Source organism: Indicator indicator, chromosome 9 (assembly GCF_027791375.1).
Source record: "Indicator indicator isolate 239-I01 chromosome 9, UM_Iind_1.1, whole genome shotgun sequence".
Taxonomy (NCBI): domain Eukaryota; kingdom Metazoa; phylum Chordata; class Aves; order Piciformes; family Indicatoridae; genus Indicator; species Indicator indicator.
In genome coordinates, this window is record NC_072018.1 from 16,997,941 (window position 1) to 17,136,349 (window position 138,409).

At 36.8% G+C, this 138,409-nt stretch overlaps 2 protein-coding genes across 3 annotated transcripts; one reads left to right on the plus strand and one right to left on the minus strand.

Moving 5' to 3' along the window:
• Positions 1 to 2,536: 2,536 nt before the first annotated feature.
• On the plus strand, positions 2,537 to 110,741 carry MCPH1 (microcephalin 1). Its single transcript, XM_054383771.1, is given in 16 exon segments — positions 2,537 to 2,555; positions 4,635 to 4,726; positions 6,624 to 6,742; positions 9,985 to 10,069; positions 10,652 to 10,772; positions 11,069 to 11,206; positions 12,231 to 12,326; positions 14,345 to 15,027; positions 15,236 to 15,353; positions 21,712 to 21,796; positions 32,234 to 32,396; positions 38,128 to 38,205; positions 64,788 to 65,044; positions 78,704 to 78,765; positions 82,835 to 82,889; positions 110,672 to 110,741. Coding segments are annotated over 16 exon segments (2,241 nt in total).
• On the minus strand, positions 42,467 to 80,039 carry ANGPT2 (angiopoietin 2). Of its 2 annotated transcripts, XM_054383416.1 has the most exons (9): positions 79,755 to 80,039; positions 58,862 to 59,017; positions 56,862 to 56,983; positions 54,578 to 54,810; positions 52,185 to 52,312; positions 47,978 to 48,079; positions 47,319 to 47,485; positions 43,945 to 44,075; positions 42,467 to 42,645 (listed from the first exon to the last, which is right to left on the minus strand). In XM_054383416.1, exons 1-9 carry the CDS (start codon positions 80,037 to 80,039, stop codon positions 42,485 to 42,487), a joined length of 1,485 nt encoding a protein of 494 aa, XP_054239391.1. In that variant the 3' UTR covers positions 42,467 to 42,484. The 2 variants fall into 2 exon arrangements, with proteins under 2 accessions (XP_054239391.1, XP_054239392.1); XM_054383417.1 differs by lacking the exon at positions 58,862 to 59,017.
• Positions 110,742 to 138,409: the final 27,668 nt, after the last annotated feature.

Genomic DNA, 138,409 nt, shown 5'->3' on the forward strand with positions numbered 1-138,409 from the left:
TCAAAACCAGCCCATTTTTTTTTTTACTGAAGATCTTCAGTCTTGTATCCTGGATTAATAATTACGCTCGTAGTACATGTATGTATGTAAGTCTTACCTACAGGTTGATGGATTTCAATTATGCTGAAATTTCCCCCTCTGTGGATTTTACTTTTATTAGAACTACTGGATTGAGCTGAACTATTCCACTGACAGCCGGAAACTATTGACAGCAACATGTAGTTTTCATGGATAAGATAATAGTACCACCATATGAATTTTGGCTGTCTCACATTAGACAGTTTTCTATCCCAAACCAATCCAAAAAGATTGTGTGGGTGTGCCCAGTTTTGAACTAATGTTATTTACACTTGTTTAACAGAATTTTATCTGCTTGTTGATTCCCTAAATGCTCCAAATTCCATTAAAACCCCACCGCTATTTATTCTACCCAAAAAGATATTCACTAATTTAGAAACAGTTCTGAATATAAGGGAGCACTAACTCAGTGAAAAGACTCACATTTATTGCAAGAGGCCAGAGATTGAGAGCTTAAATGCTGCCTCTTCAATGTTATCATTTCTATGTGCCTGTATACAACAGAGCTCTCACCAAGCAGAAGGTTATCTCCCAAGTGTTTAGAACAGAATCTGACAGCATACATTTAAATCTTCTCTACTTCCACTTCTGTAATTACATTAAGATCAGAATCCCTTTCACTTAAGCCACAGATGAGAACCTTTGTAAAAACATTTCATTTTTGCCCAGTTTACATACAACAGAGACATTAGATTGAGTGGTCACTTTATTCACATAGTGAATACATAGGTGAAAGGAAGTCCATCACACGTTCAGAAGACAGAGCACCCAAGAGCTTGTGCTCAACACATCACAGATCTAGGGTCATACTAATGCCCTGGGAAGTAAACAAACTGTATCAATGCTAAAATACTTTATACTGAAGTATCTTAAATAGCATTAGCATAGCCATATGCTTGGTAGACTCCTGGGGTCAAGATTTAAGTTTTGTGCCTGTCCATGGAAGTAGGAATGGGCATAATAAAAATCACACCAAAGCCTTTATAGGTCAGCACTGTCCATCCAGTAGGAGATGGCTGAAGAAGAAACAAATAAAAGAAAAACCTGAAAGGTTCATGATACCTTCTCATAGTCCAGCAATCTTCAATTCAAACCTTTACTGACATAAAGGTGGTTTTGAACATTTTTGATAATTCTAAGATTGATGTCACAATCTTCCTGAATTTGCTTCTCGAAACTACGTAGTTTGACAGCACTCTTCCACAGCACGAAGCACAATGTGGAAACATCTCTTCCAAGAACACCCCATATGCTAGTTTCATTTGGTGCCCACTAATACTCATTGGGAATGCACTGCTCCACATGCTCTTGATTGTAGGACGTCTAGCACATCTGCTTTTCACGATTCCTTTTCCAGGCTGACAAGACTTTGTCTAAATTTGACTTCTCATATGGAAATCATGCCGTACCCTTGTTTTGCAACTCTTTGGTTTTTCCATTTCTGCCATGTAATTTTCCAAAGAAACAAGGATTGCACAGCGAAGATTTCAGAACAGCACCAACCTATAAAACTATACAGCAATGCCTGGGTTTCTGAGCTGTATTAGTTGCATAATAAAGCTGTGCAGCATCATTTTCCTTGATATTTTTTCTTTCTTATTGTAAATCTATATATACTCACTAATCTACAGAATCACTATGGCTGAGAAAGACCTTTAAGACTCATCAAGTCCAATCAGTATCTAACTCTGCTACAGCCACTAGCACACCACATCTCTGAGCACCATATCTATGTAGCTTTCAAGTACATCCAAGAATGGAAATTCAACCCGTTCCTTAGGCAGCCTGTTTCAATTCCATTGTTTTATTATAAATTTGATTTGGTTTTTCCTGGGAAGACACCAGGTTTTCTCTCTGCCTTCACTCTGGTATCACATTTTCTATCCTCCAGGCTTCTAGCACCAAAGCCACTCTCCATAGAGGGGAGCTTACTACAGTGAACAGTACAGTTGCCCTAAAGTAACTTCGGATGCTTTGGTAAATACTGCGGCCATGCTTACTTGCTAATCCACATTTTGTTGTTCTCTGTTACTTTTCTCACTTCAGACATTGCAGATTGAGCCACCAGAGTTCAGAGGACGCTGATTCTCTGACATATCCTCCTACGAAGTAAAATTCACAGAAAAAAACACAGAAAATTCATTTATTGTCTGTCTTTTCAAAGCACAGGTTTCAGAAGCATTCGGCTGTCCCGAGGCTGCCCCAGCGCTTCGCCGGGCTGGAGGCAGCAGAACAGCGTATACTTCTGAACGGATATTCAGGACCCGAGCACGGCCCAACCACCACCAAACAAGGCCACTCCCGCCGCGGGAAGGCGTCCGCGGCATATCGGTTGGCGGTGGCCGGGCGCAACGCGCAGGCGCTGCGGGACGCCGCGCAGAGGCCCACCGGCCGCGGGTGGAGGCGGCTTTAAACAGTGGCGGGTGGCAGAACATTTTGGTCCAGCGCAGCCCCTCTAATGGAGCCCGTCCTGAAAGGTACTGGCTCGTCTGCTGTGTGGGGGCAGGGCCGGCGGCCGGGTCGCACTTACCCTGGCGCAGCAACGAGGAGCCGCTGGGCTGGAGTGGGTCCCGTTTATAGTGCTGCCCCGGTACTCTCTCCTTGCGACCCTTTCTCCAGTGTTTCGCGACTGGGCTGCTGGTGGAGAGCGACCGGGCCTGTCTGCTGTCGGGGTTCCGGGTGGCGTTCGTCACTCGTCTCCTTCCCATGCCTGATCCTCTCCCTGGTGGCGGCCAGCGCTGAGCCTGGGATGGGGTCCAGTCCTCCAGGCCAGTCAGTTTTTAGCTGGACCATTTGACGTGGCTCCCCTCGCCACGGGAAGCCCTCCGGAGGGCGCGGGACAGAGAGGGCCTCGCTCTGGGGCTGCTCTTGCCAATGGCGAGTCTGCCCCAAGCCTGCAGTGGGGCCTAGCTGCCGGACTCGCCCCGACGAGGCGCTGGCTAGTCTTGACAAGCAAGCCCGGGCCGAGTGTGCGGCCGCTGGGGCGGGCAGGGCTGGAAGCCTCCGTTAGGCAGCGGGTGCCCCTTGGGGTGGATCCAGATACGGCACCGTCCGGCGCGGCCGCCGCGTTTCGCTGCCCGCGTGGCTGCCCCTGCCCTGGTCAGTCGCGGCGTGATCCTGTCTGGTTTCTTTTGCGTCTCTTTAATCTGTTTCGATAGGTTGTCCGTCGATGTCTCTTTTGCCCCACAATCACCCCATTCTCTGAGATCTAGCGGAAGTTCCCTATTAAAAGAACCCAGCTCTACTCGGAGCTGTTAAAAAAAACAGGAGTATATATGTATTAGCTAAAATTTGTAAATTATTGTGGAATATACCTTTAATTCTACTGCAGGTGCATGCAGCTTTGAAGTAATGTTCTTCTAAATTCCTAGTTTGGCTTTCACTGAAATGCTTCCATCTATTTTTCTAAAAGAACTATAAGTGAAAAGGTTTGGAAATACTTGATGTAAGAGGAAGGCACTGTTTTTTCAAGTGCAGTGTTTTTTTCAATATTCCAATATATTTCACAATAGAGCAATCGAGAAAAACAGCATCTCTGTCAAAAGCTGCCCAGGTCCAGTAGTAGAATGAGTGCAATGAAAAGCACATTGGAGGTTTCTCTGTATGTGTTTAGTCAAAGTATGGAGAATAACATTTTTCCCTGCAGTATGGCTAAGCAGGTGTTTGTATTTTGCTCATATGTTAAGAGTATTTCTAGGAATTATAAAAAGATGTTAATCTTTTAGATGTTAATCTTGAAGTGTTTATCTGCTTTCCTTTTGGGAAAAAGATAGATGCCACTACATAATAGAGAATTGGAACAATATATATGGCAACTAAGGTAATTAAGCCAAGCTAAGATAATTAAGTCAAAAAGTTGACACTGTGTTGTTTTTATTGATGTGTTTGGAGAGTTATCTGGCCTGCAATTTGTGTAAAGTTGTTTTTTCTTGTGAACCATTTTTTTCCGGTTTTCTGCAGTTTTCTTGATTCATCGTTTAAAATGAGAGTTTGACCAATGGAGATTTTAAAGGCCTTATCAACCAAGGCTGATTTGATTCCCTGAAGAGATTATTGACCTGGTTGATAAAGGAAGCTGCTTAAACACAATGTACCTGAAGTTACATAGTACAGCAGGCATGAAGTTGTATTAGTCCGTGTGATATGTACTTAAATTCAGTATAAATAAGGTGGAATTTCGAGTCAGTTGGAAATTAAGCAATATTTCTGCAGTTTTCTGGGATTTTAAGGAAGGAATAATTTAATTGTTAATATCATGTTCTGAAATGTGCAAAGATAGTAGCAACTTAACAAACAATGCATTGTGTTTTAAATAGACCAAGTGGAAAATTTGACTAGTGTCAAATTTCCAAGTTTGTTCCATTGCAAATAATTTATGGGACAGAAATTAATTAAAAGTAATCTGCTGCTAACATCTGATACTCAGTTTATGAAAAGCTATATTTGCTACTGACTGTGATATGTATTAAAGCAAAATTTGTTGAACAGGCTGTTTAACCAGTTTTATCATCATATATACTTCTTACCTGTTTGTTGTTTTCTGTTGGCTGATCTAGGTGTTTCTGCATTTGTAGACGTTTGGTCATCTAACAGAAGAGAAAATTACTCAAAAACTTTTGAACAGCAACTTCTTGATATGGGAGCAAAAGTAAGGAAACTACTTTGGAGTAAAAAGGATGGGAAAGCCATTAATTACAAGCTGCCTTGGTTGTTCTGCTTGTCATATATGCATTTTCAAAGTGTAGGAATGAAGGTCATCACAGACTTGAATAGATGAGTGTGCTGTAAAATTCTGGTAACAGATGAGAAATGCATTTAAAGCCAAACCGAAGTGTTGAATGCTTGTTGCTTACAGTTATGTACCTTATGCTCTTCTGTTTTCCTTGGCTACTAGGCAGCTGCTCTCTTGTTACTACAATATTTTCTAACCCAAGTACCATGACATTTTATTCTTCCATTCACTCCTACAAATGTGGTTTAACTCCAAAATGTGGTAGTAAAACTGCATTTAAGAGTCTTTGATGTCTCTCTGATTTTTCTTTTTCTCCATATCAAGTGTAGCTGGCTTGTAAGTGCAGCACATGTTTAATTATGAACTGTAAAATTTCACTGGGAGACCACTCAAACTGTCATCTTCCCTTCTTGTGTGTAATCATTGGTTAAGTGCAAGATTTTTACAGCCCATATCACACTGTAAATGGCACTTGCATGAACTCTGTGTGGGCATGTGTAGCTCTGTCTTACTGTAACTTAGGAAGTTTTGTGACTTCCCCCTTTTCTGTTCTGTATGTGTTTAGCTGAGGTAGTATGACACAACAGTAGAACATCCCATTATTATAAAAGCAAATAACACTCTCAATACATAACTTGAGTAAGAAATACTGCTTGTTCTTTCAGGCTGTACTATTGAATCCATGGAATTCTGGTAATGATAGATTTCTTTCACAGGAAATTCAAATTTCCTCAAGTTCAAAAAGTAGGTGAATATGGTGAAAGGTATAGGCAGATGATACAGATGAGTGTATTTAGCAGATCCTTACGCCCTTCCACGGTTCCAGACTCTTTGTTGCCTTTTATTGACACAAGCACACAGTAATAACTGACTTGGCATACTGTGTCAGGAAAGAAAATTCTAAATTAGTTTTTCACCAGATTGTTGATTCAGACAACTCCAGCTAAGGTCAGGTAAGCAGCAGAGGGTGTCAGGGTGAGGGAGAAGATGGGAGAGGTGAGAGGGAGGACTGAGATGGTGCTCCTCCATAATTTGGAGGCAAAGTTCTGTTTAGGCACCTGTCTTCCTAGGACATGGGCTGTGAGCATAAGCAAGTAAGCTGTTACACGTGGAATCATAACTTATTCTGAAAGTCATTGGTCCTGTATGCCTAGATGTTTTGTTTTTTTGGGCAAGATGAATAGTGTTCTTGAAGCCAGATACAGATCCAGTGAGTTGGGAGCCAACTACTGTGATGCAATTGAGATGGCAGCAGACAGCTACATAGCTATTTCCATTTGGCTGTGCTGAGAAGCACCAGCTGTAAAATGTGAATTTTACTGATCTCATGTCAACAATCTCATGTCAAAAACTGATCAAACAGTGTTATGGGTAGGATGAGGTTTGAGGTTACCTGTTTAACCCTGTGAGTTCTTTGCTAAATAAAAGATGTAATTTGGCATTTCTTTGGTTAGTCAAATACTTACTGTACTGGTTGTTGGATAAGAAATTGCATTGGGCCACATAAATAAAAATGCTGTAAGATTACTGGTACAGCTAGAGTAGGGAAATGAAAAGAGTAGAGAAAAGCAGTTTGAAAACAAAAGGCTACTCTAGCTGTCTAGTATCCATTGAGTTGGCATGACTGATGAGACTTGAATTTTGATTGCTTGAGGCTTCTTTCAAAGATAGGAAAGATGAAAAGAGTCCTTGAAAGTAATGTTCAAAGTTTTTTACATGAATGGTTTATACATTAAAGCCAGACTACACTAGCTAGTTTCATTAGTGTTTTCTGATTATTACTTACAGATGAGCTCTCTATGTACTTCTGCAGGTTTCAAAAGCTTTGAACAAGCATGTGACCCATGTAGTCTTCAAAGACGGACATTTGGCTAAATGGAGAAAGGCACAGAAGATGGGTGTAAAAATTGTTTCTGTACTCTGGGTGGAAAAGTGAGTATTCTTGAATATAATGAATGTGACCGGTTCCAGAGAGAAGGGATCCTAGTATTGTTTTATTTAAAAACTTAAATACACTGCCAGTATTTTAATGTACTTGAAATAGTGATAAATCTCAGTAAGTTATAACTCTCCTTGACATTATTTCTATTACAAAGCATGTTACCTGAATAAAAAGCTAAAATCTTAGCTCTTGAAAAATAAATGTTTTGAAGTAGTTCTGTAGTATATTTGTTAATCATTCAATATTCCACTCCTTTGCTCTCAGATGGCATGCATAGGCAGTGAAGACTGAATATTTATCTTGGATAGAATTCCTCCATTTGCATACAAAGAAGCATATTTAATCAGGGAGAATGTATTGTCCTTAACTCCTGTAGACAGAGAAAATCCTATCAAGAAAGAAAAAAGATCCATATTTAGTCTGGCTTTTAAGATATTCATCTGGTTCTGAACAGCACTGCTTGAAGATTCTTAACTACCATATAGAAAAAGTCAAGTTTTAAAAAAATAAAAAATCAAATTTCACTTGTGTGGTTAGTCCATCAGAATTTACTAATCCATAGCTGTTTCTCTGAGTTTACAAAGTCACTGTGAGGCTTAACTTAGAGATCAGATGAAATGTAGAAACTCAAGGAGGGTTTAAGAACATGCATGTGTTATACTCAAACACTTGAATCAATAAATTGCTGTGATGATGGAGAGTAGAAGGTAGATCAAGTAAAGAGAATGCATGGAGAGATAGAAGTTTAAGTGCAAAAGTAAAAAAGGGGGGGGGGGGGGTGGAGAACTGAGCTCTGTAGTCCCTCAAATTTAGGTCAGTATAACTGCAAAATTTGTCATGCAGGTCTGTTAGCCAAAACAAATTAATGGAGTTCTGCAGAAGCTGGATTTTTCTTTTTTTTTTTCTTTTTCTTTTAATACTGGATACAGAAGTTAGAGTTGCAACGCAGCCAGATTTAACACCAAGAAAGAAACCTTAAGTTCTTGAAAATGGGAGTGATACAAAGTTTTATTTATGTGAATTTATCTTTCGGTGTCTTGATGTTATCTGAGTACATGAGAATGATGATTGTTTCAGTAGGAATCTTGGGGTTTAAATTTGCTGTTCAGATGAGTAAGTGTACAAATAAAGGATTTGAAACGTTAGTCACAGGAAATATATTTGAGAACTGGGATATGCTGTAGTAAAAATGATCCCAGAAAAGTCCAAATGAGTAGCATCTGCAATGGAAGAAGAATGAGCGTGCCTACAGGGGAGGGTCTAGGATGTGTCATACAGAAATGCAGTCTCTGTAATAGCAGTTTGAGTCCAAGACTCCTCTGCAGTACTGGAAGGTATTGAGTAGATGAATGTTGTAGAAAGCTCGGACGTGGAGACAGTTGTATATATGATACTGTAGGAGACAGCATTGAGCTTTGAGATCCAGGGGTAGAAGACTCTAGAAACTTTAACTTGCTGGAAACCAGCAACAAAGGAAAAGCCATGAGAAAGGATCTGGAGGGAAAACTTAAGCTGTTTGGTAGGAAACAGAAGTATTCCCTTGGTATTTTTTTAAGTGTTACTAGTAGCATGCTTATGTACGAGGCAAGGACTTGTTAGAAAGTGAGGGGTTTGGATATGGGAAATAATCTGAAACAGAGATAGTGGTGGGGGTTTTTTTGGAGGAATCAGGAAGATGGGGTTTACACAGACACACCCAGTCTGTAAATTACAATTTTATTTCTTTGTCATATTTTTTTTCTGCCTCTTAGCCAAAAGGTACACAACATACAACTTAAATTGATGTGTATACTCTAGAGAAAATTCATAGGATATCATATCCCTGGGCAAATCCTAGGTCAGGAGTGGTGGAAGCTTTCATGAGAGAGAGTGTTAAATCTCCCTGGTAATGGGATTAGTCAAATGAGGCACAGGTAATACAAAATTAAAATGAGTCTGTGCTAGCATGCCATTTGTGCTGAAGCTTTTTATAATAAGGCAGCTGGAGTGCCTGACTTTAAATGATATGCCTAATATATCATTATCTCAGAAATTTGGTAGGCAGAAGACAGTCTGAACCCTGAGACGATATAACAGGAAGGAATATGTAGTCTGCACTAGTAAAATAGTAGTCCTGTGTGGATGATGGCATTTTTTTGGACCTGGTAACTGTGTAAGCAAATAATGCAGAGTTCATACAAGTTGAAGTTTTAGTGTCATTAATAATACCCACTGCAGTCCAGCTTGTAGAGTTTCAGCTCTGATGCTCTAGAGAACTCTAAATTCAGTTTGACAAATACATGTAGTGGTTTGGCTCTACAGATAAAAATTTTATAGCAGTCACATCACTAGGTGTCACTAGAATCACAGTTTTGAATGACTTCCCCTAGAGGTCTGTTAAGGTTCTATACTCTTTCCCATAGCCAGTCTTGTTATTTGAAAATACAATTTTATTTAACTATTTTGATCAAACAACTTTATGTATTAATAAATTCTTGTCTCAGCATCATCCTTAGTGTTCACAAATACAGTACATTGTATTGTAGTGCAAGATAACATTAGTCCTACTGTTCTCAAGTCAGTCTTTGAATATGAGAAGACAAGAGTAAGATATTTGCTGCATTTTTGGTTTTTTTTAGTTAAAGAATTTTGCATGAATATAAATTACTCTTCAGAAATGACTGTGAATGGCAATGCATATTCAAAGAGAAGACAAAAACAGACTAATGGGCAAGATATGAAAGTCAGGATCAGATGAAGCCTCCTTCCTTACTTGCTTTCCAGCCCGTTACCTCACGATGACATTCTGTAGATTGTAGTTGAAGTTTACTGTCATCACAGTGGCCAAGTTAAGGTTATGTGCATTGTCTAGTGAATGATGAAAGCCTGTGGTCCTCGGAAGACAAAGCAAGGTTAAGGTTCATGAGAATCTGGCCACAAGGCTTTCATACTGTTATGATTTTTACCTTTTTTTTTTTTTTTCTATGTGTGAAAAATAACATGAGTAGGAATCTGAGTTTCAAATCAGCAATTTGAAGGACAAAAAATAGTTTTGTATTTTCTGTGTAAAATACTGGTTTTTATTTAATTTATTCTTTCTGGTTATTGTTGGTTCTGCTAAAGATGCACATTTAGGAAGGGTAGGTGTTGCATTGTTACAGGGCTCAGACAACTTTTTTTTTTTTTGCAATAAATGTTCTCATTCTTTAAAAAAAAAAAAGGAAACAAGAACGTGAGTTAATTTATTATACAGGTGTCAACAAACTGGACTACATGTTGATGAATCCTTATTTCCTGCAATAGCTGTTAATGAAGAATTCCCACTACTGATGAAAAAAGTGAGTTGTTTTCTTTAAATGGGATTGGAGTGGTAAACTTTAAAGCTTACTCAGACATTTTCATAACATTCTGTAAACTTGACCTATCCACACAGAGTGAGTTTTCAAGGGTAGGCTATAGCTGTAATGATGTCACATCTTATCTGAAAAAAGGACAATAAAAGTAGGGGGTTAATATTGGTGAAAAATATTTAAAGTAAAATGACATAATGATTGATTTAAAAAAATACTGCAATGTGCTTTTGTTTCACTGAATTGTTACAAACCCTAAAATCCTGGTATTAAAAAAAATATATCTTTCAAACCCTTTGCCACAAGAAAAAAAATAAAACAAAGAAAAATTGGTCACTTAGTCGCCTTTTTACTGAAATCTAACTTACAGCATCTGTTAGATTCTTTCTTATTTCATACTAAAGTTTGCTTTGAAAAACTTCAACTTGTACAATCTGTGCCTCCTAATGAGGTGTTAATAAGTAGCATAAACATTGTTAATAAATACTATGATGAAGTGGTAGGCAAATAGGAAATGTAGTTCCTTCTGGCACTTTTATACCACAATTAATAGTTTTGTGTGTCTTCTAGCACAGATGTATGCAACCAAAAGACTTTGTTGAAAAGACTCCAGAAAATAGTACAAGGATGCAGAGAAGACTGGACCAGATGACTAAAGAATTAGCTGAACAAAAGAGAGCAATTAGTGCTGGTAAGAACTACTGTGTACAAAGATCCTAATACCACTTGATTTCTTCAAAGTGCTTGGTGGGGTTTTGATTTTGTTTTGGTCTTTTGTGGTGGGTTTTTACATTTATGCATCTCACCATGAGAAATAAAGTTGCCTTTTATTTTTTACAGAATTCTCTGCAATTTTGTGGTACTAAGGCATCTGTAGTGGTGTTAGGTATAAGGAACCTAATTTTTTCAAGTATTTTAGATAAATGTAACTTCATCTGAAGTTGTTACAGAATGTAAATATTAATGTACAAATGCTTTTTTGTGTAGAAAATGATATACCAGTTCTACTATTTCAAGACGATGGTTCGCTTGCATACAGCCCTATTAAAGCAAAAGATCTGTGCACTAAAATGGAAAGGAGAATGAAGGACATGAAGGAAAAACAAGAAAATCTTTCTTCTACTGGTAACATATTAAATTTTGCATATCCACCAACGTGCACCAATGGCTAACGTCTTTTTATTGCTGAATTTTTGGGGCATTTAAATCTGGCCTTCATAGTTTGTTTGTTTGGTATCTTATTTGATTGTATGTCCTTCCTTATTCCCAAGTTTCAGGCAGGCATGAACGGGTTTAGTTTTTAGTTTCTTTGTGCTCTTCTATACAAAAAGACATGGAAGACAATGGTCATAATCACTACACTGCTCAAGAGGAGTAATGTTTAATTTTGACTTTCTAAACTTCTAAAATATCACAGCTTGCTTAAACTTCACAGTGAGAATCTAAATCCTATCTCATGGTAAATTTTAATGCAAATGTTATACTGGACAAATATTATGTTATTATTCCCAAGAGTCCAAATAAACGGAGTCCAAAAGTGGTTCTTTCCAGGTACTGAAGAACAAGATTTTTTTAAATTAATTGAGATGACCCAATTGAATAAATCTAGTTGACTTGGAAATGCAGGTCGTGATGAATTAGAAGTTTTAAGAAATCTGTCAACTAAACTGTCAGTTTATAATTTCAAAAATAATTGTGGAGGAAAGTAAAGAACCAGTGACACAGGGATAAAAAAAAAATTAAATCTCATTTATGTATTTCTCTTGAATTTTCACATAATTGCTTCAAACGTTTTGTAAAGCTTTTATGCAATATCAAGACTTTGCTAATTACAGAATTTGACAGATTCTATAGAAAAACGCCTCACCTGGCTTTGAAAATTCTAGTATTTTCTAAATGTTTTGCCATTTTTCTTTATTTTGAGAAAACCATGGTGCTGAGTTATCTAGAAAAAAATAGTTAACAATGTAGAATAATAACTTTATTTAGTATGTAAATTTGGGATGCTGTTGAGCAGTCTGTGATTAGTTACACAGTTGTCAAAGCAATGACTTGTCTCTTAAGATTTAGCTGCTTTGAAGTATGAATAGATGGTGTGGAAATCTGTTTGCAAGTGGATCTAACAAATTTATTGTTCACATATTCTTAGCTTCTCAAATGTTTCAGATACCTACAAGCAGTTCACTAGGAGACTGCCCACTGTCTACTTCTGGCTTAACTAGTTCAGAAGATGCATTGTTACCAGGTACATTACAGAAGGTGTATTGCAGACACATTACAGAAATTAGAACTAATATGTGGCCTGTGTATTTTATTTTGGAAATGGGAACTGTACAAAATTTTCTGTCACTTATGTTTAAAGCTGAATTATTTTAATTTAATTAGCAAAGTATGTAGATATAAGAATGCAAGGCAAATGGAGCATGAGGAATCACACTGAATGAATGCTCTGCCTTACTGCTGTGTTTTGTGCGTCTTTTCTTCCTCTTTCCTTGCCATTCCCCATTAGTGGCTTCTTGTCCTGGCATGGTGTCAGGCTTCTCTGCTTTTACAGTGAACTTGCATAGAATATAGAGTGCGCATTAAACAGTGTGATGTGGGAACCAAAAAGAACTGAGTTAGGGACAAACCTCAGAGCTGAAATGTCTTCCAAATTTTCAATCAAAAAAAACTTTTAAGTCAGAAGGAAACCTATGGTATTCTCCCCAGCTTAAATGTTCAGCGATCAAAGAAATAAGAGTGAAAATTAGCTTTTAAAATGTTTTGTGGATGCAGATGAATTCAAGTAATTTGTTACTTGCAGTTCTTTTGTAAAGTTAGAGATTTGTTCTGTGTTTTGTCATAGTAACAGGACATAAGGGAGAAGATTGTTAAGGGCTGTTGAGCTATGTCAGTGGACATCTTGGCAGTACTCATGGATGCAGTGGGTATGTGCTTCAGGCTTTGTTGCCTGTCAGTCACATCAGCAAAAAGCTGAAGTCAGATGCTGGGTTTGAGCTCAGTAGAAAGTAAGGAGAAGAAAGTCTTTAGATTCATAATGAGGGGCTGCTTGAGTGGTGTGCCTGCTCCCTGTTCTCACTTGTTTACAAGTGTATTTTGTTGACATCATACAGGCATTGTGTCATGCTGGCTTGTGTTTCTTGTCTGAAGCAGGTTGATATGTCTTCATGCAATGTTAGGGAGTAATAACTTAGCTGGGCCAACAATTTTTTTTATTTTTTGTAAGCTGTTTGTGTGCTGATGAGGTTGAATATTGTGATTTGAGAGCTTTATCTTGAGTGTACCTCTCCAACACTACAGCTATACAATGTAATTTCATGTTAAGAATAGACCTTTGCATGCCATGACAATATTCAGTGTAGCTTTCATCTCTGTTCTGTGACAGTGGCCCTTTTGTTTGTGCTTGTGAGGTTGGTTAACAGTTTAAAAAGTTCAAAAAGCCAGTTTAAATTGAGGGTTGAAGTTAAGGCTTTTCCAGTTGTTAGTCTGATCATGTCATGTAAAACTTCTCCTTTCATCTCCTTAATTTATGAACTTAACTAGCTACACCACATATTTAAAAGTACTATTTATGTTTAGTAAGCAAATAGCATCAGGATTTCCCATACAGGAGCACTTACAGAAAGAATTCTCAGTGAAAGTTTAACTCAGTGTTAAGACATCTATTGCAACAATCATATTATAGAACTGGTTATGAAAAGTATATTCTGAATAACCAAAGACACTAGCCTGTTTCAGAGGAATTTTAGTGTGAAGAGTTATGAGTAGATTCTGTAAGAATGGCTACAAGAAACTGTTTTTATACATTCTAATTATTTTAATAGATGTGTCAGTGTATGTGGTATGGTACAGTGATGTTACATTTAAATTTCATCTTAATTACAAAAACTACATGGTGGTGGTAAGGCTGTGGTAGACAAAAATTGCTATAGCTAGCTTTATGAGTGTAAATTCTTGCTATTCTCCACAAATGCGAGAGTTAAAGGGAGTTTTGCTTCTGCTTTGTTTAAAGGATGAACAACAGGATTTATGGATTCTTACTCACTACACATAAAGTTATGATGGTTAAGGCTATTGTAGCTTCTTGTCAGCATGGATTAGAAACAAAGCACATTCTATTTTCTGTTTAGTTTTTAATGATTTGCCATATAGTATTCAGATAAGTTGCTAAATCCTTGTTTTCTGCAGTAAGTTTATATGTATTTCACTAAAATTCGGTACTCTTCTGTTAAATACACATTGTTACTTTTCATATTTTTGCAGGAGAACAAATGGGAGATTGCTTGAACTCAAGTTATGACTGTATTTGGGAAACTGATAAGAGACAGAAAACAGAGGCAGTAGAACACACCTCTGATGCTTCGACCAATATTCGTGTATCTATGAGTGCATCAGCGAGTTCTCCCTCATGCAGCCATGTGCAGAAGAGCTTAATACTAGAACAGCACAGCATAGGAAGCTTAAAGAAACGTTTTTTACAGCAGACTTTGGATGACAAATTGCCTTTAGAAAAGGAAGATCTAAAAAAGCTTCCAAAGAAAAATTGGCAGGACGAAAATAGCACAAGTACCTCAGCTGCAAATGATGGGTCTCTTCTACGCTGCAAGGGCTTGGGTCAAATTAATCCTTACGAAAATACAGCCACGTTAAATACTGTTCCTGCTTTCATTGGCAGTCTTTCTAATTCACCTATCAACAGTGAAGGCTTGAATACTTGTTCATTGTATAGAATCTGCCCTGTCGACAGAAACAGTAGTACTGAAGATAAGATGAGGAAGAAAGTACAAACACTATCTAGTTGGAAACTGACTACCTCAGAACCAGGTGCATCAGCGTCTGAAGAGTTCTTAAAAGCAATTACTACACGTAACAAGTCTTTTTGCACTGAAGAAACTTCTTATGAAGACTTCTTTTCATCATCTGATTGGAATAAAAAGTTAGTACAGGTACAAATACCAAAGGAATCACAGAATTCTGAAGTTTGTTGCAAAGTCTCTTCTACAAGCGTGGACTTACTTGATGGGAGTTTCTCAAAGCCACATACTACTGCCAAGAAAAGTAGGAAAAAGTCTATTCCAGCAAATGATGTTTCAGTAAAAAAACAAATTAAACCAGCTGAACGTCCTGGAAGTGTGCCATTAAATTATATATCAGATGGTGGAAAAAATTGACACTGCAGAAGCTCTGGGTTCTGATGATATGAATAGGATTTTTCATGATTCTGCTGACGCAGCCTACGGAACCAATGTGAATTATTGTATTGATACTGCTGGTAAGTCACTACATCAAGCTGGAAAATGAAAAGGTATCATATACTCATGCAGCTGAATTGCAAAATGAACTGCCATCCCCAGGGGTAAAATACTGCAGAATTACACCAAAAGAAGAAAATGCTGCAGTACTGGTTTTTGTGTAAAATAAATGACTCCCTAGGATCCAATACAACACCCATTTTTCCATACATTGCAAACAAAAAGTTGGAAGAGGTAAAAAAACTTTGCTCACAAAATGCAGTACAAGCATCTGAGCCTTCTTTTTCTGTAGTGTTTGGTATTCTGTAAACTTAACTATTCAAAATTAAGAAACCAAGGACTTTCTGCTCTAAATGTTAGAGAACTCTTCTAAGTTAACTCCTCCTCCTCATCATGGAGTTCCTTGTTCAAATTATTTTTAACAAGTTAAAATTGCTGCTTCAATTAAAGTTAAGGGCCTAAAATCTGGAAAAATGGTTTAGCAATTTCCATCTTCTGCTTGACTAAGAAATTTGAGGGCATATTCAAGAGTTGTAGGATAGGCTGCTTTTAACTGTGGCTTTTTCATGGAACTGATCTGAGCTTTTCTTAATTTTAAAAATATTTTTTATATTTAAGTGTTTTCAAGTTGGTTATTTCAATGTAATCACTAGAATGTTCAGTCCCTGAAAAATGCTGCTAATTTGCATTGGGGTAATCGCTTTAAGATTTTTGTATTTTGAGCTCTGTTAAGCTTTATGTAGGGTTAAATAATTGTATGTTTTAGTAATTTGTTTTCCCTTAAATTCTGTATCAGATGCAGAATTTATCAGATGCAATATATTGATTCAGTAGTGCATCAATGAATTGCATGAAATTATTAATTTTATCTAGTGGAAATGTTGAACATAAACTATGCCTGTATCTGTGGGTAGAAAGTTGCTGAACCCTGAGCTGCTGTTTTGGGTTGGCTACATGTATATTTTAAATACCTGGAGTGCATCATTATAATACACTTGTCTATGCTTAGCCTGTATCTGGGGCTGAACTACTGCACGTTTTTAGCATCCAGTGACCCCTCCCCAGTAGAGAAAGAAAATTGGGAAAAGGAGAGAAGACCCTGGGGCTGAAATGGAAACTGATTTAATGGAACAGCCAAACTAATACCACTGCCAGTATAAATATACAAGATTACACTCGGTCCAGCGTATGTATGGTATAGAAAAAGCAATCCTTAGGAGCAGGAGAAGGAAGAGGAACAGAGTCAGGAGGAGCCCAAGCAAGAGACCCCCATTCTCAGCAAAGTTCCTCCTTTATAATGAGCATGATGTTTATGGTATGGGATACACTTCTGAGACAGCTCATGTTAGCTGCTCTGGCTGACTCCAAACTACTAGCGGTCTGCAGACCATGGCTGGCCTGGGATTCTGTCCCAGCAAAACCAAGACAACAGTTAAAAGAAACAGTTGATGCAGGTGTATGTTTATACAAGTACAGATGTGCACCCTTAATGCATGAGCCCAACATATGTGTTTCTTGCCACGTGGCAATGTACTAGAAGATGATACTTAAATTGTATATTTATTGATGTATAAATAAACAATCGTGAAATCAAATGAGGAAAGAGAAAAGGTGTCCTACTTTTAATGCCAGTAATATTAGAGTTAATTCTAAGTTTTAAATTCTAATGATTAAATTATGATCAATCTTGTAGCGTGTTATGCTTTCTTTTTCTTCTAAACTCATAAAAGATTTTGGAGTAGAGGGAAAAAGAATAGCATTCAGCAGATAAGTTATCTGATGTTTATCCTTTCTATCCTTTTTGTTAGGAACGTCTGTAAGTCTCAACTTGTCTTTCTAGCAATTTTGATGGTATTTATGATTTACCACTGATGGCCCTTTTCCCAAGTATACTATATTCAGCTTTGTGCAGTTGTTTTGTAGTCAAGTAGAACCTTAACTGTGATAGCTCAAATGAGTTCACTTAAATTAAAAGAATAATGAAAGATGAGTAGACAGGATTCTGTCCTTCTACTCTGCTCTGGTGAGACCTCGTCTTGAGTACCACATCCAGCTCTGGAGCCCTCAGCACAAGAATGATTTTTAAACTGTTTGAGCAGGTCATGAGGATGGCTACAAAATGATACTAGTGCCTGGAGAAGAGAAGGCTGCAGGAGGACCTTATAGCTGCCTTTCAGAAATTAAAGGAAGCTTCTAAGATGGTGATCTTTTTAGCAAGGCCTGTTGTGACAAGACAAGGGATAATGCTTTTAAACTATAAGAGGGTAGATTTAGACTAGATACAATGAAAACTTATTTTATTTTTCACAGTGAGGGTGGAATTCTGGCACAGGTTGTCCAAAGAGGTGATAGAAGTTACACCCCTGGAAGCACTCAAGGTCAGGTTGGATGGGGTTCTAAACAACCTGATCTAGTTGCCTATGGCCCTGCTTCCTGTAAGGGGCTTGGACCTTTAAAGGTCCCTTCAACCTAAGGCATTCCATGATTCTGTGATTTATTTTTTTTTTCTCCTAATAATACAAGTTCTATGGAATAAAAAAAATCACATTTTAAACTTGCTACTATGACATTGATAGAATCCTTTAATTTTTTTCCTGCTTTTGCTTGAATGTAAATTATTTTTTTGTCCATGTTAATTACTAAGTAAATAGAAAAAGGGCTATTTTTTCTATATGTTGTATATTATTTGAAAGCTGATAAATACAATATATTTTAAAAGCTAAAGAATTCTTTTCACTCATATACGGTTAGGAATAATCCATATAAACCTTACTGATGTCTGGTATATATTTTAAATATCAAACACTTCTCTTGCCTATTGTTTTTACTTGTCTGTTTAGGTCAGTGACACTATTACGCAATGTCTTTAATGACAGGAAGTAAGATTTTTACAAGCTTGCTTTCCACAAACTACTTGGAACATTTGATTTTATTTTTTTTTTTCCCCCCCAAAGTAGAAGAATAATATGCTGACTAATCTGAAACTAACTTTTCAAGTTTTAATGCTTAAATTATAGGAAACTTGAGGTTCATCTGGAGGGTAAATCCAAGGCTGCTCAGTTCTGTTGAGCTGCACAAACATAAATATGGCTACTTTGCAACCCTGTTCAATCTTACAACCTTTTTAGCAGGGCTGATGGTAGGATAAACTTGCATTTGAACTACATGGCTTAGAATGTTAATACTTGCTCAGATTTGATGAATTCCTGTGACTTTTTTCATTTAAAGCTACAACAATAAATAATATTGGGCAAGGAATGCAAGAGAACACTTCTAAGCTTTTATCATCCTAAAACCATTTAGAAATTTGAACTGGGACTCAGCATTATTTCCAGTCTTAAAAATAAACTTAAGGTTTAGCTGAGTGAATTTAGATATTTATGGTTAATAGGGGAAGCAAACATCATCTTAGTTTGCCAAAAGACATAAACTAAGACCCATCATAATGTAACATGGTTCAGTGTTAAGATGGGCAGCCTGGAATATTATTCTGTTAATTGGTACAAAAATGCTCAGGTTTAATTTAGTTGAATGACTTTTACCTGAGGTGCTAGCTGTTAAATGCTGCTAAAATACTGATTATATCTAAAACCACACATGAGAACTTCCTTAGATTTTATATCTGTTTTTATTTCCTTCAACTGCAAAAGACAAGTTCACTAAAAATGTTGTATGATGTCCTTTCTTGACATTTTATTGTCCTTTTTAAAAGGAAATTATGAAAAAAAAGTAAGTTTTCTGGCTTGATTCCTTACTTTATCTTCACTAAAAGTTTAATTATTTGAGAGGCAAATATTTCTAAATAGGGGAAGAGCTTGAGGATTATTTTCATTTAGTCAAATTTACAAAGCATGATGAAACTTATCCTAAAGCACATAAACTTTATAAAATTGTTCTGAACTGTTAGCAGTTTCTGTTTGAGAACCTGGTAGCCACCTAAGCTTTCAGAAGACTTGAAAAAATTGAGTTTCTGGTACCAACAATTTGATGTTTGCCCATGCTGGAATAACAACTGCAGTAATAATAACAACAGTTATTAAATAATCTGTACCTGGAGAGCTGCCAATGATGACAAAGTCAGATTTTCTTTCTTCATGTTTGGATTATATAACTGTAGATAAGTACAAAAGAATAGGTATGATATAGCTTAATTTCAGTGATACTTCATTATTATATTATTGAAGTAGAACATTATAGTTAACTGTTTTATTTGAACAAAAACTAGCTAATGCTTAATTGTTACTTTGCTTTAATTTGAAGAAAATATCAAATGGAATCCTGAAGATAATCCAATGCAGATCTTTACACTGGTGCTAGATGATCATGAATTATAAATTATAAATTAAATCATTAAAGTCAGCCTTATTATAATATTTTGGAGGCCTATCACAGTTGATGGTTTTTGATACTTGTCATTGAACAATGTTTTGGGAGAGAGTTTAGGGTTCTGATGGACCACAGTGGCATGAGTTAGCTCTGTATTTGAACTAAGTTTAGAGATAACTAATAGTAGATGGAATTGCTTCAAAAAGTTCTGTTGACCTTATCTGAAGTACCCTAGTAAAAGAAACTAGTGATGAAAAAAACCCTATTTGAGCAACTGCTTTAAATAGAAGCAGTCAGGGAAAGCCAGACAATAGTGAAGCTTTAGACCTACAGAATGAAATAATTTGAAAATGCCTGAGAAGTCCTGCTAGTCAGGAAGTAAGCAGCAGAAACTGGACTGCAAAGAAGATTACTTATTTGTGTCATGTTTAAGATTCCTGAACTGATAATCAGAGGAGGTAATAGATTTTGTCTTCTGTTTTATTGTAGATAAAAAGAATGAATGAGTGTGAACCATGACCGGAAAGAGGTCAAAACATGCAAGTCTTGAGACTTTAATCTTAAGTAGGGAAAGAGCTGTGGGGCTTGAGCATTCAGGCCAAGCTTCCCACCTCAAGTCACCCCTTCAAAAAAACCCTAAAACACCAGATACGTCTACAGCCCCATGTTTTACCTTCATCTACTTAGGGTAAAGCAATGGTGATCTCCTGCCATCCTTTGCAGTCCAGTTGTTTGGTTGGTTGGTGTGTTTTTAACATTCAAAATACAGGTTTAAAAATTCTGCTTTCCACATAAAAGGAGTTAGATTTCTTAGCTTCATTTATTGTATGGCAAGACCTACTTGCCATCGATCTGCTTAGTGATTGAAGATGATGGGCCTCAGTGCAATGCTAAATAAAATTCACTTAAGTAATTAGTTCTCCCTTTGTTAAATGGCACTTAGTAATTAAACACTGAGTTTAACGATTGTACCTGACAGCCAGGTTTACTTGCATTACACAAAAACTACTGCAACGCTGCCTAAATTTACATGAAACTTGTAACTTAGTGTGAAGAAACTAAGTTTTGACTAAAGGTTCAAATTTTAAAGTCAGTAATGAGAAGGGTTTTTTTTCTGTTGGACTTTCTGTCACCTTAAGGCTTCAGAGAAGAAAATAAAACAGATTCTTAGTTATGAATGCAGTCATGCTAGTAAATAGGGATATTTTCTAAAAGTATTTTCTAAAAGTAATCAGAAGTATACTTGGGAGGAGCTTAATTTAGGCCACTTCAATCACTAATTATTAAACTTTCTTTAATTGATCTGATGCATTTCTTTGAAATTAAAAATAAATTCATGCCCTGAAGGAGACTGGTTTGCATTATATTTGGGAAGAATGAGCTACTTAAAACTTTCATAATTAAAACTTTGTTGATCAAAAGATAGATCACAGTTTTTTATCTTATACAAGCAATTTTTCAGATGATTCCTAAGTTTGGTGCTTATATATGTTAATCCACAAAATACTGCTTTTCAGTAGCCATGTTAAAATGCATGCTTATGGATAGCACCTTTTAATAAATAATAGGACTGATATGCCTGTATGCACACACAATCCTTCCCTGTTAATAGGTGTCTTGATTTGCTTACAAAGTGTTTGAAAAATGTGTTTAAGACCTTCAGGTCATTTCAGATGAGTACAATGTGTACTGAAAATATTAGAAAAATCTAGCCACCACTGCTTCAAGCTTAAATATTTCTGTGTTCAAAGAAATTGTGAATTTCGTAATAAATAGAAAGTAATTTCACTGATTCTCTGCCTGTATTTAATATATGGGGTTTGAAATACTGGAAACTGGGAGTCCTGCAACTAGTTTATTTACTAGTTCAGACACTGAAAGATTAAGTCAGGTGCTTGAGATTTTCTGTAACTAATACACAATGAAAAAACCAAATTACTAACTTGGGTGTCTTAATTGTACATAGCCATGTGTGTGTGCTATGATAAAACACTTGGTGACATTTTCATTTCACAAGATTGCACTTTTCAAGTTTTTAAATTTGGTTTCTAGGTGATGGAAACAAAGTTTCAGAGTGTCATGTTACTGATGGCTCTTGCCCAGTTTATAATGAACAAACAAGTAAGTCCAATGGGAGGTTCTGAAAAACAAGACGACTCCAAAAGGTCAGTTTAACTGCATGTGTTGTTAAGCTCTTTTGGGGAGAATCACTGAACTCCTTGGTGTATAACAAGAAAGAAATCTGTTCTCTATGCACTTTGAAACCTTTTCTGAATCTCATCTCTTTGAAATGTTATGTGAATGGTGTTCAAAAGCAATACATGTACCAGAAAGTTGAGTTCTGTGGTTACATTGTAGTCGCAGAGTCCATGCCAACTGACATCATAAAGGAGGTTGATAGGCCAGCTCAAACTGGGTTTATTTGAAAAGCCACTGAAGTAACCTGAAAAGGCATCTACCCTTTTTAGAGTAGTTACTAAAAGGGGTAGGTAGAGTTTTTTTGTTAGTTTTATGGCAGAAAAGTGGCTATTTCTGCAGGATAAATATTCATACGAATTCAAGTAAAGCTAAGTTCTTACTTTCTGTTAGCCTATTACATGAGGCCAGTTGGGATGGGAAAGGAGATCTTTTCCAAACAAAGCAGTTCTGTTTCGATGAAACCACTAAAAGATGTCTGAGGTAATTGATTATATGAAATAAACTAGACAGTTGTTTCATTGGTAGATATTGGTGGAGCTTCAAAGAGACTAATCACAGATTTTGATCCCCTTATGTAAAAATTCTGAGCAGGTGCATTCACAAGGCTGTTCAAACTTTAAACATCCTGAAAATGGGATATTGATCTCCACGGACCAGTGATCTTCTGTGAATTAAGTTTATCATTGAGTTCTTCCATGCATCTTATTGCTTACTACCTTTCCTAAGTATTTGTTCACCTTTTCCTAAATATACACATATTTATTACTTTTATAAATAATAATTGTAAACAGCATTAGCACACCTGGTTGTATTTCCTGATGACATTGTTTGCTTCTATGGATATTTCAATTTGCAATTTGTACTTTCTATAATATAAATGAAGGTGTATATTCTGTATTTGTCTGCTGTGCAATTGGTAGGCTTTTTTTTCTTCAAAACCTTGTCCAGACTGAGTTTCTTGTATTTTGTTGTAGCCAAAGCTAAAATTAAGAATTACTTTGTTCAGGTATTTTTTATATCACAATTTTAGATTGCAAGTACTCTTTTTCTTTCTTATCTGTACTGTTTATATAGGTGTGCTTATGTACTCAACATGGAAGAGTTCTAATTAAAGTTATCTACGATTGCACCACCAGCAAACAAAAGCAATGAAAATAGAGCAGTTTATAATGGCAGCTGTAGGAATGTTGGGTAGAGATAAGTAAGATTTTCAGGAATCTTTAATGGCTGCAGGAACAAAGTTTGGTTTTCTTGGTTTTTGGGGGTTTTTTTTGTTTGGGTTTTTTTTTTTTTTTTTTTTTTTTTTTTTTTTGTTTTTTGTTTTATTTAAAACAACAACACCTCCCCAAAACCCTGGGAGTTTTTGTGTGTTGTACATATTCAAATTCAGCACATAAAGATAGATTCATAAAACTAGCCTATAGGTTTGAACTTCCTAGTTTTGAGGCACAACCCCTAACTGAGGATAGTTCCAGGTTCTCATACAGAGTGGGTAAGGATAAACAATGTGGATTAGTACTTCTGAATGTCAGCAGGTGCCTTCCCTGGTTTAGAAATCCAAGTTGCTGATGCTGGATTGCAGGGACAAAATAAACCCTTTTCACATTGTGATGCATTTTTCAGTTCTATGGAACTGACTTCATTGCTTTGCATAGGGAGGACAAAATGAAATAACTAAAAAGCATAAAGCAAAAAATGTTAGTTGCAAGTTAGTTACAGTGGTGTTAACCTGTTAGTATGAGGACTGAGTGTTCTTTTCATGGCTTAATGTCAAAAAATGTTTGCAGTCGTTGTAACGCATTCTTGGATTTGATGGTGGAAAGGAGGCTTAGGGTGCAAGAAAGAAATGCAACTCTTTCTGGGCCAGAGCTTGAGGGTAACAGTACATAAACATTACGTAAGAAGTGAGAGCATGCAGTCTGTGCTTGAGATACATACCTCACTGCTGAAGGTATGTATGTGTGCTATAAACTCTAGTTACTGACAAATCACAATTATTTTCTACTTTGGGCATACACTGTTACATATAACACTGAGGTCATAACCAGCATGGCAGAAAATCAAACAATCCACTGGACTGCAGCTGGTTTGGCAAAGAGTCAGTGTAAAACTGAAACTATTTTCCCTCTTGGCATCAGAAACTACCAGGAGGAAAAGCAACTGCTGGTTAGATGCTCTTTGGGGGGGAAATTTAACTCTTGGAAAAATGAACACCTGACATAAACCTGCTGGTATCTGGCATGGCTCTATAGGGCGGAAATCCTTTAGTTGATGGAACTGCTTTCTAAATGGTATCCTTGCAGGTCGTGGAAATTGTTGAAAACGGATTTGAATAAAAGACTTCCTAAACTCCGTTTCATTAGTATTCAATGTATCTTCAGTAGCAGGTTTTTTTTAAATAATTTAACAAATATCTCCGTTCTTTTCTACATCAAAATAAAACATTTTATGGATTAGTGGTGTGATTATTGTAGAATTCAATTATGAGGTCACAAACAGGTCTATCTGGAACAAGAATATAAGTATGCAATAAGCTAAATAGGAAAAAATTATGTAGCACTTTACTCCTCAACAGATGTACTACTTCCTACTACTATAAAGACTCAGAAATGCTGAAAGCAGTGGTTGTTGATCATAAGTATGCACTACAAATAAAAAAAAAAAGTTGGAAGATGCATGTTCTTGTATGATTAATTCATAATCCTTCAAGATCCTAAAAGTAAAGTGGTTGGGGTTTTTTAAAATATTGTTCCGCCTGTCATAATATTGCTATTGCACCTCAAAATCTGAAGTATTGTTCAGTTGTTTACTGTATTGACTAGAGGGCAGTAAAGCTTTAACTCAAATTGTTGACTCTCATCAACAAGTGGGTTACAGTCTTATCAGCTGGGTATTTATTGAAGTTTGCAGCCTTGTGTCTTAACACAAACAATGTGAATCCAGGCTTGACTGCTTGGTTCGCAAACATGTTCAGGAGTATCTTCACCTGAAATTCCATTTTTATTGTCCTTCAGCACCAAGAAACACCTGCCCAAACATAGAAGAAAGAGCACATTTTAAAGTTCTGTGGTGTAGGTCAGTTAACATATAGGAAGTATTACATCTTTTATGTCGTGGGAAAAATTGACAAATCTTTTTGAGCTAGCAAAATGCATGGTTTTCATTTCAGATGATAGAAAAATCTTGTTGTTGGCAGGTTCTAAAGAGATACTTAATACAACTGTGCTCTTATGAAATATAAATTACATGCTTCAGCTTTCCTTTCATAACACAGCTGTATTCCAGACCTAAAAAATAATTCAAAACCAAGTGTGTTCTGATTTAGATATGTAACTCTTCAGGATTCAGAGATTAATGATAAATAAAAGGACCGGTTAATTTAATACCACCTTTTCTAGTGTTTTATTAATAATAATCCTCCTACAAGTGTGTATTAGAACTCATAATGATGCTCACCAGATGTCTTTTTGCTGGTCAGGAAAAAAAATACTAACACAAATAAGGTTTTTTTTCCCCCAATAAAAGCAAAATGTAAAATAAAACAGACACAGAAAGCATAGAAGAAAAATTGCATAGCAAGAGGGGGAAGCAATTAACTTGAAAAACGTACAACTGGAAATTAAAACATAGTTTGGCTAAGTTTTCTGCTTGGTAACTAAGGACTATTACCTGTCTTACTGAAGCAATGAAAATGTCAGCAAATGACCTCTAACTTGCATGCAAATGAAATAATAGTTTGGAAGAAATTAAATGTTTGCACCTTTTTGTATGCATCCTTCTGCATTCTTGAGTCTGAATCACTTCAAAGTGTACTGACAAAACACTTGCCCAAAACAGTCACTGTACAATCTTGTATGTTATGTGTCTTAGCATAAAAACTGACTGTGCAGGGTAGTATCAAGACAGACTGCAGGTTTCCTGGTTTGTGTGCATCCAGTCTTTTTAATTCCCTATAGGTAAGTATGAAGGAACTGTTAATAAACATTTCTGCTCTGAAGATGAAGAAGCAGCTGTAGAATCTCAAGCTGCTCTGGCCTTGGTGTATAGTAATGCTCTTTTTTTGACCTATGTTTGGCAAAAGTAGTGGTCTCATTAGTAATACTTCCATGACACTTCATTTATAAAAAATTGTGAGGAAGGATATTTTTCTGCATGTTCTGAACAGACACATCAGGATCTGGCTCTGAAGCTAGTACTATACAAGGACCCCAGGAACCTAGGGCAATTCTTTTGTGTAGATTCATCTCCTGACTTTTAGGCAGAGAGCTTCATTCTGATGTCAGTGAGTCTTAGCTTCAGATATTGAAGGAGAACAACATGACCATGCTGAAGCACAGAAATTTGACACAGGCAGGGTTTACAGCCCTGAAAGATTGGACAGAGGAGTAAAACCTTGCTTTTATGTCATGTTTTATGCTTCCCAGGCTGTCACATCCCAGGATCCTTTAATGTACAGGAGTTTAAGTTTATGCTAATTCAATAACATGTATTATGACACTATGAGATGTCCTCACTGTATAATTTGGCTTTGTGTCCCCTTTCAATCATCTGACCTAACCTGTGCAGTAGAATGCCTGATATGTCAGTACTTCTGCCATGAGAACCCTTACTTAAATTCTTACTTATATCTTTCTGAGTGTATATAAATTCAAATTTTGACTTTATATTACTAAGCATTCAATATTAATTATATTAATTTTATGATACCTTTTATTTTGTTGCATTGTTACTATTCTTACTCAAACTGTGTGCAAAACTCAAACGTGGAACTGAAACTGAAGCTCTTGGAACTTCCACAAGCAGTTAAATGTGGCTACTTACTTGGAGTTGAAAGTGGTAGAAAGTCTTCTGCCTGAGGGGACAACAAATTTTGGTGCATCTTCAACCGTCAGGTTAGCAGTAGGCAAAGGTATCATCAGTAAGTATTGCTCGTAAGAAATTAGAATTTGGAAACTTAACATTTCTAAAAATACTTTGTAGAATTTCTCTCAAATAAACATTTCAATATAGAAGTTTCATCCTTTACTCATTTGAAGTTTTACTCCATTCTATTATTGATTGTTATTACGTTTTCACATGTATATGTTTTATTCCCTGAAGTATTCTATTGCTGGCATAACGTCTGAATGTATGTTTATCATGAATTATTAAAAATATTGAATTTGCTATGCTGTGTTGCTTCTGAAGACTTAAACAGTATCTGGAGTTTGTTTTTCAAAACTACCCAACCATGGAATGAAATTACCATGTGTATGTTGAAAAGACTACTGCCTATGTTATCTTTAATATCTAGCTTATCAATGGCATCTAAATTGTGTTTTATTTATGCAAAGCAGTCATGGTGCACACTGTTAGTCTACAATCTGTTAGTCCACAGAGATAATTCCAGTGTGACAAACTGCTCGAACACTTAATGAAGAATGATTTTGTGCTGATAACAGAGGATGGATGGAGAATCATCAGAGTATGTTCTTTCTTCTGTGGTTCATTACTAGGTTAAATGAGTTGCTCTCAAGACTATTTTTGGCCTGTATTCCATCTGTAATCCAAAATATTTTTATGGTCTCAGCTCAGTACATTACTCAAAGAAAACTTAATTTTAGTAGAGACTTTGGCAGCTTACCGCTTGTGATTTGGTAATATATTGGCACGGTAGAAATGGGAATATTTCTTATGGAGCAGTACTTGTTTAGAGAAACAGTTTGAAGTTCATATATTGATTTTGAAAATTAGGAGGAGATGCTGGAAAGCATTGTAAAAAAGTCAGTTGACCTACTTTCTCTACAAAATTTAAATGCTTGTGTACACCTGCTTGTGCATGTTTCTGTAGCTGCAAGTAATTCTTATCTAAGATTTTCAAAATCTTTTCATACATGCATTTTTTTATTACCATGCTATATGGGACTAGATGACGTTTAGAGGTTCCTTCAAAGCCAATGAATTCTGTGATTTTGTAGTTCTGTTATATTCAGTTATTTATTTCTCTGATAGTGCTAAAATTCACGTCCTGTCCTCACCTCTGTATGCTTGAAGCTGTCATGGTAATTGCTGATGAACAAATGATATGTCTTTCTCTTCTGACTTCTATAATACTAGTTCTTAGAAGGCTTATTTGAAGTCTGTATTGGGCAAAAACTCCTAAGCTGTGGAAGGGTATTGTAGGGGAGTGGAGGGTTGCTTTCTAAGGTGTCTCAGAATTGCTGGTTATGGGGTGCTGTTCCCTTTGAGTATACCTTGTGTATTAAATTACCTGGAGAACTACGCAAGATAAAAGAGTGAAAAAAATATTTACTTTAAAACCTGGACTTAAAATATTGAAGTTTTAAAAAAAAAAATTAAAAGCTACACTATAAAATTTATTAGAATTATGCTTTACAATAAATATACTCTTGTTGCTGCAGTGTCTCAGCCAGTTTCTGCATTTCTTTTGAAAGAAACTGGAATAATTTTAAATTGCAGTTTTTCTTTGTGGAAGGCAAGCTGCCTTTTCCTTTCCACCTGATCAGGAGGATAAGGTAGAAGACGAACACTTTCCTTTTCTCCTGTGGCATCCCAGACTGGAAAAGCCTTTGCTTTTTGTTTTTACTAACGAAAGCTTACATTTCTGCCTTCTGCTATATTGGATGCTTTGATGTCAGGTGTGACAAAGGGGTTTGCTTCCTTCCTTGTCCTCAAAGTTTAATACTTGTAGTATATGTGTTAATTAGTACAACCTCATCTACAGACAATACTGTTATCATGAAGTAGTTTAGTCCTCTTAATGGAACAGTCTCTAATTTAGATTTCTTTTCAAAGGGGAAAACTTTTCAGATTTTTGATGCTTTCTTGTCTCTTTTACATCTAGCCAAGAGGGACACTAGTTATGACAAGTATGTCTTAAGTCTTAAACATCTTTAATCTTTTGTCATCACACCATTTAAACTTGAATGTTGATAATCTTATTATGCCTATACAAAATGAAATTTATCTACAGGTTGTATATTAATATAGTTTATCTCTCTCTGTATTCTAGCTAGAAACACATACATGCATGTATTTTTCATTCCTATCTAGATATACTGTTTCTATTTTGTGTTGCTGTAGTGCAGACTAAAGTAGTTGTTCTATAGGTGAGCACAACAGGGCTTCAGAGCAATGACACTAAAACCTTTAGCAAGTTTGAATTTTTCTGAAGGAAGTGTTAAAAGGAATGTTATGGAGCAAATGGTTTTAGCCCAAGATAGCTTTTTCATCATACATTATAATTATTTATATTTTAAAAGGTCATCATCTGAAACATCAGTTCAAAATGTGTTCTTTTACATAAATAGTTGATGAAGAAATATCAATTATAGGATTTTTGACACTTAGTTTTAAAATATTAGATGCAGCTGCTACTGCATATTCGGAGGGAGAGTTAATAATTTTCTGGCACGCTCTTATCATTCTCCTAAGTAGTGCAGCATCAAGAACATCCAACAAAAACACAATTCCCTATTTTGTTGCACTTCATCTTTTTTTTTTTTTTAATTCTTTTTCAAAACTTGAAATATTTCTGCTGCCCCCAAATCTGTTTTAGGTTTGAAGTAACTGACAATTGCATAGATATAAGTACTCAGAAACAGCACTTAATGGCTATCCTTTTAGAAGTTCTTTGTAAGTGGCTGTCAATAGCTTTTAGCAAGTATACTAATTAATATATGTCAGAAACCATAGAGTAGAATTAATACTTTCCTTTAATGTGACTGGATGCTAGTAACACACATACTATAAAGTGTACTTAGCAAGTCATGTAATACAGGATTACTGTGAGGGAGGTAAAAATAATAGCTACAATGCAGATAGAAATAGTGAAAAGCGGGGGCTAAAATCTGCTTAAAACGAGAGAATAAATCCTGGCAGAGCCTGGGAGAAAGCTCTTTTGTTGAAAGAGTTAATTACTACATTATGTCCATTATGTCCATTATGTACATTATGTACATACATGTCCAGTTCTGGGCCCCTCAGTTTAGGAAAGATGTTGAACTGCTGGGGCATGTCCAGAGAAGGGCAACGAGGCTGGGGAGAGGCCTTGAGCACAAGCCCTATGAGGAGAGGCTGAGGGAGCTTGGACTGTTTAGCCTGGAGAAGAGGAGGCTCAGGGGAGAGACCTCATTGCTGTCTACAACTACCTGAAGGGAGGTTGTAGCCAGGAGGGGGTTGGTCTCTTCTCCCAGGCAACCAGCACCAGAACAAGGGGACGCAGTCTCAAGCTGCGCCAGGGGAGGTTTAGGCTGGAGGTGAGGAGAAAGTTCTTCACAGAGAGAGTGGTTGGCCATTGGAATGTGCTGCCCGGGGAGGTGGTGGAGTCACCATTCCTGGATGTGTTCAAGAAGGGATTGGACGTGGCACTTGGTGCCATGGTTTAGATAGGCATGAGGTTTAGGGTGACAGGTTGGACTCGATGATCCTTGAGGTCTCTTCCAACCTTCTTGATTCTATTCTATTCTATTCTATTATTTCTTTAATATTGCTTGTATGTTGATTTTTTCCTACTAGCCAATTAATATTTTATTAAATAAAAAAAGTCTGGTGATAACAATTGCTTTTCTTCAGAATTTCTTTTGGCAGTCTACAGTTGTAGGCATTCAGCAATCTTCTTCTTCTGGAAGAACTAAATAACAGAAATTAGTCCTGCAAAGTGCAACTCGGTGGTCAAAAACCAATTCTGTTACCTGGTAGCTGCAGCCTCAAAATAGTTCATTAGAATTTAAAAATCATGAGTGGTTTCATGGCATTGGATTCTGCTGCTCACTGCTTTTCAGACAGCAGCTTCTGTTTTTCCGAACCAAAAATTCAGTGAAATTTTGCTGAAAATTTGCAGCCATCTGTTTTTGCAGCTGAGTAAAGTATAAACTGGTAAGTTTTCTCTGTAATTTGTAAGATACCTTAGATTCAATTCTTGTACAACAGGACCTTTTCCTCTCCTTCTAAGGAATTTTGCATAGACATAAGAAAGAACTACGAAAAGGTTCAGGCTGAGCACTGAAAAGTGTCCCCTGAGCAGGCAGGCTGGGTAGGGCCATCGCCTGTGGTTGCAGTGTCACAAAAAACATTCACTTCTAGGCTATGTCAAGTTAAAACCCTTATAATCAAAATGGAATAGCAAATATTCTAGTAACAGTCAAAGACATATATCCAAGGCCAGAATTGTCACTGGTGTGAGAGTCTATGGTTTGATTTTTTTTTTTATTTTTTTTTTTAAAGTGTTTCCACAGAGTGCATCACCTTATGGAGTGAATTTGCTATACTATTTTTACAATTCATTTATTTGTTTGAGACTTCCTAACAAATGGGTTGCTGCATTCTCTGTGAATAATGTTTTGCAGTTTTGTTAACATTCCTCTAAGTAGTGTTTGTTTTAGCTGGGATATTTTGGGAGTTTCAAGAGAGTTACTTTCTTTGGAGTGAAATGTAGTGAGAATGAAGTAACCCCAGAGGCTTCTGGAAATGTTCTGAGTGCATTATATCAGTGATTAACTTAAATGTTTTACCTGAGGGGAAGACTGTTGTGATAGATGTGATTTTGTTTAAGGTTGTGTTTAATTGTGTTATCTTGTGTAGCATGCCCTGGACATTTCCAAGTCAGCTGGGGGCAGCAGAGAGGACATTGAAACTGGGCTTTCACTTGCAATCTTTGATGATCATTTATAGTAATTATTTATAAAAGTAATCACTAACTGTTCTCATGCAACAGCTTTTCTCTAGTGATTCCATGATCTCAGTTTTTATGGTGCGCTTCAGCCTAGCTATGTATTGGAATTCCAGTTATATTTAATTTTGTGTATTTATTTGAAATTGTATTTAAGGATAAGTGAATTTGTAACTGGAACATTGGCTCAGATGTGTAGGTAGCAACCCAGAACTTTGGGACTGCTTTCTAAATTTAAACACAGCAGTTTATTCAGATGCTGAAAATCTGGTAGTTCATAATGAAACCCTCTTAAGAGTACTGTGTCTAAATGTTTACATTTCCTGGTAAGACTTTTTTGATAGTACTACAAAAGCAACCAAGACTGAGGCTGTGTTGTACCAGGCATTGTACACAAACTTTTTAGTTAATTCCTGACTCAAAAGCTTCTATTTAAACAGACAAGATACATCTGGGAGACAAAAGAGCTTTGATGTGCAAGTAGATACGATTGCATGATGACAGAAAAGGGTCTGTTTGGACTCTGTGATGATGAATTTAGGGCTGGCAAATGGGTAGAGGCTCAGTGAGAAAAGGATAAGAAATTATTAGTAAGGAAAGAAAGAAGGTGAGTTTAAGTTAATTTGTATTGTGTATATATGCTTTTATAATTCTGCGTATCCAGTCAACGTTGTCTGGTGGGCTTTTTCCTTATCTTGTTTTTAGGAATCAAAGTACAGTAATTCAAGCAGTGAATAAACTTGGAGACTTTTTGTTCTCAGAGGGTGAATGTGAAACAACAAGTTGTATAGTTGCAGGGAGTCCTCATCGTGCCTTGAATGTTTTGCTGGGACTTGCTCATGGGTGTTGGATTGTTTCTTTTGAATGGGTAAGAAGTATTATTTGTTTAGTTTTACTATGGAAGAAATGAAACATTTTTTTATGGCTGAAATATCAACCATAGAACCATATTTGTGTCCATTCCACATATAATAACAGAATGTTCAGATATTCAGGCTTACCTAGAGCTAGTTCAATTAGACAAAATTTTTCTGTGTAAAGCTCTGTTACCATGACTTACAGTCTTTCAGTACTTCATGTAACAAAAGTATTTCTCTATTGCCTGAGTTAGTATTTTAGAAATGCCTGAAGTCTCATCTCAAGGATGAGAAACTCACATGCATTATTTTTCAACAAATGAAAGGCTAAACAAACCATCTTTGCTCTACATTAGCCAAGTCACATTATTCACTTTGAATTTTTTATATACTGATTTAATATATTTCTGTTTTGCTCTGAAATATATGTTGTCTTCTGCATTGGTGAAAATGAAGGGGAATTTTTAGGTATTTTGGTGCAAGAACCTTAAAATAAGAAAAATGTTAAGAATAGCTATTTGTAGATTAGTAGTTTGGAGAGTTTGTAGTTTACAGATATGTTTTGCAGACATCCAGATCAAATAACTGCTGTATGTGTTCAAAATGTCTTGTAGACTATTACCTACAGTTACCAGACTGTTACTGTAAAGACAAGATAATCATGACTTGCTGTACTGACTCTGGCTGATATGAAGCCAGTATAGTGCTGTGTTTTAGACTGGTGACCAAAACAGTGTTGATAACACACCAAAGCTTTAGTCGTTGCTGAACAGTGTTTACACAGCGTCACCGTCTTCTCAGCAAGTGGGCTGTGGGTGTCCAAGAAGTTGTGAAGAGATTTTTTTCCATACCATATGACATTACACTCAGATATAAATATAGTAGGAGCTTTTCCAAAGCAGCCATTGCTTGCAGACTGACTGAGCATTGATTTGTTGGTGGAAATGATTACTTACCTGGTGTTTTTTTAACTTTCTTTTCCCCTTCACTTATTAACTGTCTTCATCCTAACCTACCAGGTGAGGGTTTTTTTCGTACTTTTGCCTGTCCAGTTCTCTTCTACATACTGCTGGGGCACAGAATGAGCAGTGGCTGGGCGGGCCAGCTCAGGGTTATCTGTCAGCCCAGTGTTAAACCAACTCAATTTCTCATTGTTATAAAAGATATTAACTACTGAACCTGACATTCATCTTCCCTCATGTTGCCAGTGCTATAAAACATAGCTGTTGGAATTTATATGAAAATAGCTCTTTGTCTTACATAGAAAATTTGTAGAATAACTTTAAATTTCGTGGGTTTATTTTTTTCTTATAAATAATTTACAGTTTAACTGTTGGGCTGAAAACAGAATAAATTCCTCTTGCCTTTTTGTTTTCAAGATGCCTCACATTTACCAGTGTGAAGCTTGTCCTACAAGGTATACATGTAGCCATCTGAAGGAGTTGTTATGGTATACTTTGGGGTTTTCAGAAGTTCTTGGTGCTTAAATTCCCTCGCAGTAAAGGATACTTGAGCAGTGGTCTTAGACAAGACAATCCCTACAAGTCCACTCCAGCCTCAACTATTATACAATTCTACACATTTATGAATGTGTCCTGATTTTGTTGGGACAGAATCTTCAGCCAGACATTGGTATTAATTTGGCTATTTCATTAAATCAATTTTTATTTCAACCTGTGGGTCTTCTATCTTTTTCCTGATAGAATCATAGAATTGTTTCACTTGGAAAAGACATCTAAGATTGAGTCCAACATTCAACCTGGCAGCACCATGGCCATTAAATCATGTTCCAAAGTGCCATGTCTACACATTTTTTGAACACTTCCAGGGACAGTGACTCTACCACCTCACTGGGCAGCCTGTTCCAATGCCTGACCACTCTTTCAGTAAAGACATTTTTCCTGATATGCAATCTAAGCCTCCACTGGTGCAACTCAGTGCCATTTCCTCTTGTTCTATCACTTGATACTAGGGAGAGGAGACCAACCCCCACCTGACTACAACCTCCACTCAGGTAGAGGGCAATAAAGTTTCCCTTCAGCCTCCTCTGCTCCAGACTAAACAATCCATGTTCCCTCAGCTGCTCCTCACAAGACCCATTCTCCAAGCCCTTAACCAGCTGGTTGCCCTTCTCTGGGCATGCCTCAGCACCTCTTGTTGTGAGGGGCCCAAAACTCAGCACAGTGCTCAAAGTGTGGTCTCAGCAGTGCTGAGTACAGGGTGACTTCCCTGATCCTTCTGCCCTCACTGTTCCTGATATGGACCAGGATGTTGTTGGACTTCTGTCACTTTGAGTCAGAACAAGTTGTCATTCCTTGGGTCCTCCTTCTGGCCCTTGTAGACGGGTGTCACCTTTGCCAATCTCCAGTCAGCTAGGACCACCCTGGTTAGCCAGGACTGCTGGTAAATTGTGGATCCCCCTTCTCTGCTGGGGAAGGGCCATTGAGTGACAAAGTAACTGCTATGGTTTATACCCAGGTAAGGGCTAAAGAGGGACAGAATGAAATATATTGAATATTTTCCCACACCTAGTTTTGTATGGAGTTTTAAACAGGTAACAACATATTTGCTATATGTTGCTTTTTCGTAACAGAGTAGTCAAACTTGAAAATGGTGTGTTTCCTTGAGAAAAAAAAAAAAACTACTAAGATAGCTAAAGATGCAGATTACTACAAAAATCCACTAAAACAATTTCCTGTTCCTGCACCAAAGAAAGCATTTGGATAATCAGCATTCTAGCAATTGCTGTTTTGGAATTTCTTTGTCCATTTCATGCGCTACATTTCTGTGAAACAGTCCATGGTGAAAATATCAATGTGTGTTCTTAGTAGACCAATATTGGCTAGTAGCAATTCCAGTCTCTGTGCTGCTGACTTACAAGCTACCTTTCAGACTCATCACTCAGCTATGTCCCTTGTGTAATACCAATGCATTAAATGAAATTGTTCCAAAGATTAGCTCTTTCCTGTAAATATTATCGGATCAAATACTGAAGCTGTCTCTACTCATTTTATTGAGCTGCTATTTACACAAAGTTCTAAAGTCCCTAGGGGAACTGCATGAGAAGGAACTAGAGAAAAACTTCATAATTCAGCTCCCCAGATCATAAACTTGTTCAGTTCTATAGTATCCGCTTATCTCTGAGTATGGCTATTTTTAGGTTTTTTTACAACTATGCTTACATTTTCACTGAGGCTGAGTACAAATTTGTCCATAAATATTGCTCAAGTAATTAAGTAATTTATTTCAATAAAAGAAAATATTGCTTTGAATGTTTTTTTAAATGATTTCTCGATCTGATGCAAGATTATCAAGAAAGAACATAATTGTATTATTTGTAACTGTCACTGCCATAATTTTGCCCTTTTTTTAACCCAGATTTGTTAATTGAATGCATTAATTAGAAAAGAGAAAGCTGAAGCCTTACTTAACTATCACGAATAGTGCTGTAGAAAATTTTCCTTTTAATAATGCTGCAATGCTGAATCCTTTGAATTACTTTCAATACTGTAGCAAATCAGTCTGGAGAAATCAGTAGTACTTTTTAATCAAAGTATTCATTTTGAGGAGTAGTGATTGTTTTTTGGAAAATGTTTTTCAACATTTTAAGCAGCTGAAATATTGTTTAACCTCTATCTTTTGACTAGTAATATTGGGACATAATTTAGACATATTTTTTTCCTTCTGAGAAAACTTGAAATTATCTTTTTAGAAATGGACCTTAGAAAAATATCAAATTTACTATTAGACATTTAATCTTCATAGTACTCCATTTTCATATTTCAAGATGAGTTATTTAAGTACAAATACCATATTATTTTTCACTGTGCTAGTTGTATGGGTAAGAGGCCTTAATGACTAGTCAAACAACATGTGTTCAGACCGTTAAGAACTTGATGTGTAACATAAATTTTCTGTGTACTGTGAATAAAAGAGCATAGATGGGTGTCCCTGCCTATGGCAGTGGGTTGGAACTAGATGGTCTTTAAGATACTTTCCAACTCAGATCATTCTGTGATTCTATGATGTGCAAAGGATAACTTTGCACCAAGGCTACCCTTACAGCTGTATAACCTGCAAAGTATTTTTTTGGAGGCCAGGGCTTGGGGACACTGTAACAGAAGATTGATCAACTTGATTGTAGAGTCCAAAAGCCAAAGGAAAACATTCTTTAAGGTTGTAGGAATTCCACTTCTCCTCTTCCCTCCTTACTTCCCTCTTTCATGGATACTCTGTGACCAGCAAGTCTGCATTCTACTAGAATCTGCTACATTCTTAATATCTCAATGTTATCAGCTGTTTTTCCTAACTTCTGATATTCCTATATCCAGCATTCATGTTTGATCCATAATGTACTGCTTTATCATTACATTTTAAGCTAAATCTTTTGTAACTGCACTTCTGGAAACTCATAGATGAATTTTCTCAATATAAACACTTCTCTATTCTGAAGTATTTCAGCTTTTCTTAGTTTTTTTCCACAGGCTGAAGAACTATTGAATATGAAGATATGGCTCAACAAGAAAATACAATTTACTCAAGAATAATATTGCAAATCATAACTTGGTTTTGCCCTATATGCCATATATGAAATTTTTTTCTTTATAGTATTGCTATGAAAATATGTTGTGCTAAAGCCAGGATCAAACTTTCAGTAACTTGGAATGGAGAGCTCTTGCCTCTGCATTCATGATAACTGAATGTTTTTGTCATTGGTGACCTAATCATTTACTGCAGGATCAGTTCATGAACTCTGTATCTAATTTTCTTTTTATCTAGGAAAATAGATATGATGCCTTTGTACTTAATTCCAGAACCATGATAGACAACTATTAATCCATCTTTTGTTAAGATAAACAAAATTGATTTCTCTAAACAAAATTCTGTAAATACTGCAAAGATTGATAGAGGTCTTTACTGTAAAATTGGCCTGGAAAATAGAATGGGATTACTTAATCATAACTGATCTTTGGGGCTTATGTCTTAATCCCTTTGGGTTATTTGCCAGTTACTCTTGGTACAAACATCATTTTGGTGCTGTAAGGACATGATGTACACATTATACAGCATGGTACATCTGTTCCAGCTCAAGATTACTTATAAAGAAATTATTATCATGCAGTGTGTCTCTAGGAATTGTACTTGAAGTTACAGTTTTCTTGGTTCAGTGAAAGTTGATATATACTGTGATTGAGAGAAATGGCTTGGATTAGCAAGTTTCTTTTATATGCACTAAATATATGCAGCTGTAGGTATAAAGCTAACAGATTTCAATATTCTTATTGTAAATAGCAAAAAATAGACACAGATACCACCTTAAAATATACAACTTAAAAATCAAAAGTTGAAGTCTTTACTGCTACTATAGTTTTCTAGACTTAAACACAGGAATCCATTATTAGGGTTTGAATAATTTTTAAGGCTATTGATTTATTGATGTGCTTAACTCCTATTTTTAGGTTTAATATAATATTTAATGACTAGAGAAAGTAAGTTTTTTGTACATTTGTTGCATCTTCAGCTGTTTGATATAGGAATATAACTTGAGTATTTTAATGTTTTGTTTCAGTTGTAAAAATTTTATCTTTCTGATTGCTTGCTTTTTCAGTGAATCATTTGATTCACTGGATAAACAAAATATCAAACCAATTATTGGAACTACAGTTACTTCTAATTACATATTCAAAGAGTTTGCTGTTGTAGACATTATAAGAATTCAACTTACAACTTAATCTATTTTAGGTTCTGTGGTCTCTAGAGCTGGTCCATTAGATCTCAGGCAAGCCATATGAGCTTCCATGCAGCTTCCCTACACCTCCTGTAAGTTTCATGTCTCTTTAAGCTTGTGAACTTTCTTTTGTTTGTCTGGAAAATGATTTGCCATCTAAATTGATTTTGTGAACAAGAAGGCCTACTAGGAAAAAAAAATCCTTTTTTTTTTGGTTTTGTTTTCTTAAGCAAATATTATAAGGAGTTAGTTACTCCTTCCACTACTTTTTGAAGTGCGTGCAAAAACTTTGCTAAAATGCAAAAAATTGATCCACCAATTAATATCTGAATAAACTACTTCCTTATTTAAGTATAAATGTCCTTTATTTTATTTGTGGCATAATTTATTTCTATCTGTGCTTGTATATAAACTGGTGAAGCATGTTATTGCCTAACAGAAAATTATTCAGGCCATGAACTCAATATTTTCAGTCCAGAAATTGCTTAGGTAATGGAAAAATTCTGTGGACTTTTAAAACTGCTAAGTAGGTAAAATTAAGCATTTTTCTGTCTTCCATGATTATTCTCAAAGTACTGAATTGTGAACTAGTGCAGAAGTATGTGGGGACATGATGTGTCTGTGCAGACCTGACTATCTGCACTCCATGTGTTACAATTGATTAAACTGTAGTTTCATTTTGGTTTTAAACCATGTAGAATTCTAGCAGGTTACTAGCCTATCACTCTAACAGTTTTGCCAAGAAAAGGTTTCACAGTTTCTCTTACATTGTGATAGCTGGTTAAGTGTATTATCATCTGCTACTTGTTTCTCAGAGTTTCATAGGGGGGTTGGAGAAAGAACATTTAATAGGGGCTGAACTTTTTACTGTAATTTTATTAACTGTCACAAACTTACTTTCAACATTCCTTCTAAATCTATAATTTACATAAACTTACTTGTGTGACATGAAGACTTTACTTCATGATCATAAATTGTCAGTCCTCAAAGTCTAAGAAAACTGTTACTCTGAAATAAGCCCTTAATGAGCTCTTTTCACTTAATTTGTAAAATAAAAAGCATATTTTTCTCCCCTTTTCCTGTACTTGTGTGAAGAAAAGACACAGTACTTCAGATTAAGCTATTCTGAGTTTTCTTTTTCTTGTCAGACTCCCTTGTTTAATAATAAAATATGCTATCAGTAACAAAGTACATTCTTTGGAAAGGATTTCTCTTGGAGTTGTTTCTTAGATTCTGTTTACAGTTTTCATTCCTAAAGCAGAAGTAAGGAGAGCTTGAGTGAGAGATGGTCAGAAGATAAAATTGAGGGAGGTTATGGTTGTGCTTAGAACCTGAATTGCTTGCTTATAGTAAGCTTCTTTTCAGAGTCCAAGGTGATATTTCTGTCTTTCCAGTCATTCCCTTTGGAGTCATTCTGGTTTCTTACTGTAACAGATACCTTATTTTTAAAGATATGATTATTATTTGAGCATTAATTATGCCTATATTCACTTTCTTTTCTACTTCCTAAGAAGTAATTAGGAAAAAATGGAACTGCATTCTAGTTTTATATATTGTTTATTTGATTATAGGAAGGAATTAAAAGAAGGGGTTATTTTGCTGCTATGTTTTAACCAAGTCCAAAGCTCTTGTTGCAGCCTTCTTTCTCCTATTATTGCATTCCTTCCAAAATGTCCTCCTCTCACTTCTCTGCAGTTTGCAGTTTAAGTCATGCAATATCATTTAGATAAAATGTAATTTAAAAAGATACTCACTCTAAAATTTTACATTCATCTTTATAAATTACTCCTTTATATCAAAAAAATTAAAGTCTCATTAAGCAATTGATCCATTCAGTGTCTACATCAGTATCTTCAGCTTCCTAAAAAAGTCATCCAAAAAGCCTTAAATCTTACAAAGATTTTTTTTTTCCAGCAAACCAAAACGTCATGCAATATTTAATCATTCTTGGCATATAGTGTTTTCTGACTGAAATAATGTTAATTTCAACCAGAAGTTAGTGCCGTTTTCTTTTGCCATGTTGAGCATTCCTACTATGCCAGATTCCATCATGGTTTTTAAGAAGTTTTTCTTAAATATATGTCAGGTATTGTGAGTATATTTTTTTTTGCAATTATATGATTATTTCATATAATGGTTTGTGTTGGAAGGGACATTAAAGATCAGCTAGGTCCAACCCTCTGCCATGGGAAGAGCCAGCTTTCACCCAGAAATAGTCATCTAGACTCAGCATTTCTGTTAAATATCATAGAATCACAAGATATAGAAGGGACCATTTGGTTCTGTAGTTGAATGGTCTGCTCCAAGGGACTTGTCCAGTCTACCCTAATGCCAATAAATTAATAAATTAAAAAGAAAAGCCAATTTCTACAATTCTGACTTGTTTGCTGCCTCTTATCCTGTACCTCCAAGAAGAGTCTGTCTCTGTCCCTTGTGTCCCCTCAATCAAGTGGTTGTACACAGCATTAAGACCACCCTCTCCAGGCTGAAAAAGCCACATCTCTCAGTCCCTCTTATGTCATGTGCTTCTTGGTATGTCTAGCTCCATTACTGGCTTGGTGGCTGTCTGGTAGACTTGCTCTTTAATGCATCTCTTAGAAGTTCATGAAAGTAATTTTTTTGTTTGTTTGTAATACCTATATCCTTACAAGTTTGGTAGCAGAAACAATAAAATATTAAGCTGTAATCTTAAATATATTGAAGATTCTTTTGCAGCTTTTCAGGTGATGAATGTTGAATTACATTAATTTTATTTCAAATCAGATCATGAAGTGATATTAGAAGTATTTTTTCTCTGTTATCCTTTAGATGACTAATGGGTAGTAATTTTCAGTGATAGAGGTGTGAGCATATTCAGAGGGGTACTCTGAGAGCAGCTTTAATGACTGTCAGTGTAAAATGAAGATTTTTTCTTCCATCTTTCTCAAAATCATGCACTGTTTTTAAGCTACAACACCTTTTATTAAGTAAGCCTTCAGAAACATTGTGTCTAGGGTTTTGTTTTGTTTTATGAGATGTTCTTGCCTGGTAACTAATTCAGCCCTCCTAAAATTTTATAAAAATCTTATTGTAAGATAAAGACTAAGCATAAGAATTAAAACCTGAAGTTATGTGGGGGGTGGGGGAGGAAATCCTAAAAATTTTGTGTGATTTGTGAATAAATATCTTCTCAATCTGAACTGCAGCGTACAAAATTTTAAAGCATATAGTAATTTTTAAAAAGCCAAAGATCACCCACTGGAGTAGTCATATTATGACATACATTGAAGGCCTACCTAAGGAGAATTCCTAGAATGAAGTCATGAATTGAAATAACCAAGAGTATGAGCACTGAAAGCTTTCAGATTGTTTTTCCCTGCTTTTAAAATCCAGCAATTTGTATCCTAAGTCATGAGCATAAATTTAATCGTATCAAAGAACATGGATATGTGTTTGAGTTCAGTTAGTTTTACAAACCCTATAGATGTACTATAGCAGCAGGTGATAACTGATTGTCATAGACAACTGGACATCTGGAGTGAATGCCATTGTCTCTGTTTATAAAGTACTGATCAGTTATTTTGCAGGTAAATGTCAAGGAAAGTAAAAAAACCCAAAAGTGCAATCTTCATAAAAATAAAAAGAAATACATACTAACTTACATAACTTGCAGGGATTTTTGTAACTTAATGACTGTAATAGGTTTGAACTGAACAAAATTATGATTACCTTTTTTTGTGCACAGTATTTTCCAAGAATAAATGCAAAATGCTATTTGTCCTTTGTTAAATAATGTAATACAGGCTATTGGAAAAAAATCCCTGAATAAGTGTAAGAAGTTATTTAGGAGATTATATGAGAGAAAGTATGTATTCTTTAACTACAATATTGAGCAAATTACAGGACAGTATTTTATGTACATAAAAGGCAAACATGACACAGAGATAAATAGTTCTAGATCTAGTTAAGTGGTTTATATTGAAGTAATGTTTAAAGTTCAGTGATGAGGCAAAATGCATTATTTCTAAAACTATTTTAGGTATTTTTCACAGTTCCAGTTATTTACTAACAAATATATAACATAAATGATCAATAAAACACAGTCCTTAAGTTTGTGTGACAGTTCCTTGGATGTTCTTTTTATTCCGTTGTTTGGTCAGATCACTGCTGTATCAGGTTGATGCTTTAGACTTTGTGTGTGGTTGAGTAATATGAGATTTAGCTGATCAAGCTTATTGCAATTCAGGATTGTACTGAACATGATCTCTTCAGAACACTAGCGCATATTTTCTGGGCTTGAAAATGAGACAAGTTGCAGATGTGTGTTTATATACTCAGCAAATGAAGTCTTTGAAGATTATACAATGCATAATTCACATCATGCGAAAGCGTTTAGAAATCTGCTGGTCGAATCATCATAGTTGTGGCTTTGAGAGAGTATCCCGAGCCTTTCCAATAGTACCACTTGATACCGTTGAACTTGTTGTTGTTCTGTCGTAATGGGTAATACATTCCATTAAGGTTAGAAGGACCACATGCATCAAACCACCATCCTGCAAGGCAGAAAACAAAGAGAGACATCAACAGAAGTATTTTACAGAAGGACGCTTAGTTCTTGTGAAACAAGAAAGGAGTCTAACCCCAGGTTTTCATTCTTATGATTTGGCAGTGCCAGTATAAAATACTTGCCTCAAACACAGAAAATAAATGTATTTATGTATTACATATTCTTGAAGCTTATGTAGTTCATTCTAGTTTAAAAGCGAGAAGCTTAATTTATTATCAGTATTGAACACTTATAATTGTGTTGAGTCATCTTTGTTTTTCATCTGCTTTTCAGTAAATTCCTGTTCACAGATTTGATCTCCTTTCTTATTTCTCTTTAGAGGATTAACTCAGCTATCTGTTTCAGTTCTCTGTGCAGATCAGTTCAAAACCTCTGTGCTGAATCTTGGTAAGAAGGAGAAAGAGACCTGTTGGTGGGTCATAAGGAAAATTTATTTTTATTAATAGGAAAATATTTTTATACTTCTGTTATGATGGTGATAATGCATGTGTTCTGTTTTTCAGGGCAGTAATCCAATTATCCATTTGGATAAACCAAAGCTGTCTTTTGTCTTGCTAAGTTGTGCTATAGGGAAATGAACCATTTCTTAAGAGACAACAGGAAGAGAGGTCAAATTTACAAAGCACTTGTTTACATTTCAGAATGTGGAAATCTAGATTGACAAATGGCTTCTGTGGTTCAAGATTAAAAAAATAGCACCTATAAGTACAATAACTAGTGACAACCATTTAGAAAAACATAGGTCTCTCATATGTCTGGTACATCTTTGCTATTTCATAAGTACATTGAAGTACGGGATTAAATACTTGTGCCCTTCTGTGGCACATACAGGATACAGCAGCTTTGGGTTTTTTTCTTCTCTTCCAGATAGTTAAGGAAAGGGTTTGTGCCTAAAGAATTAGGAGCCATTTCACTGATGAACTGAATCTCTAAAACAGGCTTTGGAGGGGGTAGGGGTAATTAAGTGATTTGATCTCTGAATGTTACCTATTTCCTTGGAAGAAGAATCTGCTGTCTCTCAAATTAGTTCCACACCAACAGACTTTCCTGTACCCCAACTTTGAGACTTCTTTTCCCTCCAGTTTTAACTTTTCTTGTTTTACTTTAGCCTTTGTCAAATGATAAAATACTTCCTTTGAAGTCACTATGCCAGTGTTTCTATTTGTGAAACGTTGGACTTCTCCAATAGCCAAAATTTACTAAGTCAAAATATCACTATTTATCTCGTAGACAGTTTCAGTGCCAATAAAAATAGGAAGACAGAGAAACAAAAAAACATTCCTACCTCCTGTTAGCATTTGTGAACATTTGCAAATACATTTGTCATTGTCTGCATCCTTTGTGCTAAAATCATTTCCTGGTTGGCTTATGCTACTTATTTTGCCCGCTGTCCCAGTAAGTCCTTTAAGGTAGATCCTGTAGAAGTGAGGAATGGAAAAAACAATTATTACATGGAAATTAATGTTAGCTGATCTGAAAAGTAATTATGGAATAGTTGGCAATAAATATCCTGTTCAGATAGCTGAGTTCTCTCCTGGTCAATGCATTGTTGTAGGCTGTTTTGAAGAATAAAGTTCTCACACGAGCAGAAATGGTCAGCACAATATTGTAAGCAACAGCCTCCACATTTGTAGAGATGCTTGTTTTGCTCATGTCAAATTAGAAGAAAATGAGAGCAGGTACAAAATAACTCCTGGAATTTTTCATATAGGTCATCATTTCTTAATACCTTAAGTACATTGTGTGCAATTACTTTTTTTTAAATAAAGTTCAAAAGTTTAAAACAAATATTTTTGTATTCCTATTTTGTTTTTGACACAACATGGCAATGCAGCATTACAGATTTGCATCTATGACAGATAATAGCATTACATGGACTACTAATTACCAACCAGTTACTGATATTTTAGGACTTTCTACATATTTCCTTTTCCACTTTCCTAATTACTCTTTCTTTTCATATCCTTCATATATTTATTAATGTTAAATAAATCATGGAATTTCAAGTTTGCTTCAATTCTGTGCCCAGGTAAGCTTTGAGTGAGGCTGCTACTGTTTGGATCTGCTTATACAGGTATAGATGCAGTCTCACTGGGGAGAAACAGAGAGCATCAAGCAGGGGAGGCAATTACACAGTTATTACTGTGTTACCTTCAATTAGAAGGACTTGAACCTTATGCTCCCATAGTATCCCTTTTTCATGATTGCATTTCTGTATCAAATAGCTCATCCTTCTCAGAAGTAGTCTATCTGTTTAAGGAGGAAATTTAGTTCTGCGAGAACTAACTTGTCCCCAGATTAGTCTTCATCTTGCATGTAATTCTCTGTTTATGATAGAAGTTGTCTTTGGTAGTTTTATTATTTTAACCCATTTTATGTTCCTTATTTTAAAATATTAAGAATGCATTAATTTTTATTCATTTAGTGTTCAAAAGTTCAGCTCATTACAGATTTTCTTAAAAATCTTTTTCAAAAAAGTTAAATATTGTGGGGTTTTTTAAGGTGAGTTCAAAATTATGTAAGTCAGCTACTAAGATAAATGGTATTCAAGGTTCCAAGTATAATGTATGAGCCTAGGCTTGATTTTCAAATATCATTTGAAGTCTAATGTAAGCAGAATATCATTCATTTCTTATTATTACTCGTTTTTTAGAAGTGTGGCTTAGTCTAACAGTAGATGAGATGCAGTGGATATAAACTGAAATGAGAGTTTCTGACTGGGTATCAAGAAAACATTTTTAACCATGAAGACAGACAAGCAGTTTTCACTGCATCAAGACCCAGATAAATAAAGCCCTGAGCAACCTGGGTTTGAGATAAATTTCACTCCAAATTCATTCATCATAGATCTCAATTTTCTATGAATCTATGAAATTTCAGTTTCATGGCCAACTCAACCTTTCCAGCATTCTGAATGTATTAATGTTTCTAATGTAATGGAAGGTGCTTTTAATTGACTAGTTACTTAGATTTTTTTTTTCTTTTTCATAATGTTAAATATATTCTTTAAACCACTGTATTTTATGATGCACTCCATGTTTGCTTGCATATTGAAATAAAGTATCTACTTAGAGAAAACCATCTTAACTTTCAGCCAGTGTTTTTTTTAATATTGTAAGTGGACAAGGGTAGTGACCTTTTTTTTGCAAAGGTTGCCTTTATAACTATTTTAAAGCATTACTTGAAAAAAATCTCTGCTGTAGATTCTGACTGTTTCCAGATGAAAAAATATTTGCTTTGGAGTTCAGACAACTGTATACTACTGAGGTATTAAGATCTAGTATTTTGGGTGGGGGTGAGATGCTAATACTTTTGGATTGCTTTGCATATAGGGCTTGAGTTGGAATAACTGCATTGGTTCTCTCAGATGCCTAGAAAACTTGGAGAAATTGATCTTTATATAGACAATTTTTCTGTTCAGTCACCTGAAGCTTCATGAATCTGTAAGACTTACAAAGAAACATTTCATGGGCCATGTAGTAGGAAAGCATTTGTACTGTCTCATTTCTGCTATAACCACTCAAACAAGATCTACTGCATTCACAGACAGCCTGAGGGAGTGTGAATTGCCCATATATTTCAGCTGTAGCTGATACTTCAAAAATGTATAATGCTATCCTATTTTAAATGTATAATACTATAATAATTATTTATAAAGTATTATAAATGTATATTATTTCCTATTTTAACTAAATACATAAGAAGAAATTGTGAAACTTTACATTTTACAGATTGTTGGGAGCATAAGTAGTAGGTCCATTAAAATGTGGTGTTAAAACTGGTAAGTTTGGAGCATGAGACTGGACATTTGCTATTAGTGTCATTTTCACAGGCAGGAGAGTTGTTCTTTGAGCATCCGAGCCAATGGGTCACAGAAAGGGAAGGTAGCATTACATCAGTGCATTCTTCATGATAACACAACAGCTCCTAATAGAATCATAGAATCAGTCAGGGTTGGAAGGGACCACAAGGATCATCTAGTTCCAACCCCCCTGCCATGGGCAGGGACACCTCACACTAGATCAGGCTGGCCAGAGCCTCATCCAGCCTGGCCTTAAACACCTCCAGGGATGGGGCTTCAACCACCTCCCTGGACAACCCATTCCAGGGTCTCACCACTATCATGGTGAAGAACTTCTTCCTTATGTCCAGTCTGAATCTCCCCACTTCCAGCTTTATTCCATTCCCCCTAGTCCTGTCACTACCTGATATCCTAAAAAGTCCCTCCCCAGCTTTCTTGCTACTTTCTAGCCACTGACTTAAGTGAAAAATCTCTTTGCAGTATTATTCATCTTAGTCATCACCTTCCAGAAATTTATTGTAAGAATCAGGATGTGATAGTAACTGCAGACAGTTTTCTGTTGCCCTGAAGACTGTACACTGCTACCTGCTATACTGGCAGATGTATCCTATCTTATACCATACTTTCTGGATCTTTTGTGTTACACTCACCTGGTGTACATTAGTAAAATGCACATTCTCTTTGTTGCAAAAAAAAATTAATTGATTGTTTTAAGCAATAGGTTAAAAAAAGGAGCAAACATTTTCTGATCAAACTGAAAAAAATTCTAATTTGTATGAAATAAGGTCATATATCTACACAGTTTGGAATTTTTATTACCAGATCTTTTTTTATTCGGATTTGATATTTCTACTTACCTGTATTTTAGTTCTTCAGTTGCTAGAGAGAAGTGGTCATACAATGAATATGCCTCATTTCCTTCCCAGTCTTTCAGGTGTATTTTAAGAACATAACGCTTCTGATTAGTCAGTTGAGAAACAAACTCATTTCCCAGCCAGTACTCCCCAGCAGGGTCACCAAATCCCTGTAATTCAAGTTGTATAATTTAATAGCTTTGTTTTCTTGAGGTTTTTTGAGTTTGAAGTGATTACTTTATCAATTTTTAAGTCTTTCAAGTAAGAATTTTACTGTTTCTGGAAAAGTTATAGATCTGTAACAAAAAGTTCATTTTAACAAAGACAAGCTCAAGAATATGAAATAGTGAATTAATATTACTTGGTAGATTTGGAGCAGTTTCTACTGTTGCCACTAGAAACACATATACAGAAACCACGAAAAATATGAACATTTCCTGGAACAGTTGATTAAATGAAAGTGAGGTTTCTCTTTAAAAACAAACATCACACTTGCAAGTCTGCTTAGGCAAACTAATACTACTCTGATGTTTTCTAAGTGATCATTTAAGGACAAACTTCTAAAACTTGCACACATTTGAAGGGTGCTATTAATGTAACTTTATTATATTAGATTTCAGATGGTAATAACTAGTATGAAGGCTTCAGAAAACATTGTTTACCATCTTGTACTCTTTCCACGTCCGGTGAAAATCCACGCTACCATCTTCACGTCTCTGAATAACTGTCCAACCTCCTCCACCAGTTTCCATGTCACAGTAGGCCTACCAGAGTAAGCATGTAAGAGCATAAGTGCATGCAGTCATGGAAAGACAAAAATACAAAGCAGCTACTTTGCGGAGTTCTCTGTAGTGGCAAGTTTTAAAGTGTGCAAATGCAAAATGTGGTTTTCATAGCTTTCACAAAAATCAGTTGTGGTTGTCCATAAGTAAGTGTGATTCCTCAGTGTACATATCAAGCTTAACAGAATGCAAACACCACCTACAAAACAGGTGGTAGCTGGTGTTAAAAGAAGGAAAAAAAAATGTAGCTTCTGGTTATGTACCTCACTCTTGCACTGATTTTTTTGTTTCCTTTTGTGTTTTTTTTGGTTGGTTTTTTTTGTTGTTGTTGTTGTTGTTGTTTGTTTGTTTCCTGATGAAATATTTCTCCTAAAAATGCTTTCACTTCTCCATCTTCACTGAGAGAGATTCATTCAAATCCATGGCTTGTCAGAGGATACACACTGTTAAATTCAGGCAGTGAGCAAACTGAAATATATTTTTATTTCCACTTGTGTACCATGTGGAGGTGTGTAAAGGTGTGGCACCTGTGGGGAGCTGCAGACAGGACAGGTGACCCTAAACTGACCAACAAGGTATTCCATTCCATGTACTCTGTGTAAAGCTGAGAGATCAAAAAGGTTCTGCCTTCAACCCCAATCCATGCGTTCCTGAATCCAGGTCCTGAATCTGGTTCCTGTCTGCCACTGAGTCCAGTCTGGGACTTCCCTAGTCCCTGCCCACAGCATTGGTGGTCACAGTGGTGTAATTGCCAGCAGCGAGGCTGGGTTAAGTATTGGATTTGTATATATTTTGTATATGTTTCCTTTCAGTGTTATTATTTTCATTAAAGCTCTTTAGTTTTCCAGTCTGTAAGTCTTTCTTTCTTTCTCTTCCCATTTGGGAAGGGAGAGGGGATAATAGAGAGTGTCTGTCACTTGTTTAGTGACCAGTCCAGCCCTAACACTTGACACTTGGACAAGTATTCCTGTTTGGAAAGTTCACAGTGAAAGCTCTAGTTTCTCTCACTGGGAAGGCTAATTTTCTTTTTTTTAACACTTTATACTAAGACATTGAAACTCTGAATCTTCTTTGGAATTATTTCATATCTTTGAAGAGGTTTTAAATTAACTTATCTGTATTCTAGATCTTTCCTGAAATAAGTGAAGTTGCATCATCCCATTTACAGCAGCAGAGCCAAAATTTGGCTTCTCAAATTTTGATAGGATATTTCATCTGTACAGATTAATTAAAAACAAAACAAACACATGCACTCAAGTGTTTCGTTTTAATTTGGATGTTTTGTTTCTTTAGAAAAACCTCTCAGTGGTTTTCCTTCTTACCTAACTTATTACTGCTGCTTGTCACAATGTCTCTGGATGAGTTATCAGGATGAAGATCCACTACAGTTTTTATACCAAATCAAGTGTGGTTGGTCGTCTGTGCATCACTTTTGGCTGATGTCTCAACACTATTCTGCTATCTCTAGCTCCTGGAAATCTGACTAGATAAGAATTGTGGTCTTGGTTTCCTTGTTCTGGGACAAATAGCTCTACATGTGGTTTCTAGACTTCTAAAATTCACCAAAAAATCCCTGACCTCATGTGACCTCTTCAGAGAAGCAACATACACACTCTTTTCAAATGCTTGGAGTTGGAAACAATTTGTATACATGTATTTTAGACATAAGATCCATGGCTTGGGCTCTTTTTGACATGCCTAGCCATTTGTTTGGGTGACCACATTTTAGGAAAGTTATGCACAGCTGTTTTATTGGGAAATTCACACCTGCCCAAATCACTTTGTGCAATAATATTTTGGTTAAAAAGGCCTTGACTGGGAACGTGTGACGGTTCTGGGAAAAAAGTTCAGCTCATCAGGAGTATGAATGGGGAAGAACTTAGCCACTGCTTCAGACACTGCTTTAAGATTTGAGGTAATGCGTTGGTGAAAGTTGTGGGAATGTATTAGGGTCGTTCAGACTCAGCTATTCTATCTGGTTAAGAACAGGAGGCTAATCAGTTCAGTCGACTGCTGTAAACATGAAGCTCTTGACTCTCATGGCTTTGCCTCTGCCATTTCTCCTTGTGTCAGCAGTCTTTTGCTTTTTTCCCTCAGTGTTTTTTAAAAGACTTAGCTTTTGTCCTGGTGCAGAACAGGAAAGCTTGAAAGCTTGAAAATATTAATGGAATGAAATAATTGTTTTCCTCTCAGCCCTCATACGCAAGTCTATAGTTTTGGATTATGATGGGAGACAAATTAGTGAAGTGGGATCAGTTACAGATTACACAGAAGTTGTTTATAAGCCTGTTGCGAGGTCAGAAGGTGTTACAAGAGGAAAAGATGAAAACATAAACAGCAGTGCAGCACTTTTGGCAAATAAAAAAGGTCATTCTGTTTCCTGGTCCGAGTGACTATACACATCATAAACAGTTAAAAATGGTGTAATGTGTTGGTTATCCCTAAATCTTCACTTCCCTTGACATCTCCTCGTGTTATGTGTATTTGTAGTTAAAAAAATCTGCATCAGATTAAAACATTTTAGTCTCTTATTTTTCATGTCATATAGTAAGCAAAACCTTCACTGTCGTTTTAAGTTTCTTTATCAGTCTATCTTAACTGGACAGAATAAGGTTAAAAATCTTTAATATTATTAATTACTGATTTACTTAAATTATTAGATTTTAACCACTTTTTTTTTCACCTAGTCAATTACCAAAATAGATAACTTGGATAATTTTGTCAAGTGTTTTATGCCTCAGTGTACAAATGTAAAGCATTTATAATTTTATACTCTAGGAAATTTGCCTCAGGGACAGAATATTCTGGTGGGTTTTAGTTTTATAGAAACATGCATTACTCTGGCTTCTCAGGTCATCTGAATTTACTAAACATTTATACCTTTGGAAATGCAGTGTGAAGGTTTATGACAGAAATTTTCATTCTGTAATATACCGTGCACTTGTGTTTGCTTTTAGGAATCCTCTCTATATTATATTTGATAGCAAAATTAAAACCAAAGGTAAAAGCTTGAGAGAAGTAATATTAGGAGATTCAAGGAATGCAACCCTTGCTGAGATATCTAACAAAGACTGCTCAAGCTGTTACTTTAGAGATGCAGTCACCTGCATCTCCCTTAGCATTTAAAATTGTAATTGTAGGTATCTGTATTATTTAAATACCATACCACTTCATGTGTAATAAACCACTTTACCGCATTTTATCTAACTAATTTGGTTGTGAAACAGATGTGCTGAATATGGACTAGAGTATTCCAAAGGAAAACCAGCCTTTTTTTTTAACCTCCAAGAGAAGCAGACTGCAGATATCATCATTTCTGTAAGTTATATCTGCAAAAATCACAGGTTTTATGTATTGTGTTTTATAGATCTGAAACAAATTGCTTATTTCCTTTAGTTGAGAGCTTTGTAAAACTAAGTATCACAAAGTCTGGCTTGGCCCAGATGAAGTTCTGGCATTTCAAAGACTTGTCACTGGTGAATTTAATTTGTAAACCTTTGCTATCAAACTTGGGAAAAAGTGCTTTCTCTCTCAACGTTTTACCAATTGCTTTTCCACATGTGCTGATCTGATTGCTAATCTAATTGTTGCACAAATGCCCTTAAAAATCTGCATAACAAAGAACTGGAACCCATACATGAGTCCAGTAGTATTAAATTGTTTATACTGAGTACACTTCCATGCCCCTGATTTTACCTCCTTTTCCCACCAGAAAGGACTTGACCATATGAAGGAGCTAAGAACTTAGAGGAGACAGGGAACTGCTGATTACACAGAGCAATTACATTGCTGTTAGAGATTTTGTAAAGAAACTGCAGTACTGTATTGATTTAGTGGTGTTAATTATGTGGAAACAAATTCTGGCATGAAGTGAACAACAAAATGTTCATTCATTTCAACTGAGCCAAGATTTCACCTGAAGGACCTTCTTCCTGTGAGATATTCAGATTTCCAAGTATGAAATGCTTGTAAAAAACACCATGGTAATAAACTTCACTATTAACTAGCCTTTAAAATACACTCTATACCAGGTCAAATAACTTTAACATATACAGTATGCATAGGTAGCACTTTATAGCCATCCTACCTTCTTTTCTTGTACAGTGTTCGAAACTGTCAAGGTGTAGATTCCACTTGTAGTCAGTCCAGATTTGAAAGCTTCAGCACAGTCTTTGAAGCTGATTTGCTCCTCTTTAGCTATGAAGTTGTTCTTAGCTGTTAAAAATATAGTAGAAATTGAAGGCATTAAGAGGAGATGAGTAAAAGTTACTAAGAAGCAATTAATGATGTAATCAGCTTAAAGCTTTGCAGTTCCAAAAAATACACCTGTTCCAAAAAAGAAATGAGAGGTAAAGGTATTAATTATGTGTTGTTGCTTTACATGGTTTAGAGACATTGATATGAGCATGATTATCTGATAGGTTGAGAATTGCTGAATTATTATATATTGAATAAAAATACTCAAGATATAGTGCATCATTCAGCTGAACAACTTCTGCTTGCATTCATTGCCTTTGCTGGACTCCTGCATAAATTCTAACCTCTATGCATTAACTACTACTACAAATATATCTAACTATCAACTGATCACATTAACAATGACCTAATATGATTCTAATATTGTGAAAATGAATGTAAGAATTATGGAATCTCTTTTACAGCTGACTGGAGTAATTACTCTTTCAAAGTTTTAGCTTTTTTTGTTTGTTTGTTTGTTTGTTTTGCCCCCTCCTGAACATGAACATGCTGAAGCTTGGTAGATCAGCCCAACCCTCTAAGGAGACATCCCTTCTGGAGTTAATTTGAGTAAAAAATACATTTTAATATCCCTAAGCCTTCTTATTTTACAGAACGATCTAAGGCTCATCTTTTTGTTCAGTTCTTTATTAAGTGTGGAGGTTGGAATTTCCTGGCATTTTGCCTGCTGACTGATATTTCGTATTTGACCCTTTTGGGGTTGGCTCTGTGTATTTTCCCTTTTAACTTAATCTAACAAACACAGACAGCTAGTACAAAGTTTTGGGTGCCGTATAAATACATGCTTATATTACAGTTGCTTATTATGTTCCTTTTTGCTTGCTTATTCATTATTTACCTGTTTACATGCTTTGCCTTAAATATAAAAATAACACATTCAGTAATTGCTTTTCCACACTCTATTGTTTGTATACCGTCTTAGAAGCTTTCCCTGCTAATTTTGTTCTTTTGGCAAACATTCATTATTTTTTCCACTCTGGCTTTAATAGTGTTGTAGCCAACATGACTTTGACTTGTTTACTTATTTGTGCACTAGCATAGCAGATAACATCAGCAGGAACATGTACAGCCTTGGTAATGGTATTTAAGGGGATAGTGTCAGTTATTAAGCCAAAAAAAACTTGGGATTTACTTTGTTTAGAAAAACCTACATCATGTTATTTAGGACACTTGAAAGTGAGGACTTCCAAACACCTTTTTGCATTTAGGTGATCCAGTGTACAACAATGTAGCATAGTCCTTCTATATTGTCTTTTAAATTGTAATGACAACATTTTCCTAGTATTTAATTTTACATCTTTTTTTTTCTTTTTTAAAGGTTCTGTATGCTTCTGCATTTCCAGCCCTGAGAGCTTTACAGGCAAACATGTCAGATTCTTTACTCTCTTATACAGAACAGTTATACTTTCTTAATTTGTCAAAGCTGTGTATCAGACATAAAATTCAAGGCAAGGAATTTGTCCATCTTTTAAAATCCTGTTTAGCCATAACTTTCAGTTTATGGTTTGTGTGGATTTTTTATGGGGCATGTGAATCTACATAAATTTGGAAAGTATGGTCAGTGGCTGTGATTTGTGGCAGTACTGTCAGGCATTTAGGAGTGAGATTATTGCCCATAAAATTTGCTAAGCTGAGGATGAACAGGGAAGCTTCAGTGGAGGACTGGAGGACTTTAGGAAGTACCCACTGCAATGAGCTGGTGCTTTCTGTTGTTTGGGGCATACACGGGTGCCAAAAATTGGGCCAGTGCTGATTCCTTTGCCTTTAATAGCCTTTATAATTAGTCCTTTCTTTAATGATCATAACGTGCATAGACTGATGAGATGTGGCAGAGGCATCCTGTGCCATCCAGGAGGAAAAGCTGCAGACCTACATTATGCATTTTAACCTAGATACATGGTCATGGGAGTGTGTATTGCCAGACGAATAAATGCCATGTGAGACAAATTACATACTTGGCATCTCTGTATTGTTGAACCACTGGAGGAGTGGGCAGCCAAACCAATGTAAGCCACAGGAGATGAACAAAATGCTAAAAATAAACCACAGAAATGTTGTGGTTGTTCCCCCTCGCCTTAAAAAAATTACGTTTATTAACTCAGATGCAGAATTTAAGGCAAAAAACAAAATGTGGTGAAACTGGGTTTAACACTTTATAGGTAATAATGTATACAAATTAGAAAATGTCACTAAAATAATATAAGCAGGTCTGCTTTTACTTACAGTTTGGTGTAGATATCATAGTAAGCAAGTTATGAACAGTCTCCATCAGATCATGTTGCTGTTTTTGCAGAACCGAGTTGTTTACTGTAGCTGTAACTAACTGTTTTTCTAGTTCTTCTATAATAGAATTCTGTCTGGCTACTAGGACTTGAAGTTGATCTTTTTCATCTTTTATTGACTTCAGCTGAAGTGTGTGCTTATCTTCCATCTCTAGAACTCTTTTTTCTAGAAAACTGAATAAAAGATTACAGTTAGGCTTCCCAGAAACAATTCTGAGCTGATATAGAGAACCAAGCCTGTTGTAAGAGTTTCTTTCTTTGTAAGTATTCAACTTCATTCTCTGATGCCATGCATGCAGTAGAAAGTTAAATGGAAGTTTAGTTTGATAAATATGCTTTATTTTATTAATAATTAAATTAATAAATAACATCATCTACTGTAGTCTGTATTGCAGGCTTTTAAAACATAACAACTGGGTATTTGCTAAATCAGCGTTATAAAAGGAAATATATAATGAAAGATTTCATGGTTTTACCCTATTAAAAAACAAAACTTATTTGTAGATGAACCTATGACGTTTTCAAATGGCCTTTAATTACAATTAAATATATACTTAGCATTCAAAAAGCTTTATGGTGTTAAGATAGGGAGACATGCAAAGAGTTACTTGAAGATATGTTACACATTTCCACTCTGGAGCTGGTGTGTGTAGGTTACTAGCTGGAACAGTATTTATTGGCAGTTGTTCTGATGCAGACTTTGAGAAAGCTGATGTTTAAAGATGCATGGCAAGAATAGAAAAGTAAAATCCATTGCCATTATTGAAAAAAAAAAAAACTTGAACGTTACAATTATTTCAAGCAGAGCAGTTTCTTTTGTAAAGTAAGAAACAATGCTTTTGTGTGTACCTTAGTTTTAAAAGGATAGTCTAAAGTCTGTTTCACACACGCTAAACATTTACTTTTTAAAATTCAGTATTTGCTCTGCTTTGCTTTGCTTTCCATTTGATAAGGATGCTTGTTTTTATTAAGTTGGTAGATAAACCCTTTAGAGAGCATATATAAACATAGTAGAGCGATGAACAAAAATGTCAAAACATGTCTCCCGGGTTTTTTAAGCTAATTCTCTGAAAATAAAAAGCACTTTGCACATATGGTTATCATTGAAAACCAGGGCTTTGAAGGAGAAAACTTAGTTACAGCTGCTTTTAGATTTCTCTGTAAACTCTTTCTCTGTAAACTAGCTGAAAAAAAAGGTATAAGCCTTTGGACACCAGTTGAGTACAGGAATGTATAAGAGTAACATTTAGATATTGGTCTGAATTTCAAAAGTTTGACTAGTAAGGAACATTGAATATGAGTAGTTGACTTTTCTCACCAGGTTGGAAAAAACGGTGGCAATGGCCTGATTGTGTATTAGGATAGCTGTGTGTCATGGACTGAGTTGAACCTGCTGCTGTTCATCACACTGCAGTCATGCCAGCTTCAAAAATGAAAGTGATGGCTGGAGCAAAGTATTATGGGGCTTGGAGTTCAGATTGTAACATGAGAGGCTTCCCGTTCTGATTCCTGCTTCTGGGTTCCAGGTTTCTTGGGTGTTGGTCTTTTCTGCTGGGATGGTGGTGGGACGAGGAGGGATGGGGGAGTAGTTTTCTGTCTTGAGCCTTTGGCCCACTTTCTTCTGCTTGCTGCTGCTTTGTGCCATGCTTTTTATGCAAATAGGCTAAGGTAGTGATGCATTTTGTACTATGTTTATCTGATTGTGATCAGTAAACTCTATTCTCACTTTTTTTTTATGTCTCAAACCTAACTTTTTGAGTGTTACTTTTCCCTCACTTCTGTGTTGGGAAAACAGACAGGTGCAGTTTGACCCATTTTGTTCTGATTCAAACCATTACACTGTGTACTACACGGAAATAAAATTTTAGAGATAAGGTTGCACTGGATTAGTTTAAGAAAAGTTTCATAGTCCATAACTTCATCTAGATAAGTCTAAAGCAGAATATAAATTGGCTACAATTGAAGTATGGAGAAGTATTTCAGGTTTAGACTCCAGTTCCTCATGAAAAGAACATTAGTGAAGAATGATACATAAACAGAACACAAGAAAAATAAACTTATATGATTCTTTAGGCCTTAAGTAATATATGAATTTTGTAATGGCCATATCTGGGTGATGGGAGCTTCTGTAGAAGGCCTTATTTTCCTACTTAAGTAGGTTTGTTTCTAAAAGCAATAGAAGGGCATTTCTAATAGTGTGGTGTTGGGTGGACAGGCAAACTTACCTGTTTTTTTCTTGTAACTTAGTTATCTCGCTGGTCTGATCTGAAATCTGTCTTTCTAGTTTGTTTGTCGAAAGAGAGTGTTCCAAAAGCTGAAGTTCAAGTCTGGTTGTCTGGTTTAATACCTAAATAAAAATGTATAAAAGTATTTTAAAATCAAGATATTTCTTTTAAATAGTGTAATTTCTTTGTTGTTAAGTCATGCAAACATCTGCTCAGGCCTGTAATTTAAAAAAAAATAGTACTTTGGAGCACTTAATTTAGACACAAATGATCATGGAGTTAGAATGAAGAATACAGAGTTGCACTAATGTTGTTGTTACACTACTGTATCTGGAGATATTTCAATGGCATGGTATGTTTCTGATCAATGTCTGAGAACTGCTGTGTACCTTAGTTTTACAGTCATACCTTCCCCTCTGTTCCAATAATCTTATTTCATTACAGGAACTATTATGGTGGTTGTTCAGAGAATAATTTGTTTTCTCAGTCTGGTGCAGAAAGCCAGTACTCTCTCTGATTGAAATCACATCCAGGTCCTGAAATCACTAAACGGTTCCCTCTTAGTATTTTCCTTAATCTCAGATTATATTTTCATGTGTTTATCAGACTTGTGGTGATCCATTCCTTGCATTTTAATGTAACCTGCTTTATTCTTATTTTTTACTGGCTAGATTTAGTTGTGTCTTTAAATGAAGAAATGCAGATACTAGGAATCCTGGAAGACACTTTTAAGTTTGTATTGGATTGCATTGTTTTAAGGCATGTTTTCTAGCAATATTTTCTCATTGTTTTAGAAGAGCTGCTTTTAATGTAGCAGAATTTGGCTTTTCTTGGCAGAGGAATTGATTACTCATGTCCTTCATGTTAAACAGTCATTCAGGACATGATTTCACACTTAACTGTAATTGAAAACTATTGCCAAAAGTAAGTGTCCTTGAGAGAGCAATTGTTTGGTTAATTTCCTTATGTTGTTAATTAAGCCTTTACCCCAGTCACCAGTAATTTCAAGCAGAGAAGGAATGTTACAGTGATGATTTTCTTCCTCTAAGCAAAAACTAATTGAATAATTTCCATACAGACATTCCTGTGAATGGATAAATACATTCTCTCAACATATGCAAAATATTGGGCTCCCGAATAATGCTATCAGAAAGTTGAATTCTTCAGTACCCTGTGAGCTATGAACGATCAGTTTACCAAAGAGTTCACAAAGGCTCATTTTAGGTTAAAAACATCATCTAATTCATTGGATGAATTCTACAGATACTAAAACATCTACCAAGGATTTGGGGGGTTGCCTGCTATTTACTTTATATAAAATGTTATATGCTGCATGCTGTATTTGTTTTTCACTTGGGGACACATATGTCTGAATTTTTCTACTGTGTTAGCAAAACTCCAAATACATAACACTCTATGTTGATTTGGCTTGTTCTTACATTACAATCAACATTCTATTTCACAGAATGTCTTACTGTAGTTAAAATCATAAAGATAAAACCTTTGTTGTTTGTTTGAAATAATTTAGAGAATAATATGTACAACAGGCAAGTTTACTTCTTTGTGAATATACTTTTCTGGCAACCTCCTCCTAATTATTTTTTTTCTGATTCATCTCTAGTTCGTTTATTTCTCCCTCTGTTAAATAACAATAATATAATGCATTGTGCTGGAAATGAACTGTTATCCCACACAAAGTATCTGCAAAAACATTCATTAAAAAGAGATGTTTTTCTTGGTTAGTTTGTTTTTAAAAAAAAAAAAAAAAGAAATAAAATAAATGTAAAAATTTAGTTAGCCTGGTAAATAGAACAAAGCCAGTTTGAAGGAACTGTCTTTTAGCTAAGATCTAGGGGTGAGAGGTGAATAATCAATAGAGCTATACAATGAGGGTTGTATAAAAGCATACCAGTACCCAGCTGATGCTTGGATTCAGTATAGTAGTCTATAGCTGGGTAGAGCTGTTGATTGTAATGATTGACTTCTCATTCATTACTTACTTGTGCTTCAACATCTGTTAATTTGCGGGTCTGTTCAGCTGTTTGATTTAGTAAGTTTGTGCCTATTTCAATCATTACTGCAGTCTGGTTCTGCACTGCAGTTTGCTGGATCTCTACCATTTCTTTCTTCATACTGTCTTGGATGTAATTCTCAAGCTACATGGGAAAGGAAAGAGAGAAGATAGTTGCATTCTTTAAAATTTGGAAGTGGGGGTAGTACCATAAGCTCGTTGGCTGCCTTGTTAAACAAATGTTCCTTGTATGATGCATTTATGTGAAATTTCCCAGTTTGAAAGTTTCCTGATGTGAAGGTTCTCTGTGAGAGGAAGGGAGATATGACAAAGAATGTGTAGCCACCCGTTTTATAGAGACAGGAACAAAGATTTGCAGGAGAAAGGTGGAAGGCACAGTGGTGAGAATACTTGAAGGCACTTGGAAGATTTTCTGCCTTAGTGCTCTCACCATTGTAACCATCAGAGGACCTTCACCAGCTTTGACAGTTTTTAGAAGACAAAAGCTTTGAGTTTAGTCATCTTCCTCTATCTAGACTTAAATATTTTCAAAAGCATTTTTCATCACATGACTAGAAGCCAGAGAAGAGGTCAGATGCCATTTAAAACTATTTAGTGCATATATTTATCAGAGAGAATTTCAAATAAAGACATGAGACAGTAGGAAAACCTGTAAATACTTAAAATGCTTAAGATTTAGAAATGCAAGAACTGTTGTAAATACTTGATTCTGAAGTAATTTCTGTGTCTAATAAGCCTTTTTCAATAGCCGTTTTAGAGAGAGTACACTGCTTTCAAGGAAAGCAAGGAGAAAATTCAAGCAACCTTCCATGAAATCCATCTTTCTCCATGTTTGGATTATCCAAAAGTAGTCAGATTTTTCTCTATGCTTCTTTAATATCATCTCAATAACTTTGCAAATATTTCATATTTCTTTAATGAATATTGAGAGGCTTATGTTTGAACTCTTAAAAATACAGGCCATGTGATTTCTTCTTTTTCTTTGACTCGGAAAATTACTAGAATCAAACTTCCACTTCACTCAACATTGTTCTAGCAAGAAAACCATAATGACTTTTGAGCTTCATATTATACCTACAAAGAAGATGTTAGCTAATAACCAATACTACATCTCACTAAGCACAAATTACAAAACATCACCAATTCCTCATCTAAGGAAAATGATAAACCAGGTTGATATCTTGGGTTGGTTTATTTTTTAAATGTGATTTAGATAATGCTATCTCAATAAGAATAGTGGTTTGTGCTGAGGAGGAGCTTTGAACATTATTCTATGGCTACTTTCCATATCAGTGAAGAAAAAAACAGTTTATCATTTTAATATTATATCATTTTAATATTATATCAAACCACTGTTCAGATATAGTCATCCCACTTCTGATCAGCTAAAGGTCAAATGGCAGACCTATCAGCTTGAAGCGTATCCCCCTACAATATTAGTTAAGCAAGGGCTGGATTTATTTTCTTTTCTGACTTCACAGTTGGGTTTTTTAAGTGGTAAATGAAAAAACAGGGTGTATTAAGAAGTTAAAATTTCTAAAACTGGAAGTGTGTTCTTAGTTTGAAGTAAGCATTCTTTCTTCTTGTCCAGTGTGACCAGATTTTTCAAAGCAGTATCTGTTTGCTCCGTTCTCACCATGCAGCTGGTAGAGATTTCAGATAAGGCAGAAGCTTTGACCCACACCTAGTGTACTTCTGTGTGAGTGTACTTACTTTTCAGGTGTATCACAAGGATTTAAAACAAGCCTTTAGCCAGCCTTTAGATGCTCTTTGAGTAGTAATCTTTTTGAATACTAAAAGTAAGCATACAATCAACCAGGTTTTTGCATGATAATGTAACATTGGGTGTCTTCAGTCACCATCACACTGTGGCAATTAGAGTTGTTCCCTGTTCACAGGAGCATTTATTATATGTTACCTCTTGCTCCTGGGTATTTCTCATTTTCAAAAGCTTCCCCATCCAGAGACAAATTTAATTTAACCAAACATGTTGGAATTTTTTTTAAACTTTGCTGTCAGCTTCTTTTCTGCCAAAATAAGATCAGTGGCTTTTAATTGTAAAGCAATGGTAAGACAGCTTTATTCCTTGATTAGGCTATGAGATGTCAAGAATACAGTGATAATTAAAAAGCAGTTTAAGACAGTACTTAGTACACAATACGTGAAGGAGATACGTGAAATTCTGAAGGCTTTTATATAGATAAAAATTAGTAATTTTTCACTAAAGTTCAGATACTGCTCCATGAAGACCCTCTCAAAAAGCTAGACATCTGGGGAGTCCAAATTAACAACTGACGATGAAGAACTGGACATCATTATTGACAACCTGGAAAAGACCTTTGCTCAAATGTACCTCTCTTAGAAGCAAATTAAGGGAGATCTTCAGAATGCCTTTTATGTATCATAGTACCACAATCAAGTATTGTAATGCCATTATAAATATCGGGATATGGCCTCACTTGGCAGACTCAATGCACATCTTCAGTTAGATGGGACATTGCAGGGGAAAAAAACAAACAAACAAACAGAAAAAGACATACTGAGAAAACAAAGGAGCAAGATACCTCAAGTATCAGAAAGCTACATTGTGAGAAAACATTGAAATTATTGTGTCATCTTTAATTTAGAAAAAAGGCTCACAGAAAAAAAAAGGCTGTAGGTACATAATCAAAGAAAGACCAAGACCTTTAATTTTTTCATAAAATAATTGTGGATATTAAACCTCATTCTTCAAGATTAGTTCCTTGTTTACTAGAGGAAGATCAGAATGAGAACCTGAGCAAGTCATCCCTGCAAATAGGATTACAGAACCACATTGTTTCTTTGAAAATGTTATCACTGAGTTTTTCCAAAGCACACTACTAGAAATTGAGTTAATTCGGGGCTTAAAGGTAAGGTAAACATTTTATGGTAGGCTTAAGCAATTGCCCAGTTACAATACACAACTCTGATTACAGTATGGTCAAAACCTGTGATTAAGGCATCCGGTGGCTCTGGTTGCCAGATTTTTATACCCCCTTTCACTGTGCTTGCAACCTTAGAAAGCAGTTTTGTTTGGAGACACAAATCTGCCTTTTCATAATTTATCTTACCTGAATATCTGTAAGTGTAAGTCTACCTCAAAGTAGCTAACCTCTTTCAAATGTCTCATTCATGTGATGTATTCTAAATCACTGAAGTATCTTCTTGACTCCAGTTTAAGTTTGTCTTCACATGAGTTCTGCAACTTCAAAATGTTAGTAACTTAAGGAACATGGTGTTCATGCTTACTTGAAAGCATGAAATATGAACATCAAAAGGGATTTATTTTAAGATTAAAAGCCAGTTTCATGGTCTGGCGTATTTATTGTATTAAGAGCAACACAATGCATCAAAATTATATCAATCTATTGAGTGGCTATAGAGCTTCTTGTAGGTTTTTTTTCCCCCTAAAAAATGCTACAAAGCATGATCACATAAACCCTTTCTGTTCTTTCCTTCATAGCCAGTAATCCTCTCCAACGTTTGTGCATTCTCTACATGTACACATCATAAAATCTCTTATCCTGACCTAAACCAACCTACACACTCATCCCTCTTTGCTTTTATTCACCTCTCTTTCATCATACAATGTAAAACTCTAGAAAGCAGGACTTTTTACAACTACATTTCATAATTTCTTTTAGTGACAGGTGCTTACTTTCATTTTTCTTTAAAGACAAATAATTACTTTCATCCAATATGACCATCATCTTCCACTGACCTTAGTAAGAGCAGAACATGTTCCCATTGCATACTCTGGGAAAGCAAGGCCCTTGGGTTTCCCTTAGAGGGCTGTGGAAGGACTTCTTCCATATAGGCAGCCAAGCCTGAGCTTCATCAACAACACTGAAGGTTAGCAGCCTTTTTGCAAGACTGCAGTTTGTAGTGGAACACTTACTTGTAGACTACTATTCAGAAGCTACTGCCAAGAAGCCTCCTTCCTTTGAATGCAGTAGCACACTCATAATTTCTGAGGTGGGGTGCATATTTTGGGTCATGTACAAGAGGCAAGGGCACAGAATTAAATGTTTCAGTCCCCAAGAATGAGTTTGGAAGCTTGGTAGTTTGGTTTCAACATCATGTCTGTCTTCTCCAACACTTTGCTCAAATTTGGAAGGTCCAGTGAGGGTTATTAGGTTTCTCCTTTACCACAGGGATATTTATGGGAAAATAGTTTTTAATCTCTTTTTAACTCAGTTCAGTGCTGGCATATAAGACTTGTGTTGATATGTGTTAACACTGATGACACAATGGTTATTTTGGACAAAGTAATTGTAAAATCTAATAGCTGACTATTAGTGATGCATCTTCCAGAAATTCTGCTTTTGAGGGTGTAAGTCAATCAGTGAATCCTATCTTACAGAAACTATGTGCAGAAGAGAATGAAAGAGGTACTAATACATGCAGACTCTTAAAGAATACTTAGCTGGCAGCATTTCAGTGTTTTGGGTTTTTTTTTTTTATTGTTGGTTGGTTGGTTTGGGGCTTTTTTGTGGGGGCAGGATATTTTCATGAAACATTCTATTTTTTTTTGTAAGACTTTGGCTGCCCTGTATTCTTGAAGAAAGTAAATACAAAAATTATAGCACAGATGGGAAAAACCCACGTCTCTTAAAGTATGTTTAAATTGCAAAAACATCTGGGACATTTAAAAAAAATAATTTGACTATTAAGGTTTGTAATATAGTTATAGTGATGCATTTTTAGAGTGACAAGATTCTCTCATGTCATCAGTTTGGGGCTGCAATGCTTTATTACTTAAAATCATATAAAACATAAAATTTGACCAAAATACTTCAGCTAAGCTGCCAAAAGAACAAGGACAGATCAATCATATTGGAGCACATTCCAAAATATTACTTTTGTAGCCAAGACTCTCTTTATTTACGCAAGTTTTAAATTGGCAAAAGAAAGAACATGTAGAGATGTGGTAAAAGAAATTTGTTTTCTACCCATGGCCCAAGATAGCATCACTGCTGTATGAAGGGTTGTCGATACTTATTGAAATGAAGAGCCTTCCCTTTTGTTATTGTATAGTTTGTGCTCACATTTTGAACAATTTTCCAAAATTTAATTACTTATTTGTGCGTTTTGTAGGCAATACTTACCTTTTTGATTTTCATTTTAAGTTATAAATGAGGTCTTGCTTTTGCTCTTTGCTGCCAAATGATTAGTCTGTACTAATTAAATGATCATGTTCCTAGCAGCATTTTTAGCTGTATGAATATAGCTATCCCTTTTGGGCCAAATGCTACACTATATAAATGGTACAAATAATACTGGCTGCTAGTTTCATTTTCTACATTTTTCTAGGTTGTTGGAGCACTTCTTCCAAATAAAGTTTGGTGATTTTCTTAATGTTTATAATCTGATTCTGTCACTGTAACATTTATTTTCAGAGAGAGGTAATATTAGTCATGAGTTTCTACACAGTGTCCCCTAGAAGTAGGTAGATGGCTGGAGCTGCATGATCCTTTATATCCTACCCTAAAATCATTGTAATCTATCAAAGTCTGTTTTCCTGGAATCAGATATGGATAAATAGACTAAGCAATTTACTGCTTCCAGGGAATACATCTCTAAGTTTGAGAAAACTCCAAAATCACTCTTTAAAGGTTTTCTCACAACTTGTCTACTGAAATCTGAAGATAATGTTTATTCTTACAATAAAGCATCCACTCTAAAATTTTACCTGCTAAGAGAAATAGCAACGAGGTCAAAGTTTATCTGCAGTCCTATCTTCTTAGCCCTGTATTTAGATCAGCAGATTCATTGCATGAAAAATGTCACTAGCCCCATAAACTCAGCAATTGCTATGTGTGATATACTGTGTGAAGATCAGCTGCATGTAGGTCATTCATTCTATGTAACAGCTGATTGATGTCCACATGGAGAGGTCATACACCTCCATTCTCCAGCCACCTGTTCCTGCTCCCTTCCTCACACCAGCAATCACATTTGTTGTTGAATTTTTGACTAAGCCAACAGGCACTAACCGAAAAGAAAACAAAGGACAATTGCCTGTCAAGTTTGCGGATTGTGGATCTCTCTTAGCTGTTACTAAGATAACTGTGTCTCTTGAGAGTGTAGAAAAGATGTTCAAAGGAGTAACACCATTTAAAATTATATGGTAAGAGTTTTAAATACTTATTCTCTTAAAGATTATCAGTCCATAAGAAGATCATGACAACTGATTATTCTCCTGCCATTAATTTGAAGCTTTAGATCCCTCACATTATTGGCAGTGGCAGTCTGATGAGCACTGAATAATTTAACTAAAACTAGTTTTCTCCATATTTTCAAGGGGGAAACCCAAATAATATACAGAATGTTTGCATGTGAAACAGCTGTTTCTTGTCAGATCTTGATTGTGCTTAGTGATTAATTTACAAAATAGTTCAAAAGAACTTGCAGAAGAATTGAACAGGTTGTGTTACAACATGTTACACGCTTAGTCATCTAATGTAGATGCAGAGGAAATTGTAGGAATAATGACATGCTGTAGTGGGGTTTTTCTCTAATTTTTGTTTTGAATTTCCAAAAATGGAGTACATCCAGTAGAAAACCTAGCAACAGAAAATACAACATTTGTTTGGCATGTATTAAGCTGTCAAAAGCTTTTTGAGTTACTCTTCTTCCATCCCTACTAAAAATGTCCTGTGCTTTATTCAAAACTCAGCTTCATGAATTTAATACCAAAGGAACTTAATCAGCCCTCCCAATGCCTGTGGTCATCATCCTGACATTTTGTTCCCTAAGATGTTTAGTTTATGCAAAAGTGAGCATGATGGAAAATGAACTTAAGCATCCATAATCAGTTTGGCAGAGCTCTACTGACAAGGCAAAATAATACAACAGCTGATGGCTCTCATCAGTTGTTTTATGGATGAGGCCTTGCTACTTAGACTCTAGACATCTTGAGTTGTCTTTAATCCAGTAATGCTTGGTCTTAGTTGCCTTGCCTTTGTTTCAGAGTGGCAGTGTTCTTTGGATTGTGGCAACATCTCATTTCTTCCATCTGAAGTCATCTGAAGTAGGATTTAGCCCATAATTTGAAACATTTTTTTAGAAAACTCTGCCAAGGCACAACTGTTTTGTTGTAGAAGATCATCCATGCATGACAAAATATCCTTAGATTTCTGATTCACAGGTACATTTTTGTGTCTAGAGACAGAAAATACATTTTTTTCAAATACTGTTTTAACAGACTTCACTTTCTGTTAAAATACTGAATATGTAAATTGTTTATTTGTAGTACAATTGAAGTCTGCACACTAGAAAGGGTTCCTTGGGATGAACCTATCTTTTTGGATCCTACTGAGCATGGAAATGTAATGTGGTTTTTCTAAAAAGAAGAAAACATTTGTCACAGTTTAGTCACAGCAGTTCATATAGCCAATATGAAGTATTTTACTTACACATATGTGACACATACTGCTTAATGTGCATGGGGGTAATGAATGGACCACCATACTCCCAGGGCACTCCCATGTGTGCTTATATTTGTATTTCCACATCACTGCAATGTATTGGTGTTATGAAGACAAAATACCATAAAAAATGTGGTTTGTAGACCTTTTTTTTTTCCTCTTCAAAATACTGCTTAAAGTTAGAATAAAAATGGAAGAAATGCTACCCCTTCCAAGATCAATTCATGTTGACAGACCTAAGGGAATACATTTTTAAGGGCATTGCATCAATCCCCATCAATCAGACCTTAAGCTATTTTAAATCAGCTTTTAATAAAATAATATAGTTATCTCTGTTTTCTGAAAGTTAGTCATAAACTTTAGTAGCTTGCAACTTTTGGAAAAAAATAGTACACTGAGTAAGAAAGAAGCAACTATGTCTGGAAAAGAAACATCTTAAATTGCCTTTTTCTTCTTTTTTGGTTTTTTTGGGTTCCACACACCCACACCCCCCCCCCCCCCCCCCCCCCCATCCTGGGACAGGAAGTCCCAGTGGACTATGTGTTGTTTCTCTAGGGAGGGGAAAAAAAACTTTTGGGAATGTATATGGGAATGCTTGAGATGTCTCTATGCTGTTAGCTTCTTACATGCCCCATAGAGCACATCTGCCTGTCCAGACCTCCAGCTAAGATTTTTCTCTTATCTCATTTTCCTGTCAGCAAACAAAAGGTGAAAGTAACATCATAAATGAATACTAGCTGAAAGTGAGCTGTGATTTATTGGAAAACATTTAAGCTAGAATTGTGTAATGAAATACTGAAGGTTTAAATGCTAACTCTTAGAATAGTAAATGCAGACTTGAAAGTCTGTATACAGGAGATGGTTTGGTTAATGCCACTTGTGCACTAAATGAAAGCTTGCCAACTTATTCTCATGTGTGATTGCATATGATTTAGAGGAAGCTGTTGGTTATGCTTTTAGAATTTACACTTTCTAGCAGAAGGAAAAATTCCCCCCCTTTATTGGCAATAATCTACTTATATGAAAACAAAATATCTCATTAATGTAACATGAAACTAAATGCATGAAATGCCTTCATTGTTTGCACAAATATTTGTAACTCACTTTGTGCTCTTTACTGAAAGTATTTTTTATCTAATGCTAAATGGTATCACAGCATGATCATTCTTTCAAAATCATATAGTAGTGTGCTTTAAACTACAAAAGTTACAATCAACATGATGACCTAGAAGAAGCAAAAGAGCACATAGGAAAAGGGGAGAGATTGAGAGCTGAAACCATCCCAAAGGCTTTCTTAGAATTGAGCTCCCACCATTCCAGACACTGGACTTGTGTCACACACTACTGCTTTCCTAACTGCACATGTGTTCTCATGTGATTTGTTACCTGGAGAATGATGAAAGTTCTTTATAATATATGCAATGTATATACTTTTTACAGTACTTTTGTTAGGAGATGCAAATAAAATTGCAAGTGACAAATATTTTTGAGATTTCTGAAAAGTTATCATTTGACACTAAATAGTCAACTTGGCAAACCTTTTAGTAGCATGAATTTCTATATGGGTAAGGAATTAATTTAACATCAAACTTTAACAATCGCTTCAGAACTAAAATCAATTATTTGGTGATTAACCATTCTCATTAAGAGTTAAGGATATTCATTAAGGCAGTAATCTAAGATTCTGAATCCCTGTTTTTCAGGATCATAGCTAAGTGATATTTCTCTTAGAAATCAGGGAAGGAATTCATAAAGTTCCCATTAGTCTAAAAATAAAGAATAAATAAATAGCGTGAGTCATGAATGGCATTTTGCCGAAGTCCAGTAGCACTGAAGCAAGAAAGACAAGAAGCCAATGATGATTCTGCCATTCACTGAAATGAATAAAAATATTCCTCATTATATGCAAAAGCCACCAACATTCAAAATTAGGATTCCTTATTTATAAACAGCACAAGAAATACTGCCCATCAATATTTAAAATTTTTATTCTATGTTATAGCATTGGGCTGTAATTTCACAAATTGAATATTCAAACTTTTTGTAAACTAACCTACACGTTTTGGTCATATTTTGTACTTGCATGCTACTGTCAAGGAATCAGGACTTTACCAGACTCCTGTAAAGATGAGATTATGTCTTAAAATGCTCACATTTGAATAATCACTTGCTATTCCAGATCTAAAGTAATCCTTTCCCACTTGTGCATTTTTTTAAACTCAACTCCAATGAGCAACAGGCAGATGAAATAAATTTAATGTCATGTATGCTGTTGGGGGTACTTATGAAATTTTTCATTAAAAACATTGACTATGTAGCCTTATAAACTTTAAAATAATTTTAGCAAATTTTTATCCATCACAATTTTTTTTTAGTATAAAGCCATTTATTTTATAACATACAACATGAAGTGATTTTTATTTACTTTTTAAATTAATTCCTCTGCAGTACAGATTATTTTAGAGACTAGCTCAAGATGTGGTGGAGCAAATCATACTGCAAGGTTTTGATAAAGATATGAAGGAAATTTTCTCTTTTTAACATCTTTAATTGAGGACATGAAAAAGAGCTAGGCATTCACAGTTCATTCTCAGCATTGCTTTCTAGGGAAGCGGTCATCTTGCATTCCACTTCCAACCAGAAGGAAGAATGATTCGGAGTTCAAGGATCAAACTAGTTAGGAAGCTGTGGAACACAATTAGTCCCTTTTGTAAGCTATAAAACTGGGTGTCTCCTGTTTCAAAGCTGTGTTCAGAGAGCATCTTTCAGCATGAAAAATCATTAGATTTTTCTAATGATAAAGGAAACTGAAAGCATTTTGGGTAGTCTTAAGCTGGATGTAGTTGCTCAAGCTTTTCTTTTTTTTTTTTTTTTTTTTTTTTTTAAGAAGCCTCAGTGATGATGCTACCAAGAGACAACCAGTTATCTAATTATCTGAGCTGAAGGCTTGCCAATTTTTGAATTCTCAAGGCATGGAGACAGTACATGGCAGCTGCTGATTCAGTTTGGAAGGAATGAATTTATCTATTAAGAACTCAGTGATTTGTCTGTATATTAAAAAAAAAAAAAAGTACTTCAAAAAAGTAGTTCTCTTTAAGACATGTCGCATCTTTCCACCTTTTCCCTTACTAACATGCTAGATGGATGGGCAAGGTGGTGAGTCTGAAAAGCTGCTACATTTTCATGATCAGTATGAAAATTTCTCACTTGGCAGATCAGATTGTTCACAGAACTTCTCTGAAGTTTCCAAAACACTGAGTAGGAGAAGCAGTACCCCAAAACCAAACTGGACTTGACTGTGAATACAAAAAGTACTAAGGGTTGTCTTAAGTAAGGGAAGCTCATGTGGTCATCCCTGTTTAGTTAAAAAAAACTGAGCTTCTTGATATGTTCTTGTCAAATACCACTTTGTTATTTGCCTTTGCTGTTCCATTAGCACAGTTAAGAGTCCTTAAAGCAAAAGCTTCTGAGGAATTCCATGCTTGAACGATAAAACAGGAAGCTACTGTGTTAAGAGTAGACAAACACAAATATTTGGAAATAAGATTAGCATGTATAGGCAGAATATTGCAGGGGGGGGAAATGTAGTGTGTGATGAAGGAAGAAAAAGATTAAATTATGTGATCCTGATAAAAAATACATTTTTGAGTCAATAGCTAGGATTATCCATCTAAATGCAGGCAGTTTAGTTTGTTGGAACAGAGCCAAGAAGAAAAGTCTTTCCATCCATTACTTCCAAAAGTTCTTTGTCTCTGATGCCCCACTGAGCACTAGGGCAGTGATGGAAATTGATCTCTCCAGCTGAGCTATGGTCAGTGCTCCTGAAAGCGTGAAGCCAAGCGACTGCCCATTGGTGCCCTTCCATGAAGACTGAAACTGGAGCCAAATCCTCTCAAAACAAATGATGCTATTGGCATTGATTATAATAGGAGAGGAGGAACTGTCAGCAAAAATGGCTGAGAACCAAAGCTGTATGTACTATACAATGGGTATTTTAGGGGAGGAAATTGTCCCTGTCTGTCAAGATCTGATGGGGTGGGCCAGTGAAGAAGGAGGCTTTCAAATATTCTTTCCAGAGATTCCCTCGGATGCAAGATGCATCTCTCAAGATGAGTAATCACATGAAGCAACAAAGTACAATGCCATTGATACTGTGTTCAGCCAGCCAGAAAAAGCTGTAAAACCCAGGAGGCTATTCACACAGGTGACCATTTAAAAGAAATTTAACAAGCATGAAAGAATCCAGAACTGAGAATCTTGAATGACAAGGGATGTAGGGAAAAGAGAGTTCAGACTGGACAGCCAGGAAGCTGAATGGTCTTAATGATGGGAAAGAAGGGGGGGAGGGCGGCGGGAAGAAGGAACCAAATCTGTGTGAGCAGAATTTTTGTGATGTGTCAGGATAGGAATTCATAAAGACAATGAGCTGCAAAAGGGGGCTGGAAAACTGATCTTAAAGCCAGCTGAGGGAAGGAATTACTGGTTGGCTCAAAGGTTAAAAAATATTGTGGAGTTGTAAGGAAAATCACTGAGGAAAATGGTGAGTGCAAAGAATTTGACTGGATGAGACTCTTGGGAAATATTACTCCCACATGCACTTGAGAGGGACAAGAAAAGGAGAATGTGTATTTTCTTGTGATTAAAATTACCACTCTTTTTTCTCTTCCAATAGCATCTTTACTAGTTAAGAGGTAATCTATAAAGTAAGCCTTAAAGCACACGTCTGCTTTACTGGTTTACTCCATTATCTACTTCAAATTAAAAAAAAAAAAAAAATTCATTGTCTGATTCAACTAAGATGTTAGATACATCAGATGGAATCTCAGTTTCATTAAGAAGTCAGTGGAATTTTTTCTACTTCCTTAGAGTGGAGCTGGGTTTTTGTAGAATGTCCTCAGAGCCTTTTAAAAATAATAGTTTACCAAAACAAAGAAGCTGAACTCAAGACGTGGATAAGTTTTTCTAGATGCAAGTCAAATAAACTTACATGCCAGGGGGAAAAAACAGGGTATTATTAACTGTATTTTAAACTTTCTTCCATAGCTGGTAAACTGTAGTTGTCAGAATCCTTGCTTGTACATGTTAAGATTTCAACAGGGTCGGATTGTTTGTTTGCTGTAGTTTATACTGTTTCTATGGGTTAGGTTATTAGTCTTGGGGTTTACCTGCTAGTGATCTGAACTTTGTTCCATCAAGTCAGAGTATTTTTCAGAGAACATTTGCAGTAAGTTTCCAGTAGCAGTTTCAATGGGGTTTTTTTGTTTTTATTTTTAATTTACTGTGACTTTATAGGCAATCATATTATATCTGATGGCAAATCTGGCATCAGAATGGAAGTTTAACATAAGTGAAAACATAGGGATAGTTAATATGGTCAAAGTTCAGACCTCAAGCAAGGAAGCTTGGTTTTATTTAAGTCAGTTCCTTAAAAGCAGGAAAACACAAGGTTTTATCTGGTTTTACTCATTCATTTTGGAAGTCCCTCACCTACTTTATCAATTTTCTTAAAATTGTATTAAAAAAATGGAAATTGGTGTTCCCTTTGAATAGTTGAATCACTCTGTTTACAGAAAAACTATCTAAAAAGAAAAGCAAGAATATGGAAATAGTTTCATTAAGTCTTCGCCAGAGAATTTTCTTGAATATTGAACTGTCTGAATGGACAGGATATTTGTTAATCATAGATTTTTTTTGTTTGGAAGACAACTTGAAGATCATCAAGTCCAACCATTAACCTAGTACTGCCAGGTCAGCACTAAACCATATCCCTCAGCCTTTTAAATATCTCCAGGGATGGTGACTTTGCTGGGCAGACTCTTCCAAAGCCTCACAACCCTTGCAGTGAAGAAATTTTTATAATATCCAACCTAAACATCCCTTGGCAAAACCTGAGGCAGTTTCCTTTTGTCCTGTCACTTCTTACTTGGGAGGAGAGACTGACATCCACCTCATTATGATCTCTTTTAAGTTATAGACTGCTCAGTTATCCCCTAAGACTCCTTTTTTCCAGGTTAAACAAACCCAGTTTCCTCAGGTGCTCTTCATAAGGCTTGTGCTCTGGAATCTTGACACCTAATGCTATAGGAAAGTACATCAAGCATGTTTTCCATTGCTATGTGTATCTCAGTCTTGATCTCCAGCTATTCTGATGTTTGAATGTTGAAATTTTGCTCAGTTGATGTGGAAAAATGAGGCTACTATCAATTGGCACATTCTCCTTAGGAAGCTGGTTTACATATCACTAAGCAGCTGTGGGTCTGAACTAGTATCTTACAGGTGGTTTCACCTTGCAAATGCAAAATGGCAAAGAAAATTGTTGCACAGAACACAACGTTGTAGTTCAAAGGAAAAGACTTAAAGTGTATGAAGTGTCTCAGTATGATGTCTACATGTTCTGTGTAGGAAGACAAAACGAAAATGGGTTTTAGGCACCCTATCAAAACTACATCTCTCAGCTTATTCAAATACCTCATTGCAAGCCATATCATCATATGGCGTATGGTCATCAGGTCATATGATGAACATCAGGCCTCCGGGACACTGACATTATGTCATATGTAGGGGAGCTGCTGGTGGGGTAAGGGCTATGGCTATTGCCCAGGAAACGTCCTTTCCACTGTGCTGGGTGTCTCCCCATTCCCACACCCTGACAGAATGGAACAAAAGAGGCTTTTTCCTTCCAGCATCACACACATCAGGTGCAGGACTGAACCAAAAAAAACCCGAGCATAGCGATGAAGCTGATACCGAGAGTACATGAGGTGAATGACTCCTAGTGCTTGCCGCGTGGGAATGAACAGGTCTGCTGAGCTCTGGGTTAGATGGGTCTTAATACTCTGCCCAGTCACTTTACCAGAGATTTGGTGAAGGTCCTCACTGAAAGGGTTATCAAACGTTGGAATGGTCTGCCCCAGGCAGTGGTGGAGTCTCTGTCCCTGGGGGTGTTTAAGCAGCATAAGGACCTGGCACTTAGGGGCATGGTTTAGTGTTGACCTTTCAGTGCTGGGTTGAGGGTTGGACTAGATGATCTTCATCTGAAGAGGGAAAACTTTCACTTCCACACAGCTTCTGGGAATAATGTAGCTCACAAATAATACTAGATTTCCAAACAGTTTTACATGTATTCTCACTAGAGAGTAAATACAATTATTTTTTCCTCTGCCCTATTTCCTAGAGATATATCTCTTAAAGGAAATGAAATGATCACAGTATTTCCAGTTGTAAAACACTTTTAATTTTTTTTCTGTGAGGTTATTTGGTTTAATTTGTTCCATTGTGGAATATGCCATATTACTAAGGAATTTTTAAGTACTAAATTACTGTGCCATACCATTTTTTTTCCCAGATGCTTTGTTCTATGAAATTATCTGATGCTTATTATTTTTTTTCACTTGTAACTTACATTTGGCTAGTCTCAGAAATTCAAAGAATAAAATGACAGGTAACATTTTCTGTGCTTATTTCTGAAACATCTTATTTAGTACCATTGGAACTTTCCTGGTTATATTGACATATATCGACTTCTTCAGCACTGCTGATGAATCTGCCTCTTCAAGGAGGATTTCTTGTAAGTTCTCCATTTCTCTCTCTTCCCAGGCTAAAGAGACAGGCTAGGCTTACTATAGGGAGCTAATAAAGACAGACTGTCATCTGATGAAATTCTGGTTTGCTCTGGGTTGCTAAGCTCAAGAGAAGGATCCAATAGTGTCACCTCTCCATTGTAGACATTAAGAGGGACATGGGTGTACTGGTCAACAGTCAACTGAATATGAGCCAGCATTGTGCTCAGGTGGCCAAGAAAGCCAATGGTATCCTGGCTTGTATTAGAAACACTGTGGCCAGCAGGAACAGGATTGTCACCCTGACCTCAGCACTGGTGAGGACACGCTTCGAGTATTGTGTTCAGTCCTGGACCCCTCACTACAAGAGGGACATTGAGGTGGTGGAGCGTGTCCAGGGAAGGGCCTGGAACACATTACCTACAAGGAGCGTCTGAGGAAGCTGGGACTTAATACTCTGCCCAGTCACTTTACCAGAGATTTGTTGAAGGTCTTCACTGAAAGGGTTATCAAATGTTGGAATAGTCTGCCCCAAGCAGTGGTGGAGTGGTGGAGGTGTTTAAGCAGTGTGTGGACCTTGCACTTAGAGACATGGTTTACTGTTGGCCTTTCAGTGCTGGGTTGAGCATTGGACTGGATGATCTTGGAGATCTGTTCCAACCAGATGGATTCTGGGATTCTGTCTTCTAACTTGGTTGGCAGTATTTTGCGTGTCTACCCTTATAATAATGGTAATGGTGGAGGAATGGAGGTCTTACTTTGCCCATATCTTGGCTTTCAGTCAAAACTGTGGAATTTTAATCCCATGAAACAACAGATATAATAGGAGGTTCTTGCATTAAAGTATGCATAAGGTTGTTTGATAAACAGTGGTTTACTAAGGTGCTGTAAGAAGTACTGTAAATCAAATAATGTATAATGTGGTATATTTTCAAAACCACAAATACTGTAGTATGACTAGATGTCATATTTTGAATGTTAGAAATGGATATCTGTGTCTTCTAGGCAAAATTCTATTCTAAGCAATATATACATGACAGATTGTTTCTTGTGATTAGGAATTAAGCAAATGGTACCAGTTGTTTCCCTTGGTAAATTATGTGGAGATGCACATTACTGAATTTGTATGTGACCAACAGCAAAAAAGGAGCAGTAACAAGATAATTGTCTGTAAAAGAAACACCATTCTGAACCTCAGTCTCTGCAAAAGTTTCCAAGGTATTCTAAAGGTTATGCTATTAAGGTTTGTATGTTAAGTGGGTATGCAAACAAAAAGAACTAGAAACTTGTCAATTCAAGCATCTCCAGGCTCATTTCCTATATGTGCACTTGCAGAAAAAGAAAAACAATAAAGGACCTGATGCCAATAATTAATGGAGAAAGACTCTCAATTTGTTTGAATCAGTCAAAGATGATAGGTTTATGATCATATTAACAACAAAGCACATGAAAATGGATCTTGAATGCTAAGAAGACATTGCATTAGTAAAACAAGCCTCTGTTTATCACATTTTTTTTACCGATAATATCTTGGAGATGGCAAGCTTTCAACTTCAGTTTTGTCTTGTAGATCTGTACAAGAAAATCTCTAGTTTTCTTTGTTGATTTTGTACAATTTCATACATGTATCACCAATTTGGTGTTTATGGAATGATGCAGAAATAGTCTTTAAACACTTGCAAAAATGTCATTTCAAATCCTTTTAGAAAAATTTACCTACAGGAGATAATCCAATAAACTGCATCTTCTTATCATTTAAAGTAGTGCAGAAACTTTATCTGGTAACATGCCCTAATCTGAAAGTTGGAAAAAAAAAATATTTTCTTTTGGGTTCTGCCAGTATTCTTTTGCTTAGCTAATACATAGCTGATAGACAGAAACAAGCACTTTTCACAGTAAGTGAAAACAGATGCATTACTTAAGAAAGGAATGCAGCTCTTGATTCAGAGTCAGAATCATCTCTTGCGTACTTCAGAATCTAACACTGTACGGTATAATTGCACATATTTTAATGATGGCGTGTCTTTTTTATTTGAGTATGCAGTTCTGTGCAAGTAAGAAAATAATTATAGTCTTTCATTGGTAATTACTCATAAAAAATTAGAAACATTCATTCCCACCTTAAAACATTATGTTTTGTTGTGCTTATGGAAGAAACACATTTCAAAGTGACAAAGAGTTTTTAGATTCCAGGTTATCACGACAAAGAGAAACAAATCTCAGTTCAGAGTATCTGAAGACACTGCATCTATAGCAGCAAAGTGTGCCCCTCCTAGTCTGCTGGGATGGTTCAGGGTGAAGTTCTGGTCTTAGGTTTAAACATTGACTCCTAGCACAGACTTCTAGTTCTTTGACCTGCTGAAAAATCTGAAAATAAATTTCCTATATTCCATTTTCTATGATCAATTTGATCATACGTTGCTTTTAGCTCTTTATAACAGGCAAGTCTAAGAAAATATGACCTGTTTCTTTTGTGTTCTTGCCTCGGATAGAGTCGTATCTCCTGAGTTGTGGAATCTAGTTTATGTACTAAGAAGTAAATTCAAGTCAGCATTCAGTTATTTCAATGTCTTAATACCTGAAAAAATGCAGTTCCTTGAGTAGAAATGTCATGGTTCAAATAGTAAAGCTTCCATTAATTCAGGAACCTAAGGGAATTACTTGATTTCTAGGAATATCTGAAAACTTGATGGTGTTTTCCTGTTAAAAAAATTCAAAGTGTAATAGCCAACATACATGTTGATAGTTGGACTTAATTTTAGAGGTCTTTTCCAACCAAAACGATTCTATGTCTACATTTAAAATTTCTCAGCTGTACACCAATCTGCTACCCTCAGAAATCTTATTATTTGTTCTCCTTGCCCACATGCTCATTGCAAAAAAATCTTGCACTTCGGTATATAAATTGATCCCAAGGTAGGGAAACTCAAAGAGGAAAGTTCATTTCAGATATATTGCTGCACAACTGATCTAGTGTTTTGGCCTTTGCTCCACAGCATCACTTACTGGTTTACCACTAAACACTGGGTTAGGTGGAATAGTTTGTTATAGTATGTCATCTGAACACTTCAGCATAATCTGCTTTGGAAAAGAGAATCTCCAGTGTTAGGTATGGTACATACAGCAGTGGCATAAGGCATTAAAACAGTTCAGACCAAAAACTGTGTTTTCATAAAGCAGCAATTTGGAGCAGTTGTAGAACAAAGAGTGTCTTCTGCTGTCTATGCAGGAGTAGATCAAAAAAGAACCTTATCCTACGTAACTCCTTTTTCTTTCCATTGTGTTTGTCCATTAACCAGATGAAACGCACACTTCCCATGCCGGTCCATTCATACAGCCCAGTGTTCATTCAGAAACAGAACGTTTCCTTTAGTTGATGGATTAAAGGCAGGATGGGGGGAGGAGTGTTAAAATCTTTTGGGATGTGCAGTATTTCAGGAACAATGTTTAAATGTTAATACATACCAGGAGTTTGAAATGTATGGTTTTTTACACAACTTCAAAACCAAACAGTTATTGCCTCTTAAATGTGCAAAAAAATTTTTTTTTAAAAAAAGCAAGATCTAAAGCAATTTCTTGTGCAACTTCTGAGAAGTTGTTTTTAAAAACAGTCTTATAATACACATTCAATGCAGTGTGCAGACTAAATTAACAATTTTGGTTTGTTTGCCATGGCTTATCTACCATTATATTTTGGTAAATTGAAATACAAATCTAGGAATGTGTATAAGTGACCTTAAAAAAACAGCAAGTAAACTCTGTAAGCAACTCTAAAGGTTGTTGTTTGCTTTTCATCTTCACTTGCAGACCAGGTGTCCCTAGCACAGCAAATCTGAGGAAAAGCTACTTTTGTTGGAGACTCTTTGTGAACAAAACAGATGACATAAAGAGCAGGTGTTAAAATAGTGAAAAAGGCAAAGAGCAATTAATTTACAGGATGTTTAGCTGTTGAACAGACAGGGGAAAAAAAACAGGCTATATTCTAAAGCATCATATTTGGTAATCTTTGCTCAAATAAAAGAAATTCTCTGTCTCATAAAACAGATTCTGTCTTTTGATCCCCCAAAGAACAGGTTAGATATACTTATCCTATTCCTCTTGTAACTCATTTCCCAGGGACTAACAGGAAAAAGCACGGGTTTTACTAAATAAGGATGCTGGAATTTGCTTACTGGTTTCTGTTTACCTGATGCCATTTATGATACTATGTTTGCCTACTGTAGTGGCATTTAGCACTGAAGTCTTGTGTGTGATTTTACTATTTATGTTAGGAAATTGCTTAGCAGCTGGGGAGATTAGACTCTTTTACTTTGTGTGTTTCTCATCCTGCATTGCACATCTGTTAATGTTGGTCTTAACATGACAATAGTGAGCATTGTAAATTAATAAGTAGAAAGACAAGTAAATATGTGGAGGGAAGTATATTTGTCTGTGAGATTACAAAAAAAAAAAAAAAAAAAAAAAGCTACTGAAGTGACATTATTTGGGTGTCTAAATTAAGCATCCTAAACCCATAAAGATAGACTGAGAGGCCCACACTTCGGCCTTTGAGTGTATGCATTATTGATTTAAGCTTCAAGGTTCATTTCCAGCTAGATGAAACACTGTGCTTTCTGCTTTTAAGTGTGACTTCTGTTTCTCACATACACACATTCACCAGCAGGTTTCTTTGGTTATATCATGCTAGTTCTACAAGTTTGTAACTGCTGAGAGAAGTGAACCCCGATGCAAAATTGATTTATTGTCATGCAAGAAGTGGCTACTTATTGTAAAGAATTGTTGAATTCTCTCAATTTGCAGCAAAATGTCTTCCATTATGAAAGGCCCCCTTATGACATCACTGGAACTCTTATTTGGAGGCAGTACGTCAACTACTCAGTTAAGTCCTCAAAATATGTGTTGCTTAGAAGACAGGCTTCTTATGAAACATACACATTCATAAATTTACTATGCAATTCAACTATACTATCACTTTTTTTTTCAGGTACTAAGTTTATTAAAACAAAATCTATTGAACCATAGAGCATTTAGAATCTGATTAGTTTCTATAAAAATGTGGAATCTTGATTAGGTTTATTCTCCAGTAATATTAAGAATATACACAGTGTACACTTTTTTCCTGCTGTTTCAGGTATTATTTTACAAATGTTGCTACGTTGGCAATAAACATGCCATTTCCCCTTGGCTGCAGTGGAGATGCATTAAAGGAAGCTATGTGGCATCTGCAGCACCTTTTCCAGAATATTTTCCCCTTGAATGTGGTGTATTTGAGTGGAAATGTTACAGGATGCAAAGGATATCCGCTAATGAACTTTCTTGAAATTCTATCACTTCACTAGGCTAATGGCACTGCAAGCCAGACCTGCAGTCTATGCTTAGAATTACAGTTCTCCATCAGTGGAGTTTAACATGTTAATTTCTATGTGCAAGTTTTAAAATCACTTTTCAAATAACATTTTTCAAAGATGCTTGGGTAAAGGTACGTGCTGTGTTCTTTAAACACAGATAAAATAGCCCTTGTCAGTCAGTTATAAATTAGTGGCTGGTTCGTGTCACAGGTTTCAGACACACCGTCTGTCTGCATGTGTAACATTGTCCAAGCAACGCAAACGCAGTGACAAACTTTAAAGCACAGGCTTTGCAGGACAGTTCTCTGTTCCTTATTACCTGTAAAATTATGTTCTCAGACTTGAAAACAACTTTTTGACTGGAAAATAATTCGTAAATTTAATTTAGATAATGCATTTGGTACATTTAGAAACTGATGGAAGTTTAAAAAGAAAATACAGAGTGAAATGGATAACGGGATGTTGCAAATAAGATTTTTAGAGTAGAAACTATATTCTCTTACCTTCATTAGCCACTGAGTGTTGTTTTCCATGATGTTTTCAAGTAGCTGCAGTCTTTGAACTGAATCATCATAGTCTAAAGGTGCGTCCCTTTGCACCGCGTTGGACACGTAAGAAGTAGAAGACCGGCAGTTGTCCGTCTCGGGCAAAAGAAAGGTATAGCTGCATGACCCATGCTGAACCTGGTACTGCTTCTTGCCTATCGTCTCCATGCTCCTACTGAAGGAGTTGTATCCTGAAGCTAAGAAAATCCCGCAGCCCCAGAAGAAGTAGGCAGTCAACTGCATTTTATCTCTGGCGGTCTGTACCGACGAGCCGAGCGAGCTGCAGGCGCTGGCGAGCGGGGCGCGGAGCGGGCTAACCTGCGCTGAGCGGCCGCGCTGGTGCCATGTGCCGCCCGCGGCAGGGCGGGCTGGGCTTTTTCACTGTCCCGCTCACAGCTGGAAGCGCGCCGGCTTCTGCCCCGCCGCCCTGCGCCGAGCTGTCAGATGCGGGGAGCACCAGCAGCCCCCGGGAAGCTTTCTCCCCCTGCCCTTGCCAAGGCGTCAGCGCTCCGGTACCCGAATCAATCACTTCGCTTCCCTTATATGATAAGTTGATAAGAGCAGGCAGACATGTGGAGCGAAGCTGCTCCTCCCTCCCAGCCTCGCCAGTGCCTTCCTGCAGCCTGGGGGAGGGGGCGGGGGGAGGCATGTGCAAAGCGGGCGGGGGGGGAGAGCGCGGCCCGGGTGCGGAGCTGCGCGGAGCGGCGTGAAGAGAGGGAACCCCCGGGAGGAACAGGCAGCAACAGGACCCCTGCGAATTCCTGCAGCACGGCTCTAATTAAGGGTTTCCTAGACAGAGCAATCCGTTCCGATAGCCTCCAACTATGCTTGTAAAACACTGTCAAAAAAAAAAAAAAGAAAAATTAAACCAACCCAAACCCAATAGTTCCAGGCTTGCTTGGTCTTTTTTTACATGCGCTGAACCAAGATGTGGTTTCATTTGTGCTTAATGCTTTGTGTCCTTCCAGAGAAAGCCACTGTCCTCAACATACAAAAGCAAGCCTCAGCACATCCTTGCAAAAGAACCAGAGAGGGGGTTTAATTAAAAGTTCCAAATCACAAGTCAGCAGGGACTCGAAGAGGAATAACTGTCCAGACACAGGGGCAACAAAGCATGCCCCAGGCAGTGACACGGCTGAAGAGAAGTTACCATGCCAGCTCCCCCTAGCCCAATTCTGTACCCTTGGATATACCCATAAAAGGTGAGGGACTCTCTAATAAAGTATTTGAAATGTATATATAAGAATAAAAAGAAGCTTTCCCCTACTTCCTACTCCCACGTTCTCTGCAACAGTCAGTGATCATGAAAAAGCAGAAAATTACTAACCAACTCACCAGATCCAGGGAAAGAGTTGATTCCACTTAAATTTTGGTAAAGTTTACTTCTCTGTTTTAAAAAGTGTCTTCTTTAAAACTAGCATGATAGGATACTGACTCCTGAAGACAAACTGCCTGAGAGTTTTGCTCAGTCTAGATCTGGAAGCTATAGATTTTTCGTGATTAAAATAAACAAAGGGAATGTCAAACTAGCATGAATTACAGACCAAAGTTTCTCTTACATGAGGAAAATCCCAGTGTGCCTCAGGTTTTCTTAGGACAGACTTTCTTGCACAACTTGCTGTATGTCATATAGTGTATTAATGTGACCTTTTCTTTTTAAATCTTGGAAGTTGTGTTCAGGCATTGTCAAAAATAGTTGTAACAGCTTAAATTCATGCCTTGCATTGTTGGAAGCTGTTGGGATTTCTTTATGTACTACATAGTTACCTCTAGAAAGGAAAATCTCTAGAATTCAATTCTGGAGACTTCCAGAAAAGTTTCCAATTATACTTGGATTGTGACCTTTACCCTGTGGCATGTTCATCTGCCATTTTTCATCCTTCCAACCAGAGGAAATAGAGGAATATGTTTGGAACTTGGGATACAATCAAGATATTTGGGAGTTTTGATGTATAAATTATCCATTCTCCATTCCTTCAACTTTGTATTGCAATAGCAAAGCAAATTAATGTGACAGCTGTCTGCATTGTTGATGAACTTTGAAAAGCTTTTTGTATACTGCTTTCTACATTACAAACAAAAATGTTTAATTCCATGTGAATAACAGTCTGTTGCAAGGTAGTGGAGAAACCTACTATTATCCAATGAAGACAGCATGTAGGATTAGACTTCTACACTAGACTGTGTAAAGCATTTCTAGGTATCTAACCAGACATTAAAATTCAATATTTTCTGTTATTTGAGTATTTTTAATTTGCTAAGATAAATGAGAATTTTCTGTTATGGCTTGTACTTGTCCTTCAATTGATCTGTTGCCTGCTTTTTCCTCCCACAGCTACTGCAAAATATATAGGGCCTTCAATGGAGCAGTGCTGAAAATGATTGCTCCAGCCCTGAAAGTATCTGTCTCCTAATGAGGAAGAACTGGAGGATAATTTCTCTGATATTTTCATGGATTTTCCTAATCCTTTGGTTAGCTATTAAAGATGAGACTGACTAGTGTGGTCTTTGATAAGTTTTCTTTTTAATTATTAGACCTCTACTCAAGGAACTGTATAAAAGAGAAGATTTAAGGGATGCTGAGTATTCATTAGACAGGATCTCCATGAGAGGCTCAATTAAATCAGTAGTTTCTGAATTGCTATGAAGCCTGCCATCTATATGCCACTCTAGTGAATCAGATCACCAACGTAATCTGACAGCTCAGTTTTGCTGGATTTTTGAGAACAGATTAGAGTGTCTCTAAAGGTTTGAACTGGAGTCTGTTTTCTTTTAGGAAAGGTCCATGCCTGACCCCGGGAGGCCCTTGAGCTGTAAGAGGGCGAGGAGCAAAACTGAATTTGGAGGATGCCTAACAGGACTTGCTGTATCTTGGACCTCCACTAGGGAGAACTGTGGTTGTATGAATACTGGAAAGAGAAACTAGTCCACCTTTTACTGATTTTTGGCTGGGTTTGGCTGTTTTGTGAGTTGTTTTGGTTGGTTGTTGTTTTGGGTTTTTTTGAATGAATGACTGAATGAATGGCCGGTTACTATAGCAGCTATCAGCTATCCAGGGAAAAGGTATGGGAAGTGCTGCTGTTATTCTGAGAAGTGACAACAAATCTCCAATAGAAGACCCTTACCAGCACAGCAGGCACCACCAGATAGTTACTCTGACATGCATCTAGCTCTTGGATAAGCACCCTGAAGTTCCCCATGGTAATATTTGCTCCAGCTTTTCACTGATACCTCCAGGCTGTAGGGGCAATAACTGAAATGCAACCCCCAACACTTAACTGAGGGAGGATTTTGCTGTTTCCCCATCTGGGTCCAATGGACTCATATCGCTTTAATGAAGTGCTCTTTCCCACTGCCCAAGAAAGTTAGCAAACGTTCACCTTGCCAACAAAATAAATATACATCCCATCAACTCTTCACTGCAGGATAGTGCCGTATTTGGTGCATCTTTTGGAGCATTTGACTGTGATCCTTCACCCTTTCTATCCCTTTGGGAGCAGCTTTCCCAGCTGTTTGAGGAGGAAGTGGTCTTCTCTGCCTTCCCAGGGAGTCAAAGCCAGTCAGAGTTCAGGGAGAAAGAAAGTAGTAAGAGCTAAATTTAGAAAACTGGTGTGAAAAATAAGGCAAGTTAAATACATTTCTGTCTTTGAAAACTGAGAAGGAAGAAGGAAGATGCCTGAATACAGCTGTTTTACTGAGCCTTAGAGGCATAATAACAAGTCTGTTTATAGGGCAAGGCTTGTTCCAGAAAAGCTGAATGACAGAGATCTGTCTCCCATCAGTTATGAGAAGGAACATCCCATTGTTAGACATGTTGAAGTAGAAAGGAATGTAAATAATTTGGCATGGAATGTTATATATGCCAGTATGAAATTGAGTACAAAGTAAATCAGAACAGTTGCTTCTTCCGTGTGTTTGTTTGTTTTTTCATGTTCATTGCTCTCTTCATCTTTTATTTCTACTGTTGATATGGAGTGGTACATTTATTCTCCAAACTGAAATATAGCTGCTTGGCCTGTGATTTCCTGCTTGTTTTATAGCCAAGTGTATATAGTATTTGACATAAAATAGCAAACTTGGTGTATTTAAAGTATGAATTAGATCTTTCCCTTTTTAGAGAGAAGATACCCACTCTACAGAACTCACCTTACAAGAAGAACCAAAGTGTATATTTTGTCAAAACTAAGCATTTAAAACATTTTGCCAGATGTGTTGCAGGCAATTTCCTTTCCTGGGAAACAGTAAATTCCCTTACTCAGCCAATCCTGGTTTTATTCCATACAGCATATGACTAAGCTGCTTTGAGAGAGATGCCTGAATACCACTAACATTATCTTTCTAATTACTGTTTTACTTGCAGCTGCACAGCTTCTGTTTGACAGGCAAATATAGAGATCTTGTGAGATCTCTGATATAAAAGGAAGCACAAATTTTTTTGAGGTAATAGAAGAAAAAGTTGACTTGGCTTTAGTCTGCTATCTGCAGACTTTGCCACCTAAAACTTTCAAGATGTTGATTTAGTAGATAAGCAAGTTCTCATTTCAGCAGTTTTTTAGTTTTATCAAGGGAGAAGTACGTAGTGATATATGTGCAAAAGAAAGGCAGAACAATGTAAACAAGCAGGTTTTGGTGCTGCATTCTTAGGGGGCTATTTGATCTACATACATAAATGAAAATGCTGTAGTGTGAGAATATGTAACTTCAAAATCAAATCTGAGATGAAAAGTTATCCGAAACACGGAATAAATTAATGAAGTGTTTTATATATTCCTGGTATTTACATTCTTCACATTTTGACACTCAATGTTAAGGCCACACTTTTGGTTCCTGGTACTTTAACATTACTTTATGGTAGTTGCATTTGCTGGCTTCAAAATATTTTCTTTCATTTGGAGTATTTTAGGATGTTTCTCAGGAAGAAATGTCAACAAGGACAAGACTCATGAACTCATAACTTAAAAAACAGGGAACAGGATCTTGGACTCTGCTAGATTTTTAGCCTGCTGAAAATCTTATCTGTTTTCAGATCTTATACTCTCTTTGAAAGAGGAGAGTGCCAGATTTTTATGTGTTCTAATAAGCCAAAACAAATTGTTTTCATCAAGACTCCCAGTTCAGTTCTTTACCACTTATAAAACTAGTGGTAATATCTTATCAATTGTTCCTCCTTTCCCCACCACTTGCCTATTATGCTTTTTATTCAGTATGAACTTCTCCACCTCTCCATCTCATCAGTCTCTCATGACTTCTTTAATGAAATCTAAGGATTCCTCTCACTTTCTCAGCTTCTACTTATTTCTAATTACTCATAACATCTGGTGTAACATTATAGCTGTCTTTCTGTTCCATCTCTTATGTTCCCTCATGGCTCTTTTGAGTGCCTTTCCTTTCAAAGGAGGGCATTTACCCACTAATTCTCATATAGTATTTTTGTCAAAGGGACAAGTCAATTATCTGAACACACTGAAAATTTCAGTTACCTCTCTGTCTTGGTGACTCAGTCTGCTTGCTTGCACCTTGCCTCAGAATATCCAATCCATCATTTCAGTACATGGTACTTCTCCTAGATGTCACACCATTAGTGGAAGCATAATGCAACCAAAACCAGACTTTGTATCTATCATTTGAAAAGCTTTCATGCTAGCCCCTTTTTGCTGTTGATACTGCCTCAAACTTCCAATGCATTTAAATCTGTAACCTACAGGTTATGTTTATCTCTCTTTTTTCCTTTGGAATTTTATTCTCTACCTTTTTTGATGTCATGCTTTCATTAATATCTCTAAAATTCCTATGTTGTTCCCATCATCAACACACTGAATTTTTTGAGCATTCTGTCTAGCTCCTCCCTAACATTTGAAATGGGACTTGCTTACGAAGCTTATTATATTAGCTCTGCCTCTCTCAATAATTTTGCTCAGTTTTTGCCATTTTTCAAGGATTGTCTGAAGTAGAATGTACAAATATCTATAAAGCTGTAATCTATACAAATAATGTAGGCAGATATCTGATAAAATTAGATGACAAAATTCCTATTTGTAGAACAGATGGTGGTTTCTTTCACTATGAGCATTTTTTAATAATGAATGTTGTTTTCATCTTTGAAAGATGAATCATCCAGATACAGAAGTAGGAGGTGAGTCCCAGGATTATGAACATTTTTATATTGTTTGGCTGTAGCATCCAAAGCCCGTGCTTATTCTCTTCAGAGATACATGATGACAGCAAACTTTAGCTGGCAACAAGTGTAACTACATGTTAAATGCAAATACCATGAGTGCAAAATGAACATGAAAATTACAGATAATGGTAAGGATCTTGCAATTTGACTGCTGAATATCTTTGGCAGTTTTTAGTGATGTGTTCCATCTATGTCCCATACTGGGCAAAACATGATACACCACTTGTTTAAGCAGGTTGCCATCAGCTTGAAACCAAATGGAGTAACTTGCTTGCATCCTAATGTGTAGCAACTAGCTAGTAAGGCCTTCAGAAGCTCTTTTTATAAATTGTTTCCATATTGGAATATTCCATATTCCAAATATGCATTGTTCCACATACATATTTACTTTTTATTATTGAATTGCACATGAAAAAAAATTATCAATATTCATACCCTCTGTATGCTCATCTACTGTTTTTATGCTTTGTGAAAAATGTCTTTTTAATTAGAGTTTTGTGCATTTGGACAATTTAAACCTAAAACCTTTATGTAAGGTTTTGACTTCTGCTGTATTATGTGAATGCTGTGAAAGACAGTGAAGGAATCCAGAAGGCTTTTGGAAAATGAGAAATCTGCCTTACTGACATCCTAAAGAAAAATGCATGTGCCGTCTGTTTAAAGGAATGTATTTTAAAAATGTCGAAGCAGTTGACAGTAATCTAGCCTTACAAATCACCCCAGTCCCTCTGATTTAAACCCTTCCTCTTGTGAACAGTCATCCAGCTTAGCAGAAGGCTCTCTCATCCTGTAATAGCACACTTACTTGATAATAACAGCGTGTCATACTTCTGAAGAGCATGCTCAAGTGAAGAATCTGAATTCAAAGATAAACTGATGTCACAGAGAGAATGAAAAGGAAGTGAGAAACTGTGTAAGAGGAATAAACAAAGCTTTCAGAGAGAGAGGGGACATTTATGGCAACAGTAAGGTACCTAGTTCCTGACATCTGTTTCCCTCAAGAAAAAAGTACAGCACATACGCTAACCTTTTTATGGAGGGTGCAATAACAATATTTGCAGCATATTTTTGTATATTCATGTTTGTTGAACTGTATTATAGATGTGTAATTTGAAGAGGACAGAGCAACTGAAAACCATTTTTGCACTCCATAAAGATAGATCTTTTTCGTTACTGACAAATATAGTTCAGTAATAGCTCTCAAAAACAGTGCCTGCCCTCTTGCTGATTGTGTCACAAAAATCAGGCATTGTTTTAATCATTGATCTTGCTGAAGTACAAGCAAAGGAAGGAACTAAACAATTTTTTTCCATGGTTAGTGAGGCATCAGAACCTGTAACGAGACAGCAGAAAGACTGCTAGCAGACTAAGATTAGGGCTCTTTTGAACTTGGACTTCTTGCCTCCATATAACCATCCAGTGAAATTCTTATTGATGCATAAATATTAACATAAGTACCTCGCTGGCAGAGTAACAGTTTGTTCTTTATCTCTCCAAATAAATCATTCTTTGGCAAGATAATTCTCCATCACCAGTGGAATATGTACAGAAGGTCAAATCTCTTATGAGTGTCCTATTGTTAAAATGGTATCTTTTCTTCCCAACACAAACTAATTAAAAACTCCTCTTGCTGGTACTCTGCTTTTTTCCAAATCTGAATTATTGCTTGAGTAGTTTCACTACACAGAGAAAATTCATATCTTTGAAAATCTTTTTTTTTTTGTCAAACTTGAACTTCATGGAGGTGGTGTCTTTGGTCCATGTCTGCATGGAAGAACTGTCATTGGTGGTGTCTTTATTGTTTGAATGTGAATCCTCATTCAGGCTAGCCATAGTCAAACAGACTAATATTTACAAATCCTATCAAATCACTCAATATTTGCTTATTAGCTTGATTTTAAACTGATTGTAGGAGGTCTTGATTGTAGCTGTATGTTCTCAGTTTAAGTCAGTGTCTTCAGTCAATCTTTGAGCAAATTCCATTTTGAATAACTTATAGAGCTTCACCCTGAATGCTAAATTATATACTATCAGTTGTTGCTACTTCATCTGTAGCCTGTGGGATGTTAACAGCAATGTCCAGTGAATAGTATTTTTCTTTAATATAAATAAATTCATATCTAATTCATCAAATTAATGACCAGCTGATATTATTCTACTAATTTCTGCCTTCCTTTGACTGCCCACTTAAGTATATTTTTAGGATGAAAAATGCATATCTTAAAATATTTACTGGATAATGCTATGACGATTAGAATGTCTAACTCAGCAGGAGTAGAGTATTTTCCTCTTCTGTTAATGAATATTGTATTCTTGAGTAGAGTTCCATTGTCCCACCTTAAACTGATGTTATTAATATATTATCAGTATTTGTTCATTTTACTTTGGACTAATCCAAACTGTATTGTTTTGACTCTTACCTTTCTCAGTAATGGATTCACATGTAGTATGAATTGATTAAAAACCAGTCCACCAAGAAACTGGCTCTAAAGAGATTGTTCACCCTGGAAAGACAATTCTTTTGCTCTGTAGGCATGTTTTTCAAGATTACGTGCACTAAATAAATGTCAGTTGACATGTTTAAGCAGTGCCTGTTCTGGAATCCCTTTGCACCCTCCTGTAGAGATGGCAAGGAAGGATGGGCTAGCTAAGGGACTGATGTTTCTATAAGCTGTGAAGTATTCCGGGCAGGACTATGGCAGACAGGGAAACTGTTAGAAGTCGTGGCCTAAACTTTGTTTTAATCTTATATCAAGTAAAAAGAAATATTTTCTGAGGCTTAGGTCTATGAGGCTGTAGAAAAGCTTCTCACAAGAAGTGGTGGAATCCCTGTTCTATGAGTAATTTAATATGGACAGGCAGAACACTGAAATATGTAAAGGAAAATCCTGTGCTGGCAGCAGTAAGAATTAAATGACCTAATAAGCTTTTTCATCTCTTGTTTTCTTGTGTTAAACCTCATCACTTTGCTGAAAGAAATCAAAATGCTTATGTTGGGCCTCCATGTGAAAAGTGCTTATAGAAAAAATATCCCTCTTCAAATGATAAAAATATAATTAATATATTTGAAGTTATCCTTGCATTTTCTCACAGCCATGAAATCAAACTTGTCAGCCACAAGCTAATATTAATGCCTGCAAACTGCTAACACAATTATTTCATCAACTTTATTTAATATTATTTATTCTACTGGTATTACTAAAAGCGTCAGAGTGAGACTGTGCTTCATAGACTGTTATTGCCTACATGCAAACTTGCTTGGCTAACTGAAAAGTTAACTGAGAATCAACAGCTTAATTGCCTTTTTTGTTTTTCAATTAAAAAAATATATCTACAATGAATAATTTCTTAAATGCACTTCATAGACGTTATCAACACAACAAGCCACAAAGTTTATATCAAAATCAGACTGCTCTTGGTTTTTATTAACTTGACTTTTAAAACTTCTCTTTTGGAACATTTACTCTATGTGAAGCAGGCTCCTTTGTATTCTTGTATTTTACCTTGCTATTTCTTCAATAGAGGGTGAGAAAATCTGCACTAATCTACCTCTTACCAAATTCTGTTGGCCCACAATTTTAATCTGCAGTACACTCAATAAAGCAAAATGACACATACTATTGAGACAGTGATTTCAATAAACTGATGGCCTGGAGGGCCAAGAAAAATTATGATGCTTAAGATCAAACTGTGGGCCTCTCATTTAGAAGGCTTTTCTAGTATGTCAGAACCTTTATTCTGAGGTGTCTAGCATGTACAATGGTCAGAAGCTGCTGAAGTAAACAAAGTGTGGGTCTGTTCTCCATTATTATAATTTACAAATGCCCTCTGTCGGCTCATAGAGGATGGCCCAAGGCTTTTGAAGCTGTTAATGACATGCACAGTGGCCAAGAACTGTCTTTATTTGAAATACAAGTGTATTTTAAAAATAAACCCAAATATGTGAATCCTCAACTCGCTGCTGTTTGCATTAATTTTATACAGTGGAGATTTTTTTTTTAAATACAAATTTCTCACCAAGACATTCACTGAACCAGTTAAACATTTAGAAGTATTTTCAAGAAGTGCCATCACTAGCTAAAATATAGTCTTACATGGCTGGTCCCAATGAGAATCAGGCTTTACAGTAAGCGACACTTCACTCTCTTTGGTCTCTCAGTGTTCATAAATTCATTAAATGCTCATGCATCAAATCCCATCTCTTTGCTGGCTTTTCCCTGCCAGAATGAGGCATCTGTTCCCAAAAAAACTAAGTGGCAGTTTGTTTAGTAAGCATTGCCCTGCCCTATAATTAGAGCTCAGAGAAAGAAATAATTTAAATGAATAAAAGATAAAAATCAAAGTTCTCAGAATTAGAAATAAGAGAGAGAAAGCCTCTTGGTTTGTTTTTTGTTTTTTTTTTGTTTTTTTTTTTTTTTGTTGTCGTGGTTGGTTTTGTGTTCTGGTTGGTTTGGGTTTTTTTTCTTTCCTAATTAATTTATTTTTTACTAGTAGCGTTGAAAGTACTGAATACTAAATGTTGACATTCAGGACAGTTTGGGACTATGTAACAGCTCTCCATGTAGACATCAAATACACTGTAGTTGGAGCTGCATCTGCTCTGTGTGCAGGTTTTATCCATGTATGCACTGTGACATTTTTCCAGTTTATTAGACTTCTGAAAAACAGCCTGGTTTCTATGAAAATATGTGGAAAACCATGTCCCATATGCTTTTCATATGAGAAACAAGACTGGACTGTGTAATACAGGACATCCCCTGTTATGTGGGACATCTGCCAAGCTCAGCAAAAAGAAAAGATACAGACCAGAATAAAACCACAGGAATAAAAGATTATTAAATCCTTATTCTGTTTTAATGTTTATATTCTACTCTGGACTCAGCTGTTCCAGTCCACTTTTGACAAGGTCTCTGAGCTGGAATAGCCATGTATTCTGTACTTTCTAGTTTATTCAATGCTTTACAGTTAAAACTTTAAAGCGTTTAATGTTCATAAGTGAATGATGGATTTTCAAAGGTAATATTCAATATAGGTTTTGAGTCTTCCAAAAATTCTTATATGTTCCCCTTTACATCTCTAGGTAACAATGTATCTGCGTGGAAGAGCATAAGAGCCTTTTAATATGTCATGTGCGTGAGTACTTTGGTTTATATTTGAAAGCTAAACTGCAGCTGTTACAAATTTTCCCAATAGTCTGGGGCTAAAAACCCAAATGTTACCTTGTTTTGGGGCATACCAGGGTTGCCAGTGCTTGTGTCACTCACACATTTTGGTCTGTTACATCCTGGATTGTGAACTAATTAGATTAATAAATGATAGTTTAAATTTAGGGGAAATAATTCTTTTTTTCAAGTTTACAGAAGCAGGAAAATGTTGCTCTGCAAAATAGTAATAGAAGGCAGCAAAAATAGAAAAAAAAAAAAAAAGTGTACTTTTGGAAGCCAGAATCCTGATTTCTGGTTAGCAGTCCTGGAAATGTAAATTAAACATCCAATACTGTTCAGCCCTTCTCTATTGGCATGTATGTTTAGTAGACCTAGTGAGAATCAAGTCTTCCCAGTACCTTTGATCCTGTTGAAAACTTCAAATTAAATTGGAATTGGATGTCCTACCAACAAGAACACACTACAGTCCATAGTGGCATACAGGTTTCACTCACAAAAACTTACAGTGGGGTGGCTGCAGGTAGAACTAATAGACAAATGCATGTGCAGTTTTTTCTAAGCACTTCAACTCCCAGTCTAATGGGAGGAATCCTGAGAGTATTTTTCTTTGTTTATCATGTTTTCAGTATTAACTATGTTACTCCAGATGGCAGAAACCATCTACCACATCATCTCAAAGAAGGTGGTACCAGGCCACAGCTTTCTGCAAGTCATATGCTGCTTCTCTGTCTTAATATTCTATTGCTTTTTTTTTTTTTTTTTTTTTTTTTGGGTCTGGTTTACATCTGTGAACCTTAGAGTAATTCTAACATTCATTTTATACTTTGCTACAGACAAGAAAGAAAGGAACTTTTATATATTCAGGATAAGAATGCAAATGACTATTTTTATTTAATAAAGATAGATTGTTGAGCCTGGCACTAATTTTATCCTTTATTACCAGTGAAGACATGAGAACTTGAAGTACATCCTGCTTCCATACCAGGGAAATTGGCTCAAACTGGAAGGAGGAAGACATCGCACAGGGGTTTTTTGTGTGTGGACTGTGTCCTTTATATATTAGTTTACAAAGGCATTCTGAGTCAAAAGGCCAATTTTATCCAAAAGATGTTTTTTAAGACATACATAGCATATTCAGACAAAACAGCCAAGATGAAACAATTTCAGAAACCTGTTGAACTTTATGGATGTCTCCGATTATTGCTGAGGAGCACACACTGGGAAGGATTCATCGCTACCTGCAAGGCTTCTCTGGCTGATGTATTTAATCCATGCATTTGAGCTGTGCTGTAGTGATTTACAAAGAGTTTGTGACACCCCAGCTAGCTGCTAAAACAAAGCTCTGGTTTAGGATAAAAATCAGTGTCTGTAATTCCTTTATACTACTTTGTCGTCCTTGTTTATCACATGATGGACTCATAGATGTCACTAATAGGATCCCGAAGCCTTGCTACACTTTGGTCACCAAAACTTTTCATCAGTTACTTTGTTTGTAATTTTAATGAATGCTACCAATTTTGTCACTGCATTCAACAGGTTTGGACTAACCTGGAAATGAAAAATAAGTGAATGTAATTTTTTTTGCTAAACAAAGGCACTAAGTGGCTGATTCCAGCCCAGAATTTTCTCTGCATGTAAACAATTATTATATGTCATAAATCAACACTTCAGGTTTTATTTGTTTTCTTTTGAGTTTTGTTCCAAAGTGTCTGGAGAGGAGATGATCCTTAAATGAGAAGAAACACCAGTATGTGTTCCCATAAACTTATACGGGAAATACTGTGATAACAAGGCACTAGAAGAGCAAGCAAAACCTGGAGTAAGGAAGCTGGAATTAATGTATAGATATTAAGAAGAACAGAGCTAGACCCAGTCATCTTTGCAGCCAATATTCATTGGTAGGAAGAAACAGAGGTTTATGCTGTTCTATCAATACAGCTTTGGAAGATTTCTGGCTTGCTGCAATTTTAATATGTTCTACTTTTACATTGCTGGCTGAACTCTAACCTCATAATTCTAGAAAATCAGTATTTGGGGAAGTTCTGTTATCACAGTATCACAGTATATCAGAGATTGGAAGGGACCTCAAGAGATCATCAGGTCCAACCCCCCTGCCAGAGCAGGATCACTCAGGGTAGTCTACACAGGAATGTACCCAGGTGGGTTTTGAAAGTCTCCAGAGAAGGAGACTCCACAACCCCCCCTGGGGAGCCTGTTCCAGTGCTCTGTCACCCTCACTGTAAAGTTTCTTCTCATGTTGAGGTGAAATCTTCTATGTTCAAGTTTGAATCCATTTTTCCTTGTCATCACTGTGAGCCACCGAAAAGAGCCTGGCCCCATCCACTTGACACCCACCCCTCAGATATTCATAGACACTGATCAGATCCCCTCTCAGTCTTCTCTTCTCTAGACAGCCCCAGGGATCTCAGTCTCTCTTCATAAGGAAAATGCTCAAATTCCCTAATCATCCTCGAGGCTCTATCATAAAAAAAACCCACAAAATTTGTTTGGTTAGTTCGTTCTTTGTTTGTTTATTGTTTTTTTCCCACAATAGCAAAAGCCTGGTTAAGTTTCTGTGCCTTTGTCTTTTTTTATTTTTTTTTTCTGTCTTCTGGTGATGTTACACTGTGATTGTGTTTGCCTGTATGATTCATTACAAGCTTGCTGGCAGATGGTCACGTACTCTTTGCAAGAGTGCTTGATGCTAATAATAATCAGCTTTTAGATATTATTTTATTATTTTTCCTAGGGTAAGTAATGTATGTTATCCTGATGCTTAGAAAATCATTATTGCTTTCAGTCAGTGCCATCTAAATACTTTTATCCCTTCATCACAAAAGGGTTTTCTGTACATGTTCAGCATTTCATAAGTGAAAAATAGCATGTATGGATGATAGTGACAGCATAAGTAGTGTTCTTCCTTATATGAACAAAATGGAAGGAGAAGTGTTTCATGAGACCAGCATGTGCTAGAAAACCTCCTGGCTCCTGCATATAAATGATTTTTTGTTATTTAAGCCATTGGAGCCCCACTGGGGCTGTACAACTAAAGTTTCAGAAATCCTGCTTTGTCTCACTTGATCCCCACACTTGTTACGTATATTTTATTGCATAACAGTAAATCAAGCTTCTCTGTAGTGTTTTTCTATAATAGTCATTTTAAAATATATAACATTTATTTAAACAGTGAAATTGCAAAGAATTACTTCTATGTAGCACTGTAAAATGTCTAGAACATGTAGCACTGTTTCATAAGAGAAAAAGTGTGTTGAATTTCATGCTCATATCATTATAATATGATACAGACACATTTCATGTTTTTTTTCAGTACCAAGACTAACATTATTTAACAGGAGTTCTAGATGGAATAGCTGAAGAAACTACAGTATGGGGGAAATTTGTGGGGACTGCTTATAGCTCTCTTTATGTTGGAAAAGGAAAATTTGTTGTCTAGTGGGTTTAGCAGAGACAGCTGTTGAGATGCTCTTGTTGGCTGTTGTTTATCATAATTGTAGAACACTATATCCAGGCAATAAAATTAGTTATAAATCTGACTCCCTCAAAACACAATCTCATGCAATGTTTCCAGCAAAAGCGGATCTTAACCATTTAATGTTTCCTCTATTTCTTCATTTAGTCATAAACAAAAGGTTGTATTGCAACTCAAATTATGTTCTTGCAAGAGCATATGAGATTAAAGTCCATGGCAGGGTGTCTACAGCATAGGATCACAGCTACAGACCTGATATTTTTCTGAATGCAACTTTCAGTTGCAGAGTCTTATTCATCTCCTGAGAGCATTAGAATGTACGTTTTAGCTGATAAAGCTTCTCTTCTCAGACTCTCATAAGTGTGTCTAAGGTACAGTCTTCAGTGCTCCATACTGTCCTCCAAAATCAAGGCTAAAGTAACTCACAGCTAATATGAAGAAAGTACTCCACAAACATGGACCAAATTCTGTCCTGCTAATCTTATTTTCACTGACATAAAAGTTGTAAAAGGCCCCTTTGATTCTTAACTTCCCTACCATTGCTCCAACTGCACAAGAAAAAAGAAGTCATAAGATGTTTGCTGAACCGAATTTCAACTTCAAATTATTTATTTTGCATTATTTTAGATTTATTGTGCTTGAGAGTATATGTGCTTATATATAGACCTTCTTCTCGTTCTTACTATTTTGTGATTTATTACCTGTTGATGAGATTCTGTTGTAGACCTTGGAGGCTTTTTCAAAGACAAGAAGTTCCACTGTCATGTTTTTCTTTCAGTGATACATGTCTTGTGTATTGAAGTTATATATCAGAACTATTTAGAAGATCACCTAAATTCATAATTTTCAAGACCATTGTTATTTAATATTTGCCTAAAGTTGGTTCCAGAGGCTGCAATCAAAAAAGAACCTCTTTTGCTAGTCAGTATATTAGTGTTATAAAGGTAGTATATCTTTGTTATTTTCCACTGAATGTAAAAGCAGACTTTGCATCTTAATAAATTGTTCAAATCCAAAACAAAAGATAGTGTCTCACCCACACATCTTTGGGTCTACAGAAGAGTGTAAATCTGGCTGAAAGGTCACACTTTACCCATATTCAGGTTTTACCAGACTTATTTTTGGCCCAGAAGCTTTATCAGCTTCATTTCAAGCCGAAGATTCTGGCAGTAGACAGCATGAGTGACTTTTACCTGTGGAGCTGACTCCAGGCAGCCTGATTCTGTTAACTTTAAATAGTCTTTGCTGCGTGGCATAGCTGTTTTTAAAGCTATTGTAGAGGGGGAGGTTTAATGGGAGTATGTTTGCCCGAGGGAGAGGAGTTTTATAGATATTCTGAACAGGGTAAAGTTTTGTTGGCTGTTTTAACAGTAACTGTTAATTAGTATCTTTTAAACTTAACATGGTTTTGGACAATCCTGGGGAAAAGTGTAAAAATCCTGTTTAATACTAACTTCCTAAAATCAAAGAAAACAAACATTTAAGAATCAGATGTAAAATGGTCCTCACTAGCATGTTAAAACTGAAAAACTAGTCTTAAAACTTCAGTGGCCTATCAAAAGTTTTGCCTAGCCTCAGAGGTTCTTGCCTCGTTTGAGGTAAGTTTAAGTGCCTGAAAGAGCTGCAGTTTCAAACACAAAGCAAGGGCACTCTACAGGGTTTATTATTATTGAATAATAAAAATAATTATAACTAATTATTATACAGGGGTTTATTATTTATTATTGAAAGTCTGAGTTTAACATGAAGGAGGTAAACAATTATGACATTGACTAAGAAGTATTGCACAAAACTTTGTCATGTGAAATTATATAGTTGCGTTGATTATGACTTAGAAGAAAAACTATAAAATAGGAACAGCATAAATAATTGAAAGCTCTGTTTGTCCCATGGAATTGAGATTTCAGTGTGGCTCAGCACATGCTTATGAAACAAAAGATGTGCCTTCTTGGAGCAGTAGCATAGTGTGATCCCCTCATATTCTCTGTGCTGTGCAGATTAGGCTGGTTGCTGCTTTCTTATGTAGGAAATGCCTGAAGGACATACACTGGTTCATCTGACATGCATTAAGACTGTTTCTCCTTGGGTTTTTCTGGTTGGTTGGTTTGTTTGCTTGTTCATTTGTTTTTTTTCTGGATGTTGATGAGACAATTTCTCACATTCAGGATTTTTTTCAGGATTAGCTGGACTGTGTGTATTTTCATGCTGTCTTTGGAGGATGTTGGTGGTGTCTCTCTTATCTGAAGCCTTCAACATCCTCTGCTGGCTTCAAACATTTACAGTACATGTTTCTTCTACTGCATTCCAGATTTGTCTAGAAAAACACAACCTTGAGCAGCCAGCTGGGGTTTTAACTGCATGTGCCTGAAAAGTTCCCTTAGGTTTATAAGCACAAGAAGCAGTGCTCTCTACGAAGATACAATGTGCACGTGGATGCCTTTTAGAAATAGTTACTTTTCTTACCCAAAACAGCATTTTTCTGGATATTAATAACTCTTGATATAAAATGTCATTTTAAGTTTGAACTTCTGCCTTGGTGATTCAGCATTTCCCATTCCATGGTTAAATACATTTAGGAAAGAAACCATATATGTTGTAATATATAGGCTATATTGTACTTAACCAGATAATTACATTATGTTGTGTTTGCAGGTCTGGAGTTGTCTTTCTCATGGTAATGAAGTTGACAGAAGTCTTTTATCTTCAATCTAAATATTAACAAAAAGTGAAAATTAAGGAAAGGAGGCATTGTAAGGAATTGTTATTACTTTAATCTCATAGATTGCTAAGGAAGACACAGGATAATTTCTCTTAAAGAAAAAAATCTTTTCAAATAATATTTAAAGGATCTAGGAAATTACAGTAATAGGTGACTTTTGCTGTAGATAATAGGGTATTTCAAGTATTCTGGTACTCTAAAAATGGGTTTGAATCAATTCACACAGATGGTACAATGTTTGTATTGCAAATGGGGAACTGATTGTTACCTCCAACAGCTTTCATGAGACACTGTTAGTGTCGGTTACCTGTATTTCATCTCAGAGAACTGTATGCTATAATTAAGTGAACTTCAAAAGTCAAATTAAACTGAATGAACAAAGTAACCAGTAAGGATGTTCTCTTAAGCATTCATTCTTACCATGATGAATGATGCTTGTTTTTCTCTTCTCTTTAATTAGAATGTTTCTACATTTGCCAAGGAAAATGTTGGAATACAGACAAAAATTGAAATTATAGGAACAGGGCTTGATGTAATAGCTTATTTGTAAAGGAAACACAACTTGTTTGGTATTTTATTGAAACAGGAAGTTCAGAACCTCAGTACTCACAAGCACAACAAATTCTCAGGTGCTAGTTGAGTCATCTGTTGTTGGAAGTAGTCTCATAGAAGGCTTCCCCTTGATTTAGTTTTAATCTTCAATTAACAAAGGGAAGGAAATTACATACAGATTTAGTTTTAGATTATGTGCAAAGCTCTCTGTTGCTTTGTAGCTGTCACCCTGATGTGCATGCTTTGTGAGTATATCTTGTTGGCACAACTGGAGTGAGTCCTTGTGAACTTATTTAGCTTTTAAAAAAGAAACCTGATGTACTTATTTCATTTATGAAATAATGTAAAGCTCACACTCAAAATAGTCTGATTCTTCCTTCTAGTCATGTCACCTGATGTTTAATTTCAACTTTACTTGAAACTGTGAAAGTAATCATGTGATGAAGTCATAACTGACAAAACTACTGTTTCACGTTTAGTATGGGATTATTTGTTTATTTACGTATTTGTTTGTAACAAGAGGTCTGTTATATAGCAGAGAAGAGCACGTTGATGTCATGTAGTTTTGTTTAGCTGTGAAATATTTAAAAGGCACTTGGGAGTCTGCGTGTCTATCTTCTCTGTAGAAGACTTAGCTTTTCCCCTCCTTCAAGGTCCATATGGAACTGGCCTTCTTGGAATGAGAAGGATTTTATTGAATTCCCTCCAAATCCCGACATTACTCTTCCTCTTATTAACCCCAAGACTACTCCAGTGTTGTGGAATGAGTTTGCTTTTTCTCCATCAACGATCTGCGCAGTGACGGCTTTGTAGCTCTCCCAGGACCAGTCCACAGCATAAGGATAAGTGTAATAGCACTTTAATCAATAATGTAATTTTAACCAAAAATTCCATGAGCAGCATTAGAACTATCAATTTAGCTCCTAAATTTTAAAGTTAATATAATTTTAAAATAAAAATAGATGCATGCATGATCCAGTGAATATGAATGACATTTTTAAACCTTTGCCCTTATGCAGGGCTCTCTAGGTGATTAGAATTTTAGCCCCCACCCTCTGAGCATGCACATATTTTACTGTAGTACATATGCATACAAACAGTACCTTCTGGCACATTGTGGTAGTTTGTGCTTTTATAGGGCTAATGCTATATTCCTAATATGCCCACCTTATTCTCACTGATTTTAGTGGGAATTCTGGATTAGGACAGAGACAGAGATGGTAAATAATTATTTACAGACTTTTACTGGAAAACTAGTGTGTAGGAGAGGAGTTACTGAGCCTTTGTATCTCATCTGAGCTATCCAGTTTTTTGACTAGAAAATAACTAGAAATTTTGCTTGGAGACCCTGACTATTTCTGTGCTTTGGAGTATTTATCCTGCATCTAAGATCAAATTTCCAGTTGCTCATATTTTATGTAGAATACTTGCAGAGTAGCCTTTGCTTTTCAAATTGCAGTTGCTTGCTTATGCAATGACAGCTTCTTGAAAAGGCTTTCTGCTCTCACTAACACATCAGATAAAACCCGGACAGACTGAAAAGCAATAGCTTCTCAGTCCTGCTTCATGCTCAGATGAAGAGCAATAGGAACAAAGGAAAGAAACTCAGAAAGGAGGACAGGATCGGCAGTTTGACCCTAAAAACTTTGCCCATGAGAAGTAACTGAAAGTCCACTTCCATAATAAGTTTGCCTACTTCTCTGATTTTAACCATGTCATAGCTGGCAGGTTCATCTTTAAAAGAAAAACAATTTGATGTGGAATGTAAAAAATACAATTTTTAAAGAGTTTTTTTAAATATCACCATCACATTTGTAATAAATGAAAGTGAACTTTTCTGTGAACTGTTGGTTTTCCCTGCCACTTTAGATTTGCACTGTAATAGCAGTGTAGAGTTACACTTTTATTTTACACTTCATTAAGATAGTTCTTGCTAGCCCAAATGCAAATATCAGATAGGCCAAATGAATATTGCTCCATTATCTTTGTTACTGAAACAAAAAGTTAAATTAGAAATAAGTGGCAGAAAAGAAAAAGTGGGGAAATTACCACATTGAAACATGAAGTGCATTTGAAATCCTAATTGGGAGTAAGATTGTTGTCTAAATAAGACTTGTATTCTAAACTAGCTGCTTCTTACTCACAGCAACAACTGAGATTCCAATGACAGGTTTTGTTTTCCTACAACATTTGATAAGATAATTGACACAGTACTCTTAAGATGAAAGCTGGGTGGTAACGCACTGCCAATGTGTTTGGTGTTATTAGCTCACAAGCTGATAAGCATCAACTCCTCCAAACAGATATTAGTATCTGTTATTTTTAGAAGGGGATCATTTGGTGCCACACACAACTTACCATTGTGGTTTGAGAATTACTTTTTCAGTTTATTAAAATTAACCTTTTTTTTCAAATGCTTATCATTGCCTTGAAAAGTTCTCTGGCTTAAAAAAAAAAAAAAGAAAAAGAAAAAAAGAAAGAAAGAAGGAAGGAAGGCAGGAAGGAAGGCAGGAAGGAAGGAAGGCAGGAAGGAAGGAAGGAAGGAAGGAAGGAAGGAAGGAAGGAAGGAAGGAAGGAAGGAAGGAAGGAAGGAAGGAAGGAAGGAAGGAAGGAAGGAAGGAAGGAAGGAAGGAAGGAAGGAAGGAAGGAAGGAAGGAAGGAAGGAAGGAAGGAAGGAAGGAAGGAAGGAAGGAAGGAAGGAATGGAAGGAGGGAGGGAGAAAGGGAGGGAGGGAGGAGAGAAAAGTGCATAAATTCCATGTCAGGTACTTTTTCTGTACCCTACCAACTTTAAAATTACTTTCAAAACCTTTTAAATTCCATAGCTTTGAAATTACTCAGTATTCACAATACAAATCTTTCTCCTTTACCTATACAGAAGACCATCCCAGTTTGCTGTCAGAATATAGTCAAAGGTCTTTGTTCTGTAACCTTCATTATTGTCTTTGTAGAAACTACAAGAATTCAGGAAAATAGTCTTAAAGTAGAACGTGTTAAACGTGTCCTTCAGCTAGCACCTACGAAGAAAGCAGTGCTCTCAAAGAAAGTTTTCTTAAGTAATTGTAATTTAAAAGCATGGTTGATAAAAAGCACCTAGTCAAATATTTAAACACCTGGAGGTTCTTTTGCCGTGTGTGCTGGAAGCTCCACTTGCTACTCTTAGTGCTGGAGCATTAAATGTCTTTGCTGTCCATATTTCCTATAAGATCTTTTCTTCTAATTTGTGACACAGATTAAGTGAAGAAGAGATGTTATTACACATAAAGAAGTATTGCTGCCAAAGATTACTAATCAGGGAAATTGTAAACCAGAGGTGATTGTGATAGTAGTTCTATCAGGTATTTCTGAAAGCAACCTGAACCTGGTCTAGTTTTGCAGTTGGCAGCATTCCACAGCAGTGGCATCCAGCTGTGTGATACCAGGTAATCTCTTTGAGTGATTTTGTCACAGTTTCAAAGATTTTTCTCTGTTGGTAATTCATGTAATTTCAACTGACCCTTTTGTTCGTATTTTAAAAACCAAGCACTCCCTGCTAGTTATTGTTGTGATGCATGTGGTTCATGGTAAGTACAAATCTTTGCATGTAACTTCTGAAAGCAACTCTTGAGGTTAATGCTGTGCTCTGTCATTACCATGCATCTTTTTTAAACAATTTAAGAAAAAAGCCAACTTTTAATTATATATCACATCTTTAGTAATATGTAGTCAGTTGTGTTGTAATACATTGGGTGCCAAACAGAAGCATTTTATAGTTTTTTATTGATGAGGGAATACTTTAGGCTGCCCTACTTAGTGGTTAAACTTTTCCTCTCTTGATATATTAAAAAATAATTAAAAGAATAAAGCAACTTTTTACAAAGTAATTTGCTGGTGCCTGTTTTTTTTTAAAGCCAAGTCCATTTTATCTGTCTTGCTGCAGCATATCAAAAAAAGATCAAGAAAACTCAATCCTAAGAAATTTGAAGGAAAATGAACTCGCTGTGTTCAAGCTTTGACATATTTCATAAAGCTGTTGAAAACCAAACCATGGAAGCCAGATTTATGAGCTTTTTAAAAGTTATTTGTAGATTCCCAAGACGATTGTGTTCCCATCACTTACTGTAGCCTTTAAAACTCAAATGATGCTTAAAAATATTCATGTTTGGCACACACTGAGTTACTGCTGGGCGTTGCAATGGCATTCAGCTGAAACCAAGGAGTAGAAAGGAGAATGTACTCTGCATTCACTTAAATCATTTCAGCCTGCTGAGATAGAGCAAATGGACTTAGAAATTCATATTTTAAAGATAAAACTAGGATTTTTTTTATGTTAAGATTATTTTTATTGTGGGTTAATACAGCTGTTTGGGGAACGAGCCTTTTGGGAGCATCTGTGTAACCCTTCATATTTGACAGGCTTTTCCTTTCAACAAGATCACTCACTTTGTTATTACTGGAATAGAAAACTCTTTTATTTATCAAAGCATTATTCATATGCACTTTGCCAGGTATAGCAAATCTGTTGACAGCATGGGATTTATCATTTACTGTTAAAGACAAATGGTAGGATTCCCCACATCCTTAAGCCAGCAAAATAAATGTCATTCTTGAAGCTCACTGCACAATATCCTGTGTTGATTAAAAAAGAAAGTTAAACTTTCCAGAATGATTCAATATCTGAAAAGCCTAAGGCAGCTGAAATAAGTTTATAATTTTAAATATATTTTATGCAAATACTAGGCTTCCATGCCTTGTATCTTCATTATGTGTAGTATTTAACCATGGGGAATATCAAGTTGTTTTCCCTGTACTGCAGCTCATGGAATTTCTGTTTCACTGTGGCGTTTCATCACTGAAGTACACTGAGCTAGAAAATGTATTATTTCAGTCTGTGTTTTCTCAGATATGATTAAATATTGCTATTTATTTCATTAATACTTCACTGCTTAAGCTACCCTGCTGAGCTGAATGACTTAGATATTACACACTGGTCTTGTGCAATAGGTACGAGTGGGTTGGGAGAGTTCAGTAAACCTAGAGAATACTTTGTATCAAATATAGGTAAATAGTTTCAATATGAGGGAATAAATGCAAAGCTGCAACTAATGTTCCTCTTTCCTGTTGCCATGTGAGAGTGAACTATGAGATAACACTAAGGGCATGTTGCAACTGTTACCAAAGAAAAATAAGCTAAATTTAGTTGCGGTCATTGTTTTTCTGCAGGTAATAATTCCGTTTGAAAGAAGCATCCCATACATACATCAGTACCACATTATATCTGCCAGAAGTGACTCCATGCTTGGTTGAGCCTGCATCTCAAAATGAGTATTACAGATAAATGGAAAAGGATCTGCAACATGTGTGAGCTCATGCCAAGAGCACCTCGCACACAACATGCTTTGGGGATCTAGGCTCCTTCTGGTCTGCTCCTCTGATCAGAGCACATCTGACTGTACTTCACCCAAACCAAGTACAATCTGTGTTCTTGGTGGCTGTTCAACAGTGGGAACCAAAAGTACACTCAGTGGGAATGACCAGGAAATCAGTTTCAAAAGTGCTCTAAATTAAACCAATAGAAATGCATTGGTTTTGCCTAATTTTTACATTGTTTTGTGATGATATATCTAGTAAGAATATATCTGTCATCTGTGAGGAAAAACATGTCTATGTATATATTACATGTCATGACTGGTTATCCAAAGCATTCTGTGATAAAGTAACCCTGAGACATAGAAGGAATGATCAGAAATTAGTATGATGAAGTTCAGTAAGGACAAATGCAAATGAGGGAGAAATGATCACCTGCGGACAGACAGTGAAATTTTTCTGTCAAAAGAGAAACTGAGTATTTTAGAGGATCTGAACCAATTGATGTCACCTATGTCATACTCCAATAAAAGAGGCAGGCATACTAGGATGTGTTGCCAGGAATGCAGAGCAATGGTGGGGCCTGAGCTAGGGCACCGTGTCTAGCTTTGGGCACTGCTCCTTAGGAAAGATGTGGATCGATTGGAGAGAGTTCAGGGGAGAATAACAAAATCAGAGGTCTACAAAATATGACCCATGAGCAAAGACTGAAAGAACTGTTTGTTTAGTCTAGAGAAGACCAAGGGGATAACTGTTTTCAAATATTTAAAAGGTTGTTGCAAATAGGAAGAGAAGAAATTGTTCTCTATGTCCCTTGGCACTATGACAAGAAGTAACAGGCTGTAAAAGTTACAGAGGCAATTTAGGTTACATTATTAAGAAAAGCTTTCTAACTGCAAGAGAAGAAAAGCATTGGACTAGATCATGTGTGGAGGTGGAGAACTTCTGTCTCTGAATTTTACTGGGATTCTTGGGGGCTTGTCACATGTAGCATATGTAATCCTTGTGGTATGCCAGCGATTCAGTGCTCAGAGTCCTATGTGCCACACTCGTATACCACTTCAGAGTGATGCATGGCACCGCCCTTCTTTGCTGATGCTTGAGTGAGAAAAACACCTCCCAGTTATAATTGGTAATTATTTGCAGAATTTTTATATACATTTACAATTGAAATTTGCAGTTTTATCTCAGCTTGGTGGTCACTTTAGTGGAGAAGTTCTTGAGGTATTTCTGAAGCAAAGTTTAAACTTCTAATTGTGGCAAATACTCCCTTCATTATGTAATCAATAGTGAAATGATCAAAAATTTAAAATTGCATTTGCAACTTAATTAACTTAAGTCAGAATGTTTTTGAATTTATGAACTAATGGTTACAGTGAAGTGACCACACCGTACAACCTTAGCAGTGTTTTTATGTGATACATATTGCAAATACAGCATCTTAACTTAGAAGTCCTACTTACCCTTGAAAGGGAAAAGACTTATTGTTTTACTCTAATTTGTTTTTTATTAATCTATAGCTCATAATGTTGATATTACTTTGTATTTAAAAATAGTTCTACCTCTGGAAAAACAAGGAAATTAAACTAAAAATAAGTTAATTTGTTATCTTTTTTCCTGCAAAAATTTGCTACGCCGGAAAAAATGGTTCAAACATCTTCCAGCATAATTTGAATACATGCCAAACAGTAGATTTATTTGCCAAACATTTTCATACAGTATTCCCAATGGAACTAAGTCTTTCAGAGACTAAATTGATGAAATTAAATTTTCTTATCAGTCTATGAGACTTGAGAGAAGTAAGGTTGTCTGCCAACACACAGTGGAAAAAAATAATATCAGCTAAACTGTCTGGATTCAAGCCTTCTTCCTTCGCCCTCATCTTGGCCAGGAAACACTTACATGAAGGGTTACACAGAGGAGGGGAAGAAACTGTGTTTTGAAGAACTTTCCAGATAACACTGTCTTGACCGTGTGCCATTTCTCCTTCTTTTACTTTCCTTTCTATTTTTCAAGACCAGACATTGAAAATTTCTTTTTTGCTGGACCAAACTTTCCACTCTATCTCCCTCTGCTTCTGGCTCCCAGCCCAGTGCAGCAGTTGTCTTTCACCACACAAATGTATACAAGGTTTGCCAGTACATCCTCTCCCTTTGTGTCTACATGCTGGTCTTCTCACTTCTGTCTGAAGGCTTATGCTTCTTTAATGTGGCAGAAAGAGAGCTTCTGTTTTAGCCAAATCACACTGATATCAAATTAGAGAGCATTGTTTCAATAAATATTCAGGTGAAAGGGTGCAATATTTTTAAATAATTTACATTAATATTGCAGGTTGAATTTTGCATTGAGAATGAGAAACATCACTAGAAATAACAAATGCATTTCATGCCAAAGAGTGGAATGAGGTTCTGGGTGCTCTTGAAATCATAGTATGGTAGTATAGTTTGAACCAGTTTGGGCTGGGCATCTGTGGGATGTTCCATTAACTTAGATAAGCTTCTTCAAAGATGAGGATGTATTTCTGTGTGAAATAATTTGCTGATAGCCCTTAACATGTACTTTTATAATGAAGAGCACCAATTTATTTACCTAGTCCAGAATTTCAGTGTAATTTTTAAAGCTATTACTGAATACTATTTCAATTTTAGTATTCTCAATGTGTTAAAAAACAAAACAAAACAAAAACCACACACAAAAACTCCAACCCAGTGAACTGCTAAAATAAATTATAAGAAATCAAACTAAAATGATGAGCTTTTAGTTTTAGTGGAAAATGTATATCACACATTGTTCCTACAAAAATTAAGTTGCTGTTTGATTAGTTGCCTCTATTCTCTTGTTAAACCTGATATTTAGAGATTAAAAGAGAGCTTTTCCCCTTGTCCTGCTGGAGTACTGCATTGTTAACACAAATGCTGTTGATCCCTGAAGGGTCCTGCAAATTCTGCAAATTCCTCGCTGCAGGATAATTGTACATTTAGAAATCTGCATGCTGCAGTATGTTCCTCTTTATCAGAAGCAGGCTGATGCTCCAGTTGTGTGGATGTGTGTGAGCCCTTGATCATGTACATGGGGTTCCATATATGCATTTTTGCATCAAATTTTTACTAAATGACAGATTATCTGAAAATCCACATAACCATGCAAGTGTCATGTTTCCTCAGAGCACTGTAGTTTTGAGTGTCTTCTTCATGAGGTCTTTGTACTGAAAATGTAAACATTCTTTGGCCAAGGAATGCAAAATCATATCAATATTAAAATCTTAGAAGTTAATATAACCCCAGCAACATGATGAAACTACCTGAAATGAATAGGGCTATTCTGCATGACTCGTTTTGTTAAATTTGTTTATTATCAAACCATAAAATCTGGGATTTTGTTTTTATCAATTTTACGGGTTTCCACCATTTAGTAGTTGCAGAATGGTGAACTGATCCATAAGACTTTAACATTCAGATGCGTTTTAGTGAAAATGAGCAATTTTTCATCAATTTCAAATGAAATAATACTTGGTCTTTGTATAGATATAAGCCATAACATACAATCTTCTGTCTTCAGACTTCTATCTGCAATTTTGTCTTCTGCTCTTTGCATTTATATAAATGTATTTATTATTTTTGTAAGTAACAGTAGCCAAGATATAATTACAGCTTTGCATAACTTCAGTAAACACTTCATTAAAATAGCCTTTTCAAATAGGTGTTGGTAAGGCTTCCAATACTTTATTAAATGCTCAAATATTAATGATATTATAAATCATAAGTTTATTTTTGTAGCTTTATTTATCTCTGGTGAATAGTTGAAATTAAGAATAAAGATTTACCGTACTGCATACATTGGTTGTGTAATGTGTGCATACATTTTCAGACATGTATAATTATTACAGATGGCTACATTTTATATATTTTTGAAGCTAGTACTTCCCATTTTCAATTCTAGCTTATAAATAAAATTTCTGTTAATAGTAATAAATCATAACCATACATTTTTTTTTCTGTCCATCTCCTAACAAATATAAATAGAAAGGCAAATTGGTGTTGTCTGTTATAGCAGGGACTGACAGAATTGTGATCCATCTGCTGACTGATAAATACACAATTTGTGGAAATAGTCACTTTTGGGGTCTGGTATTTTCCCAGGCCTGATCTCTGCTGAGGATTTATTTATTTATTTGTAAAAGCTTACGTGAAATGTGTATGGTTTCAGAAGCTTGGAGCACCCCTGGAGTGCCGTGCTGGCTTTGATGTGGCAAAGGCAGCTGAGTCAATTCAGAGGTAAGAGCCAGACTGTGCCCTCTCATCCCACCGCCAAACTCTGTGTGGTCAGCCGGCTGCCTTTCCAGCATCTGGCTAGTGGGGTTTCTTTTGGGTCAGTGGGCCAGAAAGAAAAGTGAAGCTTTCAGGCAGTATACTCTCTGAGCTCTGAACTTCAGTGCTGTGATTTTTTTCCTATCTCCACGACCTGTGCATGGACCCAGCATGCTCAGTCACATCCAAGCACAGTTTGTCTGGAAAGCTGTAGTGGTGGTGATCCAGATGAAGGGAAACATAAAGATGATGTTCCATGCTGAAGCATTCTTTTGACGGTATTACCAAGATGCACTGTGTCTTTAACTCGTCCTCCTCTCAAATGCACTGATGATGCACACAGCTGGAATTTCAAAGCCATTTTAAGAAAATCCTCTCTATAGCACATCAGTTTCACTTTCCTGGGTTCTCTTAGGATGTGCTAAATGCATAGAATAAAGAATGATTTTTGTGACCTCAGCTGAGGTGAGTGCTGCTGGGTCCTTAAAATTTTCATTTTCTGATCTGATGAATAGCTGTGTATGCATTTCCTTTTATTATTAATTGAATCCAACGGTTCTTTCTATAAGAAGATATATCATATAAATGTTTTCATTACCAATAAATCCTTTCAGAGGAAATGTTTGAGGAAGTGGGAATACAATTAGCCCTTTTAAATCATATTTCCTAAAATACATGAAACAGCAGACTACAACAATTTATATTTTGTGTCTTCTACCTAATAGAAGTCCAGTTGCATTTTTAAGATAAAAGTTTCCTAATCATTTTCAAAATCTTGGACCTTAAGGTTGACAAATACAGTGTAATTTCTGTCTTCTTTAGTTAAATCTGATTTCTTTTAGATAAACTAGCATTAAAGCCTCTTGGTTATTGTCTTATTGGTTGCATCTGATTTGTGCCAATAAAAAATTCCAGAGAGCTCTGTGTCAGATCAACTAAGATGACATTGCATCTGTCATGAGGCTGTTCTGAGGTTCATGTGAAGGGACTGTTATTTTTGCGTTGTAGTGCACTCTTAAATTTCTTGACTTCCATTATCACAAGAACTTTTGAAGTTTCATAACTGTACAGCTTTTTTCACTAAAATGTGTTCACTAAAATGATTGCATGCAGTCCTAGTCATACTAAAATCATGACAGTGCTCTATACATCAGACACTGCAAAGTGGTTTACGTTCATGAACTAGTCCCGTTTTAAGACACTGATTGTGGCCTCTAAGCCCCACAAGACCTATCAGCAAGTGGTACTTTTAGCAAATTCCAAATCTGACAGCATATATTAAAACCTTACCATGGTTAGTTTTCTGTTTTTCATGATATCAAAGTACCCAGCAAACAGATATTCAGAGAAAACATTTTGTTTAGATGGAGGTAGGCGGTATACTGATGAGTCCAAAGCCCGATATTCTCCACATATGTAAAATGTCAGGTGCCAACTTATGTACAGGAAGGCCCAGCAAAACATAATTCAATGAGTTGCATCCTCCAAAAAGTGCAATATAATTCTGTTTGGATACTGTGGTCAATAAAATATTGATATATATATTATATATTATACATCTGAAAGATAATTTTCTGCAGTCTGTATTTGAATTGTAAAAAGTTCACTTTTTTAAAATCTGATACTAAGTTTCTGAAAGTTGGTTAGTTCATTTGCTTTTCTGTCATGGACACCACACTTTTTAACAGTTATCTCTTTGCAAGGAATCAAATGTAAAATTGCAATATCTTCAGTCTCAAAGAAAAGCTTTTGCTAATCTGTGTAGGATTCAAGCTCCCAATCTTGAAATTCTCCCTTTTTCAGACAAGATAAGGGTGTTTTCCAAAAAAGGTACATTTTGCACGCAAGAGAATATAAGTTAATAAGATGAGGTTAATAAGATTATTGTATGTCAAACTCCTCTAGATAGTGCTTCACTCAGACTCAAGCAATAAATGTTCTACATTAACTGATGTTACATGACACTAGCCAAGCAAGTCCTAATCTCTTGAACATTAGTGCTATCAGATCATAATGACGTAAAACCTGAAAGAAAATACCACTAAAGAAGAAAACTGAGCCATAAAGGAAAAATAATAATCTAAGTGGTATGTTATTTGGTGTTTTTTTAAAATATAAGATAAAATTGTGAAGATTTGAAAGAGAAGTATAAAAAGGTGGCATTGTTTATTGTGTCTTTCTTCAAGGAAGACTTAAAGAACAAGCGTGGCGAAAAAGAAGTGATCAGATGAGGAAAGCAGAGGTTTGTGCAAGACTAAAAATATAATGGAGTAAATTAAACACAAAACTCTCACATAGTAGTACTCCAGTCATAAATTCCATATGGCCAAAGGTAAAGCGTAAATTCCATATGGCCAAATGTAAAGCGACATACAATTCATGTGGCATGTCCTGCCCTTCTACTGGTCTCATGGAGCTCTGCCTCATGTCAGGTCCAGTATCTCATGTGCTACCAGCACCTGGACAGGCCTCATCCAGCCCATCAGTGGGCTGAAGGAATCGCGTATTTGGCTGCTAATGAAAAAGGACTCTGCATTCTCTGTGCCATTTACAAATTTCTCAGTTCTCTTTTGCAGTCTGACAGTGCCTTTTCTAATTCCTGCTCACAAGGCACAATTGCACAGGCTCCAGCTAATGGATTTTAAATGATGGATTACCAGAACTCAGGAAGTATTTCTCTATGATACTTTAAAGGAAGGATACAGGTTGTTGAAGCTCAGCCCCTTTCTCAGCAGATCTTTACATAATAGTATGAACAGTGTCACCTATAAATTGCTAGCTTAATCAAATAAATCAGGTCTGAAGTTCTGTCAGCCTTAGACACTTGACTTCTGCAATCCATTTGGTTTGTGGCTATGTGCTTTCTTCTGTTAACCAGCTGCTAAGAAATTCACTCAGGGCTGACCACAATAGCAAGAACATAGGTAGCTAAAGCAGTACATTCTTAAAACTCAAATAGTAAATGCTTACAGTATTATCATTCACCTGTTTGCATTTAGTTTCCCTCTCTGGCTTCTCGGTTCCACCAAACTGTTTTGTACCAGAAATTGCTCTAAAATACTTTGTTGCTTTATCATCTTGTTTCTTTTGCATTTTATCCTAATTAATCCTGCTTTTTTATTTCTTTTAGATTCAATCACTCAGCATACAGTATGTCCCATGGAAAACTACATTTTTAATGTGAGCTAACTCAAGAGCTTCTATATGGTTTTAAGGAAACAAGCCTAGTCTGGATTCAACAAAAAAATAAGCTGTGAGTAAAGTTTCTCAGAAAATGCAAGTTACATATTTATAAATACAGGGAAATGTTTTCTACATTTTTATTACTTGTGTAAGTGTTCATCTTGTGAAATCTTCAGATTTTTTGATAGTAAAATACTTCCCTAATGAAAGCCATCCTGCTTTTATTTATTTGTTGAAGACCTTTGGACCTGAAAGTTGAATGCATCATTATTCACTGGGAGGAAGTGGAAAGATATTTTCTAATCTCTAAGTGAAGTTGATCATGTTACTGTGCAATTAAAAGATGTGTGTTCAATGTGGGTGAGCAGGCCTGAGCTACATCTGGTGTATTTGGTAAAAGGCTAAGGTTGCCCATCATGCTCAACTCACAGTTGCTGGTGTAAACTTGCACTTCTAAACTGAGTTCTCAAAAGTAATTGAAACCCAGTAATTATGCTCAGATGCATAGTTAAGGTGCTACTTTATTTCAGTACCTATTAATTGGATTTCAAGCTGAAATCATAAACAATTACAGATCCCAAGTCAAATGAATTAAGACAGAACATCATTTAAGTGCTAAAATCTGTTGAAAATGAAACATACCATAAAATCTTTTAGGCATACTTGAAAAGTGTTTGAAAATGCCTTAAATGTTAAATTCCCCTTCAATCTACAGTTTTGTTTTTAGCAGGTGCAAATAAAGATGTGTATGTAAAGTATGTTGTGCGACACTCCTTTATCCATAGATGTACAACCTCCTTCAAATATTTGCAAGGTCCATCCAAATAATATATTGATTGTCATTAAAGAGAACAATGTATTAGAAAGCAAGTTAATGGCAGTAACTCACACCTTGCAAACTGCACCCCTCAGAATATTGTCAGTGTAAAGCAATGAAAACCCTGTACTACAAAAAAAAAAAAAAAAAAAAAAAAGATAAAATCTTCACGTTATTATTATGGAACAATCAAGGTACAATGGTTCATAGAAGGTGACATTCTATTGCCTTGTTCTAACTTCTTGGGCTTTTAAAGGGATTTGGATGTACAATTTCTGTAAAGTTGAGGATTATACAAATATTTTCTTCAAAAGAAGTTCATCAGTATCTGGGTGGCAGGCTGTTTCAGGCACAAATTGCATTTGTATAGTTGATCTGTAAAATGTTAAACGTGTTTCTTAATGGAAAAGCTCCAAGTTATGATTGCTTTGTGGAAAATTAAACTGACTTTATTTTCAGAAATACTGAGCACCTGTAAATTGGCCATCAGGTTTGCCTATAAATTGTACTGTTTGTAACTGAAATTACATCTATTTATTGCAAAAACACTGGTAACTTGGTATCACTCTTCACCATTGACCTTATGAGCCCCTTTATTAAGAAACTAGTTGCCAAGTACTGTGAACTATATAAATACTTAAATAAGTTGTGACATGTGAACATATGATTCCCAGTAAATAACAGAATCATTTGTTTGAATTATATTGCTTAACATTGACTATTATGACCTCCTAACTTATTTTGTTAGTCGTTTCCTAAGTGTACTACACATTAAAATCTGTCACTATTAATTTATATAATATAACATTCTAAATCAGCTTTCTCATAAATTTTCTTAAAGGTTAATGTCAGCTATTTAAATTGTGAATTCTTGGTCAACTTACTGGCCTTTTTTTAGTTACATGTGTAACAGACTTGACAGTGAAAAGTCTAATATACTATTTTTTCTACATTAAAATGTTTCATATAAAACAATCTGTCAGTTTAGAGAATTTCAGCTTAAATAATATTGTTTTATATAAATCCTTGTCTGTTGACTATTCTTGTAAGATTTGTAGTACACAGATCAATACAGCCAGCAGGAAATTAAATGCCTGATTTTGATCTCACATTATGAGCAATAGGAGTGCTTCCATCCATCCTGACTGTTGCTCTACTAGTACACAGCAAATACAGGAAAGTTAAGAATGAAAGCCAAAGACTAGCATGCTGTACAGGCAGTAACAAATAACTATTATTTCATGTTTATAACCCAGAGTCTTTTACACAAACAGCTTCTAGCCTATATACCAAAGTGTGGGTTCTCATTTTACTTGCATTGGTGGTACAGGTGACATCACTTGGATGCACACAGCACCATATCGCTCCGCTCCTTCCTTTTCCAGAGATAAGAAGAGGTTTTACCACACTCTGCATAATCTACTGGGGAGTTACATTGGCAAATGCAGAAATACTGAGGACAAATAGGCATGACCTTGAAGAACGTGATGCTCAAACTGTGTCGTAACAGCAGCAAAATTGCTATCCCCTTCAAACAGTGTATCCTTAAAAATGAATTAAGAACTAAACCTTTTTTTTTTTTTTTTTTTGCAGTTACAGTGACTAATAATGTGAGATTGGCTAAGGAAGTGTTTCAAAGCAAAACTGCCAGAAACTCACAAGGTGGGTAGATTATACATCTCTTTTTCCTCCTTTCTCTGCTTTTGTGATCAGTTTTAGGTTGCAAGTCCATTTGAGGTGTGTTTATCTAGTGAGTAAAAAGCCTCTAAATATTCACCATGGTCCTAGAATATGAGCCATCTGGCACTGACTTACTAAATTACAAAGAGTTGCTAAGCAGGTATTATGTTTTGGATATTTTCCTGACTCAGCTATAAGCAACTTTTTTGAGATTGTTACTTTTAAATAAAAATAACTAGTAAAAACTATTGCATCAGTTGACTTTCTGTTTATAGTTCCACTATAGTAAACTTGTGTTATTTTAATTGATTTGTATAGAATGTAATCTAGGCATGACTGCATCATGTGGTAAAGTGTTACCAGCACATTCAGCGCTAGGAAGCTGCTAGCATGCATTTTGGGATGAAGCCTGTAATCAGCTTAGGGACTGTAAAGCAAAGATGTTGTATTTCTGAATAAAACAGTATTTCTGAACAAGAATTGTGGCTGTTTGGAGCTGTTTCTAGCACTTATATAGCTCTTTTCCTCAAGAGCAGCACACAGCTCTAGGGAATGGGGAAAGGAGGAAAAAAAAATTAAAAAAGGATATTTGTTCAGGCTGCAAAACTGGAAAGCATGAAAAAGTTTGTGTCTGTGCCAGCACTCCAATGTCTTTAATGACAAATCTGAGAACACAAAAGCAAATAGCTCTAGTCCTATTGCATTAATCACAGTTTCATTTCTGAACTTTTTTATTGATGTATTTCAGAATGAGATCTTTGCATAATATGATATGGGCTCTGGAAGAGCATCAGCTTTACTACAGCATCATGCAGCAGCTGGCAATAAGGTGGTTTAGAGCTGACAGTAGTAGATAAATGACAGCTGGTGTTGAGGTTATCAGCACAGGTGTCTGCCAAGCGCTTTTGCTGGAAGCTGGAGGAGTTTTTGTTCTGTTGATACAGATGTGAAACCCTTTAACTCCTGCACAAGGCTAAGGTGTTGATAGGTAGCAGACAGGTGTAACATAGGACTGCAAATTCCTTCATGCCACCATAAACAGCATCCTTCAGAGGGTGTGATTTGTGGCATAGTGCTGGAGTCACTGCCCTCTTAGCCTGCCAACAGCTCCACACCTCCCTTGCCCCTGGGATTCCCCAGGTCATGTTAGCTAAACCTGCTGAACCTACATACAACATTTTCCATGCCATCTGGTGTTTGCCTAGTACCTTCTGGTGTTTGCCTAGTACCTTCTGTTGTTTGGAAACCACCTGAACTACCACTAGAGACAGAACTGCCCTGAGGTGTTTATTTCCCAAGGGGATTTATCTGTGGCCACAATGTCTTTGTGGTTGTTCTTAGATTTAATTATTTTTTTTTAAGTGTGGCTACATATGAAGTGGTAAAAAGACTGGTACTACCAGTCCAGGCAGGTTTGGGGTTTACCGGGGGTTTGCTTTTTCCCTCTTCATAACAGCTTTCATGGTGCTATAGAGCCAGGGATTTCAAGAGAGAGAAAACTAGGTCTTTAGCAGCTAGCATGCAGAGGGAGGTGGCTTCACAATACTATTGCTGTGATATGACCTTTTAGTAACAGGCAAAGCAACTGAAGCTGAAACTTGGAAATTCTTCTGTAAGTGGATACTTTCTGTAGCACACAGGTCTCAAGATCCTCCTTTTCCCCAAAATTTTGGATAATTAAAGAACTATACAAATCACAGAAGGAGATAGCTTTACAGTTGAGACATGTTGAAGAGATGATCTCAGGTCTAAATTACAATGCAGGGCATATACACACAAGAATCAATAGAATGCAGCATGGTATAAGGAAGGATGAATTAGCCTGTCAATGATGAAGAAGATTCCTTGATAAGGGTATTGCAAACCCTGATACCAGGGTAGTAAAGTACAGTCTGCAGAGGTACAGAAATAAGCAAATATTTTCATTCAAATCAAGAAGAAGCACAACTTTTATATTATACAGTAACTGGGCATCCTCTTTCCATCCTTCATATTCTTCAAAAAACAACTATTTCCTGTACAGTGCCTACAGATTCTGTAGTCTTGTGTCAATCAAGTTCATAAAATATAGTCTTTCTAACAGAAACTTCAAGATGTATCCCTCCCTGTCTGCCAGAACTGCTGCTATCCAAACCCAGAGTCACACTTTTCACCCTGGCTGCTGTTATCTTTCCCGCAGTCAACACTTGCAATATGAGCTCCTCTCATCCACCAAATTCCTGTAACTAGGATTATTTGTGCAGTTCTTTGCCATCTTTCCTATTTTAGTTACCACTTGTTTTATTCTTCTAGTTCATCAAGCAAAACTGCCTTTTCTCTTCCAAGCTCTAATCATCCTAGTCCTGCAAGCCCTATCAGATCTGACAGCTACCTACTTTTTTATTCTTACTTTAGTTTCATGAAAGAATAGCAGCCTTAAATATTAAATCTTGACAGGAAAGAAGGGATGGAATGGTTAACAGCCATTTTCATGCTTCTCTTTTCATATATCATTTTAACAAGTTACTGTAGAAATCCATTTTGCAGTCCTTCATCCTTTCCATGTCCACCCTCAAAGTTATCCGTTTCTTTACCATTGTAGTACACTTCAGCTACCTGGTTAGGGCTAGGTAGGTAGAAAGCTATATTGTGAGCTTCTGATGGGCCAAGAAGTGTATATCTGCTGCTGCTGATGTAACTCTGTTCTGTCTATTCCAGCCCTCTAGTTTATCATTTCCTTTGCACGTCCCCAGAAGATGCTCTCCAGCACACTGATGTGTGAGTGTGCAAGTGCCTGGGACCATCAGACTCTTCCTTGCTGTAAAAAATGGAAGAAGAATCCTAACAGAAGAGATTCCCATTGTATTCAGGTAAGACATGGGACATGTACTTTGCACATGTCTATTTTCAACAGTAAATACTGTAACAAAACTGTATGCAACACATATGACATGCTTGAGCCTTAAATTACTTTTCAAGCCTTTTTTTCAACTCAAATAGCTGAAAAACGTTTTAGTTGTTGACTTGGCTACAGGTATGGAGAGAGGTAGAGGAAAAATACTTTCCAGATTTTCTGCTCTGGAGTGAAGCACTGGCTCATTCACTCACAAAACAGAAGTTTGGTCAGAGTAACTTCTACTGGGATCTGGAGATAAGCCTAAAGCAAAGATTAATTGTATGTATGCAGTACAGGAGATGGCATGACTTCAGATTTCTGTGCAACACATGTGGGTAAAAGTAAACCAACATCCCAAATTCTGCATTATACTCTTTAAATGTTAAGTTGAGCAAACCCAGGGGTTTTGATCTTAACAGCTGTAAGGCAGCTAAAAGGTTTAGTTCAAGAAATGAACAAATACGGACCCACCCTGACTATAGCCTAATGTGTCAATTTGTTTGACAATCAAGACACTTGGAAGCAGTACTACAAGCTTGCAGATACTTGACCTCTGTGAAGAGCCTGACTGGTCCCTCTGCCACTTTCAGTACACAAAGAAATCTGGTGCTCCTTTGTCCCCCGTTCCCCCCCTACCCCCCAACCCCCCACCTCCCACCCCCACCATGACTGAATATTTCAGAATAACTTGAAATTCACACCCACTTGAAATGCTGACTTGGGAATACACTTTTTTGGACACATGCTTTATCATATTTCAGCTGTACACAAAGATAAGCATTTTAGAAATTTGGAGGCAGAGCATTTCCTCCTACAGAAGAAAATTTATATTTTCCCTGACATTGCCCAGGCAACACAGGCTTGAATAAAAAATTGACGCTAAAAGCAGAGTTCCCTAGTCTGGGAATCAACATTGTTATTTTATTCCCAGCTACATTCAGTATCCTACTTGACAAAGAGAAGAATGTCCTTCAGAAGTGCAGGGATGTTGAACTTATTTTGATGACCCATATAAAACTATCAAGGGGCACAAAGATACAAATAAAAGAATCTGGCATTATAGAATGATCCAAATTGAGATTCAGTTTTCCCTGATTTTATCCAGCCTTTTCTTTTTCTGTGCTTTTTTGTCTTTTTTCTTCCCTTTCCTCTGTCATTAGTAGTGGTATTTCATGTGTGTTATATTAAAAAATGGTTGTGTGAGAGACTGAAACTCAACAGTCTCTAAAGAGTACTCTTCTGAACAGTACAATAGCGACTTAGCTACAAAATCATATCTCCTCTTTTGCCTTACCATTTGAAATATTTTATATACCTAGAACAGCAGTGGTGAGCCACATACAAACTACAGAAATCTCAGGGGAGGTAAGACCTTGAATCTGTCCAGGCTAAGAAGTATTTTGTAGCCAGGTGTTCAGTTTTCTACATGCCTTTATGAGGGTTGCTCATACCACCTACTTTGCTACCTGACATGCAATTTAGAGCATCTAAGTAAGAAGCCTAAGTGAGCATGAAGACAAGAGAAGTAGGAAGACTTCTAATAAAGGTTGTCTGGATATCCAGGTGAAGTTTTCCAGATTATATAATTAATGGAGGAGGTATGTATCTCTGAAAGCTTCCTCTCATGCCTAAGTTAGAGAATTAAAGGTACAAGTAACCCAAAAGGTTAGCCATTGAATTCAAGAATTTCTGCCAGACTAGCAGCATCTTCCTTTGCATTTCTAAGCATGCAGGTATGCAGCTTCATCACCCTGTATGTAAACAGATACAATACATGTTTAAAAGAGCTTAGAGATGGGCAGTAAAATCAAACCTACAAAGTGATCTCCATATGAGAAGTGACTGCATAGACTGGAGTTCTCTTGTCTGGAAAAGAGATGACTGAGAGGGACAATGTTTCTATTCACACAAAATACAATCAAGCTATGGAACTTAGTATTTAAAAACAACTGCCCACATTCAAATCAAAATAATCTGCCTCAGGAAGTTCCTGAGTGAGAAATTGTTGGAGGCTGGACAACTGCTGAATGGCATGGTGACACCCTTGATCTTGATGGGACCAATTCCAGGTGCTTTCTGGGCTTTTTGCTGCCAGGCAGCTGTCACACATGATATTATGCACCTTGCAAAACTAGCTGGAAATGATGGGTATGATGATCTACAATGGATTGCAATACTGCAGAGAGACAACATCCTCCCTAATGATGAACCACTGCATCTGTTCAGGGCAGTGGCTAAGATGTGTGTTGCATCAGAGGATGCAGCTGTTTGCTATGGTTTTATTTGTGGCTGTCACCCTGAAATAATGTGGGTTGAATCTGGTGAATACCATACTACCTAACCATCACCTTTCCAATCCTGGAGGTGGAAGTCAACATCCATATAATTTTGGCAATCCACACTTGTGGTGCCATCATTACTGCAACAAATAAGAGATGCCTTCCTTTTTTTTGAAGTTCTTCCTGCATTGCTGAAGGACCATGCCTTCCCACTTCAGCAGCACTCACCTGCTGCTGACCAAAGACTACAAAATGGATATACAATCCTGGGAAATGACTAGCAAAGTAGTCAGCTCTGCCTACTCTAACTCTCCTGGCACAGATGCTGTGAGCTGTTCTTTGCAGCATGCAGTGAGTAGGAAAGCTTGCTCACTTACACAGACTCCCAATGCTGTCACCAACCATCTCTGTAGTCAGGAAGAGATCTGACAAGAACTGCACAAAGTTACCCAAAGTGTAAGCCATTCCACAGCACACAGGCTCGGGCAGCAGCAGACTGTGCATAGTGCAGTCCTGCAATACAACCAAGAAGCATCTGGCTGAGAAATCGCTATTGGTGGTCTTTTGATTTGTTGCTATTCACTGGAGGTGTATTCCTCATAGCTAATCCTCGACTGCCAAGTGCTACAGATCATGGTATCTCACCCTAATGAATCAGTTTTGGAAAGAATAGTTTTCCTGTCTACATTGCTTCTTAGTTACCCTTGGTAATGGTTAGGAATCATTCAGTACTACTTGAAGTAATTATATCTGGGGTTTTTTCCCCCTGGAGCCATTTTCTCTTAATTAACGAATACCAATTAATACTACTCCTTATATATAAAATAATATCAGAATTCTTTCCAATCAATCAAAGAATAGTGTTCCAGGCATTTTTAGGCAGTAGAAATGTCTGAACTTACTAATAAATAATTGAAGCTGCACTTGGTCTAAACTTGATAACTTCCTTATTTTCCATTTTTGTCAGAATTAGTTTCAGTTACTGAGGTAAGAAAATCTTTGCTTTTTGCAAATCAGGAACAAGTTTTCTGCTCTGTTGTAACAAATACAATTTACTCACATCAGTGGCCTTATTTTTTTTTCCAATTCTGTCTTAGCAGCTGAACTCCATAAAACCAGCAATTCACTAAGATGATTACTACTTTACTCCCTACTAACATGGAATAAATATTCTCAAGCCATCTTCCTAATGCAGACTTTTAACTTCCAATACAGAGAAAAAAATGTGTGCAAATGTACGATCCCAAGTTATACAAGGAAAGTACAAATACAGGAGTCTCTCAGGAAAACTGGATGGTGCAAATAGAGTGTGGGAAAATGCTAAGACCTTAAGGTCATGGCTGACATTTAAACTCAACACCTCTGCTTCTGTGTTGCTGTTAATAGTAGTCAGTGACGTAAAACACTGCTTCACTGTGGGGTTGATACTGAGATAATTTGTACAATGAGCTACTGAATACAGCTATATTTACAGACTTCACAAACTCTTTCTGCAGAACATCATTATGGCTGCCTAGCAGAGTTATGCTTTTTTGTATGACTTGTGCAAGGGAAGTACTAATATCTGCCTCTTCACAAGAGTTTTCCATTCCATTATTTATTGCCCATGATTCAGGTAACTGAATCAACAAGCCACTTTCCAACATATACTAGCAGTGCTGGCTACCTGGGAAGGTCCCGGTTGAAGGGGGGTTACCAAAAGTGATGTCCATCTACAGAAGGGCTGGAAGGAGGATCCAGGGAATTACTGGCCTATCAATCTGGCCTCAGTGCTGGGGAAGGTCATAGAGCAAATCATCTTGAGTGCCATTACATGGTATCTACAGGACAACCGGGCAATCAGGCCCAGTCAGCATGGGTTTATGAAAGCCAGGTCCTGCTTGACTAACCTGATCCCCTTCTATGACAAGGTGACCTGCTTAGTGGTTGTGGGAAAGGATGTGAATTTTGCCTACCTGAACTTCAGTAAAGCATTTGACACTGTCTCCACAGTGTTCTCCTGGAGAAACTGGCCACTCCTGGCTTGGACAGCCTTACGCTTTGCTGGATAAAAAACTGGCTGGACGGCCAGGCTCAAAGTGTTGTGGTGAATGGACTAGAATCCAATTGGCAGCCAGTCATGAGTGGTGTTCCTCGGGGCTCAGCACTGAGACCTGTTTTCTTGAATATCTTTATCAATATCTGGATGAGGGGATTAAGGGCAGACTCTGTAAGAGTGCATAAAACACCAAGGTAGGTGGATTTGTCAATGTGCTTGAGGGTAGGAAAATTCTATAGTGGGATCTGGACAGGCTAGGTCGATTGGCCAAGGCTAGCGGTGTGAGGTTCAGCAAAGCCAAGACCTGGGTCCTACACTTCAGTCACAACAACCCCATGCAATGATACAGGCTTGGGGCAGAGTGGCTGGAAAGCTGCTTGGCAGAAAATGACCTGAGGGTGCTGGCTGACAGCCAGCTGAACACGAGCCAGCAGTGTGCCCAGGTGGCCAAGAAGGTCAACAGCATCCTGGCCTGTATCAGGAATAGTGTGGCCAGCAGTAGTAGGGAAGTGATTTTGCCCTTGTACTTGGCACTGGTTGGCCTTTCCTTATGAGAAAGACATTGGTGCTGGAGGGGTTTCAGAGAAGGGCAATGAAGCTGGTGAAGCATCTATGCATCTAGAGTACAAGTCTTACGAGGAGCAGCTGAGGTAACTGGGGTTGTTTAGTCTGGAGAAAAGGAGGGCAAGGGAAAACTTTCTTATGCTTTAAAACTACCTGAAAGGAGGTTGTAATGAAGTGAAGGTCAGTCTGTTCTCCCAAATGACAAGAAACAGAACAAGAGGAAATGGCCTCAAGTTGCAGGAGAGATTAGGGTGGGTATTAGCAAAAATTTCTTCACAGAACAGGGTTGTAAAACGTTGGATTGGACTGCCCAGGGAAGTAGTGGAGTCACCACCCCTGGAGATATTTAAAAAACATGTAGATGTGCTGCCAACGGACACGGTTTAATGGTGACCAAGCAGTGTTGTGTTAACAGCTGGACTGGATCTAAATGATCTCTTCTAACCACAACAATTCTGTGATTCTATGATTACCTGAATACTGATAGCTAAATTTTTCATTTTAGAAAATTCTGAAAGAAACTAATGAGGGATTTCCCTACATACTTTATTTCTGACTGATGGACCAGAGAGAGTCAGAGATACTTCATGCTTGGCCATTGTCAGTGGTTTCCTTAATGAGGGGAAACTGAGCATTTGAACTGGACCAGCACAGGCTCTAACAGCCAGTCCACTGGTCCTACAAAACAGACTCATGGTATGGTTTATCAGTGCTATTTATTTTCCATGCTATTTTGGGTTTGGGGGGTTTTTGTTTGGTTGGTTGGCTGGTTGTTGTGGGGATTTTTTAGTATTTTGCTGTAAAACATTTTTCTATCTTTTTGGGAAAGAAAGTGAGTTTAGCTCTTGGCAAATTTGGGGTTTTGAAAAGAAGCAGCATATTGCAATAGGAGAAATAAATTTGAAAATATCCTTTAAAAACAGCCACCATTGTTTTTGAGAATACTTGAGTAATGTACATAGGGCTGCTAATAAGGTTGTAAATAGCTGCATTACTGTCAATAAAATACACCATCTGGTAGGTCTGCCTGTTAAAACACAGGTTCATCTGCAGCCTTTTAAGTTTGTTTTTTCTTGCTGCAGGACATTGCTGAATCATTAAGAGAATCATGGCAGTGCTAATAAAATGATATATGAAGTTATCAAAATGCCAGTTGTGATAAATAAGACCCTAAACTCAAGCCACTCCCAAGCTGGGCTTTGACTTTGTCAAACCAACTGTACTCCAGCTTTGGTCAGCAGCCCATCATACCATGAAGGGTAGTAAAATTATGAGTGCATCAAGTCTAATGCACGGTTTTTCAACAGCAAGGATGAGGTCTGACTTGGGGGAGTTATTGTGCACATACATCAGCATGTGCTGGAACAAGCAGGTAGTTTGTACATGCACATATCCATCCTGTGTTACTGTTCACAGAGTCTGCAGGCACAAGGTAAAACAATCTAGACAGCCAATGCAAACAAGTTTGTCCCAAAGGTTGGAAGGACCAACAAAAGCACTAACAAGCAAAAATCCACTTTAACTAAGAGGTTATTGCCTACCTGATTAGTGGCATCACCATGCAACAGCTCTTTGCTGATGCTAAAACCACAGTAAACAAGAAATGATACTAGGTTTAGAGACACTTGGACATTGCATTAGGCAGAACCAAGGAGAAGCTTGGTTTAGAGCAAAAACTCTCATTTGAAATGAGACTTTTAAATCTACTACTCATTTTTTTTTTCTGAAGAATAATAGTAATAATAGTAACACTTTAGGAGGTTTGTGTTTGAGGATTTTTAAACAGACATGTTGTACAGGATATTTATATCTAGATGGTAGTTTGCATCTGCTGATTGTGTACAACTGTCAGTAGACTGGTAAAGAGATATTCCTGCAGAAATATTTAACTACTATGGCAAATTCAGGTTTGTTCCAGACAATTTTGTCAAAAGCATGAAAAGCTTTATAGATTACTTAGTTTTATGCAGTCAGTCACCAAGGTGCTGTGAGGAGGGGGGACCCTGGCTAGTCCAAGGAGCCATCCCTGCAGCCCAGCCTGCTGCCATCCATATGTGGACAATTATGGCTGCTGGAGCTTCAGAGGGAACCCTGCTGCAAAGCACCACTGAGAACATGCAAAATAATGTGCCTGGTGATATGCAGCTCCTGCTGATGCCTAGGGGAGCTTGCTGAAGAAAGGACTTGTACACAGACTTCCAAGAATTTAAAGCATGACGAGATTCAATACACCACAACATGTAATGATAGTGGCTATCACACAGTGGCAGCTGGCATGAGTTTAACAGCTGGTACAAATAAACCTCTGACAGGGAAGATGCTAACTAGCTGGTCAACAGCCATAACTAAAGAGCATACATGCAGGTGCCCACCACCCTTTGGCACCAGACAAAATCAGCAGGTGCTCAGGGGCAGCCTTGGTCACCACAGGACCTTCTGAGGAGCCCTTTCCTGTTTGCACTCTGTGGCATGTGCATTTCTTCCAGCTTGAGTCTTTACCCCATCTTCAATTTCTCCTAGTTTTCATCAATCTCATCCACCCCATCCCATGCTCAAAAGTCTCATTTAATGTAACTGATGGATAAAAAGCATATGCAACTTTTTCAATAAAATTTCTGACTTCACCCTTTTAACCCAAAGAATAACTATAAATAGTTTATAATGTCTGGGATTTCCACAGCCTAAGTGCAGCTATAAATAGTTCTAAACATTTTCCCACTTCATGCTTTTGAAAAGAACATTCTCCACTTCCTTTCTTGGAGAACCCCTGGGAATAAGGCTAGATCACAGCCCAAAAAATATGTATATTAGGAGAGTTTAGCAAAACGGAGCTAACAAAGTTTTTAGCAGCAGCTCTCAAATTAATTTTGCCTAAGGAACGGGTCAGGCATCCTCTGCAAGAAGTTCATGTTCATAATCCACTCGGGCTAGCCATTTGTGGTATGCCTCTATTCACCCAGCCCTTCAGGGTATTGGGGGATTGTTTGGTTTTGCTGGGAATTCATTGTTCTCTAGGCCTCACGAGCAATGGCAGGGTTTATTTGTATTTACTTGAAGTACGTGTGTGCTCAGCATACGGTATTTTAAACACTAAACCAGGACACGTCCTTTCGGCTTATTTTTACGCATGATTTCAGCAGCCTCCTGGAGACGCCAGTCTGCGCTCAACGGCGGGGACCGAACTCAGCAGCTCGGCCCTGCCAGGCCGGGAAGGGACCCAGCGAGACGATCCCGGATTACCGAGTGCGCTGAGCACCCGCGCTGCGCCCACGTTGAGGCCGCGTTGCGGCGCCCCCTGCTGGCGCACGGGGAGCGGCGGATCCCCGCCAACGTGCCGCCTGCCTGCCGCCTGCCTGCCTCCTGCCCGCTTGCCCTCACGGCAGCACAGCCGCTGCCGCCTCCCCCAGCAAGGCGGGCCCGCCGAGAGACGGGGAAAACCGACCGGCAATGCCCTTTTTTGGGAAGACTTAAGACACATTTGAAACGAGCGAGGAACAGGAAAGCTGGTCGGCGTGCAGACTGGAGCAAGTTTCCAAAGAAGAGAAGGGGATGAAAAAGCCTGGCCTGATGGCAAATTACATCCTTCTGACAGTCTCTCCTTCATTTCCCTCATGTAGCCTCTTTTATCTTGCCCTAAGTCCCCACAGGCCTTTCATTAAAATGCTCTAAACCCTCCAATAGCAAATTTGCCCTTGATGTGAAGAAATTTAAGTTGATGATAAGAAAAGACTGGAATTTCATAGAATGATAGAATCATTAAGGTTGGAAAATACCTTGAAGATCATCAAGTCAACCCAACACCACCATGACCACTAAACCTTGTCCTGAAGTGCCATGTCTACACATATTTTAAACATCTCCAGGGACAGTGTCTCTACCACCTCCCTGGACAGCCTGTTCCAATGTTTGACCACTCTTTCAGCAATGAATTTTTTCCTAATATCCCCTGGTGCAACGTGAGGCCTTTTCCTCTCATCCTATCATTCGTTATTTGGGAGACCAAAACCCACTTCACTGCAACCTCCTTACAGGTCGTTGCAGACAGCAATAAATTCTCTACAAAGGATGATAAATTATTTTCTCAGTGAAAGCAGATCATGTGTCTCCTAAAGAACAGGTATTTGCAAGATGCAGCTACACGAATGGCTTCACACAAAGAATTTAGGGAGCACAAAGCAGCAGAGCTGCTCCAGAGACCCAGACTCTCTATTCTGCATAGCCCAGGAAATCAAAAAATCTCATCATGCCATTATATTCTTGCAAAACATAGTTTGTCCAGACTATTTATGCATGGGTTACATGTATATAGATATCTAGATGAGCAGTAATGAAAGACCAGATTCAAAATAAACATTTTTAAATTGGGCCTAGGAACTGGCAGGGATGTTGAGTTCCTAATATTAGATGGCAATGACTTCTATAAACAAGGAGCATGAGAAGAAAGTCCTAAACCTCAAAGGAATCCAGTAACTCAGAGAGCTTCCATAGTGTAAGGTATAAAATGTGTGATGGTTGATACTATGAGCACAGCAAAATGGTTTAGAATAGATAAAATCAAGCTGAAATGCCTGCAGGGATTCAAACTTGCTTTCTTTTGATGCTTTAAATCAAAATAATTTTAAAAGTGTATATATGCAGTGGCAAAATTTTAGAGAAAGTGAATGCAGATTGTCTGTGATGTAAGCAAGATTCCTTCAAAAGAGCCAAAGCTTCCACAAGCATTACTACCACAGCCTGTTTGGTGATTTGCTATATGATATGCAAACTCTGCACCCACTTTGATGCTCAAGCACAGAACAAAGTAAGGCCCACTTCAAAAATACCAACTTTTTTCATTGACTAGGTTTTATCTGGTCCAGATAAAAAAGCTGGTGACATAATGGAAAATTCCTCATAACAAAGAAGATCTGACCATGCATGGGAACAGAGGGCTCTCTGCATGGCTACCTCTCACAACGTTGTTTAAGACTTTGGTAGTTGCACATTGTAGAAGGGGCTGGATATTTGTTTCTTGAATCCATTGCAGACAGAATGTGGGAACATAACAAATCTTTTTATCACAATTGATCAAGCAAAAATCAATCATCCAGTCAGAGAGTGTTCTTTTAAAAAGTCTACTTAAAAGCAGTCTACTCCTCACAGATTACCTCTATATTAAGCTGACTGTGAGAAAAGACAAGCAATAACTCCATGCCTAATGATAAAAGACAAGTCTGATCTCTTGATCAGGGACAGTAGACAGTGGCCAGCACATACTCTCATTCAGAATATTTTTGAATTAGAATTAAGATGCCAATACCAGCAGACCAGTAAAATGATTCTGCTGTTATGATAGGAAGAACATAATCCTCAAACAAAGCTAGAAAAGTAACCACAATTTCGATACACAACAGTCCTTCCTCCTTGGAAAGAGCACTGAGAAGGCACCAAGGAGTATGTTGCATTTGCAGTTATGTGGGATAATCCCACCAATTCCCGTTAAATCAACAGCAACAAACAAAGAATTGTTATAGACTCTGTCTTATTGTTACCAAGTATTCTGTGTGCACTCATGCTTTTTGGCCCAGTTTCTTTTCCTTCCAATCTTGTTTTTCAAGTGGAATTCATTTACTAGTAAGCATTCATTTAAGTAGTCATAGTATGAGCCATGGCTTCTGAACTGGCAATTTCATTCATCTCACTTCTGCGCAGTATTTTCCTTTTGCATGTCCCTATATCTGTAGGCTATAATGCAATTCACTTTGAACTCAAAATGATGCTCCAATCTGGCATGGAAAAAGTTCTTACAGAACCCGAAAACATGTAATATGCTGAGAAGGCTTGGTTCAAGCCTTAACACTATTCTAGGTAAGCATTACTATGCAGCTGAATGTAAAGGTAAGCTGAGCTAGCAAAGAGTTAAATGATCAAACTGAAATGTTATTTAAATATGAATTAAAAGCTCCAGCCTAGCCTGCAAAGGATATAAAAGGGCACAAGCTTGGCAATGATCCTGAGGCAGTAAAAGCAGTGTTTAGAGAGAAAGAAATCTTTGTCTGAATGTAAAAGGAAACTCAAATTGGCAAAATGGAGCAAGGAAAATATATCTAGGCAATAGCAAACCAACAGAATACAAATATCCCTCAGTACAAGGAGAATCTCTGTGAATTTCAGCATGGCCAGTGTCAAAGAACTTATAATATAGTCAAGGTGAAAGCCCAGCAACTTCATAATCTATTTTTTTAAACTGCATTTAATTTCTTTCTGTCATAACTCACTCTCCTGTTTCCTTTCCAAGGAACGAAGGTCAGTCACTTCTTCCTCACTCATCTACGTTACGAGAAATGCTGTCTGAGAACTCAGATCCTCTCCCATTGGTACCAACTGGGCTTTTGTTGATGATTTAAGTAAAATGGGAACATAGACACCAGCCTCCATGGATAATCTGCAGCAAGGGGAAAGGAACCTAAATCTCCTGCTCTTTAAAAGAAACTAGTAGCCAGCAGAGCAGTCACAAAGTGAATGTAATTTCTGACTGACAGCAAAAAGGGTGGTACTACCACCTCCTCTGCAGGGAACCCAATCTAGCATGAGCACACTAAGATGGATCACTTTGCTGATTTGGGAGAATGATTACCTGTTATTTTTTAGTTTGATGGGTTAGTTTTCTGTGGAGTCATCTGCTCAGCACATTCAACTTGTTGTAAGATTACACCTCAGTGTAGTAGTGTATGAGCACAGGGCTGTAGGAAGTAGGCCCACTCCATACCCCGGTTAGATGTACCATGAAATGGCCTCATGGGAAAAGTATGCCTTAGTGCTAGTACATGAAGGATGAGAGTTTCTACGGGGTGCAGTTAAGGAGATTGCTTAGTATCCTTTCTCCTAAACAGCAAGCCTGCCATTTAAAACTGAGTGGGGAAAATTAATTCAATTTCCTGGAGGTTGGTATTGCTTCAGAGTACATTCCTTCCCTTACCTCACCCTGACAGGGAGAAAAGTCTCCACGAAAGATTTTAGAGGATGGGTGTCTGCTGCCCTGGGGATGCAAAGTCATTCAAACCTGCTAGACTGGGCAGACAGGGCAGGGAGGCAAGGTGAGCCCTGTCAGTCAGCAGGGTGGCTGACAGTGGTCTGACTCCACAAACCCCCTGGAGAGGTTGCTCTGTCCTCACGTTTTCAGTGGGTTTACTTTGCCTGCCATGTCCTTGCCACGCAACTCACTGGCAGGGAATCTGAGCTGAGTTACAGCAAATGTCATCACTTCCCACAAGCCCTTTCTCTCTGAGCTTGATCCCAGCAAGGCAAAAAGGGACATTCCTCACCCAGTATGAATACAGTCAAAACACATCATGATACTTCTATCAAAATCCCACTTAAAATTATTGCCTCTGTAGAGTTGCCTGTAAGGAAAAACCCCAGGATAACTCTGTGAACATCTAGTCCAATTCATCATTGTTATCTGTGACCAATGCCAAATACATCCGAGAAAAGGCCTTCACTGACATAAATTCCTGCAACTGCCTGAACAAGTAGAAATGTCTTCCTGACTGTACCTGGGATATGGCCAATGATACATTAATAGCCTTTGTAATTTTCTTGGAGGTATTGTAACCACAGGGACTCTCTACACAAAACTATTTAAGACTCTGGAGATTCCCTAAACAAATTCCCATGAGAAAAGGGTTTCTCAAGAAGATTTCAGGACTCTGGTAAATTGCTCAGGGTAGAATATGATGATAATATTCCTTGCAGTGAGAGAAAGTAAGAAATCAGAAGATAATACTGGAAACATGCCACTTCAGCTGGAAATATGTTATTACACGATCTGCTAATATTGGTTTCTTTATATTTTCAAAGTTGTATGTACCTATTTGCTGTGCTGGTACTGATGAAACATTTTGGAAATTAACTGTTTGTTTACTTTTTATGCTTATTACAAGAGAAGGATGGAAATTTAACTGCATTCAGCACTTTCATAGCCCTTTTTTTTCTTATGAAACTAGTTTTACAGGATTAGATTCTGTGAAACTAAGGAGTACACTTGTGCTGCTGCATGGGAAATGTCTTGTTTTTAATGAGTTGCCAATTTAATGACCTGTGGGATTTCAAAGTTCCTTTTTGGTTTTAAAGGAAATGATTAATATATACTCTGTCTTTAATTGCAGTGCTATAATTGTGTTGATGGAATTCCATTCATTCTTTTCTTCATTTAAATGTTTTACATTTGTGAATGTTAGACAACACATTCTCCTAAAAGGTTTGTCTGTAAAAAGATGTATAAAATTATTAATTTTCAAACAGGAGAGTGATGAAAATAATGGTATTCCTCAAATTTTGTGCAGACTATTTTGATTCTTACTTTTAAAAGATACAGATGTTTTTTAAAGGATTATTTGACTAAAATAAGGTGGATTTATATGGGCATAAATGCCTGGCTTCAAATATCTATTAATGTAATTCTGTCTCTTTATCACAAAAATATTTTATAAATCAGGAAATCTCATGTGTATATTTTTTGTTGATAAAATAACTGGTTACTTTAGCCCACTAGAAAATGTTATAGAGTAGAATCATAGAATCATTTCAGTTGAAAAAGACCTTTAAGATCAAGTCCAACCATTATCTAACTCTACCAAGTCTGGGGCTAAACCACGTCCCTTAGCACCACATTTCTGTGTCTTTTAAACACCCCCAGGGATGATGATTCAACCATCTTCCTGGGGAGCCTATTCCAGTGTTTGAAAACACTTTCAGTGAAGACATTTCTTCTAATATCCAGTCTAAACCTCATCTGGTGCAACTTGTGCTTATTTCCTCTCATTCTATCACTTGTTACTAGGGAGAAGAGACCAATACCCACCTCACAACAACCTCCCCAGGTAGTTATAGAGAGTGAGGTGTCCCCTCAGCCTCCTTTTTTCCAGACTGAACAACTTCAGTTCACTCAGCTGCTTTTCAGAAGACCTGTTCTCCAGATTCTTTACCAGCTTCATAGCCCTTCTCTGAACCCACTCCAGGACCTCGATGTCTTTCTTGTAGTGAGAGGCTCAAAACCAAACACAGCCCTTACAGGTGTGGCCTCACCAGTGCTGAGTACAGGGACACAATCACTTCTCTCATCTTCGTGGTCACACTACTCCTGATACAAGCCAGGACAGCTTACATTCAGCCAGCTGTCAACCAGCATCCCCAGGTCCTTCTCTACTGGGCAGCTAAGATAAATTTGGATAAATGGTAGTTCTACTTCAGACAGCAAATCTTATGGAATTTATAATTCTCTAAATGATTCCTGACTCCTTTCTCCTGTTTTTGCCCAAAGTAATTGGGAGATTAATTTTCTGGGCTTTTAAGAGCTTATATACGTACTATGTATAAATCCCATCCCTGTGACTCAAATATTTTGTTCCCTTAGTTATCAGCCAGATATTTTTCAACAACCTGTGAATCTCTAGAAATAAAACTCCTTGATCTCAGTATCTCTTATACTTAAGAAGAGCCTGATTCTGAAAAAAAAAACTTGATTTATAAAAACCTTTTATTGTGCACAACACCACCCAAACAGACGCAGAACACCCTTCTCCCACTCAGCTTTTCTGTGGACAGCACCACACCTGCTGCTCATCAGCAGGGATCCCTAATTTGCTTTCCCAGATAATCTGGCCTAGGCACCAAGATCCACTCCTTGGCAAGGGTCACAGGGACTACATAGATTTAACATATGAAATTAGAAACATTTTATTTTATATATATATCTTAAAACTTTGTTTCTCTGGGGATCTGAGTAGTCCCCAGTGCTTTAGAAAAACACGTGAAACATATTCACCAATGTAATCCACAGCTTCTCATATGCAGGTCTCCATCCTACGACAGACAACTAAGTCTTCCCTCAGCAGCACCACCACAAAAAATGGGACATAGACTAGGAAAGGATTACCTGAGTCATCAAATCCTAGATGTCTGCTATCTCAGGACCATGTAATATAATCCATTTATAAAGTTATCAAGATCCATTTTAAAACTGCTTAGGCTTTGTTGCCTCTCTACACCTGTAACAGGGAAGATCATATTTCCAAGAGATAAGCTATGGTGGTCTAACAGAATGCCAGGTATTCATCCTCCAGTGCATCAACTTGCATTCTGCACAATTACATTTAATCCCACTTCCATTTCTCCAGTTCTCACCTGACTTATTAACCTTCAGAGTTGTGCCTTTACAGAACTGTATTGGGAAGGATGTAAGTTTAAGAAGTTTACCTGATACACAAGAATTGCATTACCATACTGCTGATAAACAGAAAATGCTCTACTATTTTACCAAGGTTACTGTGACCTGCTTGTTAGTTTGAAAGGAAAAGATCCACTCCCTCTCCATTAAAGAAGTGTGCCACCATTTTCTGCTGGAAATGAAGGACCAAGTTAAACTGCAACAACACATCTCTACAGGATTACAAAAGCAGCATTGAGGCATTTTTCACAAACCTTAATTGTGTAGCCAAAAAGAATTCTACTGTATTAACTGATACAATTATAGCCCAATATATTGATGTAAGAATCAGTGCGATTGTGAAATACTTAACAAAAGAACTGGCAAAACAGATAACAGTTAAAACCTAAGTAAGGCTTTCCCTTAGATGTGTTTCTGAAAACTCTGCCTCTAGCTTAACTTTCAGCCATGACAAAATGAGCAAGATAAACAACTTAGAAAAACAAGACTGATAACTTTATTTCTGTTTAAGTAGGCTTGTAGCTTTGATAATAACTTCATTGTGTTCATATGTGAACCAGCACACCCCAGGCACTAGTCCGATGCACCACTGCCATTACTGACAGATGTTCCTACCTCCTCTGTCCTCATCCAGCTGCTCAGTTTTCTGCCAATGTAAATAACAATAGCACAGACCCACTTTTTGCAGCAAAGTCATTACAGAAAACATTTAACTCAAGACCGATCTTTGAGGAATTCTGCTTCCACACTAATTCACTTTTCTCTTTAGCTAGTTCCTCATCTTGCCTACATTTCTTACAATAATCTTCAGGTTCTCCACCTTAAGTAACAATTTTCCACTTGGCACTGTATCAGGACCTCTGCAGAAGCTGACAACTTGATTGGATTTTTCCAATACTTTATTAAAGAAATGCAGTTTGCATGTTATCCTCTTTTACAGCAACTTTAGTGTCATTAATAATTTTTTTCTCAACAAAAACAGATTTTAAAGTCCTGTGAAGTCAGACTGAAAGACTATCCAGAATTTCCTTCCTAAATATAGCACCATGTATTAGTATAATTGAAACCTTGTGAGACACAGGATCAATGTTATTTGTTTTCTTCATGCCCGCAGCACATTCTGCCTACCCTTACTAGACCATGAAAGCACTGCTTGTAGTTGAGCAGCAATTTTAAAAGTCAGTAAATTCCTCCATCAGGCCTTTCCGGTAAGCTAATGAGAAATGAATAAATTTTATATTGCCCAAAGTAGAACTGGATAACTTATTTGCATTTACTCTGCATTGTATTAGCAATCCCTGTTGTACCAGTGTGGCAGCTCCCTGCAGGCTCCTGTGGAGTAAGAATGTAATGTCTGCAGTTTGTGATGCTGATGTCCAGCTATGTTTCTAACTTCTCCACAACTTGGATCAGATACTTTAATTATGTCTGAGAGGAGCTAGGTGTATCTCACAAAGAGTATATTATGTCCTCAGTTTTACAGTCTATAGTAATCTGAGAGACTTGTCCTTCCTCATTATACTGCATCCACCTTTGAAAGAACAATACTGTTGTTTTCTCTTTTTTTAACATATTTTTCCATTCAGAACGTCTTTTCAGGTAGAATACTCTTGTTCACACATGGTTTATCATTTTGATTCTTCCTTTCTGGCCACTTGACAACTTGGTTCTTTACAAGCAGAAGTGTTTGTAAGACATGAAAGAATTATTCCATTCTGTTTCATTTAGAGGAGGTTTTTACGCTTTGTGAAGTTTACAAAACAGAGAGACAAGAAAAAAATGAGAAGTGATTTAGAAATTGTGGCATAGAAAGAAAAAATTGAAGAAATTAGATTTGTTTGCTTCAAGATAAAGAGGACTAAAGAGACTTTCAGGGAAGAAGTCTGGTAACAACCTTTCTAAAAGATGTAAAAGACTAACCAGGTACATTTGAGCTTTTTTAATGCAAGAGGCTGGAAGCTCATAATCTCTTGAGATGTGTCCATTTTGCATTTCTCTGCAAGGACAGAAAACCATTACCAATGTCACTGACAGACGTTTTGGGCCTGGGAATTTCACTATCTGTATGTTTGAGCACTGGGGTGATTGTTTTAATGCATTTATCTGTATTTGCAGGATACAGAGAAAAATATGGCCTATAGCCAAAACAGGGGCAGACCTTTACCCTGCTACATCTATTCATTCACAAATTACAGGTGAACATACATAGAATTGTGTCTTTGCATGTGTGCACCTTCTACGAAATCTTTGACTGATGTATGTGTCAGATTATTCCTTTGAAAATGATCAGAGATTAGTTTTGCTGATGCTGGATTGAAACATTATGCATATTACCCTTTTCTTTGGTGTTACAATAGCAGGTAAGGACATTACCTTTACAGGGTAAGGTGCCACCTGCCCTTTACAGGATAAGGGAGCAAGTAGAGTGAGGGTCAACCAATTACTTCCAGTTCTGTTCTTAGACCAGAGTCCCATCCATAAGTGAATGACCTGAGCAGTATATGTTGAGTGTTGTGAGACTGTAAACTGTGAGGAAAGCACTGTGAGAGGGAGTGAAAGGACTAACTAACTGCTGTGTCAGACTTCTTTATTGCTTCGTAAAGAGAAAGCTATACTTCTCCCTGTCTTATGCAACATACTAGCATTAAAGCAGAAGACAACCCTGCCCTGAAAAGATGAATAGAGTGGGCTAACTTGGTTTTGCAGAAGACTGTGTTGGTTTAGAGTATGTTTTCTTTCTGTTGGGAACAACACCCTGTTTAGAAAAAAAAGGTGTGAAACTGTGGCTCCAATGAAGAGGAGGTGGATCGCCCCAGAGCCATGAGCCATGGGAGTCCCCACGCAGCAGGCTGCCCCACAGCTGTGGACACTGAGAGCTCCAACTATCAAGGAAGAATGAGCCTGGAAACCCTGAGAGCCACGGCTCCCAGCACTTCCCAGATCTCTGCCAAGGAACCAGGTCAGCAAGCTGTCAGGAAGCCGGGTAGGGTTCTCATTGAAACAGTAGATTTTGATAAGTCAGCAAATGCTCAATTAAAAACATGTCAGAATTTTTCCAACCAGCTCTACTCACAATCTAAACAAATAAAGGGTGTGGGGAGGAAACACTGTCCTTATTTTACACTAGGGGGACTGAGGCATAGAGATACTAAATAACTTATGCCAGGTGCTACAGCAAGTCCCCAGTCAGGAGGCAAACTTAGATTCCATGTCTCCCCTTAATCACAACAGTATCCTTCCTTTAAACTTAATTAATTTGCCATTACAAAGACCTTGTGAGATAAGTATCACTTTCGTTTTTATAAATGGGAAAACAAAATAATTGTACAACAACAGATAGGAAGCCTGTATCTGAGCCAGGACTTGAACCCAATGTTCCTAAAGATGCTATGCCTACCTGCTTCTTTCATGGACAAGTACAAGGACAAGATTCAGTCTTGGATGACCTTACTTGCCTAACCATACTAATTGCAGCAATTACATAGATTCCTACAGAAAAATACTTCTGTGCTACAGTTCTGTCATACTGAGGCCATACTGGCAAGAAAAAATGCTATTCTGCTACCAATAAAGCCTTTGTATGTGGTTGTGAGTAGTACAGAACGAAAACTTTAGAGACAGGGAGGTAACTAATGCTTCCCTAAACACTCATATATACAGTTCATCTGGCTTTCTTGGTTCTGCCAAATGCAAGCAGCTATAGCTATACCTAGGCACACCGGATAAGGTTTTTTCCCAAGCCTTTTATAATGCTGGGTTTCTTAGGTTTCTATATGTAAATAGTAACCCATCATTCTCCTAGTTTTCCACTTTGAACACAGCCCTAATTGTAGGCAAGAACTGTAGCCTCACTTGGTATTAAATTCAGCTCAGTTTTTATTAATAAGTTTTAATGTCAAATCATAGAATCATAGAACCATAGAATGCTAGTGTCAGAGAGCTTTTCTTTGCTGTCTTGTCTATGCTAATTTTAAAATTGTGTGTGCATATGTGTGTGTTAAATTTCCTAAACTTTTAGGGAATATAACTATGGAAAATATGTCATTTTGCTGGTGTTAGTATCCTCATAACCTTTTCCTTTTCTACTACCTTCAGCCTTTAAACAGGAATTTGAAATTTAGTAAGGTAGTGAGAAGCATTTAAGCTATGAACTTATGTTGCTACTGTGAAAATTGGCTCAAATTTGGCAGAGTCACAGACCTTTGATAAATCTGGTTGCAAGTGCCTAACACAGAACCCAGAGTTTACCAACTAAAATGCACAAGGCCTATTCTTACTGAACAGGCTGTATAAATGCTGTCTTTCTGAGAGACAATATGCTTTGTCCCCTCTGAGCTGTCCCGGGACCAGCCAGAGAGCCATGGTATCTTATTTCCGTCATACTCTCAGTGGTCTCCTTGCCTGCACCCAAGTTACATACAATGGGAATGAGAGTTTGACAAAAGAAGGGGGCAAAGGCAAAGCTAGAACTGCTGGTTGAGGCTGAAGCTGTGGCTGAGAACTGCTGAGGAAGACTGGACTGTGACCAAGTAGACAGGAAGTAAAAAATTAGAATTCCTTGAGCAAGGAGACTTTGACATACAGAAAAGTGGATAACAGGATTAGAAGCTCTCGAGGGAAATTGAGAGCAAACTAGGATTCACTAGGAAAAAAGAGACTGACGTTGTGTGAGAAATGTGTATGGGATGCACAGGAGCCATGGGAGTAGAATTAGCTAGGTTTGCCTGGGAAGGAGGTTGGAAAAAAAACATGTAGATACAGAGCAAAGCTGAGAACAAAGGATGCATTTTGGAAAGGAGACTGAGTTTGATGGGTGAAGGCTGAAAACAGGGGAAAGAGAAAATTTGGAGGCAGATGAAAGATGGTAGACATGCAGCTTGATGCAAAGAACTATTCATTAAAACACTCTCTGTAAAGAGTCATGCAAATCACCATTTCTCTAGGGTCATCAAATATGTTTTAGAACCATTGGCAAAACGTTTCCTCTTTACTACCCTTGTTTGTTAAATGTTGACATATCAGACCTGTAGCAGAAAAACTGGAAGTTAATTTTATGCATAAATCTTATGTAAAACATGAGGTTCTGCAAGACTGACCTTACGGCACAACACCATCCTCAGTGTTTCATTTTACCTGACCTCACACAAATACACATGGAGCCTGTTAATTTTCATAAACTTCCTACTCAGACTGATGATGCTGTGGATCTTGTTCTGCACTGCTTAGCTCTCTATGTGACATGCATTACACAGAAAGCCCAGGCATCCACACATAGTCCAAGACTCAAGCAATTCAGGTGCTTAAATCCTCATTTGGATCCAGTCCATTGGCCTTAATATCTGTGCCTCATTTCTCAATATATATAAACAGAGGTAATACCAATAAATCATCTCCTAGAATATAGTCAAAGGCCATCTGTCAAAGAGTTTGATTAGTATCTAATGTTATCTGACTTTGCTTAGTCTAATTGATAATTACACTGAGTGACAGAATTGTGAAACACCATTTTGTAACTAGCACTATGAGAAAATCCCTGAACATTCAAAGTTGGTAATAAGCAACACAGTTTGTGGTTCCTTCTAGAGGAAGGAACTATCACTATAACATCACTATAAGATGAAAATCTGGTATTTTTTCCAGAGTTTGATAATTTGGGTCACTTCAGAGGTGACAATAAGTGGCAGATGAACCCAACACTAGAATAATCAGATTCACACCAAATAATTATGCTCATATCAAACATACTGAGTTTCTTAGGCATGGCAAACCAACAATGTTTTTCCCAAAATTTCAGGCTTGTTTATTCTTTTAATTTTCAAGGCTCCGGAGAAGAAAAGAACACCTTAATAGGTTTGAAGTCTTAATTTCCTGGAGTCCTAAATTGGGTGAGTTTGCTTCTTTAAAGTAAAATGTCTAAGAAGTAATTCTGCTGATATTTTGGTTAAAGGAGGTGTAACTAGGACTAAAATTACAAGTTGTAGCAAAGATCAGAATATTTTTCTTATTTTGCCTCTGTGATCTAAAACATGAGAGACCAATATTCAAATTCCTGTGGCACAATTCAGAATGGTTTAGGATAAAAAGCACCTATGAATCAAGAAAAACCAGGACTTAGTGACAGTGTCCCAGATCTAATCACTGTGGCAGACTCATCTCGTCAGTTGAGTTTCATTCAGTTGCAGACATTTCAACACCATGTTACCATATCATACAGATATAATTGTACTAGTAAATTAAGAAAGACCTTAGACATAGTACAGGAAGGAGACTGTACCTTTCATGTGACTAAAAAATAAAGCAGTATCTAATACATTTGATAATATATACTTGATAAAGAGAGGAAATGTATTAGAAGAACCTGTTGAAAATACCAAATTATCAAAAGCAGAAACAAAGTGTGTAAACATCTGTGCATATGTGTAGTGTGGGATGGTGACAGATTAAGAATGTGAAAAAACATCGAATGGAAGAAAAAAATCAAACATGAATATAACAAAAAAGGAAAAAGGGGGCATGTTAAAAACACTTAGAATGTAAAATACAGCGAAGACAGACAGTCTTACTAATTGGTAATACAGCAGGAAAAAAATACATTTAAAGGAATCAAGGTAAACATTCTAAAGCTGGTAGAGGCATCTTTTTACATTTAAGCCTAATGAACTGAAGGATCTCCGTGCTCATTTTTATCACTGGAGCAAAAACCTCAGTCATATTCAAGATAGGAAGAATAGCCATGTATATAAACACATCTATAAAAGGGTCATACAAATCCTATAATGAAAGAATTTTACTACAGTTGAAAAGCCCAGAACTTAAATAAATCAACATAGGCCAGATTAAGTCTGTGTGTTTGTGTGCCTCTACTGCAGTTGGTGAACGGAATGTGCATTCTTCCTTGACAAGCTTAGTATTTTGTTTCCCTTTTAGTTCAAGGTGTGTCTTCAGTTCTTATTTAATACATGATAGCAAAACCATCCTCCAGAGGAAGAACTGTTCAATTTGGCAGATTTTGTAATCATTTAGTATGCAGATTCTTCAGAAGTATGTGTGAATTTATAGAGCTATATGATTTTACATGGAATCAGAGGCGTCAAGTTCATTCCTTGATATAAAGAGTATTTTTATTCCCTTCAGAGTCTTTCCACTGCAGTTTATTTCTTCAGGCTCTTCAGTAACTCTTTACCCTCATCTCACAAACTCATACATTGCCTTTA

What these genes read in the sequence shown, in the direction of transcription:
- ANGPT2 (XM_054383416.1), bottom strand. Translation starts at nt 80,039, where the DNA reads ATGCAGTTGACTGCCTACTTCTTCTGGGGCTGCGGGATTTTCTTAGCT. An exon ending in AAGTTACAAGAAAAAAACAG is followed by an intron (nt 54,811 to 56,861) that starts GTAAGTTTGCCT and finishes TCTTTTATTCAG; the next exon opens with TTTTCTAGAAAAAAGAGTTC. An exon ending in CGTGGAAAGAGTACAAGATG is followed by an intron (nt 47,486 to 47,977) that starts GTAAACAATGTT and finishes CTTGAATTACAG; the next exon opens with GGATTTGGTGACCCTGCTGG.